We start from the raw sequence: 113183 nt of genomic DNA, 5'->3' as shown, positions 1-113183 counted from the left end.
TTGTTGTTTTACAAAGAACTGTCACCCAGCTTATATTTTATTAGATACAAATTACCTTTGATGTGGCGCATCATATATATATTTCCAAGAGAAGAATCAGTGACTTCTCTGTATTTAGTGGTTACTACTCACCTGGGTAGTCATATGTAGGAATCTCCTCTTTACACCGCTCATCACCCCTCACATATGTCTCTGTTACAGTGTCCATTTTAGGACATGATCAGATATCAAAATCAAACATCAGAATGATGTCAGTTTGAGGCTAAATACCCTGTCTGACAAGTGATTCTGACAAGTGATTCTGACACGTAATTCTGACAAGTGATTCTGTCAAATGATTTTGACAAGTGATTCTAACGAGTGATTCTGACGAGTGATTTTGACGAATGATTTTGACAAGTGACTCTGACAAGTGATTTTGACGAATGATTCTGACGAGTGACTCTGACGAGTGACTCTGATGAGTGATTCTGATGAGTGACTCTGACAAGTGACTCTGACAAGTGATTTTGACGAATGATTCTGACGAGTGACTCTGATGAGTGATTCTGATGAGTGACTCTGACAAGTGATTTTGACGAATGATTCTGACGAGTGACTCTGGCGAGTGATTCTGACGAGTGACTTTTACAACTGTAATAATAATAATAAAAAAAACAGTACCTGTTCGCTAATAGGACTTGAAACCAAAAGTCTGTGTTCCAAAGCCAGCACACTAACCAATAAGCTATTAACTTAGCTGTAAAAACCTATGAGTTCTATTTGGTTATATGATTTTCAGTGCAAACTTGTCTAAAACTCATTAGGACTTATGCACAGACTGCAAGCCAGCCACATTCAAATGATGTTTGATTCTGATGTGTGAGTCTGATGTGTGACTTTCTTCAAACATCAGAATCAGAATCATAATGACTTTTAGTCACCCTGAGTATTTTCATGGTTAATCTTATAAGACAAGAAAAGCTGGCAGCTACTATCACTTGACTTGATAGTGCAATGGTAAGGCATCAGCCTCTGAAACTACTTTGTCAGAGTTGAAATCCTGACAGGAATAAGATTTTTATTTTTTTTTTAATTATGCCTATTTAGCACACAAACTACAGGGGTGTTTTACTTTTAATATCTGACGTTTTGATTGTCATCCTGATGTGTTAAGAGTTTCGGCACGCTGTCTATTTGCATGGTAAATTAGATAGCAAAAGTAAATTGGGAGTTTGCAGCCAGTACTTGGGTGGATGGAAATAAAAATTTACAATAAAGACATTTTATCATTAGACCCCTTTAAGAAGTTATGCAAATATAAAGTCACTTGGAAATAGATATGTAGTAAATTCTTGCCTCCCAATTTAGTTTGGCTATGTAATTTACCATACAAATAGACAGCGTGTCCGAAACTCTTAACACGTCAGGATGACAATCAGAACGTCAGATATTAAAAGTAAAACACCCCTGTAGTTTGTGTGCTTAATAGGAATAATTAAAATAAAAAAAATCTTATGCCTGTCAGGATTTGATCTCTGACAAAGTAGTTTCAGAGACTGTTGCCTTACCATTGAACTATCCAGTCAAGTGATTGTAGCTGGCAGCTTTTCTTGTCTTATGAGATTAACCATGAAAATACTCAGGGTGACTAAAAGTCATTATGATTCTGATGTTTGAAGAAAGTCACACATCAGACTCACACATCAGAATCAAACATGATTTGAATTTGGCTTGCTTGCAGTCTGTGCATAAGTCCCAATGAGTTTTAGACAAGTTTGCACTGAAAATCATATAACCAAATAGAACTCATAGGTTTTTACAGCTAAGTTAATAGCTTAGTGGTTAGTGCGCTGGCTTTGGGACATAGACTTTTGTGTTCAAGTCCCATCAGCGAACAGGTACTTTTTTTTTTTTATATTATTATTATTATTATTACAGTTGTAAAAGTCACTCGTCAGAATCATTCGTCAAAATCACTTGTCAGAATCACTCCTCAGAATCAGTTGTCAGAATTACTCGTCAGAATCATTCGTCAGAATCACTCTTCAGAATCACTCTTCAGAATCATTCGTCAGAATCACTCTTCAGAATCACTCCTCAGAATCATTCGTCAGAATCACTCGTCAGAATCATTCATCAAAATCACTTGTCAGAATCACTCGTCAAAATCACTTGTCAAAATCACTCGTCAGAATCACTTGTCAGAGTCACTCGTCAGTGCTTGCATAGTGCACCACCTCTCACCATACAAGACCGCAATCTTACAGATCAGTCCAGCCTGCAAACCTTGCTCCAGTACATGCTGTGTGCATGTGTCTTGTCTGATTGCTTAGGGCGGTGGCCCAGTTACTTTCTGATTCTTATAGCTGCTGTGGGCGCACTCCTAAAGCGTACCCAGCCTATTGCTGTGAGTCACTGGATATTTAAACCCCCCCACCCAAAAGGAGGTGCCTGAGCAACACTAACAATCAGTGTGCTCCTTGCCTCTGAGTTGCCAGGTCCTGTTCTGCATCTTGTCTGATTCTGTTACCTGTATCTGTGACTGCTAGTCTGTTTCCGCCACCCTGGGGGCTGTATACCCAGGACTGTTACCTGTGACTTCTAGTTTGTTTCTGCCTTCCTGGGGGCTGAGTACCCAGGCTCGTTCCTGTATCTCGTTCCAGTGTCAGTTCTTGTCTGAACTGTCTCCTAACCTGTTACCTGTTTCTCTCTATGTCCGTACCTTTCCTTTTCCTGCAGTGTCTGAACCTGCACCTAACTCCAACTCGTTGTCTCTGTACTTCTGTTTGTGAGTTTAGAGTCCACTAGCTACTTCATTGTAAGTACCTTGTGTGTATCTGGTTCTGCTTGTCCCTTTTCCCTTCCTCCGTATCTACCTCCTGTGTTCTAAGCATCTTCCTGTATTTTCCAGTCTGTTCCATGTGAACAGAGCCCTGTCCTCTCTGCCTGCACCTTCTGCCCTGTTCTGCTCTACCTTGTCCACCACTCCGGCGGTGTCGCTCTGCTCTACCTTGTCCACCGCACCTGCGGTTTCGCTATGCTCAGTTTGCTCACCGCACCTGCGGTTTCTCTCTGCTCTGCCTTGTCCACCGCTCCGGCGGTTTCGCTCTGCTCTACCTTGTCCACCGCTCCAGCGGTTTCACTCTGCTCTACCTTGTCCACTGCACCTGCGGTTTTGCTCTGCTCTACTTTCTCACCGCACCAGCGGTTTCGCTCTGCTTTGCCTTGTCCACCGCTCCGGCGGTTTCGCTCTGCTCTGCCTTGTCCACCGCTCCGGCAGTTTCGCTTTACTCTGCTTCTCTACCGCATCTGCGGCTCTGTTCTTGTATCCCAATCTGTACTGGACCCTATCCAACCTACGCTCCAACCTGCTAGTGTCCACCTGTCTGCACACCAGCCGTGCCTGCCAGTACCTCCCTGCCTGCACTCCAGCCGTGCTTGCCAGTACCTCCCTGTCTGCATTCCAGCCGAGCTTGCCAGTACCCACCTGTCTGCATACCAGCCGTGCTTGCCAGTAACCACCGGTCTGCATACCAGCCATGCTTGCCAGTAATCACCTGTCTGCATACCAGCTGTGCTTGCCAGTACCCACCTGTCTGCATACCAGCCGTGCTTGCCAGTACCCACCTGTCTGCATACCAGCCGTGTTTGCCAATACCCACCTGTCTGTATGCCAGCCTAACCTGCCTGTACTGCATTCCCCGGTGTGGGTCAACAGCCATGTCCGGGGTCTGACCTGGAGTAGCACCTGGTCCCTCTGCTCGGTTCCTCCCTGGTGCACGGAGTCGACTGAGCCGCCGTGCGACCTTGGTCGGATCGGGTTGATACTTAGTTACGCCCCTCCAGGCACTCATGGTACCCATGGTACAGTGGGATCACTAATCACGCACACGCCAGTCAGTCCGGGTGTGTGCATAACAGTTTTCTCATGCCATGGTTCCCGTTGAGCCCTACGGCCCTTCGCTCTCAGAGACATTTGAATCCTTGTCTGGCGAATACGTGCACCAAGAAAAATTTTTTCCACAAGCTGAGGTCCAGGCGATTTACGCACCAGCCCAAATGGAGCTATCAACACTCGTTCCTGCGGATCTGCCACGGTACTATGGGGATCCAAAACGAAGCCGTGTGTTTGTGGAGCAATGCATGCTGCATTTCAAGTTCTATTCTCACTATTTTCCTACCGATCGGGTTAAAGTAGCATTTATGATGTCCTACCTAGCGGGTGATGCCTTGAAATAGATCGCCCCCCTATGGGAAGCATGGGATCCTATCATCTCTGACCTGCAGGCCTTCCTGGTGGCCTTTCTAATGGTCTTCGATGACCCTAATCCTGAAGCCTCTGCAAAAGCATCCCTTCCCAATATCCCGGAGCAGCCCCGATGAGTAATGTGTGTAGGTAGCCTACCAGTTCTCCAGTCCGAAGAGACAGCTGCCCACCCAGAATCCACACAGGATGACTATGCTCCACAGAATACTTCTCTTCCCAACCTCAAGAGGCAGTCCAGACGTGCAAGGCATAGAGGTAAACCATCACGCCAGGTTCTGTCCTCCCAAAGACCTCCTGTTCCCAAGCCCGTAGAGGCAGCTATCCGCACTGAATCCATGAAGGTTGACCATGTTCGTCAGGCTAAGCAGAGGCCGGAACTCAGTCACAAAATTGGATTGCGGTCCCTCTGCAGTTGTTTGGGACCCCCTGACGGTCTTTGTCCAGCGAAGGTTGGGGAATCCCAAGACATTAGGCCTGTAGGAGAAGCTGCCCTTGGCGTTAGTGTTTCCTCTCCAGAGATGACCATGACTGTCTCCATGGCAAGTGAAAGCCTCGGATTAACCGGAAGTTTCGGGCTTAAAGCCTTGAAGAGTCAGTGTTTGATTCCAGTCCGAAAACTCCAGAAGTCAGTTTGGGCATTGTCAGCGGAAGGACGAGCCCTACGCAGAAACAGTCAAAATATGTCTGTACAAATTAAGCTCCAGATTGGAGCATTACACATGAAGAAGTTCACATTCCAGGTGCTGACTGGTTTACTCACAGGTCGTCCAGAGCCAAGAGATCTAGTGCCCGCTCAGGTCTGGAGATCCTGCATGGTGTATCCTAGGGGACTGCTAAGGTACAAGGGGTGTCCAGTCCCCATATTTTCAGGACAGTCAGCAGTTTCTTCTTCTTCACCAGATCTGCTACCTTGTCCACCGCACCTGCGGTTTCGCTCTGCTCTGCCTTGTCCACCGCTCCGGCGGTTTCGCTTTACTCTGCTTGTCTACCGCATCTGCGGCTCTGTTCCTGTATCCCAGTCTGTACTGGACCCTATCCAGCCTGCGCTCCAACCTGCTAGTATCCACCTGTCTGCACGCCAGCCGAGCTTGCCAGTACCTCCCTGTCTGCACTCCAGCCGTGCTTGCCAGTACCTCCCTGTCTGCACTCCAGCCGTGCTTGCCAGTAACCACCTGTCTGCATACCAGCCATGCTTGCCAGTAACCACCTGTCTGCATACCAGCCGTGCTTGCCAGTACCCACCTGTCTGGATACCAGCCGTGCTTGCCAGTACCCACCTGTCTGCATACCAGCCGTGCTTGCCAGTACCCACCTGTCTGCATACCAGCCGTGCCTGCCAATACCCACCTATCTGCATGTCAGCCTAACCTGCCTGTTCCTGCATTCCCCAGTGTGGGTCAACAGCTGTGTCCGGGGTCTGACCTGGAGTAGCACCTGGTCCCTCTGCTCGGTTCCTCACTGGTGCACGGAGTCGACTGAGCCGCCGTGCGACCTTGGTCGGATCGGGTTGATACTTAGTTATGCCCCTCCAGGCACTCTTCGGTTCATGGTACAGTGGGATCACTAATCACGCACACGCCAGTCAGTCCGGGCGTGTGCATAACAGACTGAATTCATTTTTTACATACAGATAATTATAGGCCGTGTGTATTTAGTCCTGTCTATTACCTGGTGATGTGAGGGGCTGGGGAACCTCCATCATGACGTCCTTGTACAGATCTTTGTGTCTTTCTAAATACTCCCACTCCTCCATGGAGAAATAGACGGCGACATCCTGACACCTTATAGGAACCTGACACATACAATGATACCGTCACCCCCCCGATCCCTTCATAGCGTTACTGTATAATGTCCCAGCATTCCCAGCAGTGTCACCTCTCCAGTCAGCAGCTCAATCATCTTGTAGGCGAGTTCTAGGATCTTCTGGTCATTGATGTCCTCATGTATCAGAAGGTGAGGTGGAGGCCCCGTGATTGGGCTCAGGGGTCTTCCCCATCCCTCAGACACAGGGTCCTGACAGCGCTCACTAGAGGTCTTCTTCACTACTGTGTAATCCTGGTTATGGAGAGACACTTTATCTATCTAGTAGACAACTTCATCCAGCACCATGACAACCAGCACAGCAGAGTCCTGCAGCCACTGAGGCCCCTGATCATGTGACCCCTGACTCCTCCCCTCCTGTGACCTCATCACAGGTCCTGTGCGCACAGAGCAGCCATATATGTGGTGGCGGCTCTGCAGGTGGAGGTATGTGGAGATTCCCCATTACTGGGCATTAACCCCTTCAGCACGGAGACTCTTTTGGGGTCTCTGTGTGGTGTGAACAGTGAGGTAACAGCTGTGGACAGAATGCGGCTTAGCTGGTTCCCGTCCACATTAGATCCATTCAGACGACTGCAGGATGAAGGACAGAAGCCCAGAGAAGTCCTCACACAACGCCATTATTCCTCTCCTAGCTCCAGCACAGTAATGTAGATACTGGTGATTATCTCTCCATTACGAGTATCGGGGGAGTTCTAGACCGCGCCCCATATGTCTTGTGTCTGTTATACGGCCAATATACATTCGGGCATTGCCTGCCATACACTAGTGCTGTAGCCATGTTTTCTACTGGCATTACTGCGATTGTCCGGCCGCATCTTGTTATCGGTAGTGATGAGGGAACGTGCTCGGATAAGGGGTTAACAGAGCGCACTCGAGCATAACTGAGTATCATCGGAGTGCTCGTATATTGTGTTCGAGTCCCTGTGTCTGCATGATTTGCGGCTGTTAAACAGCTTCAACACGTGAGGATTCCCCAATAAACAGGGAATCCCTGCATGTGTTGAGGCTGTCTAACATCTGCAAATCATGCAGACACAGGGACTCGAACATGATATACGAGCACGCCAAAGATACTCAGTTATACTTGAGCGTGCTCGGTTAACCCCTTATCCAAAGATCATTAGCTGATCACTAGTTATTGGATAATTACTCAAAGTCAGTATAGTGCTATAATCAGACGTTCATGTATCTGCAACTATAATAACCTACATATGTGACACAGGAACTAGGGCAGTATAAAATATAACATTTATTGATAAAGACAATAAAATATATATATACTGTGGCAAGACGACTCGCTCAGCTCTCCAGGAGGCAGACTCGGGACACACGTTCTAAGGTTACCTTTCTGCTGGTTTATTGTCTGGCATAAACTCGTGCAGGGTTTCGCAGAAAAAATAAACAAGACCCCTCTGGGTTAAATGGAAAAACAAAACAAAGTATAGCTCCATCCATAGTTGAGCGGGTTCCGCCCGATCTCGGTAGCATAAACTGCATAGGTAACAAGCTCTGCAGCTTCCACAATACTGTCTGGAGACTTCCCTCTCCAGACCACACTTCACAGGGAAAAAAAACAGGACTGAGCTTTTACACATTGCTCAGCCACACCCTGAGGGGAGGTAGGGGGAATGGTGTCCCGCCCTCTTTGCCATTCCCATAAAACCGCACACCCTTTAACAGAGTAAATCTACCAGCATATAACATGCTGGCAGAAAAATAAAGTAGGTCTTAGTTCACACAGGAGAGCATCCTGAGTGACACATACCTCCCCTCACATATAAAACCAGTGACACTGTCACATATTCCCCCCCTCTGCCCAAAGCCGGGGGTTTGGGCACCTTCTGACACCAGGCAGGGAATCCTAGAGAGGGCATCTGCATTCCCATGTAACTTCCCGGGCCTATGCTCCACGTGAAAGTTAAACTCTTGAAGTCCTAGGAACCATCTAGTTACCCTGGCATTTTTACCCCTCTTCTTCCTCATCCATCTCAACGGGGCATGGTCTGATACTAATTTAAACTTCCGGCCTAGTAGGTAATATTTCAGTGTATCCACGGCCCATTTTATGGCTAAACACTCTTTCTCTACTATGGCGTAGTTCTTCTCGCAGGAGGACAGCTTTCGGCTTAGATAGAGAATGGGATGTTCTTCCCCATTTATCTCTTGGGAGAGTACAGCCCCTAGACCAACCTCTGAAGCGTCCCTCTGGACTACAAATTCTTTCTTGAAGACCAGGACCGGCTGCTTGCACAGTGTTAGCTTCAACTGTTGAAACGCGGTCTCCGTTTCTTCCGTCCATTTCACCATGATTGATTTGGTGCCTTTTAGAAGATTCGTTAGTGGCGCGGCAATCATAGCGAAATTCGGGATAAACCTCCGGTAGTATCCCACCATTCCCAGGAATGCTCTCACCTGCTTCTTCGAGAGTGGTTGCGGCCAGGTTTGAATTGCCTCCACTTTCTTGATTTGCGGCTTTATTTCGCCTCTCCCAACAACATAGCCCAGGTACTTGGCCTCCTCCTTTCCGATGGCACACTTTCTCGGATTTATGGTAAATCCTGCCTTCCTTAGCGCGTCCAGAACGGCCTGTAGTTTAGGTAGGTGACTAGCCCAGTCTGGGCTAAAGATCACAATGTCGTCGAGGTAGGCTGCGGCATACTTCTTATGTGGGGCTAGGATCCGATCCATAGCCCCCTGGAAAGTGGCTGGGGCCCCCTGTAGTCCGAATGGCATCTGCGTGTATTGAAAACACCCATCAGGTGTTGAGAAAGCCGTCTTCTCCTTAGCCATTTGGGACATGGGGATCTGCCAGTAGCCCTTCGTCAGGTCAAGAGTGGTGATGTACCTCGCCGGTCCAAGCCTCTCGATGAGTTTGTCGACACGGGGCATCGGGTACGCGTCACACTTGGATACCTCATTCAGTCGGCAGTAGTCATTACAAAACCTCCACTCTCCATTGGGTTTCGGCACGAGGACGATTGGGCTCAACCACCCACTCTTTGACTCCTCTATTACTCCGAGGTCTAACATCCTCTTCACCTCGGCCGAGATCACCTCCCGGCGTCCTTCTGGAATCCGATACGGCTTCAGATTCACTCGTACGTGCGGCTCTGTCAGCACATCATGCTCTACCACTTGAGTATGCCCCGGCAACTCTGAGAACAGCTCCCGATTCCGCTGTAGTAATTCTCGACACTGTTGCTTCTGGGCCGGTGATAGAGTCTCTGCAATAGTGACCTCCTCCACCTTGCCTTCTGGTGCGGCTCCCAGGCAAGGAGTTTCCACAGGTTCACGGTCCCGCCACGGCTTGAGCAAATTTACATGATATATTTGATGCGGCTTTCTTCGGCCAGGCTGGTGGACTTTATAATTAACCTCGCTGACTTTCTCCACCACCTCGTATGGACCTTGCCATTTGGCGAGGAACTTGCTCTCGACGGTAGGGATCAGCACCAAAACACGGTCCCCGGGCTGGAACTGTCTTAGTCTCGCCAACCGGTTATAGACCCTCGCCTGGGCTTCCTGCGCCTGGAGGAGATGTTCCTTCACGATGGGCATCACCTTTGACATTCTCCCCTGTAACTGGGCGACATGTTCGATGATACTCCGGTGTGGTGTGACTTCAGCCTCCCAAGTTTCCTTGGCGATGTGTAGGAGACCTCTTGGATGCCGCCCATATAGGAGCTCAAATGGAGAGAAGCCAGTGGAGGCTTGAGGAACTTCTCTGACCGAGAAAAGCAGAAATGGGAGCAGGTAGTCCCAGTCTCGCCCATCCATTTCAACAACCTTCTTGAGCATCGCCTTTAAGGTCTTGTTGAAGCGTTCTACTAGGCCAGCCATCTGTGGATGATAAACCGAGGTCCGAAGCTGAGTTATCTGAAGGACTCTGCAAAGCTCCTTCATCACCTTGCTCATGAAGGGGGTTCCTTGGTCTGTCAGAATCTCTTTTGGTAGACCTGTCCGAGCAAAAATATGGACCAGCTCTCGGGCTATACTTTTACTGGACATGTTCCTTAGGGGAACCGCTTCCGGATACCGAGTCGCATAGTCCATGACGACCAGGATATATTGGTGGCCCCGAGCTGATTTAACTAAGGGGCCCACGAGGTCCATGGCAATCCTCTCAAAGGGAACCTCTATCACAGGTAGTGGGACTAAGGGGCTACGGAAGTGGGAGGAGGGAGCGGTTATTTGGCAGGTGGGGCAGGACCTACAATAGTTTTGAACTTTTCGATAACACCCTGGCCAATAAAACCTTCTCAATATCCTCTCCTGAGTTTTCTCGACCCCTAGGTGTCCCCGCAGAACATGTGAATGGGCCATATGTAGCACCCGCCGTCTGTATGGCCCCGGCACTAACAGCTGTTCCACTATCTCACCGCCCCTCAGTTTGGCCACCCGATATAGCAACTCCCCCTGCACTGCAAAGTGGGGGAATCTGGTGTCGGCCCCCGGCTCTTGGGCAACCCCATTACATACAGTAACCTGGTAGGAACGCCCCTTTTAAGGTCAGGTCTCGAACTTGAGCAATCCAAAAGATCTCTCTGGACATATCTAACGCAGGGAGGTCGGCCTCCTCGGTCACCATCTCACCCTCATCACCGACAAGGACGCACAGTGGGAACTCCTCCATCTGAGACTTCGTCCGGGGTTCTTCTTCAAGGACCTGGCTTTTCCCCATGCTACTTAGTCCAGTTCCCTTCCCCCACAAGTCCCAGAATAAGGAAAAATCACGGCCCAATATGACGGGATGTATCAGGTCCTTTACTACCCCGACTTCATGGGACTGGGCACCACAGTCTGTCCCCACTGTTACTGTGGCCACGGGATAGTTTTTGGCGTCACCATGGATGCACCGAACGCCCAGGGTTTTGGAAGGGATCAACTGGTGGGGAAGGGATGCTCTGATCAAGGTCACCAGACTCCCGGAGTCCAACAGCCCAAGCACTTTTACTCCATTAATGGACACTGCACACGCCTGCGGCCCCTCACCGGGTCGACAGTCCACGCTACAGGCTGGATAGACATAATAGGAGACCCGCCTGCCTAGGCTGCAGTCCATGGGCTCAGGGGATATTTGACACCTGGCGGCTACATGTCCAGGGTTGTGACACCACCAGCAAACTATATCTTTACCAACTGTTCTAACGGCACCTTCAGTGGGAGTGGGACGCCCCCCCAGTGGTGGCTCTAGACTCCTTCCGTGGTGAACCCGCCCCCCTTTCGGTATCCCAGTAGGGAGAAGTGACTGCATCCGGTTTCCCAAGAGATCTCTCGACTACCTGGTACCTCACTACCAGGCTGATGAAGTCATCTGCGTTCTGGGGATCACCCTGGGCAACCCAGGTCTGTACTGGCTTGGGAAGGGAATGCATGAATCTGTCAATCACCACCCGCTCAACCATCTGGGCCGGAGTGGAGGACTCCGGTTGTAGCCACTTCTGAACCAGGTGCAGGAGGTCAAACATCTGCGAGCGAGGGGGTTTGTCGCTAGCATACGCCCAGTGATGAACTCGTTGGGCTCTCACCGCCATATTTACTCCCAGACGTGCTAAGATCTCTATCTTTAGTTTGGGATACTCCTTAGCATCTTGCAGCGCCAAGTCAAAATACACCTTCTGGGGTTCACCCGATAAATATGGCGCCAGAACCTCTGCCCACTGTGCTGGTGGAAGTCTCTCCCAATCAGCCACCCTCTCAAAAACAGTCAGAAATGCTTCTACATCATCCCCAGGGGTCATCTTCTGCATGGCCCGCCTTACCGCCTTCCTGACCTGAGAATCATCAGTCAGCCCTGGGGGTGGGGCGGCCGCCCTGCTCTGGATGGCGTCCGCCAAAAGCTGTATCTGCTGTTGCGCCTCCTGCTGGTGCTGCTGCTGCGACTTTTGCTGCAACTGGATTTGCTGAAGCAACAGTTTGGTCATCTCCTGGTGCTGCTGCTACATTCTCTGCTGGGCCTGTAGGTGTTGCTGCTGCATGCTCTGCTGGGCCTGGACCAGGTGCTTAACGAGCTCCTCCATGCTGCTGGACTTCTCTGGCTGGCAGCCTTCACCCAGGACATCCACCGGTCTTTGTGGCAGGTACACGTGTTCCTGGAATCCTGCACGCACTCTCACACCAACTGTGGCAAGACGACTTGCTCGGCTCTCCAGGAGGCAGACTCAGGACACACGTTCTAAGGTTACCTTTCTGCTGGTTTATTGTCTGGCATAAACTCGTGCAGGGTTTCGCAGAAAAAATAAACAAGACCCCTCTGGGTTAAACGGAAAAACAAAACAAAGTATAGCTCAGTCCATAGTTGAGCGGGTTCCGCCCGCTCTCGGTAGCATAAACTGCACAGGTAACAAGCTCTGCAGCTTCCACAATACTGTCTGGAGACTTAGCTCTCCAGACCACACTTCACAGGAAAAAAAAAACAGGACTGAGCTTTTACACATTGCTCAGCCACACCCTGAGGGGAGGTAGGGGGAATGGCGTCCCGTCCTCTTTGCCATTCCCATAAAACCGCACACCCTTTAACAGAGTAAATCTACCAGCATATAACATGCTGGCAGAAAAATAAAGTAGGTCTTAGTTCACACAGGAGAGCATCCTGAGTGACACATACCTCCCCTCACATATAAAACCAGTGACACTGTCACAATATATATATATTTATATTTATGTGTGTATGGGAAAAGTAACACAACAGAAAAGTCACAAAGGGGTAGTAGCTATTACATTATGTTCATACAGAAATCAATCAATCATAAACCAGAACAAGACATAAATGTGCAACAGGGTCCCTAAATAAATTACAGGCTAAAGTGCATAGTGCTGATTGTAAAGTCTAAAGAGACAAAAACATAGTTACACGGTAATTGAAAAGGTGATATAAAGCAAATATATGTATGGAGAAAGTAAGATAGCCAATACTGACCCAAGTGACCAGATCCAACGCGCGTTTCGCCAGAGGCTTTAACGATGATATGATGTCAGAGAATAGACAGGAGATATTTAACAAGAATTGGGCCAATCATGAATGTGCATAATAAATACCTGATGAGTCTCATGTGTTTGAGTATGGCGCCATGTTGAATAAGCCAAACGCCGCCTCCCCATGGTGAGCTGCGGCTCCAAAGAGCGCAGGGCATATGGAGAAGGCGGTGTCGGCGTGCGTGTCACCCTGGAACGCAGAAGCGGAAATGACGTGACGAGCCCAGGGGATGGGGATGACTCGGCACCCGGGCCTTAATGCATGGACTTGGGGGATGTCGCGGTAGTCGCTTCCCAGGCCTGTACCCTGGGGTCACTCTTCAAAAGGGGATAATGAAAGTTCGTGACACCACCTGTGGTTCCTGGTGAGGATCACCAGCGCTGCAGCAGTCCTCTGAGGCCGGTGTTAAGCAGCTTGGGTGGTATGGCTCCCCACAGGTGGAGCAGGGCCTCAGGGCAGCGTGGGTGCAGGGATGCAGGACAGAGGGGACCCAGCCGGGTCAGAGTAAGAACAGGGACACACACGATAGTCACTTCAGTACCTTTTACTGGTGTTAATTCAGGCACGTTCCGGAGCACTGTAGGGTGAGGGGTGCAAATCAGGACTCTCCCCAGTGAGCGGGTGTAGGGCCTCCTGTTTCTTGTCTTTGTTTAGTAAGTCTCTGACCTGCTTGGAGCTAGGCCTAACTTGGTTTCTGTCCTGCACTGGCTGATCTTGTGGTAGGGCCTTTGGTTGGAGATCATTCTCCCTGCTTGCGGGGCCTCCGTGACTCCTGGCTCTGGTATGTATCAGCTCTTGGGTGATCCTGGGACCTGAAGTCTCCCAGGGGTTCCAGTTGTCTTTACAGGGGATATAGGGCCCTGTAGACGCGGACCCGGTGTCCGGTAGATGCTTTTGGGGTGAGCTGGTACAGCTCCTCTGCCCCCTATGTTGCTCACTCCACTAGCCTTCGGCCTACTCAGGGCCCTCACTAGGCTACACACAGCAGCAGGCTAACTGCTTCTTCACCGCTCTTATGGCGTCGGCACACCTTAAGCTCACTATCCTGAGCTTACTGAGCTACACTCTAGACTCTTTCACTAGATGAACTCGACTCACTGAGTCTGACTAGGATCTGTACTTAGCTCTGTACTCTAGCAGACTGCCTGCCTAACTCCACCCTCCGTATATATATATAACCCTATCCGGGCTCCCTCTGGTGGTCTGATGTGGTAGGATGGAGGTGTGTTTATGCTCTGAGGGGCTCTTGTGGAGAAATCCGTCAATGCACCCCTCTGGGATCTGTGGCACCAATGCGTAGCAGGGAGCCACAGACGCATATAGCGTCATTAAAGTGGGCGGAGTTAATGTGCGCTCCACAGTTGGAACGCATATAGATAAAAGAAGAGAAAAGACAGTGTGGTGTGAGTGGGTGTAAGTGGAGGTGAAGAAAATGGTGAAAAATGAATGGCAAAGGAATAGATGAAAATGAAAAAAGGAATGTATAAACAGTAATACACCCCTAAAGTGATAATGTGCAATTTGTATATAGATGAGAAAATAGATCAATGGGCACAGTACATGTTCAGTCACTTGTGCAAAAAGTATACTTATATATCTGTAATAAATATAATGCCATAAAGTGATATGCAATATGATTAAGAAGAAAAAAATAAAAAAATATATAATAATATAAAAAATATAATAATAGAGAAGTCCACAATGACAATGTGCAAACAGTGCAAAAGTGCAGGTATAATACTACTTGATGTCACAAAGTGACAAGTGCTATGATAAAGAAAGCTAAAAATAAACGATAAAAATAAAAAATAAATAATAAAAAATACAAAAAAGAAAAACAATTAATTGAAAGAGTTGAATAGATAGTTTAAAATTGTTACCACAAAGTGACACGTGCTAAAAATGAAAAAAAAATGAAAGTGCACAGCTGTGTGTATTAATGACAATAAAAATTGCACATACCCCAAATTGGTAATGAAGAAATAATAAGAGAATGAAAAAAATTATGTATATAAAAATAAATATAAATATGAAAAGTTTATGTGTGAAATCATAGCACTTGTCACTTTGTGACATCAAGTAGTATTATACCTGCACTTTTGCACTGTTTGCACATTATTTTGCACATTGTCATTGTGGACTTCTCTATTATTATATTTTTTATATTATATATTTTATATTATATTTATTACAGATATATACAGTACAGACCAAAAGTTTGGACACACCTTCTTCTCATTTAAAGATTTTTCTGTATTTTCTTGACTATGAAAATTGTACATTCACACTGAAGGCATCAAAAATATGAATTACCACATGTGGAATTATATACTTAACAAAAAAGGGTGAAACAACTGAAAATATGTCATATTTTAGGTTCTTCAAAGTAGCCACCTTTTGCTTTGATGACTGCTTTGCACACTCTTGGCATTGTCTTGATGAGCTTCAAGAAGTAGTCACCGGAAATGGTTTTCACTTCACAGGTGTGCCCTGTCAGGTTTAATAAGTGGGATTTCTTGCCTTATAAATGGGGTTGGGAGCATCAGTTGTGTTGTGCAGAAGCCTGGTGGATACACAGCTGATAGTCCTACTGAATAGACTGTTAGAATTTGTATTATGGCAAGAAAAAAGCAGCTAAGTAAAGAAAAACGAGTGTCCATCATTACTTTAAGAAATGAAGGTCAATCAGTGCGAAAAATTGGGAAAACTTTGAAAGTGTCCCCAAGTGCAGTTGCAAAAACCATCAAGCGCTACAAAGAAACTGGCTCACATGAGGACCGCCCCAGGAAAGGAAGAGCAAGAGTCACCTCTGCTTCTGAGAATAAGTTTATCCAAGTCACCAGCCTCAGAAATCGCAGGTTAACAGCAGCTCAGATTAGAGACCAGGTCAATGCCACACAGAGTTCTAGCAGCAGACACATCTCTTCAACAACTGTTAAGAGGAGACTTTGTGCAGCTGGCCTTCATGGTAAAATAGCTGCTAGGAAACCACTGCTAAGGACAGGCAACAAGCAGACGAGACTTGTTTGGGCTAAAGAACACAAGGAATGGACATTAGACCAGTGGAAATCTGACCTTTGGTCTGATGAGTCCAAATTTGAGATCTTTGGTTCCAACCACCGTGTCTTTGTGCGACGCAGAAAAGGTGAACGGATGGACTCTACATGCCTGGTTCCCACCGTGAAGCATGGAGGAGGAGGTGTGATGGTGTGGGGGTGCTTTGCTGGTGACACTGTTGGGGATTTATTCAAAATTGAAGGCATACTGAACCAGCATGGCTACCACAGCATCTTGCAGCGCTTGCTATTCCATCCGATTTGCATTTAGTTGGACCCTCATTTATTTTTCAACAGGACAATGACCCCAAACACCCCTCCAGGCTGTGTAAGGGCTATTTGACCAAGAAGGAGAGTGATGGGGTGCTACGCCAGATGACCTGGCCTCCACAGTCACCAGACCTGAACCCAATCGAGATGGTTTGGGGTGAGCTGGACCACAGAGTGAAGGCAAAAGGGCCAACAAGTGCTACGTATGTCTGGGAACTCCTTCAAGATTGTTGGAAGACCATTTCAGGTGACTACCTCTTGAAGCTCATCAAGAGAATGCCAAGAGTGTGCAAAGCAGTCATCAAAGCAAAAGGTGGCTACTTTGAAGAACCTAGAATATAAGACATATTTTCAGTTGTTTCACACTTTTTTGTTAAGTATATAATTCCACATGTGTTAATTCATAGTTGTGATGCCTTCAGTGTGAATGTACAATTTTCATAGTCATGAAAATACAGAAAAATCTTTAAATGAGGTGTGTCCAAACGTTTGGTCTGTTCTGTATATACACAAAAGCACATATTATGACAGAATTAGTTGTCTATGTGCATGAAAAATAAAGTGCAATGTGAAATATAATAACTGTACACATATATATAGAATATGTACCTAAAGTTACACATGCAAACATATATTAAGTGTGTACCCATGAACAATTCTTATATGCATAAAAAAACAATAGAATAAGAGGGATACGTAGATTAATGTCTATACGGGTCCGCTTAAATGGTCTTAAATATCCAGGAAAATCACAAGACTGAAATATTATTATTTTATATAGCGCCATTGATTCCATGGTGCATGAGAAAGGGTTACACACGAAATACAGATATCACTTACAGTAAATGACCTAACAATGATAGACTGGTACAGAGGGAAGAGGACCCTGCCCTCGCGGGCTTACATTTATAGGATGGTGGGGAAGGAGACAGTAGGTTGGGGGGTTGCTGCAGCTCTGGTGGTGGTGAGGCGGCAGCGTGGTCATTGCAAGTTGTAAGCTTTCTTGAAGACATGGGTTTTCAGGTTCCGTCTGAAGTATCCGAATGTGGCAGATAATCGGACTTGTTGAGGCGCAGAATTCCAGAAGATGGGGGATATTCGGGAGAAGTCTTAGAGGCGATTGGGTGAGGAACGAATAAGTGTGGAGGAGAAAAGGAGATCTTGGGAAGACCGGAGATTACATGAGGGAATATATTGGGAGATTAGTTCAGAGATGAACAGAGGAGAAAGGTTATAGATGGCTTTGTAGGTCAGTGTTAGTAGATTGAACTGGATACGCTGGGCAATTGGGAGCCAGTGAAGGGATTTGCAAAGAGAGATGAACTATAAAGAATAGGTTTTGGCTTACAAATTTTATTGTAAAATACTGACCAAATACTGAACATGTGAATGTGGCCTTAATCTTTGTATAGGGATTTTCAGTAACAGCGCGGTCATCTGCGGAGGTTCCCCTATACCTATGATTAGGCTGTGCCACCGTAATTGTACACACGGTTACTTGGTGTAACGCTGGTGGATGTGGACCCACAGGGCCACGGGCCGAGCTTACCCTGGAGGGCATAACTAGGTGTCTACCAGGTCTTCACTAGAGCCTCTGGTGGAGGGGATAGGATGGGCTGCTGGTAGACATCGGGTACTACTGAATGGTAGTCCCCAGGACCGCAGCAGCTGGTGGAAGAGTCAGAGACACGAGTGCGAGGTATAACAGAAGCAACAAACTGGACACTAGCAGAGTGAACTGCCCAGGAACCAACATTCAGCAGAGAGCGGTGGGTGGAGTGGCCTAATATAGGACCTGCCGGCTAATATAGGACCTGCCGGCATGGTGGGTGAACAAATGTAATATTATTGTCACACCGCCAAATGGTAAAGATATGAGGGAAAAACCTCGTGCACACACGGCTCCACTCCGTACACCTCGTACACACGCGGCTCCGCTCCATACATACACGGCTCTGCTCCATACACCTCGTACACACGCGGCTCCGCTCCGTACACCTCATAGACGTGCGGCTCCGCTCCATACACCTCGTACACACGCGGCTCCCTTCCGTACACCTCGTACACAGACGTCTCCGCTCCGTACACCTCGTACACAGACATCTCTGCTCCGTACACCTCGTACATAGGCGGCTCCGCTCCATACGCCTCGTACATGTGCGGCTCTGCTCCGTACACCTCGTACACACACGGCTCCGCTCCAAACACACACGGCTCCGCTCCGTACACCTCGTACACACGCGGCTCCGCACACCTCGTACACACGAGGCTCCGCTCCGTACATCTCGTACACACGCGGCTCCGCTCCGTACACCTCATAGACACACGCGGTTCCGCTCCGTACACCTCGTACACACGCGGCTCTGCTCCGCACACCTCATACACGCGCGGCTCCACTCCGTATATCTCGTACACACGCTGCTCCGCCCTGTACACCTCGTACACACACGGCTCCGCTCCGTACACCTCGTACACACGCGGCTCTGCTCCGTACACCTCGTACACACGCGGCTCTGCTCCGTACACCTCGTACACGCGCGGCTCCGCTCCGTACACCTCGTACACGCGCGGCTCCGCTCCGTACACCTCGTACACGCGCGGCTCTGCTCCGTACACCTCGTACACACGCGGCTCTGCTCCGTACACCTCGTACACACGCGGCTCTGCTCTGTACACCTCGTACACACGCGGCTCTGCTCCGTACACCACCTACACACACGGCTCTGCTCCGTACACCTCGTACACACGCGGCTCCGCTCCGTACACGCGCGGCTCCACTCAGTACACCTCGTACACACGCGGCTCCGCTCCGTACACCTCGTACACATGCGGCTCCGCTCCGTACACCTCGTACACACGGCTCCGCTCCGTACACCTCGTACACATGCGGCTCCTCTCCGTACACCTCGTACACATGCGGCTCCGCTCCGTACACCTCGTACACGCGCGGCTCCGCTCCGTACACCTCGTACACATGCGGCTCCGCTCCGTACACCTCGCACACACGCGGCTCCGCTCCGTACACCTCGCACACACGCGGCTCTGCTCCGTACACCTCGCACACACGCGGCTCTGCTCCGTACACCTCGTACACACGCGGCTCTGCTCCGTACACCTCGTACACACGCGGCTCTGCTCCGTACACCTCGTACACACGCGGCTCTGCTCCGTACACCTCGTACACACGCGGCTCTGCTCCGTACACCTCGTACACACGCGGCTCTGCTCCGTACACCTCGTACACACGCGGCTCTGCTCCGTACACCTCGGACACACGCGGCTCCGCTCCGTACACACGCGACTCCGCTCAGTACACCTTGTACACACGCGGCTCCGCTCCGTACACCTCGTACACATGCGGCTCCGCTCCGTACAACTTGTACACACGACTCCGCTCCGTACACCTCGTACACATGCGGCTCTGCTCCGTAACCTCGTACACATGCGGCTCTGCTCCGTACACCTCGTACACGCGCGGCTCCGCTCCGTACACCTAGTACACGCGCGGCTCTGCTCCGTACACCTCGTACACATGCGGCTCCGCTCCGTACACCTCATACAGACGCGGCTCTGCTCCGTACACCTCGTACACGCGCGGCTCTGCTCTGTATACCTCGTACACGCGCGGCTCTGCTCCGTACACCTCGTACACACACGGCTCTGCTCTGTACACCTCGTACACACGCGGCTCTGCTCCGTACACCTCGCACACACGCGGCTCTGCTCCGTACACCTCGTACACACGCGGCTCTGCTCCGTACACCTCGTACACACGCGGCTCTGCTCCGTACACCTCGTACACACGCGGCTCTGCTCCGTACACCTCGTACACACGCGGCTCTGCTCCATACACCTCGTACACTCGCGGCTCTGCTCCGTACACCTCGTACACACGCGGCTCTGCTCCATACACCTCGTACACACGTGGCTCTGCTCCGTACACCTCGTACACACGCGGCTCTGCTCCGTACACCTCGGACACACGCGGCTCCGCTCCGTACACACGCGGCTCCGCTCAGTACACCTTGTACACACGCGGCTCCGCTCCGTACACCTCGTACACATGTGGCTCCGCTCCGTACACCTTGTACACACGACTCCGCTCCGTACACCTCGTACACATGCGGCTCTGCTCCGTCACCTCGTACACATGCGGCTCCGCTCCGTACACCTCGTACACACGACTCCGCTCCGTACACCTCGTACACATGCGGCTCTGCTCCGTCACCTCGTACACATGCGGCTCTGCTCCGTACACCTCGTACACGCGCGGCTCCGCTCCGTACACCTAGTACACGCGCGGCTCTGCTCCGTACACCTCGTACACATGCGGCTCCGCTCCGTACACCTCATACAGACGCGGCTCTGCTCCGTACACCTCGTACACGCGCGGCTCTGCTCTGTATACCTCGTACACGCGCGGCTCTGCTCCGTACACCTCGTACACACACGGCTCTGCTCTGTACACCTCGTACACACGCGGCTCTGCTCCGTACACCTCGCACACACGCGGCTCTGCTCCGTACACCTCGTACACACGCGGCTCTGCTCCGTACACCTCGTACACACGCGGCTCTGCTCCGTACACCTCGTACACACGCGGCTCTGCTCCGTACACCTCGTACACACGCGGCTCTGCTCCATACACCTCGTACACACGCGGCTCTGCTCCGTACACCTCGTACACACGCGGCTCTGCTCCGTACACCTCGTACACACGCGGCTCTGCTCCGTACACCTCGCACACACGCGGCTCTGCTCCGTACACCTCGTACACACGCGGCTCTGCTCCGTACACCTCGTACACACGCGGCTCTGCTCCGTACACCTCGTACACACGCGGCTCTGCTCCGTACACCTCGTACACACGCGGCTCTGCTCCGTACACCTCGTACACACGCGGCTCTGCTCCATACACCTCGTACACACGTGGCTCTGCTCCGTACACCTCGTACACACGCGGCTCTGCTCCGTACACCTCGGACACACGCGGCTCCGCTCCGTACACACGCGGCTCCGCTCAGTACACCTTGTACACACGCGGCTCCGCTCCGTACACCTCGTACACATGCGGCTCCGCTCCGTACACCTTGTACACACGACTCCGCTCCGTACACCTCGAACACATGCGGCTCTGCTCCGTCACCTCGTACACATGCGGCTCCGCTCCGTACACCTCGTACACACGCGGCTCCGCTCCGTACACTTAGTACACGCGCGGCTCTGCTCCGTACACCTCGTACACGCGCGGCTCTGCTCCGTACACCTCGTACACGCGCGGCTCTGCTCCGTATACCTCGTACACGCGCGGCTCTGCTCCGTACACCTCGTACACACACGGCTCTGCTCTGTACACCTCGTACACACGCGGCTCCGCTCTGTACACCTCGTACACACGCGGCTCCGCTCCGTACACCTCGTACACACGCGGCTCTGCTCCGTACACCTCGTACACACGCGGCTCTGCTCCGTACACCTCATACACATGCGGCTCCGCTCCGTACACCTCATACAGACGCGGCTCTGCTCCGTACACCTCGCACACACGCGGCTCTGCTCCGTACACCTCGTACACACGCGGCTCTGCTCCGTACACCTCGTACACACGCGGCTCTGCTCCGTACACCTCGTACACACGCGGCTCTACTCCGTACACCTCGTACACACGCGGCTCTGCTCCGTACACCACGTACACACACGGCTCTGCTCCGTACACCTCGTACACACGCGGCTCTGCTCCGTACACCACGTACACACATGGCTCTGCTCCGTACACCTCGTACACACGCGGCTCCGCTCCGTACACCTCGTACACATAGGCTCCGCTCCGTACACCTCATACAGACGCGGCTCCGCTCCGTACACCTCGCACACACGCGGCTCTGCTCCGTACACCTCGTACACACGCGGCTCTGCTCCGTACACCTCGTACACACGCGGCTCTGCTCCGTACACCTCGTACACACGCGGCTCTGCTCCGTACACCTCGTACACACGCGGCTCTGCTCCGTACACACGCGGCTCCGCTCAGTGCACCTTGTACACACGCGGCTCCACTCAGTACACCTCGTACACACGCGGCTCCACTCAGTACACCTCGTACACACGCGGCTCCGCTCCGTACACCTCGTACACATGCGGCTCCGCTCCGTACACCTCGTACACACGGCTCCGCTCCGTACACCTCGTACACATGCGGCTCTGCTCCGTACACCTCGTACACGCGCGGCTCCGCTCCGTACACCTAGTACATGCGCGGCTCTGCTCCGTACACCTCGTACACATGCGGCTCTGCTCCGTACACCTCGTACACACGCGGCTCTGCTCCGTACACCTCGTACACATGCGGCTCTGCTCCGTAAACCTCGTAAACACGCGGCTCCGCTCCGTACACACGCGGCTCCGCTCAGTACACCTCGTACACATGCGGCTCTGCTCCGTACACCTTGTACACACGCGGCTACACTCAGTACACCTCGTACACACGCGGCTCCGCTCCGTACACCTCGTACAGATGCGGCTCCGCTCCGTACACCTCGTACACACACGGCTCTGCTCCGTACACCTCGTACACACGCGGCTCTGCTCCGTACACCTCGTACACACGCGGCTCCGCTCCGTACACCTCGTACACACGCGGCTCCGCTCCGCACACCTCGTACACACGCGGCTCCGCTCAGCACACCTCGTACACACGCGGCTCCACTCAGTACACCTCGTACACACGCGGCTCCGCTCCGTACGCCTCATACACGCGCGGCTCCGCTCCGTATACTTCGTACACACACGGCTCTGCTCCGTACACCTCGTACACACGCGGCTGTGCTCCGTACACCTCGTACACACGCGTCTCCGCTCCGTACACACGCGGCTCCACTCAGTACACCTCGTACAAACGCGGCTCCGCTCCGTACACCTCATACACACGCGGCTCTGCTTCGTACACACGTGGCTCCGCTCCGTACACCTCGTACACGCGGCTCCGCTCCGTACACCTCGTACACGCGGCTCCGCTCCGTACACCTCGTACAAACAATGCTCCGCTCCGTACACCTCGTACACGCGGCTCCGCTCCGTACACCTCGTACAAACAATGCTCCGCTCCGTACACCTCGTACACACGCGGCTCTGCTCCGTACATCTCGTACACGCGGCTCTGCTCCGTACACCTCGTACATGCGCGGCTCCGCTCCGTACACCTCGTACACATGCGGCTCCGCTCTGTACACCTCATACACACGCGGCTCCGCTCCGTACACCTCGTACACACGCGGCTCTGCTCCGTACACCTCGTACACACGCGGCTCTGCTCCGTACACACGCGGCTCTGCTCCGTACACCTCGTACACACGCGGCTCTGCTCCGTACACACGCGGCTCCGCTCAGTACACCTTGTACACACGCGGCTCCACTCAGTACACCTCGTACACACGCGGCTCCGCTCCGTACACCTCGTACACACGCGGCTCCGCTCCGTACACCTCGTACACATGCGGCTCCGCTCCGTACACCTCGTACACACGGCTCCGCTCCGTACACCTCGTACACATGCGGCTCCGCTCCGTACACCTCGTACACGCGCGGCTCCGCTCAGTACACCTAGTACACGCGCGGCTCTGCTCCGTACACCTCGTACACACGCGGCTCTGCTCCGTACACCTCGTACACACGCGGCTCTGCTCCGTAAACCTCGTAAACACGCGGCTCCGCTCCGTACACACGCGGCTCCGCTCAGTACACCTCGTACACACGCGGCTCCGCTCCATACACCTCGTACAGATGCGGCTCCGCTCCGTACACTTAGTACACGCGCGGCTCTGCTCCGTACACCTCGTACACGCGCGGCTCTGCTCCGTACACCTCGTACACGCGCGGCTCTGCTCCGTATACCTCGTACACGCGCGGCTCTGCTCCGTACACCTCGTACACACACGGCTCTGCTCTGTACACCTCGTACACACGCGGCTCCGCTCTGTACACCTCGTACACACGCGGCTCCGCTCCGTACACCTCGTACACACGCGGCTCTGCTCCGTACACCTCGTACACACGCGGCTCCGCTCCGTACACCTCATACACATGCGGCTCCGCTCCGTACACCTCATACAGACGCGGCTCTGCTCCGTACACCTCGCACACACGCGGCTCTGCTCCGTACACCTCGTACACACGCGGCTCTGCTCCGCACACCTCGTACACACGCGGCTCTGCTCCGTACACCTCGTACACACGCGGCTCTACTCCGTACACCTCGTACACACGCGGCTCTGCTCCGTACACCACGTACACACACGGCTCTGCTCCGTACACCTCGTACACACGCGGCTCTGCTCCGTACACCACGTACACACATGGCTCTGCTCCGTACACCTCGTACACACGCGGCTCCGCTCCGTACACCTCGTACACATAGGCTCCGCTCCGTACACCTCATACAGACGCGGCTCCGCTCCGTACACCTCGCACACACGCGGCTCTGCTCCGTACACCTCGTACACACGCGGCTCTGCTCCGTACACCTCGTACACACGCGGCTCTGCTCCGTACACCTCGTACACACGCGGCTCTGCTCCGTACACACGCGGCTCCGCTCAGTGCACCTTGTACACACGCGGCTCCACTCAGTACACCTCGTACACACGCGGCTCCACTCAGTACACCTCGTACACACGCGGCTCCGCTCCGTACACCTCGTACACATGCGGCTCCGCTCCGTACACCTCGTACACACGGCTCCGCTCCGTACACCTCGTACACATGCGGCTCTGCTCCGTACACCTCGTACACGCGCGGCTCCGCTCCGTACACCTAGTACATGCGCGGCTCTGCTCCGTACACCTCGTACACATGCGGCTCTGCTCCGTACACCTCGTACACACGCGGCTCTGCTCCGTACACCTCGTACACATGCGGCTCTGCTCCGTAAACCTCGTAAACACGCGGCTCCGCTCCGTACACACGCGGCTCCGCTCAGTACACCTCGTACACATGCGGCTCTGCTCCGTACACCTTGTACACACGCGGCTACACTCAGTACACCTCGTACACACGCGGCTCCGCTCCGTACACCTCGTACAGATGCGGCTCCGCTCCGTATACCTCGTACACACACGGCTCTGCTCCGTACACCTCGTACACACGCGGCTCTGCTCCGTACACCTCGTACACACGCGGCTCCGCTCCGTACACCTCGTACACACGCGGCTCCGCTCCGTACACCTCGTACACACGCGGCTCCGCTCAGCACACCTCGTACACACGCGGCTCCACTCAGTACACCTCGTACACACGCGGCTCCGCTCCGTACGCCTCATACACGCGCGGCTCCGCTCCGTATACTTCGTACACACACGGCTCTGCTCCGTACACCTCGTACACACGCGGCTGTGCTCCGTACACCTCGTACACACGCGTCTCCGCTCCGTACACACGCGGCTCCACTCAGTACACCTCGTACAAACGCGGCTCCGCTCCGTACACCTCATACACACGCGGCTCTGCTTCGTACACACGTGGCTCCGCTCCGTACACCTCGTACACGCGGCTCCGCTCCGTACACCTCGTACACGCGGCTCCGCTCCGTACACCTCGTACAAACAATGCTCCGCTCCGTACACCTCGTACACGCGGCTCCGCTCCGTACACCTCGTACAAACAATGCTCCGCTCCGTACACCTCGTACACACGCGGCTCTGCTCCGTACATCTCGTACACGCGGCTCTGCTCCGTACACCTCGTACATGCGCGGCTCCGCTCCGTACACCTCGTACACATGCGGCTCCGCTCTGTACACCTCATACACACGCGGCTCCGCTCCGTACACCTCGTACACACGCGGCTCTGCTCCGTACACCTCGTACACACGCGGCTCTGCTCCGTACACACGCGGCTCTGCTCCGTACACCTCGTACACACGCGGCTCTGCTCCGTACACACGCGGCTCCGCTCAGTACACCTTGTACACACGCGGCTCCACTCAGTACACCTCGTACACACGCGGCTCCGCTCCGTACACCTCGTACACACGCGGCTCCGCTCCGTACACCTCGTACACATGCGGCTCCGCTCCGTACACCTCGTACACACGGCTCCGCTCCGTACACCTCGTACACATGCGGCTCCGCTCCGTACACCTCGTACACGCGCGGCTCCGCTCAGTACACCTAGTACACGCGCGGCTCTGCTCCGTACACCTCGTACACACGCGGCTCTGCTCCGTACACCTCGTACACACGCGGCTCTGCTCCGTAAACCTCGTAAACACGCGGCTCCGCTCCGTACACACGCGGCTCCGCTCAGTACACCTCGTACACACGCGGCTCCGCTCCGTACACCTCGTACAGATGCGGCTCCGCTCCGTACACCTCGTACACACGGCTCCGCTCCGTACGCCTCGTACACGCGCGGTTCCGCTCCGTACCCTCGTACACGCGCGGCTCCGCTCCGTACGCCTCATACACGCAGCTCCACTCAGTACACCTCGTACACACGCGGCTCCGCTCAGTACACCTCGTACACACGCGGCTCCACTCCGTACACACGCGGCTCCACTCAGTACACCTCGTACACGCGCGGCTCCGCTCCGTACGCCTCGTACACGCTCGGCTCCGCTCATTACACCTCGTACACGCGCGGCTCCGCTCCGTACACCTCGTACACGCGGCTCCGCTCCGTACAACTCGTACACACGTGGCTCCGCTCCGTACACCTCGTACACACGCGGCTCCGCTCCGTACACCTCGTACACGCGCGGCTCCGCTCCGTACACCTCGTACACGCGCGGCTCTGCTCCGTACACCTCGTACACACGCGGCTCTGCTCCGTACACCTCGTACACACGCGTCTCCGCTCCGTACACACGCGGCTCCGCTTAGTACACCTCGTACACACGCGGCTCCGCTCAGTACACCTCGTACACACGCGGCTCCGCTCAGTACACCTCGTACACACGCGGCTCCGCTCAGTACACCTCGTACACGCGACTCCGCTCCGTACACCTCGTACACACGCGGCTCCGCTCCGTACACCTCGTACAAACAAGGCTCCGCTCCGTACACCTCGTACACGCGGCTCCGATCCGTACACCTCGTACACACGCGGCTCCGCTCCGTACATCTCGTACACGCGGCTCCGCTCCGTACACCTCGTACACGCGCGGCTCCGCTCCGAACGCCTCGTACACGCGCGGCTCCGCTCCGAACGCCTCGTACACGTGCGGCTCCGCTCCGTACACCTCGTACACGCGCGGCTCCGCTCCGTACACCTCGTACACGCGCGGCTCCGCTCCGTACACCTCGTACACGCGCGGCTCCGCTCCGTACACCTCGTACACGCGCGGCTCCGCTCCGTACACCTCGTACACGCGCGGCTCCGCTCCGTACACCTCGTACACACGCGGCTCCGCTCCTTACACCTCGTACACACTCTTCTCCGCTCCGTACACCTCGCACACACGCGGCTCCGCTCCGTACACCTCGTACACACGCTGCTCCGCTCCGTACACCTCGTACACGCGCGGCTCCGCTCCGTACACCTCGTACACGCGCGGCTCTGCTCCGTACACCTCGTACACACGCGGCTCTGCTCCGTACACCTCGTACACACGCGTCTCCGCTCCGTACACACGCGGCTCCGCTTAGTACACCTCGTACACACGCGGCTCCGCTCAGTACACCTCGTACACACGCGGCTCCGCTCAGTACACCTCGTACACACGCGGCTCCGCTCCGTACACCTCGTACAAACAAGGCTCCGCTCCGTACACCTCGTACACGCGGCTCCGATCCGTACACCTCGTACACACGCGGCTCCGCTCCGTACATCTCGTACACGCGGCTCCGCTCCGTACACCTCGTACACGCGCGGCTCCGCTCCGAACGCCTCGTACACGCGCGGCTCCGCTCCGTACGCCTCGTACACGCTCGGCTCCGCTCATTACACCTCGTACACGCGCGGCTCCGCTCCGTACACCTCGTACACGCGGCTCCGCTCCGTACAACTCGTACACACGTGGCTCCGCTCCGTACACCTCGTACACACGCGGCTCCGCTCCGTACACCTCGTACACGCGCGGCTCCGCTCCGTACACCTCGTACATGCGCGGCTCTGCTCCGTACACCTCGTACACACGCGGCTCTGCTCCGTACACCTCGTACACACGCGTCTCCGCTCCGTACACACGCGGCTCCGCTTAGTACACCTCGTACACACGCGGCTCCGCTCAGTACACCTCGTACACACGCGGCTCCGCTCAGTACACCTCGTACACACGCGGCTCCGCTCAGTACACCTCGTACACGCGACTCCGCTCCGTACACCTCGTACACACGCGGCTCCGCTCCGTACACCTCGTACAAACAAGGCTCCGCTCCGTACACCTCGTACACGCGGCTCCGATCCGTACACCTCGTACACACGCGGCTCCGCTCCGTACATCTCGTACACGCGGCTCCGCTCCGTACACCTCGTACACGCGCGGCTCCGCTCCGAACGCCTCGTACACGCGCGGCTCCGCTCCGAACGCCTCGTAGACGTGCGGCTCCGCTCCGTACACCTAGTACACGCGCGGCTCTGCTCCGTACACCTCGTACACACGCGGCTCTGCTCCGTACACCTCGTACACACGCGGCTCTGCTCCGTAAACCTCGTAAACACGCGGCTCCGCTCCGTACACACGCGGCTCCGCTCAGTACACCTCGTACACACGCGGCTCCGCTCCGTACACCTCGTACAGATGCGGCTCCGCTCCGTACACTTAGTACACGCGCGGCTCTGCTCCGTACACCTCGTACACGCGCGGCTCTGCTCCGTACACCTCGTACACGCGCGGCTCTGCTCCGTATACCTCGTACACGCGCGGCTCTGCTCCGTACACCTCGTACACACACGGCTCTGCTCTGTACACCTCGTACACACGCGGCTCCGCTCTGTACACCTCGTACACACGCGGCTCCGCTCCGTACACCTCGTACACACGCGGCTCTGCTCCGTACACCTCGTACACACGCGGCTCCGCTCCGTACACCTCATACACATGCGGCTCCGCTCCGTACACCTCATACAGACGCGGCTCTGCTCCGTACACCTCGCACACACGCGGCTCTGCTCCGTACACCTCGTACACACGCGGCTCTGCTCCGTACACCTCGTACACACGCGGCTCTGCTCCGTACACCTCGTACACACGCGGCTCTACTCCGTACACCTCGTACACACGCGGCTCTGCTCCGTACACCACGTACACACACGGCTCTGCTCCGTACACCTCGTACACACGCGGCTCTGCTCCGTACACCACGTACACACATGGCTCTGCTCCGTACACCTCGTACACACGCGGCTCCGCTCCGTACACCTCGTACACATAGGCTCCGCTCCGTACACCTCATACAGACGCGGCTCCGCTCCGTACACCTCGCACACACGCGGCTCTGCTCCGTACACCTCGTACACACGCGGCTCTGCTCCGTACACCTCGTACACACGCGGCTCTGCTCCGTACACCTCGTACACACGCGGCTCTGCTCCGTACAAACGCGGCTCCGCTCAGTGCACCTTGTACACACGCGGCTCCACTCAGTACACCTCGTACACACGCGGCTCCACTCAGTACACCTCGTACACACGCGGCTCCGCTCCGTACACCTCGTACACATGCGGCTCCGCTCCGTACACCTCGTACACACGGCTCCGCTCCGTACACCTCGTACACATGCGGCTCTGCTCCGTACACCTCGTACACGCGCGGCTCCGCTCCGTACACCTAGTACATGCGCGGCTCTGCTCCGTACACCTCGTACACATGCGGCTCTGCTCCGTACACCTCGTACACACGCGGCTCTGCTCCGTACACCTCGTACACATGCGGCTCTGCTCCGTAAACCTCGTAAACACGCGGCTCCGCTCCGTACACACGCGGCTCCGCTCAGTACACCTCGTACACATGCGGCTCTGCTCCGTACACCTTGTACACACGCGGCTACACTCAGTACACCTCGTACACACGCGGCTCCGCTCCGTACACCTCGTACAGATGCGGCTCCGCTCCGTACACCTCGTACACACACGGCTCTGCTCCGTACACCTCGTACACACGCGGCTCTGCTCCGTACACCTCGTACACACGCGGCTCCGCTCCGTACACCTCGTACACACGCGGCTCCGCTCCGTACACCTCGTACACACGCGGCTCCGCTCAGCACACCTCGTACACACGCGGCTCCACTCAGTACACCTCGTACACACGCGGCTCCGCTCCGTACGCCTCATACACGCGCGGCTCCGCTCCGTATACTTCGTACACACACGGCTCTGCTCCGTACACCTCGTACACACGCGGCTGTGCTCCGTACACCTCGTACACACGCGTCTCCGCTCCGTACACACGCGGCTCCACTCAGTACACCTCGTACAAACGCGGCTCCGCTCCGTACACCTCATACACACGCGGCTCTGCTTCGTACACACGTGGCTCCGCTCCGTACACCTCGTACACGCGGCTCCGCTCCGTACACCTCGTACACGCGGCTCCGCTCCGTACACCTCGTACAAACAATGCTCCGCTCCGTAGACCTCGTACACGCGGCTCCGCTCCGTACACCTCGTACAAACAATGCTCCGCTCCGTACACCTCGTACACACGCGGCTCTGCTCCGTACATCTCGTACACGCGGCTCTGCTCCGTACACCTTGTACATGCGCGGCTCCGCTCCGTACACCTCGTACACATGCGGCTCCGCTCTGTACACCTCATACACACGCGGCTCCGCTCCGTACACCTCGTACACACGCGGCTCTGCTCCGTACACCTCGTACACACGCGGCTCTGCTCCGTACACACGCGGCTCTGCTCCGTACACCTCGTACACACGCGGCTCTGCTCCGTACACACGCGGCTCCGCTCAGTACACCTTGTACACACGCGGCTCCACTCAGTACACCTCGTACACACGCGGCTCCGCTCCGTACACCTCGTACACACGCGGCTCCGCTCCGTACACCTCGTACACATGCGGCTCCGCTCCGTACACCTCGTACACACGGCTCCGCTCCGTACACCTCGTACACATGCGGCTCCGCTCCGTACACCTCGTACACGCGCGGCTCCGCTCAGTACACCTAGTACACGCGCGGCTCTGCTCCGTACACCTCGTACACACGCGGCTCTGCTCCGTACACCTCGTACACACGCGGCTCTGCTCCGTAAACCTCGTAAACACGCGGCTCCGCTCCGTACACACGCGGCTCCGCTCAGTACACCTCGTACACACGCGGCTCCGCTCCGTACACCTCGTACAGATGCGGCTCCGCTCCGTACACCTCGTACACACGGCTCCGCTCCGTACGCCTCGTACACGCGCGGTTCCGCTCCGTACCCTCGTACACGCGCGGCTCCGCTCCGTACGCCTCATACACGCAGCTCCACTCAGTACACCTCGTACACACGCGGCTCCGCTCAGTACACCTCGTACACACGCGGCTCCACTCCGTACACACGCGGCTCCACTCAGTACACCTCGTACACGCGCGGCTCCGCTCCGTACGCCTCGTACACGCTCGGCTCCGCTCATTACACCTCGTACACGCGCGGCTCCGCTCCGTACACCTCGTACACGCGGCTCCGCTCCGTACAACTCGTACACACGTGGCTCCGCTCCGTACACCTCGTACACACGCGGCTCCGCTCCGTACACCTCGTACACGCGCGGCTCCGCTCCGTACACCTCGTACACGCGCGGCTCTGCTCCGTACACCTCGTACACACGCGGCTCTGCTCCGTACACCTCGTACACACGCGTCTCCGCTCCGTACACACGCGGCTCCGCTTAGTACACCTCGTACACACGCGGCTCCGCTCAGTACACCTCGTACACACGCGGCTCCGCTCAGTACACCTCGTACACACGCGGCTCCGCTCAGTACACCTCGTACACGCGACTCCGCTCCGTACACCTCGTACACACGCGGCTCCGCTCCGTACACCTCGTACAAACAAGGCTCCGCTCCGTACACCTCGTACACGCGGCTCCGATCCGTACACCTCGTACACACGCGGCTCCGCTCCGTACATCTCGTACACGCGGCTCCGCTCCGTACACCTCGTACACGCGCGGCTCCGCTCCGAACGCCTCGTACACGCGCGGCTCCGCTCCGAACGCCTCGTACACGTGCGGCTCCGCTCCGTACGCCTCGTACACGCGCGGCTCCGCTCCGTACACCTCGTACACGCGCGGCTCCGCTCCGTACACCTCGTACACGCGCGGCTCCGCTCCGTACACCTCGTACACGCGCGGCTCCGCTCCGTACACCTCGTACACGCGCGGCTCCGCTCCGTACACCTCGTACACACGCGGCTCCGCTCCTTACACCTCGTACACACTCTTCTCCGCTCCGTACACCTCGCACACACGCGGCTCCGCTCCGTACACCTCGTACACACGCTGCTCCGCTCCGTACACCTCGTACACACGCTGCTCCGCTCCGTACACCTCGTACACGCGCGGCTCCGCTCCGTACACCTCGTACACGCGCGGCTCTGCTCCGTACACCTCGTACACACGCGGCTCTGCTCCGTACACCTCGTACACACGCGTCTCCGCTCCGAAAACACGCGGCTCCGCTTAGTACACCTCGTACACACGCGGCTCCGCTCAGTACACCTCGTACACACGCGGCTCCGCTCAGTACACCTCGTACACACGCGGCTCCGCTCCGTACACCTCGTACACGCGCGGCTCCGCTCATTACACCTCGTACACGCGCGGCTCCGCTCCGTACACCTCGTACACGCTCGGCTCCGCTCATTACACCTCGTACACGCGCGGCTCCGCTCCGTACACCTCGTACACGCGGCTCCGCTCCGTACAACTCGTACACACGTGGCTCCGCTCCGTACACCTCGTACACGCGCGGCTCCGCTCCGTACACCTCGTACACGCGCGGCTCCGCTCCGTACACCTCGTACACGCGCGGCTCTGCTCCGTACACCTCGTACACACGCGGCTCTGCTCCGTACACCTCGTACACACGCGTCTCCGCTCCGTACACACGCGGCTCCGCTTAGTACACCTCGTACACACGCGGCTCCGCTCAGTACACCTCGTACACACGCGGCTCCGCTCAGTACACCTCGTACACACGCGGCTCCGCTCAGTACACCTCGTACACGCGACTCCGCTCCGTACACCTCGTACACACGCGGCTCCGCTCCGTACACCTCGTACAAACAAGGCTCCGCTCCGTACACCTCGTACACGCGGCTCCGATCCGTACACCTCGTACACACGCGGCTCCGCTCCGTACATCTCGTACACGCGGCTCCGCTCCGTACACCTCGTACACGCGCGGCTCCGCTCCGAACGCCTCGTACACGCGCGGCTCCGCTCCGAACGCCTCGTACACGTGCGGCTCCGCTCCGTACACCTCGTACACGCGCGGCTCCGCTCCGTACACCTCGTACACGCGCGGCTCCACTCCGTACACCTCGTACACGCGCGGCTCCGCTCCGTACACCTCGTACACGCGCGGCTCCGCTCCGTACACCTCGTACACGCGCGGCTCCGCTCCGTACACCTCGTACACAAGCGGCTCCGCTCCTTACACCTCGTACACACTCTTCTCCGCTCCGTACACCTCGCACACACGCGGCTCCGCTCCGTACACCTCGTACACACGCTGCTCCGCTCCGTACACCTCGCACACACGCGGCTCCGCTCCGTACACCTCGTACACGCGCGGCTCCGCTCAGTACACCTAGTACACGCGCGGCTCCGCTCCGTACACCTCGTACACACGCGGCTCTGCTCCGTACACCTCGTACACACGCGGCTCTGCTCCGTAAACCTCGTAAACACGCGGCTCCGCTCCGTACACACGCGGCTCCGCTCAGTACACCTCGTACACACGCGGCTCCGCTCCGTACACCTCGTACAGATGCGGCTCCGCTCCGCACACCTCGTACACACGGCTCCGCTCCGTACGCCTCGTACACATGCGGCTCCGCTCCGTACGCCTCGTACACGCGCGGTTCCGCTCCGTACCCTCGCACACGCGCGGCTCCGCTCCGTACGCCTCATACACGCGCGGCTCCGCTCCATATACCTCGTACATACACGGCTCTGCTCCGTACACCTCGTACACACGCGGCTCTGCTCCGTACACCTCGTACACACGCGGCTCCACTCAGTACACCTCGTACACACGCGGCTCCGCTCAGTACACCTCGTACACACGCGGCTCCACTCCGTACACACGCGGCTCCACTCAGTACACCTCGTACACGCGCGGCTCCGCTCCGTACGCCTCGTACACGCTCGGCTCCGCTCCGTACACCTCGTACACGCGCGGCTCCGCTCCGTACACCTCGTACACGCGGCTCCGCTCCGTACACCTCGTACACGCGCGGCTCCGCTCCGTACACCTCGTACACGCGCGGCTCCGCTCCGTACACCTCGTACACGCGCGGCTCCGCTCCGTACACCTCGTACAAACAAGGCTCCGCTCCGTACACCTCGTACACGCGGCTCCGATCCGTACACCTCGTACACACGCGGCTCCGCTCCGTACATCTCGTACACGCGGCTCCGCTCCGTACACCTCGTACACGCGCGGCTTCGCTCCGAACGCCTCGTACACGCGCGGCTCCGCTCCGAACGCCTCGTACACGTGCGGCTCCGCTCCGTACACCTCGTACACGCGCGGCTCCGCTCCGTACACCTCGTACACGCGCGGCTCCGCTCCGTACACCTCGTACACGCGCGGCTCCGCTCCGTACACCTCGTACACGCGCGGCTCTGCTCCGTACACCTCGTACACACGCGGCTCTGCTCCGTACACCTCGTACACACGCGTCTCCGCTCCGTACACACGCGGCTCCGCTTAGTACACCTCGTACACACGCGGCTCCGCTCAGTACACCTCGTACACACGCGGCTCCGCTCAGTATACCTCGTACACACGCGGCTCCGCTCAGTACACCTCGTACACGCGACTCCGCTCCGTACACCTCGTACACACGCGGCTCCGCTCCGTACACCTCGTACACGCGGCTCCGCTCCGTACACCTCGTACAAACAAGGCTCCGCTCCGTACACCTCGTACACGCGGCTCCGATCCGTACACCTCGAACACACGCGGCTCTGCTCCGTACATCTCGTACACGCGGCTCCGCTCCGTACACCTCGTACACGCGCGGCTCCGCTCTGTACACCTCGTACACGCGCGGCTCCGCTCCGAACGCCTCGTACACGCGCGGCTCCGCTCCGTACACCTCGTACACGCGCGGCTCCGCTCCGTACACCTCGTACACGCGCGGCTCCGCTCCGTATACCTCGTACACGCGCGGCTCCGCTCCGTACACCTCGTACACGCGCGGCTCCGCTCCGTACACCTCGTACACGCGCGGCTCCGCTCCGTACACATCGTACACACGCGGCTCCGCTCTGTACACCTCGTACACACTCTTCTCCGCTCCGTACACCTCGCACACGCGCGGCTCCGCTCCGTACACCTCGTACACGCGCGGCTCTGCTCCGTACACCTCGTACACACGCGGCTCTGCTCCGTACACCTCGTACACACGCGTCTCCGCTCCGTACACACGCGGCTCCGCTTAGTACACCTCGTACACACGCGGCTCCGCTCAGTACACCTCGTACACACGCGGCTCCGCTCAGTATACCTCGTACATACACGGCTCTGCTCCGTACACCTCGTACACACGCGGCTCTGCTCCGTACACCTCGTACACGCGCGGCTCCGCTCCGTACACCTCGTACAAACAAGGCTCCGCTCCGTACACCTCGTACACGCGGCTCCGATCCGTACACCTCGTACACACGCGGCTCCGCTCCGTACATCTCGTACACGCGGCTCCGCTCCGTACACCTCGTACACGCGCGGCTCCGCTCCGAACGCCTCGTACACGCGCGGCTCCGCTCCGAACGCCTCGTACACGTGCGGCTCCGCTCCGTACACCTCGTACACGCGCGGCTCCGCTCCGTACACCTCGTACACGCGCGGCTCCGCTCCGTACACCTCGTACACGCGCGGCTCCGCTCCGTACACCTCGTACACGCGCGGCTCCGCTCCGTACACCTCGTACACACGCGGCTCCGCTCCTTACACCTCGTACACACTCTTCTCCGCTCCGCACACCTCGCACACACGCGGCTCCGCTCCGTACACCTCGTACACACGCTGCTCCGCTCCGTACACCTCGCACACACGCGGCTCCGCTCCGTACACCTCGTACACGCGCGGCTCCGCTCAGTACACCTCGTACACGCGCGGCTCCGCTCAGTACACCTAGTACACGCGCGGCTCCGCTCCGTACACCTCGCACACACGCGGCTCTGCTCCGTACACCTCGTACACACGCGGCTCTGCTCCGTACACCTCGTACACACGCGGCTCTGCTCCGTACACCTCGTACACACGCGGCTCTGCTCCATACACCTCGTACACACGTGGCTCTGCTCCGTACACCTCGTACACACGCGGCTCTGCTCCGTACACCTCGGACACACGCGGCTCCGCTCCGTACACACGCGGCTCCGCTCAGTACACCTTGTAGACACGCGGCTCCGCTCCGTACACCTCGTACACATGCGGCTCCGCTCCGTACACCTTGTACACACGACTCCGCTCCGTACACCTCGTACACATGCGGCTCTGCTCCGTCACCTCGTACACATGCGGCTCCGCTCCGTACACCTCGTACACACGCGGCTCCGCTCCGTACACTTAGTACACGCGCGGCTCTGCTCCGTACACCTCGTACACGCGCGGCTCTGCTCCGTACACCTCGTACACGCGCGGCTCTGCTCCGTATACCTCGTACACGCGCGGCTCTGCTCCGTACACCTCGTACACACACGGCTCTGCTCTGTACACCTCGTACACACGCGGCTCCGCTCTGTACACCTCGTACACACGCGGCTCCGCTCCGTACACCTCGTACACACGCGGCTCCGCTCTGTACACCTCGTACACACGCGGCTCCGCTCCGTACACCTCGTACACACGCGGCTCTGCTCCGTACACCTCGTACACACGCGGCTCCGCTCCGTACACCTCATACACATGCGGCTCCGCTCCGTACACCTCATACAGACGCGGCTCTGCTCCGTACACCTCGCACACACGCGGCTCTGCTCCGTACACCTCGTACACACGCGGCTCTGCTCCGTACACCTCGTACAAACAAGGCTCCGCTCCGTACACCTCGTACACGCGGCTCCGATCCGTACACCTCGTACACACGCGGCTCCGCTCCGTACATCTCGTACACGCGGCTCCGCTCCGTACACCTCGTACACGCGCGGCTCCGCTCCGAACGCCTCGTACACGCGCGGCTCCGCTCCGAACGCCTCGTACACGTGCGGCTCCGCTCCGTACACCTCGTACACGCGCGGCTCCGCTCCGTACACCTCGTACACGCGCGGCTCCGCTCCGTACACCTCGTACACGCGCGGCTCCGCTCCGTACACCTCGTACACGCGCGGCTCCGCTCCGTACACCTCGTACACACGCGGCTCCGCTCCTTACACCTCGTACACACTCTTCTCCGCTCCGCACACCTCGCACACACGCGGCTCCGCTCCGTACACCTCGTACACACGCTGCTCCGCTCCGTACACCTCGCACACACGCGGCTCCGCTCCGTACACCTCGTACACGCGCGGCTCCGCTCAGTACACCTCGTACACGCGCGGCTCCGCTCAGTACACCTAGTACACGCGCGGCTCCGCTCCGTACACCTCGCACACACGCGGCTCTGCTCCGTACACCTCGTACACACGCGGCTCTGCTCCGTACACCTCGTACACACGCGGCTCTGCTCCGTACACCTCGTACACACGCGGCTCTGCTCCATACACCTCGTACACACGTGGCTCTGCTCCGTACACCTCGTACACACGCGGCTCTGCTCCGTACACCTCGGACACACGCGGCTCCGCTCCGTACACACGCGGCTCCGCTCAGTACACCTTGTACACACGCGGCTCCGCTCCGTACACCTCGTACACATGCGGCTCCGCTCCGTACACCTTGTACACACGACTCCGCTCCGTACACCTCGTACACATGCGGCTCTGCTCCGTCACCTCGTACACATGCGGCTCCGCTCCGTACACCTCGTACACACGCGGCTCCGCTCCGTACACTTAGTACACGCGCGGCTCTGCTCCGTACACCTCGTACACGCGCGGCTCTGCTCCGTACACCTCGTACACGCGCGGCTCTGCTCCGTATACCTCGTACACGCGCGGCTCTGCTCCGTACACCTCGTACACACACGGCTCTGCTCTGTACACCTCGTACACACGCGGCTCCGCTCTGTACACCTCGTACACACGCGGCTCCGCTCCGTACACCTCGTACACACGCGGCTCCGCTCTGTACACCTCGTACACACGCGGCTCCGCTCCGTACACCTCGTACACACGCGGCTCTGCTCCGTACACCTCGTACACACGCGGCTCCGCTCCGTACACCTCATACACATGCGGCTCCGCTCCGTACACCTCATACAGACGCGGCTCTGCTCCGTACACCTCGCACACACGCGGCTCTGCTCCGTACACCTCGTACACACGCGGCTCTGCTCCGTACACCTCGTACACACGCGGCTCTGCTCCGTACACCTCGTACACACGCGGCTCTACTCCGTACACCTCGTACACACGCGGCTCTGCTCCGTACACCACGTACACACACGGCTCTGCTCCGTACACCTCGTACACACGCGGCTCTGCTCCGTACACACATGGCTCTGCTCCGTACACCTCGTACACACGCGGCTCCGCTCCGTACACCTCGTACACATAGGCTCCGCTCCGTACACCTCATACAGACGCGGCTCCGCTCCGTACACCTCGAACACACGCGGCTCTGCTCCGTACACCTCGTACACACGCGGCTCTGCTCCATACACCTCGTACACACGCGGCTCTGCTCCGTACACCTCGTACACACGCGGCTCTGCTCCGTACACACGCGGCTCCGCTCAGTACACCTTGTACACACGCGGCTCCACTCAGTACACCTCGTACACACGCGGCTCCACTCAGTACACCTCGTACACACGCGGCTCCGCTCCGTACACCTCGTACAGATGCGGCTCCGCTCCGTACACCTCGTACACACGGCTCCGCTCCGTACACCTCGTACACATGCGGCTCTGCTCCGTACACCTCGTACACGCGCGGCTCCGCTCCGTACACCTAGTACATGCGCGGCTCTGCTCCGTACACCTCGTACACATGCGGCTCTGCTCCGTACACCTCGTACACACGCGGCTCTGCTCCGTACACCTCGTACACATGCGGCTCTGCTCCGTAAACCTCGTAAACACGCGGCTCCGCTCCGTACACACGCGGCTCCGCTCAGTACACCTCGTACACATGCGGCTCTGCTCCGTACACCTTGTACACACGCGGCTACACTCAGTACACCTCGTACACACGCGGCTCCGCTCCGTACGCCTCATACACGCGCGGCTCCGCTCCGTATACTTCGTACACACACGGCTCTGCTCCGTACACCTCGTACACACGCGGCTGTGCTCCGTACACCTCGTACACACGCGTCTCCGCTCCGTACACACGCGGCTCCACTCAGTACACCTCGTATAAACGCGGCTCCGCTCCGTACACCTCATACACACGCGGCTCTGCTTCGTACACACGTGGCTCCGCTCCGTACACCTCGTACACGCGGCTCCGCTCCGTACACCTCGTACACGCGGCTCCGCTCCGTACACCTCGTACAAACAATGCTCCGCTCCGTACACCTCGTACACGCGGCTCCGCTCCGTACACCTCGTACAAACAATGCTCCGCTCCGTACACCTCGTACACACGCGGCTCTGCTCCGTACATCTCGTACACGCGGCTCTGCTCCGTACACCTCGTACATGCGCGGCTCCGCTCCATACACCTTGTACACATGCGGCTCCGCTCTGTACACCTCATACACACGCGGCTCCGCTCCGTACACCTCGTACACACGCGGCTCTGCTCCGTACACCTCGTACACACGCGGCTCTGCTCCGTACACACGCGGCTCTGCTCCGTACACCTCGTACACACGCGGCTCTGCTCCGTACACACGCGGCTCCGCTCAGTACACCTTGTACACACGCGGCTCCACTCAGTACACCTCGTACACACGCGGCTCCGCTCCGTACACCTCGTACACACGCGGCTCCGCTCCGTACACCTCGTACACATGCGGCTCCGCTCCGTACACCTCGTACACACGGCTCCGCTCCGTACACCTCGTACACACGCGGCTCCGCTCCGTACACACGCGGCTCCGCTCAGTACACCTCGTACACACGCGGCTCCGCTCCGTACACCTCGTACAGATGCGGCTCCGCTCCGTACACCTCGTACACACGGCTCCGCTCCGTACGCCTCGTACACATGCGGCTCCGCTCCGTACGCCTCGTACACGCGCGGTTCCGCTCCGTACCCTCGTACACGCGCGGCTCCGCTCCGTACGCCTCATACACGCAGCTCCGCTCAGTACACCTCGTACACACGCGGCTCCGCTCAGTACACCTCGTACACACGCGGCTCCACTCCGTACACACGCGGCTCCACTCAGTACACCTCGTACACGCGCGGCTCCGCTCCGTACGCCTCGTACACGCTCGGCTCCGCTCATTACACCTCGTACACGCGCGGCTCCGCTCCGTACACCTCGTACACGCGGCTCCGCTCCGTACAACTCGTACACACGTGGCTCCGCTCCGTACACCTCGTACACACGCGGCTCCGCTCCGTACACCTCGTACACGCGCGGCTCCGCTCCGTACACCTCGTACACGCGCGGCCCTGCTCCGTACACCTCGTACACACGCGGCTCTGCTCCGTACACCTCGTACACACGCGTCTCCGCTCCGTACACACGCGGCTCCGCTTAGTACACCTCGTACACACGCGGCTCCGCTCAGTACACCTCGTACACACGCGGCTCCGCTCAGTACACCTCGTACACACGCGGCTCCGCTCAGTACACCTCGTACACGCGACTCCGCTCCGTACACCTCGTACACACGCGGCTCCGCTCCGTACACCTCGTACAAACAAGGCTCCGCTCCGTACACCTCGTACACGCGGCTCCGATCCGTACACCTCGTACACACGCGGCTCCGCTCCGTACATCTCGTACACGCGGCTCCGCTCCGTACACCTCGTACACGCGCGGCTCCGCTCCGAACGCCTCGTACACGTGCGGCTCCGCTCCGAACGCCTCGTACACGTGCGGCTCCGCTCCGTACACCTCGTACACGCGCGGCTCCGCTCCGTACACCTCGTACACGCGCGGCTCCGCTCCGTACACCTCGTACACACGCGGCTCCGCTCCTTACACCTCGTACACACTCTTCTCCGCTCCGTACACCTCGCACACACGCGGCTCCGCTCCGTACACCTCGTACACACGCTGCTCCGCTCCGTACACCTCGCACACACGCGGCTCCGCTCCGTACACCTCGTACACGCGCGGCTCCGCTCAGTACACCTCGTACACGCGCGGCTCCGCTCAGTACACCTAGTACACGCGCGGCTCCGCTCCGTACACCTCGTACACACGCGGCTCTGCTCCGTACACCTCGTACACACGCGGCTCTGCTCCGTAAACCTCGTAAACACGCGGCTCCGCTCCGTACACACGCGGCTCCGCTCAGTACACCTCGTACACACGCGGCTCCGCTCCGTACACCTCGTACAGATGCGGCTCCGCTCCGCACACCTCGTACACACGGCTCCGCTCCGTACGCCTCGTACACATGCGGCTCCGCTCCGTACGCCTCGTACACGCGCGGTTCCGCTCCGTACGCCTCGTACACGCGCGGTTCCGCTCCGTACCCTCGCACACGCGCGGCTCCGCTCCATATACCTCGTACATACACGGCTCTGCTCCGTACACCTCGTACACACGCGGCTCTGCTCCGTACACCTCGTACACACGCGGCTCCACTCAGTACACCTCGTACACACGCGGCTCCGCTCAGTACACCTCGTACACACGCGGCTCCACTCCGTACACACGCGGCTCCACTCAGTACACCTCGTACACGCGCGGCTCCGCTCCGTACGCCTCGTACACGCTCGGCTCCGCTCCGTACACCTCGTACACGCGCGGCTCCGCTCTGTACACCTCGTACACGCGGCTCCGCTCCGTACACCTCGTACACGCGCGGCTCCGCTCCGTACACCTCGTACACGCGCGGCTCCGCTCCGTACACCTCGTACACGCGCGGCTCCGCTCCGTACACCTCGTACAAACAAGGCTCCGCTCCGTACACCTCGTACACGCGGCTCCGATCCGTACACCTCGTACACACGCGGCTCCGCTCCGTACACCTCGTACACGCGCGGCTTCGCTCCGAACGCCTCGTACACGCGCGGCTCCGCTCCGAACGCCTCGTACACGCGCGGCTCCGCTCCGTACACCTCGTACACGCGCGGCTCCGCTCCGTACACCTCGTACACGCGCGGCTCCGCTCCGTACACCTCGTACACGCGCGGCTCCGCTCCGTACACACGCGGCTCCACTCAGTACACCTCGTATAAACGCGGCTCCGCTCCGTACACCTCATACACACGCGGCTCTGCTTCGTACACACGTGGCTCCGCTCCGTACACCTCGTACACGCGGCTCCGCTCCGTACACCTCGTACACGCGGCTCCGCTCCGTACACCTCGTACAAACAATGCTCCGCTCCGTACACCTCGTACACGCGGCTCCGCTCCGTACACCTCGTACAAACAATGCTCCGCTCCGTACACCTCGTACACACGCGGTTCTGCTCCGTACATCTCGTACACGCGGCTCTGCTCCGTACACCTCGTACATGCGCGGCTCCGCTCCGTACACCTCGTACACATGCGGCTCCGCTCTGTACACCTCATACACACGCGGCTCCGCTCCGTACACCTCGTACACACGCGGCTCTGCTCCGTACACCTCGTACACACGCGGCTCTGCTCCGTACACACGCGGCTCTGCTCCGTACACCTCGTACACACGCGGCTCCACTCAGTACACCTCGTACACACGCGGCTCCGCTCAGTACACCTCGTACACACGCGGCTCCACTCCGTACACACGCGGCTCCACTCAGTACACCTCGTACACGCGCGGCTCCGCTCCGTACGCCTCGTACACGCTCGGCTCCGCTCCGTACACCTCGTACACGCGCGGCTCCGCTCTGTACACCTCGTACACGCGGCTCCGCTCCGTACACCTCGTACACGCGCGGCTCCGCTCCGTACACCTCGTACACGCGCGGCTCCGCTCCGTACACCTCGTACACGCGCGGCTCCGCTCCGTACACCTCGTACAAACAAGGCTCCGCTCCGTACACCTCGTACACGCGGCTCCGATCCGTACACCTCGTACACACGCGGCTCCGCTCCGTACACCTCGTACACGCGCGGCTTCGCTCCGAACGCCTCGTACACGCGCGGCTCCGCTCCGAACGCCTCGTACACGCGCGGCTCCGCTCCGTACACCTCGTACACGCGCGGCTCCGCTCCGTACACCTCGTACACGCGCGGCTCCGCTCCGTACACCTCGTACACGCGCGGCTCCGCTCCGTACACACGCGGCTCCACTCAGTACACCTCGTATAAACGCGGCTCCGCTCCGTACACCTCATACACACGCGGCTCTGCTTCGTACACACGTGGCTCCGCTCCGTACACCTCGTACACGCGGCTCCGCTCCGTACACCTCGTACACGCGGCTCCGCTCCGTACACCTCGTACAAACAATGCTCCGCTCCGTACACCTCGTACACGCGGCTCCGCTCCGTACACCTCGTACAAACAATGCTCCGCTCCGTACACCTCGTACACACGCGGTTCTGCTCCGTACATCTCGTACACGCGGCTCTGCTCCGTACACCTCGTACATGCGCGGCTCCGCTCCGTACACCTCGTACACATGCGGCTCCGCTCTGTACACCTCATACACACGCGGCTCCGCTCCGTACACCTCGTACACACGCGGCTCTGCTCCGTACACCTCGTACACACGCGGCTCTGCTCCGTACACACGCGGCTCTGCTCCGTACACCTCGTACACACGCGGCTCCACTCAGTACACCTCGTACACACGCGGCTCCGCTCAGTACACCTCGTACACACGCGGCTCCACTCCGTACACACGCGGCTCCACTCAGTACACCTCGTACACGCGCGGCTCCGCTCCGTACGCCTCGTACACGCTCGGCTCCGCTCCGTACACCTCGTACACGCGCGGCTCCGCTCTGTACACCTCGTACACGCGGCTCCGCTCCGTACACCTCGTACACGCGCGGCTCCGCTCCGTACACCTCGTACACGCGCGGCTCCGCTCCGTACACCTCGTACACGCGCGGCTCCGCTCCGTACACCTCGTACAAACAAGGCTCCGCTCCGTACACCTCGTACACGCGGCTCCGATCCGTACACCTCGTACACACGCGGCTCCGCTCCGTACACCTCGTACACGCGCGGCTTCGCTCCGAACGCCTCGTACACGCGCGGCTCCGCTCCGAACGCCTCGTACACGCGCGGCTCCGCTCCGTACACCTCGTACACGCGCGGCTCCGCTCCGTACACCTCGTACACGCGCGGCTCCGCTCCGTACACCTCGTACACGCGCGGCTCCGCTCCGTACACACGCGGCTCCACTCAGTACACCTCGTATAAACGCGGCTCCGCTCCGTACACCTCATACACACGCGGCTCTGCTTCGTACACACGTGGCTCCGCTCCGTACACCTCGTACACGCGGCTCCGCTCCGTACACCTCGTACACGCGGCTCCGCTCCGTACACCTCGTACAAACAATGCTCCGCTCCGTACACCTCGTACACGCGGCTCCGCTCCGTACACCTCGTACAAACAATGCTCCGCTCCGTACACCTCGTACACACGCGGCTCTGCTCCGTACATCTCGTACACGCGGCTCTGCTCCGTACACCTCGTACATGCGCGGCTCCGCTCCGTACACCTCGTACACATGCGGCTCCGCTCTGTACACCTCATACACACGCGGCTCCGCTCCGTACACCTCGTACACACGCGGCTCTGCTCCGTACACCTCGTACACACGCGGCTCTGCTCCGTACACACGCGGCTCTGCTCCGTACACCTCGTACACACGCGGCTCTGCTCCGTACACACGCGGCTCCGCTCAGTACACCTTGTACACACGCGGCTCCACTCAGTACACCTCGTACACACGCGGCTCCGCTCCGTACACCTCGTACACACGCGGCTCCGCTCCGTACACCTCGTACACATGCGGCTCCGCTCCGTACACCTCGTACACACGGCTCCGCTCCGTACACCTCGTACACACGCGGCTCCGCTCCGTACACACGCGGCTCCGCTCAGTACACCTCGTACACACGCGGCTCCGCTCCGTACACCTCGTACAGATGCGGCTCCGCTCCGTACACCTCGTACACACGGCTCCGCTCCGTACGCCTCGTACACATGCGGCTCCGCTCCGTACGCCTCGTACACGCGCGGTTCCGCTCCGTACCCTCGTACACGCGCGGCTCCGCTCCGTACGCCTCATACACGCAGCTCCGCTCAGTACACCTCGTACACACGCGGCTCCGCTCAGTACACCTCGTACACACGCGGCTCCACTCCGTACACACGCGGCTCCACTCAGTACACCTCGTACACGCGCGGCTCCGCTCCGTACGCCTCGTACACGCTCGGCTCCGCTCATTACACCTCGTACACGCGCGGCTCCGCTCCGTACACCTCGTACACGCGGCTCCGCTCCGTACAACTCGTACACACGTGGCTCCGCTCCGTACACCTCGTACACACGCGGCTCCGCTCCGTACACCTCGTACACGCGCGGCTCCGCTCCGTACACCTCGTACACGCGCGGCTCTGCTCCGTACACCTCGTACACGCGCGGCTCTGCTCCGTACACCTCGTACACACGCGTCTCCGCTCCGTACACACGCGGCTCCGCTTAGTACACCTCGTACACACGCGGCTCCGCTCAGTACACCTCGTACACACACGGCTCTGCTCCGTACACCTCGTACACACACGGCTCCGCTCCGTACACCTCGCACACACGCGGCTCCGCTCCGTACACCTCGTACACACGCTGCTCCGCTCCGTACACCTCGCACACACGCGGCTCCGCTCCGTACACCTCGTACACGCGCGGCTCCGCTCAGTACACCTCGTACACGCGCGGCTCCGCTCAGTACACCTAGTACACGCGCGGCTCCGCTCCGTACACCTCGTACACACGCGGCTCTGCTCCGTACACCTCGTACACACGCGGCTCTGCTCCGTAAACCTCGTAAACACGCGGCTCCGCTCCGTACACACGCGGCTCCGCTCAGTACACCTCGTACACACGCGGCTCCGCTCCGTACACCTCGTACAGATGCGGCTCCGCTCCGCACACCTCGTACACACGGCTCCGCTCCGTACGCCTCGTACACATGCGGCTCCGCTCCGTACGCCTCGTACACGCGCGGTTCCGCTCCGTACGCCTCGTACACGCGCGGTTCCGCTCCGTACCCTCGCACACGCGCGGCTCCGCTCCATATACCTCGTACATACACGGCTCTGCTCCGTACACCTCGTACACACGCGGCTCTGCTCCGTACACCTCGTACACACGCGGCTCCACTCAGTACACCTCGTACACACGCGGCTCCGCTCAGTACACCTCGTACACACGCGGCTCCACTCCGTACACACGCGGCTCCACTCAGTACACCTCGTACACGCGCGGCTCCGCTCCGTACGCCTCGTACACGCTCGGCTCCGCTCCGTACACCTCGTACACGCGCGGCTCCGCTCTGTACACCTCGTACACGCGGCTCCGCTCCGTACACCTCGTACACGCGCGGCTCCGCTCCGTACACCTCGTACACGCGCGGCTCCGCTCCGTACACCTCGTACACGCGCGGCTCCGCTCCGTACACCTCGTACAAACAAGGCTCCGCTCCGTACACCTCGTACACGCGGCTCCGATCCGTACACCTCGTACACACGCGGCTCCGCTCCGTACACCTCGTACACGCGCGGCTTCGCTCCGAACGCCTCGTACACGCGCGGCTCCGCTCCGAACGCCTCGTACACGCGCGGCTCCGCTCCGTACACCTCGTACACGCGCGGCTCCGCTCCATACACCTCGTACACGCGCGGCTCCGCTCCGTACACCTCGTACACGCGCGGCTCCGCTCCGTACACACGCGGCTCCACTCAGTACACCTCGTATAAACGCGGCTCCGCTCCGTACACCTCATACACACGCGGCTCTGCTTCGTACACACGTGGCTCCGCTCCGTACACCTCGTACACGCGGCTCCGATCCGTACACCTCGTACACACGCGGCTCCGCTCCGTACATCTCGTACACGCGGCTCCGCTCCGTACACCTCGTACACGCGCGGCTCCGCTCCGAACGCCTCGTACACGCGCGGCTCCGCTCCGAACGCCTCGTACACGTGCGGCTCCGCTCCGTACACCTCGTACACGCGCGGCTCCGCTCCGTACACCTCGTACACGCGCGGCTCCGCTCCGTACACCTCGTACACGCGCGGCTCCGCTCCGTACACCTCGTACACGCGCGGCTCCGCTCCGTACACCTCGTACACGCGCGGCTCCGCTCCGTACACCTCGTACACACGCGGCTCCGCTCCTTACACCTCGTACACACTCTTCTCCGCTCCGTACACCTCGCACACACGCGGCTCCGCTCCGTACACCTCGTACACACGCTGCTCCGCTCCGTACACCTCGCACACACGCGGCTCCGCTCCGTACACCTCGTACACGCGCGGCTCCGCTCAGTACACCTCGTACACGCGCGGCTCCGCTCAGTACACCTAGTACACGCGCGGCTCCGCTCCGTACACCTCGTACACACGCGGCTCTGCTCCGTACACCTCGTACACACGCGGCTCTGCTCCGTAAACCTCGTAAACACGCGGCTCCGCTCCGTACACACGCGGCTCCGCTCAGTACACCTCGTACACACGCGGCTCCGCTCCGTACACCTCGTACAGATGCGGCTCCGCTCCGCACACCTCGTACACACGGCTCCGCTCCGTACGCCTCGTACACATGCGGCTCCGCTCCGTACGCCTCGTACACGCGCGGTTCCGCTCCGTACGCCTCGTACACGCGCGGTTCCGCTCCGTACCCTCGCACACGCGCGGATCCGCTCCATATACCTCGTACATACACGGCTCTGCTCCGTACACCTCGTACACACGCGGCTCTGCTCCGTACACCTCGTACACACGCGGCTCCACTCAGTACACCTCGTACACACGCGGCTCCGCTCAGTACACCTCGTACACACGCGGCTCCACTCCGTACACACGCGGCTCCACTCAGTACACCTCGTACACGCGCGGCTCCGCTCCGTACGCCTCGTACACGCTCGGCTCCGCTCCGTACACCTCGTACACACGCGGCTCCGCTCTGTACACCTCGTACACGCGGCTCCGCTCCGTACACCTCGTACACGCGCGGCTCCGCTCCGTACACCTCGTACACGCGCGGCTCCGCTCCGTACACCTCGTACACGCGCGGCTCCGCTCCGTACACCTCGTACAAACAAGGCTCCGCTCCGTACACCTCGTACACGCGGCTCCGATCCGTACACCTCGTACACACGCGGCTCCGATCCGTACACCTCGTACACGCGCGGCTTCGCTCCGAACGCCTCGTACACGCGCGGCTCCGCTCCGAACGCCTCGTACACGCGCGGCTCCGCTCCGTACACCTCGTACACGCGCGGCTCCGCTCCGTACACCTCGTACACGCGCGGCTCCGCTCCGTACACCTCGTACACGCGCGGCTCCGCTCCGTACACCTCGTACACACGCGGCTCCGCTCCTTACACCTCGTACACACTCTTCTCCGCTCCGTACACCTCGCACACACGCGGCTCCGCTCCGTACACACGCTGCTCCGCTCCGTACACCTCGCACACACGCGGCTCCGCTCCGTACACCTCGTACACGCGCGGCTCCGCTCAGTACACCTCGTACACGCGCGGCTCCGCTCAGTACACCTAGTACACGCGCGGCTCCGCTCCGTACACCTCGTACACACGCGGCTCTGCTCCGTACACCTCGTACACACGCGGCTCTGCTCCGTAAACCTCGTAAACACGCGGCTCCGCTCCGTACACACGCGGCTCCGCTCAGTACACCTCGTACACACGCGGCTCCGCTCCGTACACCTCGTACAGATGCGGCTCCGCTCCGCACACCTCGTACACACGGCTCCGCTCCGTACGCCTCGTACACATGCGGCTCCGCTCCGTACGCCTCGTACACGCGCGGTTCCGCTCCGTACCCTCGCACACGCGCGGCTCCGCTCCGTACGCCTCATACACGCGCGGCTCCGCTCCATATACCTCGTACATACACGGCTCTGCTCCGTACACCTCGTACACACGCGGCTCTGCTCCGTACACCTCGTACACACGCGGCTCCACTCAGTACACCTCGTACACACGCGGCTCCGCTCAGTACACCTCGTACACACGCGGCTCCACTCCGTACACACGCGGCTCCACTCAGTACACCTCGTACACGCGCGGCTCCGCTCCGTACGCCTCGTACACGCTCGGCTCCGCTCCGTACACCTCGTACACGCGCGGCTCCGCTCCGTACACCTCGTACACGCGGCTCCGCTCCGTACACCTCGTACACGCGCGGCTCCGCTCCGTACACCTCGTACACGCGCGGCTCCGCTCCGTACACCTCGTACACGCGCGGCTCCGCTCCGTACACCTCGTACACGCGCGGCTCCGCTCCGTACACCTCGTACACGCGCGGCTCTGCTCCGTACACCTCGTACACACGCGGCTCTGCTCCGTACACCTCGTACACACGCGTCTCCGCTCCGTACACACGCGGCTCCGCTTAGTACACCTCGTACACACGCGGCTCCGCTCAGTACACCTCGTACACACGCGGCTCCGCTCAGTATACCTCGTACACACGCGGCTCCGCTCAGTACACCTCGTACACGCGACTCCGCTCCGTACACCTCGTACACACGCGGCTCCGCTCCGTACACCTCGTACACGCGGCTCCGCTCCGTACACCTCGTACAAACAAGGCTCCGCTCCGTACACCTCGTACACGCGGCTCCGATCCGTACACCTCGAACACACGCGGCTCTGCTCCGTACATCTCGTACACGCGGCTCCGCTCCGTACACCTCGTACACGCGCGGCTCCGCTCTGTACACCTCGTACACGCGCGGCTCCGGTCCGAACGCCTCGTACACGCGCGGCTCCGCTCCGTACACCTCGTACACGCGCGGCTCCGCTCCGTACACCTCGTACACGCGCGGCTCCGCTCCGTACACCTCGTACACGCGCGGCTCCGCTCCGTACACCTCGTACACGCGCGGCTCCGCTCCGTACACCTCGTACACGCGCGGCTCCGCTCCGTACACATCGTACACACGCGGCTCCGCTCTGTACACCTCGTACACACTCTTCTCCGCTCCGTACACCTCGCACACGCGGCTCCGCTCCGTACACCTCGCACACACACGGCTCCGCTCCGTACACCTCGTACACACGCTGCTCCGCTCCGTACACCTCGCACACACGCGGCTCCGCTCCGTACACCTCGCACACGCGCGGCTCCGCTCCGTACACCTCGTACACGCGCGGCTCCGCTCCGCCCATATACCTCGTACATACACGGCTCTGCTCCGTAAACCTCGTAAACACGCGGCTCCGCTCCGTACACACGCGGCTCCGCTCCGTACACCTCGTACACACGCGGCTCCGCTCCGTACACCTCGTACAGATGCGGCTCCGCTCCGTACACCTCGTACACACGGCTCCGCTCCGTACGCCTCGTACACATGCGGCTCCGCTCCGTACGCCTCGTACACGCGCGGTTCCGCTCCGTACCCTCGCACACGCGCGGCTCCGCTCCGTACGCCTCATACACGCGCGGCTCCGCTCCGCTCCATATACCTCGTACATACACGGCTCTGCTCCGTACACCTCGTACACACGCGGCTCTGCTCCGTACACCTCGTACACACGCGGCTCCACTCAGTACACCTCGTACACACGCGGCTCCACTCAGTACACCTCGTACACACGCGGCTCCGCTCAGTACACCTCGTACACACGCGGCTCCACTCCGTACACACGCGGCTCCACTCAGTACACCTCGTACACGCGCAGCTCCGCTCCGTACGCCTCGTACACGCTCGGCTCCGCTCCGTACACCTCGTACACGCGCGGCTCCGCTCCGTACACCTCGTACACGCGCGGCTCCGCTCCGTACGCCTCGTACACGCTCGGCTCCGCTCCGTACACCTCGTACACGCGCGGCTCCGCTCCGTACACCTCGTACACGCGGCTCCTCTCCGTACACCTCGTACACGCGCGGCTCCGCTCCGTACACCTCGTACACGCGCGGCTCCGCTCCGTACACCTCGTACACGCGCGGCTCCTCTCCGTACACCTCGTACACGCGCGGCTCTGCTCCGTACACCTCGTACACACGCGGCTCTGCTCCGTACACCTCGTACACACGCGTCTCCGCTCCGTACACACGCGGCTCCGCTTAGTACACCTCGTACACACGCGGCTCCGCTCAGTACACCTCGTACACACGCGGCTCCGCTCAGTATACCTCGTACATACACGGCTCTGCTCCGTACACCTCGTACACACGCGGCTCTGCTCCGTACACCTCGTACACACGCGGCTCCACTCAGTACACCTCGTACACACGCGGCTCCGCTCAGTACACCTCGTACACACGCGGCTCCGCTCAGTACACCTCGTACACGCTCGGCTCCGCTCCGTACACCTCGTACACGCGCGGCTCCGCTCCGTACACCTCGTACACGCGCGGCTCCGCTCCGTACACCTCGTACACGCGGCTCCGCTCCGTACACCTCGTACACGCGCGGCTCCGCTCCGTACACCTCGTACACGCGCGGCTCCGCTCCGTACACCTCGTACACGCGCGGCTCCGCTCCGTACACCTCGTACAAACAAGGCTCCGCTCCGTACACCTCGTACACGCGGCTCCGATCCTTACACCTCGTACACACTCTTCTCCGCTCCGTACACCTCGCACACACGCGGCTCCGCTCCGTACACCTCGTACACACGCTGCTCCGCTCCGTACACCTCGCACACACGCGGCTCCGCTCCGTACACCTCATACACGCGCGGCTCCGCTCAGTACACCTCGTACATGCGCGGCTCCGCTCAGTACACCTAGTACACGCGCGGCTCCGCTCCGTACACCTCGTACACACGCGGCTCTGCTCCGTACACCTCGTACACACGCGGCTCTGCTCCGTAAACCTCGTAAACACGCGGCTCCGCTCCGTACACACGCGGCTCCGCTCAGTACACCTCGTACACACGCGGCTCCGCTCCGTACACCTCGTACAGATGCGGCTCCGCTCCGCACACCTCGTACACACGGCTCCGCTCCGTACGCCTCGTACACATGCGGCTCCGCTCCGTACGCCTCGTACACGCGCGGTTCCGCTCCGTACCCTCGCACACGCGCGGCTCCGCTCCGTACGCCTCATACACGCGCGGCTCCGCTCCATATACCTCGTACATACACGGCTCTGCTCCGTACACCTCGTACACACGCGGCTCTGCTCCGTACACCTCGTACACACGCGGCTCCACTCAGTACACCTCGTACACACGCGGCTCCGCTCAGTACACCTCGTACACACGCGGCTCCACTCCGTACACACGCGGCTCCACTCAGTACACCTCGTACACGCGCGGCTCCGCTCCGTACGCCTCGTACACGCTCGGCTCCGCTCCGTACACCTCGTACACGCGCGGCTCCGCTCCGTACACCTCGTACACGCGGCTCCGCTCCGTACACCTCGTACACGCGCGGCTCCGCTCCGTACACCTCGTACACACGCGGCTCCGCTCAGTACACCTCGTACACACGCGGCTCCGCTCAGTATACCTCGTACATACACGACTCTGCTCCGTACACCTCGTACACACGCGGCTCTGCTCCGTACACCTCGTACACACGCGGCTCCACTCAGTACACCTCGTACACACGCGGCTCCGCTCAGTACACCTCGTACACACGCGGCTCCGCTCAGTACACCTCGTACACACGCGGCTCCACTCCGTACACACGCGGCTCCACTCAGTACACCTCGTACACGCGCGGCTCCGCTCCGTACGCCTCGTACACGCTCGGCTCCGCTCCGTACACCTCGTACACGCGCGGCTCCGCTCCGTACACCTCGTACACGCGCGGCTCCGCTCCGTACACCTCGTACACGCGGCTCCGCTCCGTACACCTCGTACACGCGCGGCTCCGCTCCGTACACCTCGTACACGCGCGGCTCCGCTCCGTACACCTCGTACACGCGCGGCTCCGCTCCGTACACCTCGTACAAACAAGGCTCCGCTCCGTACACCTCGTACACGCGGCTCCGATCCGTACACCTCGTACACACGCGGCTCCGCTCCGTACATCTCGTACACGCGGCTCCGCTCCGTACACCTCGTACACGCGCGGCTCCGCTCCGAACGCCTCGTTCACGCGCGGCTCCGCTCCGAACGCCTCGTACACGTGCGGCTCCGCTCCGTACACCTCGTACACGCGCGGCTCCGCTCCGTACACCTCGTACACGCGCGGCTCCGCTCCGTACACCTCGTACACGCGTGGCTCCGCTCCGTACACCTCGTACACGCGCGGCTCCGCTCCGTACACCTCGTACACACGCGGCTCCGCTCCTTACACCTCGTACACACTCTTCTCCGCTCCGTACACCTCGCACACACGCGGCTCCGCTCCGTACACCTCGTACACACGCTGCTCCGCTCCGTACACCTCGCACACACGCGGCTCCGCTCCGTACACCTCATACACGCGCGGCTCCGCTCAGTACACCTCGTACACGCGCGGCTCCGCTCAGTACACCTAGTACACGCGCGGCTCCGCTCCGTACACCTCGTACACACGCGGCTCTGCTCCGTACACCTCGTACACACGCGGCTCTGCTCCGTAAACCTCGTAAACACGCGGCTCCGCTCCGTACACACGCGGCTCCGCTCAGTACACCTCGTACACACGCGGCTCCGCTCCGTACACCTCGTACAGATGCGGCTCCGCTCCGCACACCTCGTACACACGGCTCCGCTCCGTACGCCTCGTACACATGCGGCTCCGCTCCGTACGCCTCGTACACGCGCGGTTCCGCTCCGTACCCTCGCACACGCGCGGCTCCGCTCCGTACGCCTCATACACGCGCGGCTCCGCTCCATATACCTCGTACATACACGGCTCTGCTCCGTACACCTCGTACACACGCGGCTCTGCTCCGTACACCTCGTACACACGCGGCTCCACTCAGTACACCTCGTACACACGCGGCTCCGCTCAGTACACCTCGTACACACGCGGCTCCACTCCGTACACACGCGGCTCCACTCAGTACACCTCGTACACGCGCGGCTCCGCTCCGTACGCCTCGTACACGCTCGGCTCCGCTCCGTACACCTCGTACACGCGCGGCTCCGCTCCGTACACCTCGTACACGCGGCTCCGCTCCGTACACCTCGTACACGCGCGGCTCCGCTCCGTACACCTCGTACACGCGCGGCTCCGCTCCGTACACCTCGTACACGCGCGGCTCCGCTCCGTACACCTCGTACACGCGCGGCTCTGCTCCGTACACCTCGTACACACGCGGCTCTGCTCCGTACACCTCGTACACACGCGGCTCCGCTCCGTACACACGCGGCTCCGCTTAGTACACCTCGTACACACGCGGCTCCGCTCAGTACACCTCGTACACACGCGGCTCCGCTCAGTATACCTCGTACACACGCGGCTCCGCTCAGTACACCTCGTACACGCGACTCCGCTCCGTACACCTCGTACACACGCGGCTCCGCTCCGTACACCTCGTACACGCGGCTCCGCTCCGTACACCTCGTACAAACAAGGCTCCGCTCCGTACACCTCGTACACACGGCTCCGATCCGTACACCTCGAACACACGCGGCTCTGCTCCGTACACCTCGTACACGCGCGGCTCCGCTCTGTACACCTCGTACACGCGCGGCTCCGCTCCGAACGCCTCGTACACGCGCGGCTCCGCTCCGTACACCTCGTACACGCGCGGCTCCGCTCCGTATACCTCGTACACGCGCGGCTCCGCTCCGTACACCTCGTACACGCGCGGCTCCGCTCCGTACACCTCGTACACGCGCGGCTCCGCTCCGTACACCTCGTACACGCGCGGCTCCGCTCCGTACACCTCGTACACGCGCGGCTCCGCTCCGTACACATCGTACACACGCGGCTCCGCTCTGTACACCTCGTACACACTCTTCTCCGCTCCGTACACCTCGCACACGCGGCTCCGCCCCGTACACCTCGCACACACGCGGCTCCGCTCCGTACACCTCGTACACACGCTGCTCCGCTCCGTACACCTCGCACACACGCGGCTCCGCTCCGTACACCTCGCACACGCGCGGCTCCGCTCCGTACACCTCGTACACGCGCGGCTCCGCTCCGCACACCTCGTACACGCGCGGCTCCGCTCAGTACACCTAGTACACGCGCGGCTCTGCTCCGTACACCTCGTACACACGCGGCTCTGCTCCGTACACCTCGTACACACGCGGCTCTGCTCCGTAAACCTCGTAAACACGCGGCTCCGCTCCGTACACACGCGGCTCCGTACACCTCGTACACACGCGGCTCCGCTCCGTACACCTCGTACAGATGCGGCTCCGCTCCGTACACCTCGTACACACGGCTCCGCTCCGTACGCCTCGTACACATGCGGCTCCGCTCCGTACGCCTCGTACACGCGCGGTTCCGCTCCGTACCCTCGCACACGCGCGGCTCCGCTCCGTACGCCTCATACACGCGCGGCTCCGCTCCATATACCTCGTACATACACGGCTCTGCTCCGTACACCTCGTACACACGCGGCTCTGCTCCGTACACCTCGTACACACGCGGCTCCACTCAGTACACCTCGTACACACGCGGCTCCGCTCAGTACACCTCGTACACACGCGGCTCCGCTCAGTACACCTCGTACACACGCGGCTCCACTCCGTACACACGCGGCTCCACTCAGTACACCTCGTACACGCGCGGCTCCGCTCCGTACGCCTCGTACACGCTCGGCTCCGCTCCGTACACCTCGTACACGCGCGGCTCCGCTCCGTACACCTCGTACACGCGCGGCTCCGCTCCGTACGCCTCGTACACGCTCGGCTCCGCTCCGTACACCTCGTACACGCGCGGCTCCGCTCCGTACACCTCGTACACGCGGCTCCCCTCCGTACACCTCGTACACGCGCGGCTCCGCTCCGTACACCTCGTACACGCGCGGCTCCGCTCCGTACACCTCGTACACGCGCGGCTCCGCTCCGTACACCTCGTACACGCGCGGCTCCGCTCCGTACACCTCGTACACGCGCGGCTCTGCTCCGTACACCTCGTACACACGCGGCTCTGCTCCGTACACCTCGTACACACGCGTCTCCGCTCCGTACACACGCGGCTCCGCTTAGTACACCTCGTACACACGCGGCTCCGCTCAGTACACCTCGTACACACGCGGCTCCGCTCAGTATACCTCGTACACACGCGGCTCCGCTCAGTACACCTCGTACACGCGACTCCGCTCCGTACACCTCGTACACACGCGGCTCCGCTCCGTACACCTCGTACACGCGGCTCCGCTCCGTACACCTCGTACAAACAAGGCTCCGCTCCGTACACCTCGTACACGCGGCTCCGATCCGTACACCTCGAACACACGCGGCTCTGCTCCGTACATCTCGTACACGCGGCTCCGCTCCGTACACCTCGTACACGCGCGGCTCCGCTCCGTACACCTCGTACACGCGCGGCTCCGCTCCGTACACCTCGTACACGCGCGGCTCCGCTCCGTACACCTCGTACACGCGCGGCTCCGCTCCGTACACCTCGTACACGCGCGGCTCCGCTCCGTACACCTCGTACACGCGCGGCTCCGCTCCGTACACATCGTACACACGCGGCTCCGCTCTGTACACCTCGTACACACTCTTCTCCGCTCCGTACACCTCGCACACGCGGCTCCGCTCCGTACACCTCGCACACACGCGGCTCCGCTCCGTACACCTCGTACACACGCTGCTCCGCTCCGTACACCTCGTACACACGCTGCTCCGCTCCGTACACCTCGTACACACGCTGCTCCGCTCCGTACACCTCGTACACACGCTGCTCCGCTCCGTACACCTCGTACACACGCTGCTCCGCTCCGTACACCTCGTACACACGCTGCTCCGCTCCGTACACCTCGTACACACACGGCTCAGCTCCGTACACCTCGTACACACACGGCTCAGCTCCGTACACCTCGTACACACACGGCTCTGCTCCGTACACCTCGTACACACGCGGCTCCGCTCCGTACACCTCGTACACACACTGCTCTGCTCCGTACACCTCGTACACACACGGCTCTGCTACATCCACACTGTAAACCCCTCCTGACCCCACACATAAACTTCAGCTCATGCAGCACCATGACAACCAGCACAGCAGAGTCCTGCATCCACTGAGGCCCCTGATCATGTGACCCCTGACTCCTCCCCTCCTGTGACCTCATCACAGCTCCTGTGCGCACAGAGCAGCCATATATGTGGTGGCGGCTCTGCAGGTGGAGGTATGTGGAGACCCCATTACTGGGCGCAGGGGGCATTAACCCCTTCAGCACGGAGACTCTTTTGGGGTCTTGTGTTGCCCCTTTATAAGAATCAAGGTTTTTGTTCTGTTTCCTATAATAGATACATACGACCCAACTATGGAGACAGGAAGGGGGGAAACGTATTGTTCTCATAGTACAGGACCCCTTTACTGGCCCCACAGTGTAATGCCCCCATTATGCCCCTTATGCAGGATGTATGATGCCCCCACAGTGTAATGCCCCCATTATGCCCCTTATGTAGTATGTACGATGCCCCCACAGTGTAATGCCCCCATTATACCCCTTATGCAGGATGTATGATAACCCCACACAGTGTAATGCCCCCATTATGCCCCTTATGCAGTATGTAAGATGCCCCCACAGTGTAATGCCCCCATTATGCCCCTTATGCAGGATGTATGATGCCCCCACACAGTGTAATGCCCCCATTATGCCCCTTATGCGGTATGTAAGATGCCCCCACAGTGTAATGCCCCCATTATGCCCCTTATGCAGGATGTATGATGCCCCAGTGTAATGCCCCCATTATGCCCCTTATGCAGGATGTATGATGCCCCAGTGTAATGCCCCCATTATGCCCCTTATACAGGATGTATGATGCCCCACACAGTGTAATGCCCCCATTATGCCCCTTATGCAGGATGTATGATGCCCCCACACAGTGTAATGTCCCCATTATGCCCCTTATGCAGTATGTACGATGCCCCCCACAGTGTAATGCCCCCATTATGCCCCTTATGCAGTATGTATGATGCCCCCCACACAGTGTACTGCCCCCATTATGCCCCTTATGCAGGATGTATGATGCCCCCACACAGTGTAATGTTCCCCCATTATGCCCCTTATGTAGGATGTATGATGCCCCCACAGTGTAATGCCCCCATTATGCCCCTTATGGAGGATATATGATGCCCCCACACAGTGTAATGCCCCCATTATGCCCCTTATGCAGGATGTATGATGCCCCCACAGTGTAATGCCCCCATTATGCCCCTTATGCAGGATGTATGATGCCCCCACACAGTGTAATGCCCCCATTATGCTCCTTATGCAGGATGTATGATGCCCCAGTGTAATGCCCCCATTATGCCCCTTATACAGGATGTATGATGCCCCACACAGTGTAATGCCCCCATTATGCCCCTTATGCAGGATGTATGATGCCCCCACACAGTGTAATGTCCCCATTATGCCCCTTATGCAGTATGTACGATGCCCCCCACAGTGTAATGCCCCTTATGCAGTATGTATGATGCCCCCCACAGTGTAATGCCCCCATTTTGCCCCTTATGCAGTATGTATGATGCCCCCACACAGTGTAATGCCCCCATTATGCCCCTTATGCAGTATGTATGATGCCCCCCACACAGTGTACTGCCCCCATTATGCCCCTTATGCAGGATGTATGATGCCCCCACACAGTGTAATGTTCCCCCATTATGCCCCTTATGTAGGATGTATGATGCCCCCACAGTGTAATGCCCCCATTATGCCCCTTATGGAGGATGTATGATGCCCCCACACAGTGTAATGCCCCCATTATGCCCCTTATGCAGGATGTATGATGCCCCCACAGTGTAATGCCCCCATTATGCCCCTTATGCAGGATGTATGATGCCCCCACAGTGTAATGCCCCCATTATGCCCCTTATGCAGGATGTATGATGCCCCCACAGTGTAATGCTCCCATTATGCCCCTTATGCAGGATGTATGATGCCCCCACAGTGTAATGCCCCCATTATGCTCCTTATGCAGGATGTATGATGCCCCCACACAGTGTAATGTCCCCATTATCCCCCTTATGCAGGATGTATGATGCCCCTACACAGTGTAATGTTCCCATAGTATCGCCTGAGGTCCTGAAGTTGGAATAATCCCTCTAGAGTTGGTTTTCCCTTTGCCTGCTCCCCTACATGTAGACCCTCGAGCATGTATACATGCATGTAGGGGAGCAGGCCTTACTAGATATCGAGGCTTTGTACAGTAATATACCGCATGAGGATGGTATCAGAGGAGTAAGATATTTCCTGAAATCGAGATCAGTAGAGTGTAGCAGACATAATGACTTCATGGAGGATCTTCTAAAATTCACTCTTACTCATAACTTCTTTCTTTTTGACGGGAAGTACTTCCACCAGCTCAGGGGTACTGCGATGGGGAGCCTCTGTGCCCCCTCATATGCTAACTTATCCCTGGACTGGTGGGAGGAATCCACAATATTCAGGGATGGTCATAAGTGATGGCATCCATATATTGGGGTATGGTACAAATATATTGATGACATTTTTATCATCTGGTCGGGGACGAGTGAACAATCTTTTGAATTTGTCAGGGAACTCAACATCAATAGAGTGGGCCTGAGATTTACATCTAAATTTAATTATAATAATAATTTTTATAGCGCCAACATATTCCACAGCACTTTACAATTTTAGGGGGGACTTACACAGACAATACAGACTTTACAGAATAAGCATAACTCCGATATTAAAAGGAGTGAGGGCCCTGCTCACAAGCTTACAGTCTATAAGGAAATAGGGGAGACACAAAAGGTAAAATGTACATATATTGTATAATACAGCCTTAATATATTAAATAGGGTAAGTACATAACACTACATGAACTGATCACCAGCCAGTATGTGTACAGTACAGACAGAGGCTATGCAGTGCATGAATGGTATGAGCATGATTTTGAAGAAAATTTTAATATGGGCCAAAACTGGGACAGTTAGATAAGTATGTTGAGGTGATAGGCCAGTCTAAATAAATGGGTTTTTACGGCACGCTTAAATCTGTGGGTATTGGGAATTAATCAAATTGTCCTGGGTAGTGCATTCCAAAGAATTGGTGCAGCATGCGAGAAATCTTGGAGACGGGAGTGGGAGGTGCGGCTTACTGAGGATTTCAGCTTTAAGTCATTAGCAGAACGAAGGGCACTGGTAGGGTGGTAGACTGAGACGAGGGAGGAGATGTAGAGTGGTGCTGAATCGTGGATAGCTTTGTGGGTAAGAGCAATAAGTTTATATTGAACTCTGTATTGGATGAGCAATCAGTGCAATGACTGGCACAGGGAAGAGACATCGTTGTATCGGTAGGTGAGACCGATAAGTAAAGAGTTGCAATAGTCCAGACGAGAATGAGTAAGAGCTACAGTAAGAGTCAAAGGAAAGAAAATTTCTAATTCTAGAGATGTATTTGTGGTATAGAAGACACGAGCGAGCAAGTGATTTGTTGTGAGGAGTGAAGGAAAGATCTGAATCAAGTATGACCCCAAGACAGCGGGCATGTTGCTGGCCAGTAATGATGGAGCCACAAACAGAAATGGCAATATCGGGCACAGGTAGGTTAGTGGAGGGAGGAAATAAGAGGAGTCCAGTTTTTGACAGATTCAATTTTAGATAGAGGGAGGGCATAGTGTTAGAGACAGCGGAAAGACAATCACTGGTATTTTGTAATAATGCAGGAGTGATGTCCAGAGAAGAGGTGTCTAATTAGGTGTCATCAGCATAGAGATGGTACTGAAAACCGAATTTGCTGATTGTTTGTCCAATAGAAGCGGTGTATAAGTAGAAAAGAAGGGCGTCTAGGACTGATCCTTGAGGAACCCCGAGAATAAGGGGAAGGGGAGAAGAAGAGAAGCCAACAAAAGACACAGTGAAGGAGCAGTCAGAGAGGTAGATCGACAGTGTCGAATGCTGCAGAGAGATCCAGGAGAATCAGCAGGGAGTAGTGACCATTAGATTTTACTGTTAGTTGATCATTAGAAACTTTAGTGAGTGCAGTTTCAGTAGAATGTTAGTTATCTGAGAGATAGCGGATTAGACAGGAGTGGACCACTTGTTCGAGTAGTTTAGAGATAAAGGGAAGATTGGAAACAGGTCTGTAGTTAGCAGCACAGTTCTCGTCGAGGGATGTTTTTTTAAGTAATGGATGTATGCTGGCGTGTTTAAAAAAGGAGGGAAAAATAATAGATGAAAGGTAGAGGTTTAATATTTTAGTTAGGTGAGTAGTGACAGCTGGAGAAAGGGACTGAAGGAGATGTGAGGGAATAGGGTCACTGGTGCAGATGGTAGAGCGAGATGAAGAAAGGAGCCTTTTCACTTCTTCTTTCGTGACTGGTTTGAAGTCAGAAAATTAGCAAGATGCAGTGTGGGAGGGAGGAGTATGCATAACATTTGGGGATTGAGAGAAAATTTCCTATCGGATATGGTCAATTTTTTCTTTTAAATAATTGGCCTGATCGTCAGTGCTGAGGTTGATGTTTGAGGCCTGTGCTGTTTGATTAAGGAGAGAGTGAAAAGTGTCAAACAGGTGTTTAGGATTATTGGACCATGAGATGACGAGGTTGTTAAAGTAGGTTTGTTTGGAGAGGTGAAGGGCGGAGTTATAGGTTTTAAGCATAAATTTATAATGGAGGAAATCTTCGGCCAGATTAGATTTTGTCCACAGCCGTTCGGCACACCTGGAGCACCACTGGAGAAAGTGTATTTGCAGTGTGTTCCAGGGTTGTCGCCGTCTGTGCCGAGTTGTTCTCTGTGTAGGAGGTGCGGCTTCATCCAGGGCGCATTGCAATGTTTCGTTATAATGCTTCAGTGCAAAGTCAGGGCATGAGAGGAAGGAGATTGGGGCCAATGATGATTGCAACATTTTCATAAATTTCTGGGTGTTAATGGCATGTATATTTCTATAAGTGTGGAAAGTGGGGGTGTCTTGAGCAGGGTGACAGTTCTTGACAGAGAATGAAAGAAGGTTGTGATCAGAGAGTGGAAGAGGAGAGTTAGTAAAATCATGTATTGAACAGAGCCGGGCGAAGATCAGGTCAAAGAATATTTCCATCTTTATGTGTAGGAGAATTAGTAAGCTGTGAAAAATGGTCTTATCCATCAGCTTATCTTTTTCTCATTCAGAACTCTAAAATACCGGATCCTCTCAGTGAAGATCATCTATATAAGAAAATTTTCCTGATTTATCCAGGAAAATGATGGACAAGATGGCGGAGAGGATATTACACCTCGCCCTAGAGATCCTCTTCCGTCTTACTGGAGAGGTGAGAGATTCTGATGACGTCACATTACATCATTCTTATCTATGGGAATAACAGATGGACAGAACTGGAGAGGTGAGGACTCTGGAAATGTCTGGAGGGAGATTTATTAACGTGTCTCTCCATAACCAGGATTACACAGTAGTGAAGAAGACCTCTAGTGAGCGCTGTCAGGACCCTGTGTCTGAGGAATGGGGAATACCCCTGAGCCCAATCACAGGGCCTCCACCTCACCCTCTGATACATGAGGACATCAATGACCAGAAGATCCTAGAACTCACCTACAAGATGATTGAGCTGCTGACTGGAGAGGTGACACTGCTGGGAATGCTGGGATATTATACAGTAATGCTATGAAGGGATCTGGGGGATGACGGTATCATTGTATGTGTCAGGTTCCTATAAGATGTCAGGATGTCGCTGTCTATTTCTCCATGGAGGAGTGGGAGTATTTAGAAGGACACAAAGATCTGTACAAGGACGTCATGATGGAGGTTCCCCAGCCCTTCACATCACCAGGTAATAGACAGGACTAAATACACACGGCCTATAATTATCTGTATGTAAAAAATGTATTCAGTCCTTGTATGTGTTTCCTCCAGATCTATCCAGTAAGAGGACAACACCAGAGAGATGTCCCCATCCTCTTCTTCCACAGGACTGTAAACAAGAAGATACCAATGTTCTTCAGGTAGATGGAGAGAAGATGTCATGAGATTTCCCCTATGATGTGTAGACGGCTGTAAAGGTCCTGTCTTCAGTCTTGTTTTATCCCCCAGTATTATGTTTTAAATTTGTGTTATGAGAACGGTGGAGATAACAGGATTAGAGCTGATCATAGATGTGACTTCATCTGTCTTTGACTTTTATAATATTTGTTTCAGGGTGAAGATCTGACCCATATTAATACTACAGAGACATATGTGAGGGGTGATGAGCGGTGTAAAGAGGAGATTCCTACATATGACTACCCAGGTGAGTAGTAACCACTAAATGCAGAGAAGTCACAGATTCTTCTCAGTCACTGGCTGTGGCTGCTTTATCGGTGATGTAGTCCAGCCATATCACAATCGTGTGATCACCATTTTGCCTCTAGACCACAACATTCTCCTCCGTCCGAAAATATTCAGATTACTTTGTGTAATTGTGAAAGCCCTTTTCTGTAGCACTTACAACCTGGAGGATCCACCTACCCCCTGGGATTAGGAGACGCTGACCGTTACCTGCCCAGATCTGTAAACTACAAAGCCAAATGACAGCGTACGTAGAATGTGCTGACTAGTGAGAAAATCCCTTGAAGAAAAATATAATGATGGGCCTGTAAGAGAAAGTGGAGGGTAATGATGGTGTTGGCTTCCTAGATTCCTGATATCTTATTGGATGAATCTACCTTCTGTGCTGCTGAATGTTCTCATATGGTCCCTACAAGACCAGATCCAGTCTTTTTGGCCAAACTTCACTTTTATGATCGACAACATTAAATGTGCAGTGAGGCCAAGTGTGAATTTCTGTACAATAACAGCAGAGTTTCCCTTTATCCTGACTGTTCAATTTATTTTAAAACCAACTAACTTCAAACTGGATTGTGATAAACTATACAGAAAACATTACACCTGTGCCATGATATATCTCTAAGCTGTGCGTGGCTGATGGCTGTAATATACATTTATTCACGCCTGCAGGAGATGTGTTGGCTCCAGCCCTGGTTTCATAGATTCACTCCACATCATAAATAGTATTGAGCAAATTTGTTCGGCATTTCAAATTCAGGTTCGTGTTCGGGGTTCCGGCTTGTTCAAGCCAAATGGTCCACCATAAATGAGTGCAACTCCAGTTTAGTGTTGGATTTCTCCCTTCATACATACGTTGTTGTTGGGGATGTTACATGTTTTTATATTCTTTCTTTTTTTTACAAATTCCCTCTCTATGATAGTTTCATTGTGGTTGGATCAGCCGGCCTCACTTATGTGACTCTATAACTCCCTGGTAGTTTTTCAAAAAGATCTCCATTACCTCTTCCAAATGCCCGAGATCTACATTTAAGACACCTCAGCTCTGCAGTATTATAAAAAAGTTCACTTTAAATGTCTAATATTTCTTCTTGACACTCATCTGACAGAAAATATTGGTTCTTATGATAGTTTAGATTGCCAAGAGCCACCGAGCCCCATACTCCAATTACCCCAGAGAGGTTTCACCACTAGTTACTCATTTTTCTCTGATGAAGACTGTTCAGTTTGATCATTTCAGTCGATGTTTTATTGTCTATAGTCACAGTTTTTAACTTCTGTAATCCTCTGATTTAACCCCTTCCCGCAGTTTTATGTTTCTAATCAGGCCCCATTTTTCAAATCTGACGTGTGTCACTTTATGTGGTGATAACTTTGGAATTCTTCACAAAGGATAATAGGAAACAAATGGACCTTACAAATTATTTTCCAACTTCTTTTGAATCTGACAATCCCCTATATACGGTTGTAGACTACTGTCTGGGCACATGGCAGGTTAAGAAGGGAAGGAGCGCCATTTAGATATTAGGAATGCTCAAAAGATGGCTACCACGAACAGGCTTGTCACTATCTACCCTGTTTACAGATTTCACAAATTACTTTGATCATCACCCTTTAACCCCTCTACATGGATCTGAACCTACACAGAGACCCCTAGGCTTGGGCCACGGTGTTAACTGCTCTTCTTTGGAGTGAGAGGGAAAGAAGAATAGTCAGGTAGCCGGGTCAGAACCAGGAGGGCAGAGAAAATACAAAATCAGAAGACACGAGTAGTCAGTAAACGGGCCGAGGTCACAACAGGAAACAAATCCACAAGCCGGGAGCTGAGCACAGAGGACTGAACCAGAGGAGAACAAGGCTGTATCTGGCAGCTTCCAGCAATATGCTTCCACCTTTAGTAGGGTGCAGTGCTCTCCAAATGGCTGAAGCAGGGAGCAGATTATTCCAGCTGGACAGCACACACACCCATACTGCCAGACTGGATGGTACTACAGGTCCCAGGCACCCTAATCTTAGTGGCTGGACAGAGCCTGCGCCTTTTACTCCATATTTGGGAGCCAGAATGAACAAACAGTTGAACACCACGCTCCACTGCTTCATCCTATGAGGTTTTCTATTAGATGGTCATTGTCTTGGTGAATAAGTGAATTTTTTTATATAACTTGCCTTTTTTAATGGACCGTTTAAGTAGAAATGTTCAAAAATATAAAATTCAAGGATTCTTTATTAAAAAAATGATGATTGTTTTTATTCTTGGCAGATGACTGTACCAGGAGATCAGAGGGACAGCTGACATCTTCAATTTTCAAATCAGATAATTTTCAGATTCCACAGGATACAATTGAAATGAATGACATTACTCCAGATTTACCATCATCCCTTCACAGCAAAGATCTGTCATCTGATCCTTTGAAACAGGTCTCGTCTTCTGATTCATTACCGACTACTAAGGAAAATCAAAGTCACAAAATAAGCATTAAAAAACAAACTGCTCCTAATGCAAAGAAGCCATTTTCACATTCAGAATATGGATATAGTTTTCTTCTCAAAAAGTCTTTTTTTAAACATCAAAAAATTCACACAGCGAAGAATAGATTTTCTTGCTCCAAGTGTGGGAAATGTTTTAATCAGAAATCAAGTCTTGTTAGGCACCAGATAACTCACACAGGAGAGAAGCCATTTTCCTGTTCAGAATGTGGGAATTTTTTTACAGAGAAATCAAATCTTATCAAACATCAGAGAACTCACACAGGGGAGAAGCCTTTTCCATGTTCAGAATGTGGAAAATGTTTTAACCATAAATCTAGTTTTCTTAAACACCAGAGAGCCCACACAGAGGAGAAGCCTTTTACATGTTCTGATTGTGGGAAAAGTTTTGTACAGAAATCAAATCTTAATATACATCAGAGAACTCACACAGGGGAGAAGCCATTTTCATGTTCAGAATGTGGAAAATGTTTTTTAGAGAAATCAACTCTTATCAACCATCAGAGAACTCACACAGGAGAGAAGCCATTTTCATGTTCAGAATGTGGGAAATATTTTACAGAGAAATCTACTCTTATCAAACATGTGAGAACTCACACAGGGGAGAAGCCTTTTCCATGTTCAGAATGTGGGAAATGTTTTGTACAGAAATCATATCTTAATATACATCAGAGAACTCACACAGGGGAGAAGCCATTTTCATGTTCAGAATGTGGGAAATGTTTTGCAAAGAAATCAAATCTTTTCACACATCAGAGAACTCACACAGGGGAGAAGCCTTTTCCATGTTCAGAATGTGGAAAATGTTTTTCAGAGAAATCAACTCTTATCAACCATCAGAGAACTCACACAGGAGAGAAGCCATTTTCATGTTCAGAATGTGGGAAATATTTTACAGAGAAATCAACTCTTATCAGCCATCAGAGAACCCACACAGGGGCAAAGCCTTTTTCATGTTCAGATTGTGGGAAATGTTTTGGACAGAATTCACATCTTAATAAACATCAGAGAACTCACACAGGGAAGAAGCCTTTTTCATGTTCAAAATGTGGGAAATGTTTTAAACAGAAAGCGCATCTTGATAACCATCGGAGAACCCACACGGGAGAATGCCGCAACTACACCCAACTAGTCTCTGTACAGACAAGAAATGCCCTAGCTGTACAACTAAAAACGTCACCACAGACCTAACTCCCTAATAAGTCGTTGATGAGTTTCTCATACCTCCTGAGGAACCAGAGGGGACACTGCAACACACTGTCAACAAGGGGAAAGGAAAGTATGAAGTAAAATATGAAAACCCTGAATGAGAAACAAAAACACATTCATATAGGGCAAAGAAGGCAAGCTAAGGAGAACCAAAAATAAAAGGAACAAGTATAATCTCCCAGAAACCTAACATTGTTAGAATGAAAAGATACTGGGAGGGAAAGCAAACTGACCGGGAGGATAGTTTCACCTTTGTGGTGAAACTTATAAAATTCATCCTCACCAACTGTAAATGTAAAACCCGTTCATTTATAAAGACCATGGACAAGATAAAGATTCCCAACTCACATCAGGACCACAAGATCCCAGGTACTTTCAGCTGCATCACAATGAACTTAATTATATGTACCAATTGTCCAACTGGGGGTCTGTATGTAGGGAAGACAGGGCAAAAACTTAAAACAAGGATGAATTCTCATCGCCACACAAAATAACGAAAAAAAGAATAGATCTACTTGTGTCCACACATATTTACGGCCACAGCTGCTTATCCTTTTCCCATACTGATAGTTCTGCTTCACTTCACTTGTCTGATCTATTGCATTATTCCTGTGCCCTGTAGTGTATAAATATGTGACTATTCGGATTTTGTATTATACTATGTCTCATGAAGAGACCTGAGTAGTCTCGAAAGCTTACTGACTAATGGCTAACTGAAAAAATGGTATCAACCACTGAGGACTCTCAAATTTTAATATTTTTCTCCATACAGCAATTTTAAGATCTCTCCACAGGTGTTCAATGGGATTTAGATCAAGACTCATTGCTGGTTTGAACTCTCCAGCACTTTGTTTCCATCCATTTTCTGGGTGCTTCTTGAAGTATGTTTGGGCTCATTGTCATGCTGTAAGATCCATTACCTAGGACTAGTGTTGAGCGAGTATGTTCTGTTCCGAGTATGCTCGGGTGAGCTCCGAGTATTTACAGCTGCTCAGTGTTATGTTTGAATCGCTCCAGTGTCCATGATTTGCGACTGTTTGGCAGCTTTATTACATGTGAGGAATGTGTAAGAAATGGACATTCCTCACATGTAATAAAGCTGTCAAACAGTTGCAAATCATGCACATGGGAGTGATTCAGACATATCACTGAGCAGCTGTAAATACTCGGAGCTCGGCCCGAGCATACTCGGCGAAAGGGTTAATAGAACATGCTCGCTCAACACTACCTAGGACGCAAACCCAGCTTTCTGACACTAGGCACTATATTGTGACCCAAAATCCTTTGCTAATCTTCAGATTTCATGATGCCTTGCACACAGTCGGAGACAGCAAAGCAACCCCAAAACACCTTTGAACCTCCCCATATTTGACTGTATGGGTTGTAAATTTATTGATTATGCTGTACACCTTGGACAAAGGAACATGCCGATCTCTAAAGATGGACTTATAACCTTGAAATTGTTGATATTTTTCAACAATTTTGGTTCTCAAGTCCTCAGACAGTTCTCTTCTCCTTTTTCTGTTTTCTCCATGCTTAGTGTGCCACTCATATGCACACAATGCAAAGATTGAATCAACTTCTTCCTTTATCTGGTTTTAGTTGTGATTTTCATATTGCCCACACCTGTTACTTGCCAAAATTGCGTTTGAACAAGCTTCACATGCTTGAAACAAAGTTGTTTACCCACAATTTTGGCAAGGTGTCACCTATTTTGTCCTACCTATTTTGTGTGAAATTATGTTCAATTTGCCTTTTTTTCTCTGTTTTCTTGTGTTGTTCCAATACATACAAAGGAAATAAACGTGTATAACAAAAAGTGTAATTTCAATAATTTTCTGGGAGAATGACTTCATTTTCTGTAACAATTTCAAGGGAGCCAACACTTTTGACCATGACTTGTTTTTGTTGCCTTTTTAATTTGTTGCAGCATATCATCCTCTACGTGTTCAGCTATATTAGGAGGCTTGTAGCAAAGTCCAATTAGCAGCTTTGCATTATTGCCATTTCCATGTACATTTACCCATACTGATTTTACATCAGGGATGTAAAACTCAAAAAATGCAGAGGGCCAAAATGAAAAACTTTGACAAAGTCGTGGGCCAACCAGTGTACAGTATAATGGGCCCCACATAGTCCTCCATACAGAATAATGGGCCCCACATAGTCCTCCATACAGAATAATGGGCCCCACATAGTCCTCCATACAGAATAATGGGCCCCACATAGTCCTCCATACATAATAAACAAGAGGAAAAAACTTCAAGTCAGAGTCCCATATAATAGTGAAAAAATTACAAAATTGTATTAATTATAATTTATACAGGAAAAAAATATGAATCAGAGACAGTTAATAGTAAAACAATGGAGGAGCACTAATGAGGAGCATGAGACAAATTAACATGATTATTTTCTGATGTAAATACATAATTGGGCTGCCAAAAAAATAAGAATATATTGTTAAAATGCAGTGAAGCATTCCATAAAAGTGCAGGTGCTTATGAGGTAGGTCAGAAGTAGTTGCTATATAAGAAGGTTAGTCATACCGCTGTCTATATATAGGTACTAATCTAGATAGCTCATACCGGGGACAGCAGATCTTTATAAGTGACCTCTTAGGCTACAGGGTAAAAGTATATCCTAATACATATTAAAGCCTAGAAAATGCACCTAAGTAGGAAAAAAGATTAAAGAACGGCAGCAAAAAGAGTGTAGCATAAATCCTATAGAATACTTACAGCCACAGTGGATGTGAACACGCTCCTCAATGGCGCTCACCCTGATGCGCGTTTCAGCACGGCTGCCTTCGTCAGGGGGTGGCGTCAATGAAGGTGGGTAGGGTTTAGAAACCCTTGAGCCAATGGAAAAGGGGGGGTGTAGTCTCTCCACCAATGGGTGTAGGGAGGGCGTGGCATGACACATGGCAATCACCGCGGCATCCACGGCTACCGCATCATATGATCCATGATGCCGCAAGCACATGGGGAACCACGTGACCGCTCGTCATGGAGCAAATATTGATACGACCAGCGAGGACACCACAGAGAACAGTGAAGACATGCGTACCGCCCAGTCCACAGACATATATAGTCAAATACAACCAGAGAGAAAAAGAAACTAGCATAATGGGGTAAACTGTCAATAATAGCATAGCCCAAATGTATATATATATCTAAGGGGTATAGGCGATAGCCAATTATATATAAGTCAGAGAAGTTAATTGGACATGACGAAACAAATAAAGTATATCTTTAAGAAACGCATGAAGTATAACATGATTATATGAGATCATAGTATACTGTAAATGCATAATAAGATATAAGAAAATATCTCAAAATATCGATCTATAAATGCGAAAGATATCCAATAATAACTGTATGGACAAAAAATGCGCACACAGAAAAAAAGTTACAGATCTTGAGAGACAATACAGTGCCAGCAATTATGTCCATGTTATCCAATAGCAGAATGGAAGTCATGAACGTCATTGACATAGAAATGGAGAGATCATGTATACAAACATGCCAATCACCATGTAATGCCTTTATGAATATTTGGTAGAAAAAGACGACAAACTCTCATGGAGGAACACTAAAGAAATAGGAAAAAGTTAAAACAATGTGGATATACAGTACAGACCAAAAGTTTGGACACACCTCATTTAAAGATTTTTCTGTATTTTCATGACTATGAAAATTGTACATTCACACTGAAGGCATCAAAACTATGAATTAACACATGTGGAATTATATACTTAACAAAAAAGTGTGAAACAACTGAAAATATGTCTTATATTCTAGGTTCTTCAAAGTAGCCACCTTTTGCTTTGATGACTGCTTTGCACACTCTTGGCATTTTCTTGATGAGCTTCAAGAGGTAGTCACCGGAAATGGTTTTGACTTCACAGGTGTGCCCTGTCAGGTTTAATAAGTGGAATTTCTTGCCTTATAAATGGGGTTGGGACCATCAGTTGTGTTGTGCAGAAGTCTGGGGGATACACAGCTGATAGTCCTACTGAATAGACTGTTAGCTGCTTTTTTCCTGCCATAATACAAATTCTAAGTAAAGAAAAACGAGTGGTCATCATTACTTTAAGAAATGAAGGTCAGTCAGTGCGAAAAATTGGGAAAGCTTTGAAAGTGTCCCCAAGTGCAGTTGCAAAAACCATCAAGCGCTACAAAGAAACTGGCTCACATGAGGACCGCCCCAGAAAAGGAAGACCAAGAGTCACCTCTGCTTCTGTGGATAAGTTTATCCGAGTCACCAGCCTCAGAAATCACAGGTTAACAGCAGCTCAGATTAGAGACCCGAGTTGCCAGACAGAGTTCTAGCAGCAGACACATCTCTTCAACAACTGTTAAGAGGAGACATTGTGTAGCAGGCCTTCATGGTAAAATAGCTGCTAGGAAACCACTGCTAAGGACAGGCAACAAGCAGAAGAGACTTGCTTGGGCTAAAGAACACAAGGAATGGACATTAGACCAATGGAAATCTGTGCTTTGGTCTGATGAGTCCAAATTTGAGATCTTTGGTTCCAACCACCGTGTCTTTGTGCGACGCAGAAAAGGTGAACGGATGAACTCTACATGCCTGGTTCCCACCGTGAAGCATGGAGGAGGAGGTGTGATGGTGTGGGGGTGCTTTGCTGGGGACACTGTTGGGGATTTATTCAAAATTGAAGGCATACTGAACCAGCATGGCTACCACAGCATCTTGCAATGGCATGCTATTCCATCCGGTTTGCGTTTAGTTGGACCATCATTTATTTTTCAACAGGACAATGGCCCCAAACACACCTCCCGACTGTGTAAGGGCTATTTGACCAAGAAGGAGAGTGATGGGGTGCTACGCCAGATGACCTGGCCTCCACAGTCACCAGACCTGATCCCAATTGAGATGGTTTGGGGTGAGCTGGACCACAGAGTGAAGACAAAAGGGCCAACAAGTGCTAAGCATCTCTGGGAACTCCTTCAAGATTGTTGGAAGACCATTTCCAGTGACTACCTCTTGAAGCTCATCAAGAGAATGCCAAGAGTGTGCAAAGCAGTCATCAAAGCAAAAGGTGGCTACTTTGAAGAACCTAGAATATAAGACATATTTTCAGTTGTTTCACACTTTTTTGTTAAGTATATAATTCCACATGTGTTAATTCATAGTTTTGATGCCTTCAGTGTGAATGTACAATTTTCATAGTCATGAAAATACAGAAAAATCTTTAAATGAGAAGGTGTGTCCAAACTTTTGGTCTGTACTGTAGGTGATCAGAGAAATGGGGCATAACTAATATTTTCGTTCTAGCCCAATGGATGGAGTGTTTTTAAAGTCCAAATCCATCTGCTCTCTTTCTGGGCTAATAGTTGGCTCACTCTACCGTCCCTAATATTAGTGGTGATCATGTCAATACCCCGAACTTTAAGTTTAGATGCGTCACACTTATGGTGTATTCTAAAATGCTTGGGAATAGTTTTTAACGTAGAAATATCAGTTTCCTTTACCGCCGCTTCAATACCTAGGACGTGTTCACGTATTGTTGTCCTAAGTTGTCTAGTTGTGAACCTTACATAGATTTTAGGACACAGGCATATCGCGTAATAGTCCACCGCTTTAGAGGTACAAGTTATCGGTTTGGTGATGTAATAGGTCCTAGAGCCCTGGGAATCTGTGAAAGAGTTAGCATGTTCGACATTAGGACACGCCACACATCTACCACATGGTACACATACATTTACTGGAGGTGGTCTTTTCAAAAAATTAGGGGGAGTGGTAGGATAATAGTGGCTTCTCATAAGGTGATCACAGAGATTTTTTGCCTTTCTGAAGGTGATTTGTTGTCTCTCTGGTAGATATTTTGCCAATATAGGGTCAGCCATTAAGATGGGCCATGATTTGATAAGACAGTCACGTAATTCTGTCGCTTTAGCGTGGAATGTTGTAATGAACCGTAACTAGTGATGAGCGAGCATGCTCGCTACTGCTCGGTGCATGCCTGAGCATCTCACTGCTCTTGTGACACTTTCCAGGGTTGCTCGGCGGGAGCTCGGGTCCCCACCCTGCATGTGTGGCGCACTTTAGATCGCCAATCAACATGCAGGGATTTTCTGCCACACACTGTAATGCCGCAGCCATGTTGGTTGTTGCATTACAGTGATTGGCTGGCCGCACAGCGTCATCAGGTCTATATCAGACCTGGCACCGCCATGCTATGCAGGCAGGCAGGGTATATAGCAGACTGCAGTGCACATGGCAAAAGGATCCATTCCAGTTCTGTCTGCTGGTGCTTTTACAGATATTTGTAGAAATAGGCCCAGGTATCAGGGGCCAGGAATAATTTATTTTTTATCTTAATCCTGATTATTTGCTTAAAAAGCAATCCAGAGAACACTGTTTATCTGTGCCATTTGCTTGTTGGCACTGCAGAATACAGCCAGGTCCTTTCCATATTAAAGTGCTAAAAATTCAGCTATTTAAAACTGTGGTTTGTCCGTCACACGGATCACATATAATTACTGCCATTTCTGGCCTCCATTGAAATTTTGTTGCAGTGTGTCAGTGAACTTATTGACACGAGGTCGACGCTGTTAAAAATAGTTACCTACAGGCCAGCTATTTAAAACTGTGGTTTGTCCGTCACATGGATCACATATAAGTTTGCTCCAAATTCAGCCATTTGTAGTGAGCGGGGAAGATATTGTCCTCCATTTAAAATGGGCAAGGCACGTGACAAGGGATGGGGAACTGGACGTGATGATGCATGCCAAGGCCGTGGGCAAGCTGAAATTGTGCCACAACAAACACCCACATCTTCTCGCTCGACCTTCCTGTCCCAATTAATAGGGGACCGTAATACACCACTATTGAGCACTGAGCAGTGTGAAAAGGCTATTGGTTGGATAGCAGATAATGCTTCCGTCACTTAGCCACCACCACCACCCTGTCTTCCACATGGTCAAGTCTCAGTAGCTGTGAGTCTGGACCGCATATTCCTCACCCTGAACAACCTTCCTCCCCCCATGCCGAGTGCCCAGAGACAACTGATCCCACACTTGGACACGCTGAAGAGCTGTTCACTTTTCCATTTATAGATTCGTACGTCTTGCCTGGTCCACTTGAAGCGGGGCAAGAGGAGATCGCATGTAGCGGTGCCCAAATATTTGAGCACCCACGGTCATACGAAGGTGACGGTGGGAAAGTGTCACAAGAGGTGGACGATGATGAGGCACAATTGCCAGAAAGTCAGAAGGAAGACCGAGGTGCGGAAGTGGAAGACAAGGTGGTGAATGATATAGTAACTGACCTAACCTGGCAGGAGGACATGCAGAGCAAGGACAGCAGCACACAGGAGGAGGGAGGCAGAGCTCTCCAACAGGCAGGAAGAAGCAGTGTGGTGACAACAGACAGAAGCCGGGCAACCGTTCCCCGTAACACCAACACGACTGAAGTTGCCCGTACAACTGTTGTCTTCCCGAGTCTGGTTGTTTTTTAAATACTCTGCCGATAACCCCAAAAAGGCCATTTGCACCACCTGCCTGGTCAGCATCAGCAGGGTTAGCAAAACTACCAGCCTGACCACCACCAGCATGATCAGACACATGGCAGCAAAAGCACCCGACTTTGTGGACCGAATCCCAGGGTCCAGGAACAGTGTCTGCGGGTGACACCACTGCTTCTTCTGCTGTTGTGCGTGCAAGCCAATCCCCTGCCCATGGCGCATGCCATGAGAAGATGCCTCCTGCCCTGCACCTGTCGTTGCACACTCTCAAATAGCACCATCAGCAAGCATGTCCTTGTTCCAGCGCAGCGTTCAGTTGTCCATACCCCAGTCCTTGGAATGCAAGCGCAAATACGCAGCCGACGTCCCACAGGCCACACTACTAAATTCCCACATTTCACGACTGCTTGCGCCTTCGAAATGTTGCCATTTAGGCTCATGGAGACGGAAGCTTTCCGCAACCTGATTGCAGTGGCCGTCCCTCGGTACTCGGTCCCCAGCCGCCACTATTTTTCCCGGTCTGCCGTCCCCACATCACACAAGCACGTGTCCCACAACATTAGCAGTGCCCTCAACAATGCAGATACAGGGAAAGTCCACCTAACCATGGACACGTGGAATAGTGCTTGTGGGCAGGGACAGTAAATGTCGCTGACGGCACACCGGGTTAACATAGTGGAAGCCGGGACCCAGTTAGACCTTGGGAAGAAACAAATCCTCCTGACGCCAAGGATTGTGGGCCCTAGGGCAATCAGGGTTGCCTCCACAGTCTACAGCTCCTGCACCTCATCCTCCTCAGCCTCCTCCTACTCTTCAGTCTCCATCTCTGAAATGACCACATCAGTCACAAACTGGAAGCACTGCCTTGGCCAAGCGGCAACAGGCTGTGCTGAAGCTAATATGCTTAGGTGAAAAACCGCACAATGCTGAAGAGTTGTGGACAGCCCTGAAAGAGCAGGCAGATCTCTGGCTGACACCGCTGAACCTACAGCCAGGCATGGTCGTCTGTGACAATGGCCCGAACCTGGTGGCGGCTCTGAGGCGAGGCGAGCTCACACATGTACCATGCCTGGGTCATGTACTTAACCTCGTGTTTCAGCGGTTTCTCAAAAGCTACCCGGAGCTGCTGGATCTGCTTGTCAAAGTACGCCGCCTGTGTGCCCATTTTAGAAAGTCAGCTACAGGTTCCGCCGCCCTTGCCGTGCTTCAGCAGCGTTTGCAGCTTCCGGCTCACTGATTGGTGTGTGATGCCCCAACATGTTGGAACTCTACACTGCAGATCTTGGGAAGGATTTGTGAGGAGAAGAGGGCAGTTGTTGACTACCTGCATCAACAAGGCCGTCGGTATTCAGTTCAGACTCCACACATGAGACCTCAGGAGTGGACATGGATGTCAGACATCTGTACCATCCTCCAAACTTTGAGGACTCCACCAAGATGGTGAGCACAATGACACCATAATTAGCTTCACCATCCCGCTTCTCTGTCTTCTGAAATGCTCTCTGCTCACAATCAAAGAGGATGCATTGCAGGCGGAGCACGATAAGATGGAGCAAGGAACCATACAGGGTGATTACACACAGCCCAGCCTCATCTCGTCCCAACGTGGATTGGGTGACAATGAGGAAGAGGAAGAACGGGAGCTAGTTTCATGTGCTATAGACGGTACTACCTGTACAACTGTCATACCGTCTGTTCAGCATGGATGGCCTGAGGACAGGGAGGAGGAAGAGGAGAGCATGGTCAGTCGTCCTCTTGCTGAGGACATGGAAGTCTTGCCTGTTAGCAATCTGGCATGCATGGCTGAGTTTATGTTATGCTGCCTTTCCCGTGACCCTCGCGTTCTCAAAATTTTGGGTGACAGTCATTACTGGTTGGTGACACTTCTAGACCCACGCTACAAGGAGAACTTTATATCTCTTATTCCTGAGGCGGACAGGTCTACAAAAATGGGGCAGTACCAGAAGGCCCTTGTTGAGGAACTATTAAAAAAATTCCCATCTGAAAACACTGGCGGCAGAGGTCACTGTTCGTTGGACAACCAAGGAGTACAGTTGAGAGAGACACAACTCCAACAGAGGCAGGGGAACACTGTCAAAGTTCTGGGAGAGTTTTCTCAGCCCCTCCCATCGCACAGGCCCTGAGGCGCTGGTTACTCTCAGAAGGAGTGCAAAGTTTGGGAAGATGCTGAGGAAGTACCTTGCCGACTGTACCAACGTCCTCCGTGATTCCTCTGTGCCTTATAATTTTTGGGTATCCAAGCTGGATACGTGGAATGAACTGGCTCTCTATGCCTTGGAGGTCCTGGCCTGCCCTGCCGCTAGCATTTTATCAAAGCGGGTTTTTAGTGCCTGTGGTGGAATTATAACTGATAAGCGCATCCGCCTGTCAACTGAAAATGCTGACAGGCTGACTCTTATAAAAATGAACAAGGGCTGGATTGGGCCAGACTTCTCAACACCACTGAATGATAGCAGTGTAACATAAACTCAAATCCAGTGTCTTTTTTTGGGAGGTGTATTCCAATGCACCTTTTCACACCCACACATGGGTACACGCTTCCTGATTTTGGCTATTTGCTCTTGTCCTCCTCCTTCTCCTCATCCCCCACCACATATCACCAGGGTGACCATGGTCCGTGATGCAACACCCACCCAATTTTTTATAGGGTGTTTATGATGCCCGTAAAAAATTTTTTTATACTGTATGTTCATGTATACCCCCCAGGGGTAAAGGTTTGTCAGCCCATACACTCATACACTTAGTGCATGGGCATTACAAGTATTGAAGACCCGCTCCATTCTAATGGGGACATTTTTTTATGAGGCCCTCCTCCGCGTCTCTTCCAAGAGGCATTGGAGTGCCTCCCAATTTTTGGCAGCCCTTGCATTCACTGCATAGGCAAACACAATGGGAAACCCACTTCCTAATAATGGGAACATTGTTTTCAGTAGGCCCTCTGACCTCCGCGTCTCTTCCAAGGGGCATTGGAGTGCCTCCAAATTTTTGACAACTCTTGCATTCACTGCATAGGTAAACAGTATGGGAGACACACTTCCTAATAATGGGAACATTGTTTTCAGGAGGCCCTCCTCTATGTCGCTTCAAAGGGGTATTGGAGTGCGTCCAAATTTTCAAAGGGGTATTGGGGTGCGTCCAAATTTTGAGCAGCCCTGCCACTCACTGCATACGCAATAACAGTATAGGAGACCCACTCTTTAGTAATGGGAACAACAAAGCATACCCGGCTGATGGCTCTCTAAGAATAGTGAGGGCCGACTGCTGGCCCTTTAAGAATAGTAAAGGCCGCCTGATGGCCCTATAAAAATAGGCTTTGTGACTTTCAGAGCTCATCCTTCATAAATGAAACAGGATATGTCTGATCATGTCTCACACACCACATGGCCAGATAATGTTGTAAAATGTTAAAATGACATTTACTGGTGAATGCATATGTCAAGGTTGAAAGCAATACAAAAGTGCAAAAACGCATTAAAAACGCTACGTGTGAACATAGCCTATGGTGGCGGAGTATTTTTGTTTATGGTTATTTATTTTGCCTTATATACAAGTCATTACCCTGGAAAGGATGTTCCTTAACATATTTCCCAGGAAAATCCATTTTGGTTTAGTTTTTGTATGTTTTATTGTGAGTCCGTAAAAGTGGTGTAATACCTCTGACAACATTGTTGACAGCAGTGACCTGGGAGTCAGAAATGCTTCCGGGGGTCTTCCCCATGCTGTTCCCATGCCATTTGAGCACTGTTCCTATCGATTTGGGCAATTTTTAGGCCCTCTGCAGACCGCTGGGGGGAGCCGCCTAAAAAATGCTCAAGTTACCCATAGACTTACATTGGGCTCGTTGCTCGGGTCGAGCACCCGAGTATTCCAATGTGCTCGACCCGAGCAACGAGCACCCGAGAATTTTAATGCTCGCCCATCACTAATATTCATGTCTATTAATTTCCAAGAAATTTTAAAGGGAACCGGTCAGGATCTCCAATCTGTAACCACGTATTTATTGATCCCTTTATACCCTTCTTACAAGGCTTTTTGGAGCTTATTAATTGCTGCCTATGCATAAAATCAGTTTTATAACAGGGCTTGCAATTTGCTAAGTAGTGGGGGACTAGTTGTGGGGGTGTTGTTTTCTCAGACTAATTGTCCCACTAATCGCGTTATACCCCTGTGAGCATGAGTCACATTATTTACAAGAGCGTTGTTACCACTGGCTCTTTTGACATTGCGCAGTCAGCCAGGCGTATGCACCCCAACTTTATCAGGGCACTGTGTATTAACTGCAGGCAATGATGACAGGACACAGCCCGCCTTCACAGACGGTTCTCTGCAAATTCCGCAGCTGGCTGTGTCCTGCGTCCGTGCTGCATACCCAGCATGCTCAGTGTTCCAATGAAGCCAAGGTGCACACCTGGCTTACTGTGCATTATCAGAGATGCTGAAATTTACAAAGAGCTGTTAGTGGCACCGTTCTTGCAAATAATGTCACTTAAACCCACAGGGCATGATAACATGATTAGTGGGACTGTGGAACAATTAGTCTAAGGAAAACAACGCCCACCAGACCAGTCACCCATTAGTTATCATATTTTAAGTCCAGTTACAAAACTGATTTCTTGGGTATGCAGCAACAGATAAAATATATAAAGGTGTCATTGGATTTAGGTTTCAGTGACCTGCATGCCTATATATGTGGTTTTGGCCAGGTTCATATTATTAAACGATTCCCTTTAAAGAGGAACTAGTTACTTTACATTCAAGTGACTGAAGATATGAATAAAACATGGTTTCTTTTATTTCTCATCTCCATTGCAGAGATATTAACTTATAAACTTTATGCCAATTTGCCCTTCAACTAAGGGGGCGTTTACTTTTCCCCTGTATGACATTGTCCAATAATATGCAAGAGGTGTCATGCAGAGGATAAAGAGCACACCCCCAGAGAATATCAGAACTGGCTTTCTCTGTATCTGATATAATACACGTCTAACTAGTTAAAAAAAATCTCACTTCCAGCGATTACTATGCAGAGATGTGTGATTCCATATACTGCTCTGCATCCGTCCCAGGCTTTGGGGAATAACTTCCCGGTACCTGGGATAAATGCTGATCGCACACTACAGCTCTAGTCTCACAGCAGCAGGACAGGACTGAGATGAGAGCTGCAGTGTCCGATCAGCACGTGTCACATACAGCGCTCAGCGTTTACCCCAGGTCCCGGGACATTACTCCACACAGCCTGGGATAGATACAGAGCAGTACATGGAATCACACACCTCTGCTCTCCTCCCCTGCACAGTAATCACCGCTAGTGAGAGTTTTGTGACCTGGTTAAAGCTACGGTCTAGTGTTTTGGTTTTTTATTATTTCAGTGCTGGAATGGTGCAACTAAACGAAGTTCCTGGAGTAGTGCTTCAAACACGAGTCTTCTATTACACAGAAAAGGTCAGGTCTTACCTAATCTGGGGGTGTTTTCTTTTTCCCTCCATGTTGCCTCCAGTTTATGATTGGTCAGCATCATACAGGGGAAAAGGGTAACGCTTCCAGAGACAAATCTCTACTAAGTCCCCTTCATTGAAGGTCAAATTAACCTATAAAATGTAAGAAGTAACAAACCCCAAACTATCTGGTGTGCTTGAGCTTAGGCTTAGTGAGAGGACACTTTCTACAGTTTATGGTCCTGGCAGCTTTATGAAATATATATATATTTATTTTACATTATACATTTGACACTTTTTTATTGATATAATGACTGATGTTTCTATTGTGATGGAAATGTGATACTGTAAATGTTTTCTACAGTATTCTGTGTTTGTGCTGCACTATCGATATGAAAAGCTTGTGACAATTGGAAAGAGACTTGTTACATATTACAATTGGTCTGTTCAATACTATGGCTTAAACACTCTTTTAACTGTAGGTAAATTGTGTATTAATTGATGGTTTTTTTTTGGTTATAGTTTCACTCAGCAGCTATTTTTTTTCAGAAATAATCTGTTTCAGGTATATGATGACCCGTCACGTGACCCGTCGGGGGTCCACACAGTCTGAACTGCCCGGGGCCTGGCTATCCTTAACCCACCCCTGGATATATACATTTGAAACCAAAAGTTTACATACACTATATAAAAAGACACATCTGCATGTTTTACTCAATATCTGACATGAAATCAGAATAAACCTTTCCCGTTTTAGGTCAATTAGAATTAACATCATTTTTAATATTTGCCAAATGCCCAAATAATGAGAGAGAGAGAGAATGTTTTAAGGCATTTTTATTACTTACTGCAAAGTCAAAAGTTTATATACACTAAGATCCTTATGCCTTTAAACAATTCTGGACTGCCCATATGATGATGTCAAGCGTTTGGAAGCTTCTTTTTTTTTTTGGGCAACATCTGAGTTAATTAGAGACACACCTATTGATGTTTTTAAAAGCACACCTGAAACACACTGCTTCTTTGTGTAACATCATGGGAAAGTCTAAAGAAATCAGCCAAGATATCAGGAAGAGAATTGTGGACTTGCACAAGTCTGGCACATCCTTGGGTACAATTTCAAGATACCTGAAGGTGCCTCGTTCATCTGTACAAACAATTATACGCAAGTACAAAAAAGATGGGAATGTCCAGCCATTATACCGCTGAGGAAGAAGATGGGTTCTATGTCCCAGATATGAACATGCTTTTTTCCGATATTTGCATATCAACATAAGGACAAAAGCAAAAGACATTGTGAAAATGATGGCGGAATCTGTTAAGATTGTGTCAATATCCACAGTGAAATGAGTAGTGTATCAACATGGGCTGAAAGGCCACTCTGCCAGGAAGAAGTCATTACTCTAAAAGAAACATAAAAAAGCCAGATTAATGTTTGCAAATGCACACAGGAACATAGACCTTAATTTTTGGAGACATGTCCTGTTGTCTGCTGAAACTAAAATTTAACTTTTTGGGCATAATGACTATAGGTACGTTTGGAGGAGAAAGGGAGAAGCTTGTAAGCCTAAAACACCATCCTAACTGTGAAACACGGGGGTGGAAGCATCATGTTGTGGGGTTGTTTTGCTGCAGGAGGGACTGGTGTACTTCACAAAATAGATGGTCGTGAAGACCCGGGGTCTTCTGTGGGCGTAACTGTTATGATCTGCTACAGAGACTAAGGAAAGGTAGGAGATCTGTCCCTACAATAGAACTAAACTTGATCCCTACGATGTAACGGGGAACCTGATCCTGCGATCAGACCCGCTAAAGTCCTCGGCTAGTCTGAACGCAGACCTATAGATGTGGGGGAGGGATCCCTACAAGATCTAAGGACTGGGATTTAGTTGGACACCTCCTAGCAGAGATAGTAACAGTCAAAGACAAACACACAACAAAAAGCAAAGAGGTCATAAGACCTAGCAAAACTAACAGAGTACGGCAATAGAGCAACAAGCTAGCTCAACAGTAGTAAATACAAATGAAGTCCAGCAAAGCCAGGAGGGCGGAGCCTGATTAAATAGGTAAAATGGTCATGTGACCAGCAAACTAAAAAAAAACTAACAGGAGAGTTGTAACAGTACCCCCTCTTCTAAGAGGATCCTCCGGATCCCCTAGGCCCAGGCTTACCAGGAAACCTCCTGTGAAACGCTCGGACAACTCTGGGGGCAGAAACATCATCCGCCCTCACCCATGAGTTATCCTCAGGTCCGAAACCCTTCCAAGCGACGAGATACTGCAAACTCCCTCTATACCGTCTAGAATTTAGGATGCGGGAAATTTCATATTCCCCGTCCTCCACCACCGGAGGAACAGTGGCAGAGGCGTCACCATCCGACACATCAGCTTTTTTCAACAGAGAAACATGAAACACCGGATTAATCCTCCAGGACGTAGGAACCTCCAGCCTAACAACAGATTGGTTAACTATCTGAAGTACCTTAAAAGGCCCTACGAACTTGGGACCCAATTTTTTAGAAGGAATCCTCAATCGCAGATTCTTAGAGGACAACCAAACCATGTCACCAACAGCAAACAAAACCTCTTGCCGTTTCCTATCAAAGTACCTCTTAGATTTTTTGTTAGCCTCCTGAAGATAACCACGCACATCCGTCCAAACTCTCTCCAAATCACCTTAAAAACTCTCCTCCTCAGGCACAGCCGAAACCAGTTTGGAAAATGACCCAAAAGACGGATGTCTCCCAGAACAACAAAAAAAAGGCGAACACCCAGCAGAAGAGGATGTATGGTTGTTAAGAGCAAATTCAGCAAATGGCAGAAACTCAGACCACCCCTCTTGATTGTCTGCCACAAAACAACGCAAGAACTGCTCAACATCCTGGTTCTTCCTTTCTGTCTGGCCATTAGACTCAGGATGGTATCCAGATGAAAACGACAAATGAACTCCCAACCTGTCACAAAAGGCACGCCAAAAACGAGCCACGAACTGAGGTCCCCTATCAGAAACAATGTCAGTAGGAACACCATGTAGTCTGACAATCTCCTTGACAAAGGCCTTAGCGAGTGTCTTAGCGCAAGGCAGTTTGATGAAGGGAACCAAGTGACACATCTTGCTAAAACGGTCCACGACCACCCAGATGACCGTGAAACCTTCAGAGGGAGGAAGGTCAGTAATAAAGTCCATAGCCAGATGTGTCCAAGGTGCACTAGGAACCTCCAGAGGGCAAAGCAACCCCGCAGCAGGAGCATGTGAAGACTTGGATCTTGCACACACAGTACATTGGCGCACCCACTTAATGACTTCCTTCTGCCATCCAGGCCACCAAAAACTGCGACACACAAGTCTCTTGGTCTCAGAAATTCCTGGATGACCTGCCAACCGAGACTCATGACACTCAACAAACAAATCTCTCCTAAAAGTCTTAGGCACAAACAACCTCCCATGGGGAGTGTTAGATGGGGCATTCTCCTGTGCTTTAAGAATCTCATCCTCCAAAACGGAGTCCAAAGCAGCAATCACAACACCTTCTTGTAAAATGGTCTCCTCCTCCTCCTCAACACCGACCATGGGAGAAAAGCTGCGAGACAAAGCATCCGCTTTAACATTCTTGGTACCCGGGATGTAAGTAACAGAAAAATTAAACCGCGAGAAAAAAAGTGCCCACCTAGCCTGACGGGCATTCAAGCGCTTGGCAGCATCAAGATAGATCAGATTTTTATGATCAGTGAAAACCTGAACGGGAAATTCAGCACCTTCCAAGAGGTGGCGCCAGTGTTCAAATGCGAGTTTAATCGCCAGCAATTCCCGATTACCAATATCGTAATTAAGTTCAGTCTCGGAAAATTTTTTTGAAAAAAAAGGCACAGGGATGTACTCCATCCTTGTTTTCCTGAGACAACACCGCACCAACCCCCACCGAAGAAGCATCAAACTCAACCAAAAACGGCTTAGTCACATCAGGCTGCATAAGGATGGGAGCAGAGGTGAACCTCTCCTTTAAAAACACAAAAGCTTCAATGGCCTCAGAAGTCCACTGAACTGCATTAGCGCCTTTCCTGGTGAGATCGGTCAGCGGTTTGACAATAATAGAAAAATTTTTTATGAATTTTCTGTAATAATTGGCGAAACCCCAAAACCTCTGTATCGATTTCAAACCAATAGGCCTAGGCCATTCCTGCACAGCTTGAACTTTCACCGGGTCCATCTCAAAACCCTCACTGGAGACAATGTAGCCCAAAAAACTAATTCTCTGTACAGCGAACTCACATTTCTCCAGCTTAGTAAAAAGTGAATTGTCCATTAATAACTGTAATACCTCACGTACGCTCCGCCAATGAGACTCCAGATCCGGCGAATAAATCAAAATGTCATCCAAATACACAACCACATTTTTGCCGATTAAAGGTCTAAGGATATCATTAATAAGATTCTGAAAAAATGCTGGAGCATTGGTAAGACCAAAAGGCATAACCAAATTCTCAAAATGACCCACAGGAGTGTTAAAAGCAGTCTTCCATTCATCACCCTCCTTCATGCGCAACAAATTGTATGCCCCCCGGAGATCAATTTTAGAGAACCACTTGGCCCCCACTAACTGGTTAAATAAATCAGGAATCAATGGCAGTGGGTAAGGATTGCGTACAGTAATTTTATTAATCTCACGAAAGTCCAGACAAGGACGTAAACCGCCATCTTTTTTTTTTACAAAAAAAAAACCAACCGCCACAGGAGACTTGGAAGGCCTAATGTGACCGGCGGCCAAGCTTGTCTGTATGTATTCCTCCAAAGCCTTTCTCTCAGGAATAGTAAGATTAAATAAACGACTCTTAGGAAGAGTCGCTCCAGGGACAAATTCAATGGTACAATCATAGTCTCTATGGGGAGGCAAAACCTGCGACTCCTCCTCAGAAAAGACTCTCCAAAAATCCTGAATAGGTACAGGCAATTCCCCTCTATCCACAGCAGCAATGCGCCCGTTACAACACTTGTCATAACATTTATGGCTCCAGGACTTAATTTCATTGGTAGACCAATCCAGTACAGGATTGTGCAATTTCAACCAGGGTAACCCCAATATTACTGGAGAAGGCAAATTATCCAATACCACCAAATCCAAATTCTCTTGATGAATACCATTAATAGTGAGGGGAAATTCACAGACCTTGTGAGTAACACTCTTCAAGGGAGAGCCATCGACAGAAACCACAGCAATAGGGGATGACAAAGTTTTAGGTTCTAATTTAAGTTTTTCCAAGAATCCCCCATCAATCACATTCAGAGTAGATCCACAATCCACAAATACCCGAAATTCAATTAATTCATCCTGAGCAGCAGTAGTGGCAGATAGGAATACTCCCTTAGAATTTAAACAGGCAATACGGGCATGACTGACCATTTTTTTTTCTTTCTTCATACGAAGCACACAGCTTTTTGCGGGCCCCCAAAGAGAGAAGGTAATGACAAGCTTAGGAAACTAGCCGAGGGCAGTGAGGTCTGGGGCCAGGTGACCTGTTTGTCCTAATCTGGATTCTTTAAGACATCTCTGAGGGTTGAGCAATGGTCAATGGAGCTGATCTGTATTCCTCCAGCTGGGGCCGAAGTCCCCTAAGCTGACATGCTCACCGAATAGAGATAGAGACCCCCTTTTTATAGATCACAATTGTCCTTGCAGCCATCATTCACAAGTCAAAGGTCAGGGATGAAGGTGGAAAGAGCTCATGTTTGAGCATTTAATCAACTTGAATAGTTTGTCCTCTATTGCTCGGCAAATCAACAACTCCCTTTAGCTGGTATAATATGTAATCAGCATATTATCAAACAGTATTGCTCACCCTATCTTGCAAAATTTGCAGACAATAAGTTGTATATCATCTTAACTCAAGTGTCAACAATCGGGATTATTCAAACAATAGTCTGTGTTAACCAACCACAGAAGATTACAGGTTAAAAAGTCAGCATAAAAATAAAGGTATATTGCTCTTGCCATCAGAAAGTATGTCTGGCATAATTAAGACGAAAAGCTGTGTTGTCACAATGACATCATGAGAAAAAAAGATTATGTGGCAATACTGAAACAATATCTCAAGACATCAGCAAGGAAGTTAAAGTTTGGGCGGAGATGGGTCTTTCACATGGACAATGACCCGAAGCATACTGCCAAAATGGTAACAAAGTGGCTTATTGGTAACAAAGTCAATGTTTTGGAGCGGCCATCACAAAAGTCCTGATCTCAATCCTATTGAAAATTTATGGGCAAAGCTGAAAAGGCTGCGAGCAAAGGTGACCTATAAACCTGGATCAGCTACACCAGTTTTGTCTGGAGGAATGGGCCCAAATTCCAACCAACTATTGTGAGAAGCTTGTGGAAGGATATCCCAAACGTTTGACCCAAGTCATTCAGTTTAAGGGTAGTGGTACCAAATACTAATGAAATGTATGTAAACTTTTGACTTTGCAGTAAGTAATAAAAATTCCTTAAACATTCTCTCTCTCATTATTCTGGCATTTTGCAAACATTGAAAATTATTGTAATCCTAATTGACCTAAAACGGGAAAGGTTTATTCTGATTTAATTTCAGATAGTGAGAAAAACATACATATGAGTTTTTTTATATAGCGTATGTAAACTTCTGGTTTCAACTGTATATACAGTACAGACCAAAAGTTTGGACACACCTAATTTAAAGATTTTTCTGTATTTTCATGACTTTTAAAATTGTACATTCACACTGAAGGCATCAAAACTATGAATTAACACATGTGGAATTATATACTTAACAAAAAAGTGTGAAACAACTGAAAATATGTCTTATACTCTAGGTTCTTCAAAGTAGCCACCTTTTGCTTTGATGACTGCTTTGCACACACTTGGCATTCTCTTGATGAGCTTCAAGAGGTAGTCACCGGAAATGGTTTAAATGAGAAGGTGTGTCCAAACTTTTGGTCTGTACTGTATATGTTATATTAAATTAACTCACAGCTGACGTTTTCTTTCTGATTGGGTCATTCAGTTTTCCCGTCTTTTCCATTTGGTCCGGGCCGATATCACGACTTCTCTAGCAACGACTGCAGAGATTACAACAAAGAAACATTTGACTTCTCACACCATCAGCACCGTCCCCATCTATTCCCAACCTGCACAAACTCCTCATCCCGCTGTCACCCCAATCCTGAACCACTGCTGTGTCCCTAATCCTGATCCTCTTAGTGCCCACATAATAATGCCCACCAATGTGCCTTTTACAAAGTAAAACGCCTTCTTTGTGCCCTTAGATGGTAAAACTGTGCCCCCGAAAACAGTGGCCACATTTTTCCCATAGAAAATAATAATGCCTCCAGTGGGCACATTTGACAGTCACAATAGCCGGTGTGCCCCTATAACAATTATGCATCTTAAGTGCACACTTAAAATGTAATAATGTTCCAAGTCTCCCCATTATATTTCCCCTCTATACAGCATCATGGCCCCCACAGCTCCCACATACACAACATTTTGGGCCCACAGCTCCCTATACACAGTATGATGGGCCCCAGTAGTCCCTACACACTGTAAATGGCCCCCAGTAGTCCCCTACACTATATGATGATCCCCAATAGTCCCCCACACTGTATGATGGCCCCCAGTAGTTCCGCCACACTGTAAGTGGTCCCCAGTATTCCCTCCACACTGTATGGACGGCCCCCAGTTTCCCCCTACACTGTGTGGATGGTCCCAAGTAGTCCCCCTCACTGTATGGATAGCTCCCTGTAGATCATTAGTCCCCCTACACTATGGATGGCCCCCAGTCTTTCCACACACTGCATGGATGGCCCCCAGTAGTCCAGTAGCCCCTTACACTGTATGGCTGGAGCTCAGTCTTCCCCCCACAATGTATGATGGCTCCAGTAGTCACCTCACACTGTGTGGATGGCCCCTAGTAGTCCACCCTTGAGCTCTATTAAAATAAAAACAAACATCTTATATTCAACCATGGTTCCCAAAAGTCCGCCGGCAGACCGGACCAAGGCATGAGAGGACCAATAGGGTGATATCATCATGCTGGGGCATGTAGAATCCACTTTGTCTGTGTATCTCCCTACTTTTCTGTAGACCACAGGATTAATCGTTAAATAGACCTGCAGTCTACAGAATGTGAAGCGGAAGTGCAGAGAGATCATGTGTCCCTGCTCCACTGCAGTTTAACCAGATCGGCGCACTGCACACAGTGATAGTTTAGAGTAGCAGTTTCTCCGGGTGGGCTTGTCTGAGCATGGAACCAGCAGCGATGCACCCTCTCCCCCCCAGTAGCTTTTAAACTGCATTTGTTACAATTTTGTAGATATCCTAGAGATGAAAAAGTTCAAGGGCGATTCGAGAGGTTTTCCAACTCTAAATCTTATGTATAAAATTTGGTGGCCCTGCAAGAAATGGTTGAGAATGGATGTGTACTCGAAATATACTTCTATGTGGACCAACCCCTATTTGAAAGAATTACAAAAGGTCGGAGGGCTTTGGGACATGGAAAAGTAAGGGAATGAAATATCTACACCAATTATACGTGGAAGGGCACTTTTGCTCATCCGAATATTTAAAGCAAACTTTAAATTGGGATAACTCTGAATTTTTCAGATATTTACAATTGCGGCACGCTGTCAGAGCTCAGGAGTCTATCTCAGATTTGACCATTTCTCTTAATGGGATACTGGACTCAGTAATAAATGCAAAGAACATGAGAGATCTTATCTCTCTGATGTATAATTCTCTGCTATTAAAGATTGTGGGAGATCTTCTGGCTACAATTAAACCTAAATGGGAGAGGGATGTGAGATTAGTCACTCAGGAGGAGTGGGAGGAAAGCCTGGAGTCACCAGGAAAATTATCTATAAAGTGGACCCAAAGAAGATCTCAATTATTTCTTATACACAGAGCCTATAGAACTCCTAGAACACTAGAATGGGCATTAGGGCAGATGATCGGTGTCCATGGAGGTGAGGAAGGGGCAGATTTAGTCCATATGCTCTGATCCTGTATCATTAGCTGGGCTGTGGGGAGATGTTGGTAAACTGATCTCAGAGGTTTTTAATACTCCTATTCCTCTAGCTCCCAAGGTATGTGTGCTGGGTATGTGGCGGAGGTTAGGGATTCGCCTCCAATACAATTGCCAATAGCCAAGATTCTATATCATACGGGAAAGACTGTATGTAGGCATTGGTTGGCAAGCAAAGCTCCCTTAATAGAAGAAGTAGTGGGAGCTTTCAACAGTACTATTCTAATGGAAAAACGGGTCTATATAAAAATGGGCCACAGCTAAATTTGGGAAACAGTGGGGGAATTGGGTTAAATGCTCAAGTGTGGTGTTGGATGAGTTGGTCAGAGACATAATATTTGATATGCTAGTTCTATAATAGCAACATAATAGGATGGATAGAATGTTGTGCAATTCATGATACATTTAGTATTTCTACCTCAAGAAGGGACGATAGTCTTATGCAAAATCAGATGGGTAAGGGATGAAAATGGGGGGTTCTGGTGGGGAGGGTTGGGGGTGCTTTTTTAAATCCTGTAAATATGATGTTTTATTATATGTTATATTTTCTTTATCAAACAGTCTGTAAGATTTGTATAACACCTCCGATGCCGGCGCCATTCCAGCGGTGTCGGCACATGCGTTCCCGGGGCTCATGTGAGGTTGTTACGTCGTGTGAGCCCAGTAACTGCTGGAATCACTGTCTCCACCTTCAGAAAAATCGAACATCATGAGGAAATCTGAGAGCAGCTGCAGCCCTGGCTTCCTGTTGATGTTCAATATGTCCGAAGGTGGTGACTGTGAAGTCAGCATTGACTGGGTGCAGGGCTCATGTGATATAACAACCCCGGGAATGTGAGTCCCGGCACCGCTGGAACGGCGCTGGCATGGGAGCTGAGTATGAGTGTTTTTATTTTCTCTAGGCTAAACATGAGGAATGACACGGGTTGTCCTAGTAGTGAACAACCCCTTTAAGATTGTACAATTTTCAGTTAAAACATTTCCAACATTCTGGACGTGGAAAAGGCTTCTCCCCTGTGTGACTTCTCTAAAGTTTATTAAGAGTTTATTTTCAAGGAAAACATTTCCCACATTAAGAAAAAGGCTTCTACCCTGTGTGACTGCTCTGGTGACTAAGAAGAGATGATTTCTTCACAAAACATTTCCCACATTCTGAAAATGAAAAAGGCTTCACCCCTGTGTGAATTCTCTGATGTCTGATAAAACTAGTCATGTGTGTAAAACATTTTCCACATTCTGAGCATGAGAAAGGCTTCTCCCCTGTGTGCATAGGCGGATTATAATGAGGGCAATCCGGGCGACCGCCCGGGGCCCCGAGCCTGCAGGGGGCCCGCGGCTCCAGGCGGGGTGTCTAATGCCGGATTGCCCTCATTATATGTGCGGCCCGCCGCGGCACATACCGGTAGCAGTGGCGGGAGGGGGGGCCCCGGACCGCTCCCCCAGCAGCGGCCGCCGCTACTTCTTCATCGGCCGGGCCAGCACTGCAGCAGTTAACTTCCCTGTGCTGGCCCGGCCGCGTCACTGCTAGTAGATACGGCCCTGTGCGCGGCCGTGTCTCCTAGCTCTGACGTCACGCAGTGCGCGCCCGGCCTGCAGTGCTGCACCGGAGAAGAGAGAGAGCAGGCAGGAGGAATGGAGCCGGGGGATGGTGAGTGTGTGTGTGTGTGTGTGTGTGTGGGCAGACATGTGTGTGGGCAGATGTGTGTGTGGGCAGATGTGTGGGTGGGTGTTTGTGCGTGGGCAGGTGTGTGTGTGTGTGTGGGCAGATGTGTGTGGGCAGGTGTGTGTGTGTGTGTGTGTGGGCAGATGTGTGTGTGTGTGGGCAGATGTGTGTGTGTGTGGGCAGGTGTGTGTGTGGGCAGGTGTGTGTGTGTGGGCAGGTGTGTGTGTGTGGGCAGGTGTGTGTGTGTGTGGGCAGGTGTGTGTGTGTGGGCAGGTGTGTGTGTGTGTGGGCAGGTGTGTGTGTGGGCAGGTGTGTGTGGGCAGGTGTGTGTGTGTGTGTGGGCAGGTGTGTGTGTGTGTGGGCAGATGTGTGTGTGTGTGTGGGCAGATGTGTGTGTGTGTGTGTGTGGGCAGGTGTGTGTGTGTGTGTGTGGGCAGATGTGTGTGACTCGCCCCCTGGGCCATGGGGCATGCGGATCTGGGCGATAGGGGAGCGATGGGGGTAGTGGTGGCGGCCCGGTCCCGTGGCTCAGGGTGGTCAGACCAATGGTAGCCTGCTCCGTACTGATGATAAAGTCCGACTACGCCACCCGTGGATTGCGGCTATTAGGAACCGCCGCTGCAAGGCAGTCCGCTGGGGCTGATGATGTATGCAGCTGGGATGATGTGACTCCCCACGGGAAGAGTGCGGCCCCAGGGCAGTGTAGTGAATGGTGGGAGTGATGGTGGTGAGAGTCCCAGTACCGGTAGTGCTGGAGGAGCAAAAGAGCACACAGACAGCGTACTGCAGTCCAATGTCTTTTACTCACAGTTCAGGTACTCCAGGTCACTTCTGTACAGGTAGTGACCGCCCGAGCCATGCTGCGTCCACCAGGTGAGGGGCTCGGTCAACTCCCAGGCAGTTCAGAAGTATGGCTCAGGACCCCCTTTAATCCTTTCTCTGGCCTGCCTCACCAGTGATCCACTTTTGTCCAGCTGCCGCGGGCTTGTGGGGTTAAACGTGGGCCCCGTCCTCCGCTGTCCTATATGGTGCCTTCCTAGCAGGTTTGATGAGGTGTCGCACCAATAAATGATCACGACGACCGGTCTTTGGCTGAGGGTAGTTTCTCCTCCACTAACTTGGGATCCGGTACCCTTAATCTGCCTGACCCTTCACCCTGGATTCTCGTGGGTTCTTAGGGTCCCTTCCACCTTCTTGTTCCTGAGCCCTTCTGTTTCTCTGTCTCTTCTTCTCCTTTTCTGTTCCTTCCTGTTCCTTTCTCTTGGAGCTGGGATGAGCCACAATCTCAGCTCCCCTTCACCTCCTCCTCAGCCTCTCTCTAGGACCTTCTGGAGTAGAGCTCCTACAGAGCCTCTACTCCCTGTCTTCTCCTCTCTGGACAGAACCTAGATCTAAGATGGTGCCCACCTTTTATACCTCCCTCTGACCATGAGCCTAGGTGACCAGCAACCAATGAGCTCCCTCCTACGCTCAGGAACCAACCCCTATCTGCCCCTACAGCACTGGGTGTTCCACCCCCCTCCCCACTCCAGGCAGACACATAGTCGGTCGTGCCTGCACTTCTGTCTAGAGGGAGCACCGTTGAGCTGTCCCTCGGAAATGGGGTGTGTGTGCTGTATGCAGCTAACTGAGCCCTGGTCCATACTCCATCCTTACCTGGGAGTGGAATATCACACCTCTGGTCTGAGGTGCAATACCCCTGTAGCGGCCGAACCCTCGGGGCGCTACATGTGTGTGTGTGTGTGGGCAGATGTGTGTGTGTGTGTCTGTGTGGGCAGGTGTTTGTGTGTGTGGGCAGATGTGTGTGTGTGTGTGTGTGTGTGTGTGTGTGTGTGTGTGTGGGCAGGTTAGAAAGTCTTGCCCTGTTGAACACTACACCTGACTTGAGGCCACCACCTCTTGGTTGTCCAATGTTCTTGCTTCTCTAGGGCTCTTCTCAGATATTCATTATACCAGCTCCACAGAATACCAAAGCTAGGGTGGGTGACCGCGAGCCCTGGTGGTGGTCATAACTGCGGCCACCCAGGGGCAATACTGCATAACAACAATCCCCTGAGGTGGTGTAGGATGTAAGGACCTATTCACACTACATTCAGCGCTGCATTCAGGTCTTTACACAAGGCTTACAACTGAATCCCTGAAATTCAGGATTGTGCTGTCTGAAATGAGACATCTGAAAGCAGAGCAAATGGAGCCTAAAGATTCAGACTTTAGCCTCGGTTTGCCTTTGTTCAAATCAATGGCTATGTCAAGGCACATCTGAATGCCATTTTTCAGGGATTTAGATAGAAGCCTGGAAAGAGGAGATGAATGCATTGCAAAATTCAGTGTGAATAGGCCCTTATATCTGGAGTCTTGATATTGATGCCACAAGCATTTTACTTGTTTTTAACTTAAAAAAAAAATACACACACACAAATTATACACACACACACACACTATACATACACACACACAGATGTGTGTGTGGGCATGTGTGTGTGGGCAGGTGTGTGTGGGCATGTGTGTGTGGGCAGGTGTGTGTGTGTGTGCGCATGTGTGTGTGTGTGGGCAGGTGTGTGTGTGTGTGTGATGTCTGTCTGTTTGTGTGTGTGTGGGTGGGCAGATGTCATTGTGTGATGTCTGTTTGTATGTATTTTTGTGTTTCAAATGTGTTTATGCGTGTCTGTATATGTTTGTGTGTGTGCATGACTGCATGCGGCCTCCTGCTGAGTATAGTTGGTGCCGTGCGGCCTCCTGATGTCTCTGGGGGGGCGCCGTGCGGCCTCCCGCTGTGTATAGATGGCTACGTGCGCCCCCCGCTGTGTATAGATGGCTACGTGCGGCCCCCCACTGAGTATAGATGTCGCCGTGCGGCCCCCTGCTGTGTATAGATGGCTACGTGCGGTCTCCCGCTGAGTATAGATGGCGCTGTGCGGCCTCCTGCTGTCTCTGGGGGGAGCGCCGTGCGGCATCTATACTCAGCAGGAGGCCGCACGTAGCCATCTATACACGTATACTCAGCAGGAGGCCGCACGTAGCCATCTATACGGTGCCATCTATACACAGCGGGAGGCCGCACGGCGCCATCTATACACAGCGAGAGGCCGCATGGCGCTATCTATACACAGCGGGAGTCTCAGTGCTTTGCAAGAGCAGTCAATAAATTCTGCTTGACTAATTCTGAGCACCATAAAGTCTGGTTCGCTTCTAACCTGCTGTCTTCATTTTCAGCTTGCTGAATTCTAACTCCTTTACTGTCATTCGAGACGATGCCTTTGCTGGTCTCTTTCACCTTGAATACCTATAAGTGCTCCACTTAATGTCATATTTTTGATTCTGTTCTTCTTCATCTTTTGGCATGTGCAATTGTATGAGCAAGTATTCATATGAATTTATGACCTACTTAAACCTTCGAGGACCTTAAATTTTATTCAATCAAATTTTTTCCAGTTTAAAACTATGGGACATATATGTGCCTTGGTCCTCAAAGGGTTTTTTAAGGGGCTGCAAACATAAATACGAAAAAAATAATTCAATTAGTGCTTTTTGTGTTCATTTAATTTTTATTTGAAGTCCATTTTTTTTATATACCTTGAAATTAAGCCCTACCCAATGGAATGAAGCCCTACCTACATGACATCTGAGAGCTACATGGATCCCGCTTGTGAGGTGCCTGTCCGTCACTACTATTCAGTTTTAGGGTCCACTCACTAAGCCATATATTCTCTCATGCAAGAGAATAGGGCCAATTATGCTAATGACACTGGGCTTAAACTCTGTCAGAGCTTCAACTGAGTGTGATCCGATTCTCTCGCAGCACAGATATGGAGAAGATGGAGAACTTAATTTCTCCATCTTCTATATAGTCTCTGTGAGTGTTCATCGGACTGCACTTGGAAGACATCCGAGTGCAGTCCAATGTTTTACGTGCACCCATAGACTTGTATGGGTGCACATGGTCCGAATATCGAATGAGATTATTTTCTCATGCCAATAATCGCACTGTCCCATAGTATAACATAGGGACGAGTCCTATCCGATAAAACATAACATAGCATTCGGCCGTGTTATACGACAGTGTGAGCGAGCCCTTAGAGTCAAGGAATATTTACATGCAGATGATGATATTACTCTCCAAGTGTATATTTTTTTAGGCAAGTTCATAGTAAATGCTTTGCATTTTTGACATGTGATCAACTAAAGAACAAGAAAGATTTAGGACCTCCCCTATAGAGAAACGGAAAATAGTTTGGAGGACTTGCATGTCCTTTTTTATTTATTATGAGAAAATCATAAAAGATCCCGTTTTTTAACCATGCTGTGACTTTCTGCTGAGGGAGAGGGAGAGAGCTGCCCTATTCAGAGTCTGTAATAAGACCTACTGACAAAAGTGTTGAAGATACAGTCTAATGTGAATTAACAATGAAAAGAAGTTAATTTAACAAATGGCTTGTATTTTTTTTAATACAAACTTTTTTGTCTTTACAGCTCCTTTAAAGGGAATCTGTCATCAGGTTTTTGCCACCTAATCTGAGAGCAGCATAATGTAGGGTTAGAGGCACTGATTCCAGTAATGTGTCACTTACTGGGCTGCTTAGTGTTGTTTTGATAAAATCATTGATTTCTCAGAAGGTAATTATCACTAGATGACTAGTAAGTTCTGTAGGACCCCACCCCCATCACTGATCAGTAGATTTCTGTGTACACTGAGCATGGGCAGAAAGCTGCCAATCAGTGGTGTGGGTGGGGCTATACAGAGCGCAGCATTCAGAGAGCTGCTAGATCTGCAGAAGATAAAACGGTGATTTTCTCAAAATGACAACAAGCAGCTGAAAAAGTGACACATCGCTGGAATCAGGGTATCTGCCCCAATATTGTGCTGCTCTCAGATGAGGCAGCACAATTAATATTATGCCAAATTAATTTCCCGTAAACTATCACATGATCTATCACACGGAAGCGCCGTGACCTCAAGGACAAAATATACTTGTATATATGTTATGTTGTCATTTATACCCTGTATTTGTGTTTCCTGTTTAGTCCGGAGAACTAAATTTTACTAGGGGAGAATGTGTCACCCCAGGCCTGGATGCCACAAACAATAATCTGTGTCTGAGAGCAGGAGGGAGGTCCCCTGGTTAGGGACAATTAGCATACAGCACCTCCTGTCCCAGGCCAGCAGGGGGAGCTGGCTGCCCCTATAAAAGCTGGAACTGGGGGCAGGGTTAGAGAGAACTGGAAGACCTAGCTCAGGAGTGAGACTAGTCCCAGAGAAGGAGGGACAGTTCAGCTGTAGCTGAGGAGTCCATAAGGCAGAGGAGAAACTGCAAGCCAGGGACAGAGGCGACGAGAGCCGGTCCTGGAAGAGAACCAATCTACCGGACATTGGGGTCCGGGGCTGTCAGGGTTACAAGCCCAGCAGCAGAGAACCAACCTGCGAGGGATTTCAGGTCCCTTGGCCTAAGAAGCCTGGAGGCTCCGCCACACAGAGGGACCAGTACAGCGAGGAGCAAGCAACAGGTACCCAAGGCCCTAGTCGCATGCCATACAGGCGAGAAGTACACGGCCAGCTCAGGGACGTGGGCTATTACACCACGAAAAGGGGGATAGTCAGAAAGAGCATAGAGAGAACGGTAGGCCTACACACTCACCCTGACCAGTGGGGCTCGCCCGAATGCTCTCAGACACCCAGGCCCATTCCTAACCGGTACTGTTGGGTCATTAATAATATCTACAATAAAGACCCTGAACTGTTTGAAGCGGACTCTGAACTCTTACTATTGCAGCCTGCACTATCACCCCCAACATCCACCTACACTGCCCTGAGGCTACACTCTTCCCGTGGGGAGTTATCCTACACCTGTGCTGCACACCAACACCAGCCTCAGCAGTCTGCCTCGCAGCGGCGGTTATCCCTGACCGCAATCCACGGGTGGCGTAGTCGGACATTCAAAACACTGATAAATAGACTGCCACCATTTGGTCTGACCACCCTGAGCCACGGGATCGGGTTGCCACTACTACCCCCATCAGCACCGTACACTAGAAGGGCCGGTTCCGTGTACCCCACGGCCCAAGGGGGCGAGTCATGTGCATCAAATTATACATACACATATGGGGCAGTGGGGCTTCATACTATATACAGGTGCTTCTCACAAAATTAGAATATCATCAAAAGTTAGTTTATTTCAGTTCTTCAATGCAAAAAGTGAAACTCCTATATTATATAGAGTCATTACACACAGAGTGATCTATTATATAGAGTCATTACACAGAGGGATCTATTATATAGAGTCATTACACACAGATGGATCTATTATATAGAGTCATTACACACAGAGGGATCTATTATATAGTCATTACACACAGAGGGATCTATTATATAGAGTCATTACACACAGAGGAATCTATTATATAGAGTCATTACACACAGAGGGATCTATTATATAGAGTCAGTACACAGAGGGATCTATTATATAGAGTCATTACACACAGAGGGATCTATTATATATAGTCATTACACACAGAGTGATCTATTATATAGAGTCATTACACAGAGGGATCTATTATATAGAGTCATTACACATAGAGGGATCTATTATATACAGTCATTACACACAGAGGGATCTATTATATAGAGTCATTACACACAGATGGATCTATTATGTAGAGTCATTACACACAGAGGGATCTATTATATAGAGTCATTACACACAGAGGGATCTATTATATAGAGTCATTACACAGAGGGATCTATTATATAGAGTTATTACACACAGAAGGATCTATTATATAGAGTTATTACACACAGAGGGATCTATTATATAGAGTCATTACACAGAGGGATCTATTATATAGAGTCATTACACACAGAGGGATCTATTATATAGAGTCATTACACACAGAGGGATCTATTATATAGAGTCATTACACACAGAGGGATCTATTATATAGAGTCATTACACACAGAGGGATCTATTTTAAGTGTTTATTTCTGTTAATGTTGATGATTATGGCTTACAGCCAATGAAAACACAAACGTCATTATCTCAGTAAATTAGAATACTTCATAACAACAGCTTGAAAAATGTTTTTAAAATCCGAAAAGTTGGCCTACTGAAATGTATGTTTAGTAAATGCCCTCAATACTTGTTCGGGCTCCTTGTGCATCAATTACTGCATCAATGCGGCAATGTGGCATGGAGGGATCAGCCTGTGGCACTGCTGAGGTGTTATGGAAGCCCAGGTGGCTTTGATAGCAGCCTTCAGCTCGTCTGCATTGTTGGGTCTGGGGTCTCTCATCTTCCTCTTGACAATGCCCCATAGATTCTCTATAATAGATTCTCTATGGGGTAAAGGTCAGGCGAGTTTGCTGCCAATCAAGCACAGTGATACTGTTGTGTGTAAACCAGGTATTGGTACTTTTGGCAGTGTGGACAGGGGCCAAGTCCTGCTGGAGAATGACATTTCCATCTCCATAAAGCTTGTGGGCAGAGGGAAGCATGAAGTGCTGTAAAATGTCCTGGTAGACGGCTGCGCTGACTTTGGTCTTGATAAAACACAGTGGACCTCCACCAGCAGATGACATGGCCCCCCAAACCATCACTGATTGTGGAAACTTCACACTAGACCTCCAGCAGCTTGGATTGTGGCCTCTCCACTCTTCCTCCAGACTCTGGGACCTTGATTTCCAAATGAAATGTAAAATTTACTTTTCATCTGAACACAACACCTTGGACCACTGAGCATCAGTCCAGGTCTTTTTCTCTTTGGCCCAGGTAAGACGCTTCTGGCGTTGTCTATTGGTCATGAGGGGCTTGACACAAGCAATGCGACACTTGTAGCCCATGTCCTGGATACGTCTGTGTGTGGTGGCTCTTGAAGCAGTGACTCCAGCAGCAGTCCACTCCTTGTGAATCTCCCCCAAATTTTTGAATGGCCTTTTCTTAGCAATCCTTTCAAGGCTGCGGTTATCCCAGTTGCTTGTGCACCTTTTTCTACCACACTTTTTCCTTCCACGTCCATTAATATGCTCGGATACAGCACTCTGTCAACAGCTGCTTCTTTAGCAATGACGTTTTGTGGCTTACCCTCCTTGAGGAGTGTGTCAATGACTGCCTTCTGGACATCTGTCAAGTCAGCAGTCTTGCCCATGATTGTGGAGCCTACTGAAACTGACTAAGGGACCTTTTTAAATGCTTAGGAAGCCTTTGCAGGTGTTTCTTGTTAATTCTAATTTACTGAGATAATGACTTTTGTGTTTTCATTGGCTGTAAGCCATAATCATCAACATTAGCAGAAATAAACACTTAAAACAGATCACTCTGTTTGTAATGACTCTGTATAATATATGAGTTTCACTTTTTGGATTGAAGAACTGAAATAAATTCACTTTTTGATGATATTCTAATTTTCTGAGAAGCACCTGTATGTAGCAGTGCGGCAATTATACTATATACAGTCAGGAGTATAAGTACTTGATACACTGACAATTTCGAAAGTTTTTCCACCTACAAAGAATGAAGAGGTCTGTTTTGTTCTACTTAACTGCTGCAACTTGGACCTTTAACAGGATTTATATTTCACCTATGAGAAAGCATACTATGTGTATTTGGCAGATTAACTCAGGCATGTTTATGATAAACTGAATACCTGGATTGGAGTCCTATTTGTATACAGAATATTGACTTTTAATGCTGGCAGAGTAAGTCTTAGGCTATATTCACACTAGGTGTTTTTTTTTCTGCAGCAAAACATAATCTCTTGGCAGGAAAGAAGCAGCGTCAAAAACGCAGGTTTTGGTGTGTTTTTTGCTGTGGTTCTTGGTGCATTTTTGGTGCGTTTTTCAGGATCCCAAAGTTCAGCTTTGCTTCCACCATAGACACATGAAAACAGGTCACCATTGCAAGACATATGTTCATGAAAAAGTACACATTACAAATCTAACAGGGGGGTGAATTGGTCTGGAATGGTTTATCTAAGACCATGGCAGTGCATTGAATTTGTAGGACACTATTTACTTTCACATTATGGTTTGCCATTGAGTTGCTCAGGCATTGTTCATTTTCACACCTCCCTGGGCCACACGTGTTGTTCAATCTCACACCTAGCTCAACCAATGTTTACTTTGTAGGCATCACTAATTTAATTAAACTGTAATAATCCAAGCTGCTATCTCAGGTGACCAAGACAAGATGGTTTAAACTTGGGAAAATCACAAGAATAAATGTGTGTCACATACTTGCTTTTTTCACTAAAAAAGCAGCAAAATGTTCACACTAGGCTTTTTTTCAGCATTTTTTTCCACCACCCTTTTTTTTAAATGGGTGAAAAACGCTGAAACAAGTGACATACTCTATTGCAAAAAGCCATGGAAAGCACAAAATACTGAGGACAAATAAGCAAGCTGTGTGCATGAGATTTCGGAAATCTCATAGACTTTGTTGGTACTGTAAAAAGCGGCTGAAAATTTGCATAAAAAAGCCCACTAATAAAACGTCTAGTGTGAATATAGCCTTGTATAACAGTTCGCCAATGAGTTAGGATATATGACCACGATGCAGAAATGCTGCGGATTTTTCCTAAGCGTTTCTGTATCTCCCTGGGTTGTCAAGCGCTTTGCCAAGTGATTTTAGCATCACTTGGAAAAGTGCTTGACAACTTGGTCACACTATATAATTCCATGCAACCGGCATGGATTTATATAGTGTGACCAAGTTACAATGCTGCAAATGCAGCATCAATAATAAAAAAAAAGAATAATAATGGTGAAAAATAAAAAAAAAACATTATACTTATCTTCCGATGGTCCTCGATCTCCTTCTCCGATGCGTCCTGTGTCTTCGGCGGATCACGGTGCTGTAAAAGGACCTTCCATGACGTCATTTAGTCATGTGACAGGTCACGCGACCGCCGATGTCAGTGGTCGCGTGACCTGTCACATGACTAAATGGCGTCATGGAAGGTCCTTTTACCACCGCGAGCAGCCGAAGAGCCAGCAGCACCGCCGGGAGCAGACAGGGGCCATCAGAAGGTAAGTATATGTTTATTTTTTATTTTAATTCTATTTTAACTACAGGTACTATGGTACCCGGGTCTGGAGGAGAGTCTCTTCATCTCCAGACCCGGGTACCATCCACGCATTGAGTCGCATAATATCCACATGTGTATTTGTAGTCATGCGGATGTTATGCGTTCCAATGCAAGTCAATGGCGGCTAAATCGCAGCGACTCTGCAAAATTAAAGGACGAGCTGCGGATTTTTCCGCAATGATAATCCGCAGCGGAAATCTCCGCGGCATGTGCACAGCACATGCGGATTATCATTGGGGACCATTGCAGACCTATCACCAAGCGTTTTTTAAGTGTTTCCGCGGCGGAAGTTACGCTGCAGAAACGCCTAAAAAACGCATAGTGGGCACACAGCCTTAAAAGTTCTATGGTGAAGAAAAACACGTGAGATAATAAATGCGAAATATACAATATTTCCCATAATATGACTGAGGGTATCTTTAGGGTGTATTCACAGTTTTTTCTTCTGCAGCAAAAATGCTGTGTTTTACAGTACCATCTTAGTGAATGACATTTCTGAAATCTCATTCACATGCTGGTTTTTTTGCATTTTTTTTAAATCTGCAGCTTGTCAAGTCTTTCAGAGGTTTTGCAGCATTTTTCACCCATTCAAATGAATAGAAAAAAAAACACAAGTAAAAACACCTGAATTTTAAGCAGCGTTTTTCCTGCCACCTTTGATTTTTGGGGTAGAAAAAAATGCTGCCAAAATCCAACTTGTGAACATACCTTTATCCTGGTTGTGTTCTAATTGGATATAAAATAGAACGGTCATGATAACATGGGTATTTAATTGTATGGTGTTTTCACTTTATATAATACCAGGCCGCATTCTATTTGCGCAGAGCTGCTCCGTGAAGATTCTATCACAAGATTCCGTGATGACATCACAGGTGATGGTGACATCACTGCTCACAGGCGCTATATATACAATGCACATAAGCTCACCCGTGCCTTTCTTGGCTCTATAGTGACTGATAGCACTTGCAGTTTTTCACTATGGCTGGAATTGTTTTGGACATTCCTCAGGTAAAAGCACTATTGATGATCCTTATGATCAATCGTCCTAACAGTGTGCTTCTACCACCCGATGGCGTCCTCAGCTTCACTCACCGGCTGGTGATGGAGCTAGTAAAGGATTGCCTGACCAAACACCGACAACGTCGTCTAACGTCAGACTATCTGACGGATTTACTTCAGAACATCAGGACATTACTACACCAGGTAAGTGGCGGACACTCTGCACAGAACATCTCAATATTAATAGATAATAATGGAGGGATAGAAGCTTTTTCTTCTAATATATCGTATTTTGCAGACCATAAGACGCACCAAAAATTTTTGGGAGGTAAATAGGAAAAACATTTATTATAATACAATGGGGTTCTGTCTTATAGTCCTGTCTTATAGTCCGAATTTTCGGTTTCTTACTGAGGGGGGTGGTGGCAGTGGAGCGAGGTCACAGGAGGCAGAGTCGCTGCTGCAGGAAGTTGGCAGTAGGAGTGGGGCGCTGCTGCGGGCCCCAAGCTGGGAGGAGCGGGGTGTCCAGAAGGTGCAAGGCTGCGTGCCCTGGGCTTCAAGGAAATGTTAGCGGTAATTCAGGAGGGGAGGCCCTGCTCTGCTTATTGATTTCTCTGCAGTGGGCTTCAAGAAGTAGACTGCTGGAGATGGCCAATACGCAAATTGAGATCTCAGCTCGTCATTGAGCCGAGATCTAAATCTGCACATGCACTGCCTCCAGCGGCCATTTGCCTGAAGCCCACCGCCAGAAAATCAATGGGCAGAGCGGGGACTCCCCTCCTAAATCACCGCTAACATTTCCTTGAAGCCCAGGGCCCGCAGCCTCGCACCTCCTGGATACCCCGCTCCTCCCAGCTCGGGGCCCGCAGCAGCGCCCCACTTCTACTGCCGGCTTCCTACAGCAGTGACCCTACCTCCTGTGACCTCACTCCACCACAGCCACCCCCCTGGTAAGCTACATTCAGACAATTATTATTATTAATAATCTGTCTGATATGCTGGGGTGGAGAGTTCCAGAGTAGGGGGGATGCACGGGAGAAATCTTGTATGCGATTGTGGGAAGAGGAGATAAGAGGGGAGTAGAGAAGAAGATCTTGTGAGGATCGGAGGTTGCGTGCAGGTAAGTACCGGGAGACTAGGTCACAGATATATGGAGGAGACAGGTTGTGGGTGGCTTTGCATGCCAAGGTTAGGGTCTTGAACTGGAGTCTCTGGGTAATGTGGAGCCAGTGAAGGGATTGGCGGAGCTGGGGAAAAACCAGGGAATAGCGGGGGGACAGGTGGATTAGTCAGACAGCAGACTTTAGGATAGATTGGAGGGGTGAGAGAGTGTTAGAAGGGAGGTCAAACATTTTGGAAAAAAAGGCATCTTATAGTCCAAAAAATACGGTGAAACACAACGAGTCCCCAAATACAGTATGTAGTCATTGTATCTGCAGACAGAGAACCGATGTCACATACAATTTCCGCCTCCATTCTGACCGCTCTCATCTCAAAATTCTCCTTTCCATTTTTCCTTCTTTATAGGCTGAAGAAAGATCTCAGACTGAAGATTTGGCTGTCTTTAAAGAACTGGCCGAAAAAGTCCTGTCTATACTAGAACGCTCATTGGAACGCCCGGTAAGGATCAATATTAATAGACGTATCTTAATCCACCGTATCTGAGGAGACTTTCTGAGAAAAGGTCTGAAGATGGCGCGGGATTTGTATCGTTACAATTGGTGCATCTGTAAATGTTGGTTTAGTCCTTCATGATTTATGTATTTGGTGATTTCGTGAAATCTTCCACATATTAATTATATATATTATATCTATCAGGAAACAACAGGAGGCGACGCCAAATATGGGCAAAATGTGACCCCGAAAATCCCTGACCCTAATAGGAGTCAGCCGGAGCTGAACAGCGATCTGATTACAGGTGAGCGATCACCCGACCTTCTACAAGGAATGTCCAGATATTACAGAGGACGGAGGATAATGTTAGATTTACTCTCTACTCTGTGTAATGGGAACCTGGCAGCACATTGTTACATATAGAAGTAGTGGTGTGACGGTATAGGCCATTGTCCCCTAATAATAATTGTTTGTAGAAATCCAATGTGCCAGTCAGGAGAAATGTAAAGTAGACACCATATACAAATCAGAATGGAAGTGCGCTGGGGGCGTGAAAGAAGAAATCCAAGTGCAGTGACACGCCCCCAGTGCACTTCCAGGCTAATTTGCAAATCTCTCCTATGTTTCAGCTCTCTTACCATCACTCGTATGTGCAGCGTGGGTGGGGGCTTCCTCATTCATGTGATGGAGGGTCCATTCTGCAGTGCTATAGCAAGTAACATGAAATAAATTAAATTTAAATTGCATTACTGCTCTAGAAAATGGGAAAAAACTAAGATACTGAGCACATAATTTGGCCAATTCATGAATGCCCAGCAGCCAATGACAAGGTGATCTTTTTGTTGGAATCCTCTCCTAATGTGAATCCTCTCCTAGGCTGAAGCCTACATTTATATGGATAGGTAGGATCCTGCTGTAATTAAAACCACCCTGGGCTGATGGGTGGAGATAGGTTCCCAGCAAAAAAGGTCGCCTTGCCGTGACTGCTGGGCATGCACCGAGCAAAAGAAGGTCGCCTTGCCGTGGCTACTAGGCATGCACCCAGCAAAAGAAGGTCGCCTTGTCGTGACTGCTGGGCATGCACCCAGCAAAAGAAGGTCGCCTTGTCGTGACTGCTGGGCATGCACCCAGCAAAAGAAGGTCGTCTTGCCGTGGCTGCTTGCCATGCATGAATTGGCCAAATTATGCGCTAAGTATCTTCCTTTTATCATATTTTCTACAGCAGTAATGCAATTCAAATTTCATTTATTTCATGTTTACATGCTATTGCGTTACAGAGTGCAACTTTGTTAGTTATATATTTGGATGGCTACTCTTAGTATGCACCTGTTCACACCCATTTTCTTTTCGGAAGTGATGGTCAGTCTTTTGTTATTTATGAAGGGGTTCCTCCATCATTTACATTACATTTATCTATGGATTCCCCGTATATTCTCATATTTAGAATCCCCATATAACGAGTATTAATCCCATTTACAGACATCTTGTCATTTCTCCGTTATATTGCTATATTATCTATGTAGGAATAATATCCTCTAATACATTTCATTTCTTCATCATTATTTTAGAAACAACTGAGCTGTCGAATCCTAACAATGGAATTAGTGAGATCCCGGAGATCCAAGAATCCGTAAGTATCATAGAGGGGGATGCGTGTGTGTCATCAGATCATGGGGTGTGAATGACTCGTCCAGTATTATCCCCCATACAACCATGGGACGTCTCTATTCTAAGTGTAGATGACCCTATGGCGTTAATTACATTTGAATTACAGGGAATCTGTCACCAGGTTTATGCTATTTGGTCTGAGAGAAGCATGATGCAGGGACAGAGACCCTGATTCCATGTGTTGATTACTTTACTCGGTGGAGCAGTTGTGATAAAATCACTATTTTTTTCTGCTGCAGAGCTCTGAATGCTGAGTCTTGTATAACCCTGCCCACACCATTGATTGGCAGCTTTCTGTGTACACTGTGCATAGGCAGAAAGCTGCTAATCAGTAGTGGAGGCAGGGGTACAGAGCAATAGGACTACCTGGCTAGACAGATAGTCTTCTAGTGATAATCTACTGATTTTATTGAAACAGCCACACACAGCCTAGTAAGTAACACATCACTGGAATCAGGGTCTCTGCCCCTACATCATGGTGCTTTCAGAATACATAGCAAACACCTGGTGACAGATTACCTGTAAGTCCTCCTCTGTGTGATCTCCAACATTATCCAGAATGTTATAGTAATGTATGATGACCGTTGCAGGGCGGCTCCAGGATTTTGTGGGCCCTGGGCGAAAGAGTCTCAGTGGCCCCTTTAACACATACCACGATTCATGATGCACAGATACCGCAGATAATATATATATATATATATATATATATATATATATATATATATATAGTACAAGCCCGAAGATTTCACTTCTTACATTACATGAGCGATATCTATTGTAAATTCCACAATAACTCAGAAAGCGGCGAATCCTCACAGCTCACAGAGCAGACCGGACAGTAATGTCCTCCACACAGTATAATGGCACCACATAGTCCTCTATACCGTATTATGAGCTCCATATATTGCTCCATATAGAATAATGGACCCCATAAAATGCTCCACGCAGGCTGTGCCCCCATATAATGCCCCATGCAGGCAGTGACCCCCACATAATGCCCCATGCAGGCTTTGACCCCCCACATAATGCTCCATGCAGGCTGTGACCCCCACATAATGCCCCATGCAGGCTTTGACCCCCCACATAATGCCCCATGCAGGCTGTGCCCCCCCCCACATAATGCCCCATGCAGGATGTCCCCCTCCCACATAATGGCCCATGCAGGATGTCACCCCCCATATAATTCCCCATGCAGAATGTCCCTCCCACATAATGCCCCATGCAGGCTGTGCCCCCCACATAATGCCCCATGCAGGCTGTGCCCCCCCACATAATGGCCCATGCAGGATGTCACCCCCCATATAATTCCCCATGCAGGATGTCCCCTCCACATAATGCCCCATGCAGGATGTCCCACCCCACATAATGCCCCATGCAGGATGTCCCCCACACATAATGCCCCATGCAGGATATGCCCCCCACATAATGCCCCATGCAGGATGTCACCCCCCATATAATTCCCCATGCAGGATGTCCCCCCCACATAATGCTCCATGCAGGATGTCCCACCCCACATAATGGCCCATACAGGATGTCACCCCCTATATAATGCCCATGAAGAATATCACCCCCCCATATAATGCCCCATGCAGGATGTCCCCCCAACACATACTGCCCCATGTAGGATGTCACCTCTCACCCCATATATTGCCCCATGCAGGATGTCACCTCTCACCCCATATAATGCCCCATGCAGGATGTCACTTCTTCCCCCATATAATACCCCATGAAGGATGTCACTCCCCCCATATAATTCCCCATGCAGGATGTCACCCCCCATATAATGCCCCATGCAGAATGTCACCTCTCACCCCATATAAAGCCCTATGCTGGATGTCACTTCCCCCCCCATATAATGACCCATGCAGGTTGTCACTTCTCCCCCTCATATAATACCCCATGCAGGATGTCACCCCCCTATATAATGACCCATGCAGGATGTCCCCCCCATATAATGCCTCATGTAGGATGTCACCTCTCACCCCATATAATGCCCCATGCAGGATGTCACTCCCCCATATAATGCCCCATGCAGGATGTCACTTCTCCCCCCCCATATAATACCCCACGCAGGATGTCCCTACCTCCCCTCCATATAATGCCCCATGCAGGATGTCACTTCTCCCCCCATATAATGCCCCATACCGCCATACATAAAAAAAAAAAATCAAATGCTCACCTCACTGCTCACCAGCTGTGGAGAGGTAAGTATTGTGCCGGCCGTGGTCCTGGGCAAGCATTGGGGGGGGGGAGCAAGACCCACTGGCTGGCGCTGGCACCACTCTCCTCTGCTCACCGGTCCCATAGCGCGCCAGGGTGCCCGACAGCAAGTGGGCCCCTCGCCTACTCAGGGCCCCGGCACTTGCCTGGGTGTGCTGGGTGCTAGCGCCAGGTCTGCCCAGCGTCCGGTTTGTATCCTCCCAACATCATATCAGTGTAAATCATCTGGGACATAATATGGGGGGAGAAGTTTTTGCATCTGTAACTTTTTTCCTGCATCTTCAATAAATCAGTATTATTTCTTATTCTTTTATAGAGCGTGATGGATTCATTGGTTCCGGCGAGAAAGCCGCATATGAGCGACTATGAAACTTCCAAACTCATCAGCAGTGGAAATTTTGGGTGAGATTTCTGTTGCCATAATCCACATTTCTCAGGGTTCCCTATGACAATGCTTCTGCCCCTGCACTCTGCCATTCAGTGTTATCATAGGGAAATTATATGATCTGTAGCAAATCAAACTGTAAGGAAAGCGATTTAAATAATATAATTACATATAATATAATATATAATAATATAATATTATTACATAAGACCCTCATCTGTTCTTATGCTGCCTCCTCCACCTGAGCTTTTCTGCTCTCCACTCTGATCTTTGTTTTGATGGGGGGGGCTCCATTATGAAGCTGATCAGAGAAGTTGGCTACACATGGTCACATGAAGGGTGACACCATATTGACGTCAATGACATCTACACCCTCCACCATGACCATGTGGGCCCAATCACTGGCCTTAGCAGCAGAAGAGAGCCCTGGAGAACATTCATTTTGGACCAATTTTATTTGCACTAAATTATATTTGGTCAGTTATAGCGAATCTGCCCAAAGAGAATTTCGATAGATTCTCGTATCTATAATGTGACCTGGGTGATGGCTCCGGCAGAAGTGGCATTGTGGAGACCTCCCATAGGTGATCTATGTAGTGCTATTTTATGTATTTGTAGATGTGGATTTATAGTGGCGGCCAGAATTCTAGTATTAAACATATGCAAATTGTCTCTTCAGAGAGGAAGCAAACTAGAACTCCACCTATAGGAAGTAGCAATCCTAAAAGTCAATATCGACCCTTTAACAAGCCTTGTCGCATGACTTAGGATAATAGCCAAAACCAAAATCTCAATTTGCAGGAACTGTGTTCTGGGGTACTGCCCCTCTTCAGTGCAAAGTGTGAGATATGGTTTGACTGGGTGAGAGGTGTCTGACCGGTATCCAAGGGGTTGACGTTTCTCCTTGCGGACATGAGGAGACTTTTAAGCCGCAATGCTCCTCTGGGAAATAGGATTGCTACTTCCTATAGGTGGCACTAGGGTGCTAGTTCTCTTCCTCTCTGAAAAGAGACAATTTGCATATTTCCCAGAAGAGCATTGCAGCTTAAAAGTCTCCTCACCTTGACATGCTTAACATGGCTTTTTCCGCAAGGAGAAACGTTACCTCTTGGATCCCGGTCAGATGCCTCTCACCCAGCCAAACCATATCTCACACTTTGCACTGATGAGTGCTTGTACCCCAAAACATAGTGTCCGAAAATTGAGATTTTGGTTATGGCTATTATTCCATGTCATGTGATAAGGCTCGTTAAAGGGTTAATATTGACTTTTAGGATTACTACTTCCTATAGGTGGCACTAGAGTTCTAGTTCTCTTCCTCTCTGAAGAGACAATTTGCACATTTCCCAGAGGATCATTGAGGCTTAAAAGTCTCCTCACCTTGACAAGCTTAACATGTCACTCTCCGCAAGGAGAAATGTTACCCCTTGGATACCAGTATTAAACATATAATGATTTCTATAGATGGATTATTAATAAGGATTTATTATAACCGATGGATTCTCCTTCTCTCCAGGGCCGTCTACTTAGTGCATCATAAAGACTCACACCAGACCTTTGCTATGAAGAAAATGGCTAAGCGGAACCTAAATACTGCACAGAGATTGGAATGGGCCTTTCTGGAGAGGGACATCTTAACATTTGCTGATTGTCCCTTTGTGGTCTCCATGCTCTGCTCCTTTCCAACTAGATCTCACCTGTGTATGGTCATGGAGTATGTAGGAGGCAAGACACATCTATTGTATTATATTCAGCCCATGTCTGCTTTCATCTTATCACTGCTCATATCATTAGGACATTGTTGGTTACATCCCCACAGAGCATTTACTATAGGTTATCTATTACCAAGATGCTCGTAAATTCATTGATCTTGGTGCAGGGGCGCTATGGGGCTCATCAGTCGGAGGGGGTCTGTCGACGCTCGGCAGTGGGCAGCATCCCTCCACCTGTCATCACAATTTCAGCGTTATTTGCTTCTTCAAGGAGGTGGGGCTGGTGGGGGCAAAATACTGAGTAGGTGGCTAGTAGGGGCCAAAATACTGAAAGGGGGCCGTATAACTAGATATGGGGGGACTGTGAATGCTGAGTGGAGGTCATCATATTAAGTGGGGTGCTGTGGGGGTCCTCACTCTATATGGAGGCCCCCATTCTGTGTGGGGACATCATACTGAGTGGGGAGTTATGCGGACCATTATATCGTGTGAGGGACTGTGGGAACCATTATCCTGAGTGGGAGGGTTGCTGTGGGTGCCATCACACCGAGTAGGGGGTTGTGGCTGGCCTCCTTCTAAGTGGTGGCCTCCTTAGGAGGATTCACTGTGGGGATACCATACTCATTGAGTGTGGGTGTGGGCATTTTTGGGAGCATCATACTCTAAAATGGCCATAAAAGTTGTATTGCTGGTGAGAACACCAAGCTGCTTCAACAGGGATATAAATATATTTCTTTTTTATTTTTTAGGGTGGGGGGCAATTACAACTTTTGATATGGGGTCTTGTGATTTCTATGTGCGCCACTATCTATGTGATCTCCCCAGGATGTTTCCGCTCACTGCTCATTATACATCATGGTTATCTGTTCGTGGTATATCATGGTTATCTTCTGTATAAACCCCTCACCGGTCATATTTCCTTTCTTCTATAGGTGGAGACTGTGGGACCCTTCTAAGCACCAGGGGTCCTTTCTCTGTCCCCATGGCCCGCTTGTACTTTGCAGAGGCGGTACTTGCCGTGGAATACCTGCATAGTTACGGTGTGGTGCACAGAGACCTGAAGCCGGAAAAGTAAGTGCCCCCGTAGTATAATAAAGTGGGGAAAGTTGTCATTTATTATCATTCAGTCTGTGAGGCTAAAACCATCTTCTCTTTTGCAGCCTCCTGATTACATCTACTGGACATATTAAAGTTACCGATTTTGGGATTTCAAAACTTGGTCTAATGATACCGAAAACCAACACCTACAAGGAATTAGCAGTGGACATCTCCAGAGAGTTCCAGGACCGTGAGGTCAGCATCACCTACAAGAACTTAGCTTGTTATTTGCAAATCTCATCACACTATTGTCTCTTCTCTACGTTCTTCCTTTCTAGAGAACTTTTCCACTAATATTTTATCTTCTGCATTGTGTTTTAACGATGATATCTTGTCATAATAATTGTTTCATCGATTCTCATCTCTATGTTCTGTTGGTTTCCAGTTCTGTGGCACCCCATGTTACATAGCCCCAGAGATCATCCTGAAAGAAGGCTATGGAAGACCTGTTGACTGGTGGTCATTGGGGATCATCCTGTATAAATTCCTGCTGGGATGTGTACCATTTGATGCTGATTCCCTCTCTGAGCTTTATAAAAGGGTTGTCATTGGTGAGTAGAATAAACCGATCATTGCGTTGATTGGTTACATTTGTTTAGTTATTTCCTTTGCTTTATGTTACAGTCCAGTAAAGAGGTTTTATTTTCTGTAATTTTCTATGTAACAGGAGAACTAATTTGGAATTGTGATCGCGCTCCACCCCTGGATGCTCAGAATCTCATCACTGAGCTGCTCAGAAGAAATCCTGTGCGTAGACTTGGGACAGGTAACAGATATACTAGTATTAATATTCCCTTATTAGACCAAGGACATATCGCTCATGTCCATGAAGATCAGCATTTCTCTATCAGCTCATCTACTGTATTTCTAGTTCTCCACACTAAGACTTTCAGTTTATTTCCTTCATGTCGGCTCAGTTTTGTCATTAGTTCAGATTACGATAAACTGTTCAGATATGGAGCCATCCCTGACTATGTCCGCATCACTTTTGTTTTTCTTTTTCTAGGAGGAGCATTTGAGATCAAGGTTCATCCATTCCTGAGTGACTTGGACTTTGACAACATTCTGAGCCAGGAGCTGGAGTATGTTCCTCAGCTTGTTTCAGACGCAGACACCAGCTTATTTATCAGTAAGTAGAAGGAGACGTCATCTAGACTAAGCGACTGTTTGTCTCATCTTCCCTAATATGTGATCATCTGTTCCCATTAATATTAGCGATAAATAGTGACTGTGTTATACTGACAACCTCTAATAATACTTCATTACCTATTTCTTGTAGATCATTCTGATATAAACAAACATCTGGTCTCAAAGGATGAGGAAGGCACAAGTGAGAACAATGAGAGCCTTGACTTCCAAAATTTTACGTCATCTTCTGAAAAGCTTTGTAAAGTAAGTATGTGATTAATAAATCCAAAATATGTAAAAAAAAATTAAAAAAACTCTAAAAGCACATAAAAAAAATATTTTCTATCTTATTTTTATCCGTATTTAGCTCTGTATCATCGCTACCAGGATGGTGAACAATGAGGATTCCAATGCCCCTCCAGAGTATACACCAGAAAACAACACAAACATCTCAGAAATGTGAGTAGATTATAAAGGGTCATTACTTCATTACTGGGAGTTCCAGGCTGATCTATGTACACAACACCAAATATAGGACATAAATATCAGAATATCAAATGCAGCATTCACCGCTTCATGGTTAACGGTCATTGTACTTTTGGCTTCAGAAAATGCAGAAGATAACAGCCCATAATTGTGGCAGGTCATGCATTTTTAGCACTGCCTACTCTGTAGGAGAGCTGTAGTATTACTTGCCAGACATTCTTGGTAGTTGTGTTCTGATCCATGGAAG

General features: G+C 52.0%; 1 protein-coding gene across 2 annotated transcripts; it reads left to right on the top strand.

Moving 5' to 3' along the window:
• The first annotated feature begins 6448 nt into the window (after positions 1–6448).
• LOC141192418 (uncharacterized) lies at positions 6449–69733 on the top strand. 2 transcript variants are annotated; one of them, XM_073661933.1, is made up of 7 exons: positions 6449–6496; positions 63072–63211; positions 63341–63520; positions 63604–63727; positions 63811–63899; positions 64093–64183; positions 66479–69733. In XM_073661933.1, exons 2-7 carry the CDS (start codon positions 63143–63145, stop codon positions 67894–67896), a joined length of 1971 nt encoding a protein of 656 aa, XP_073518034.1. In that variant the 5' UTR covers positions 6449–6496; positions 63072–63142; the 3' UTR covers positions 67897–69733. The 2 variants fall into 2 exon arrangements, with proteins under 2 accessions (XP_073518034.1, XP_073518033.1); XM_073661932.1 differs by lacking the exon at positions 6449–6496 and adding an exon at positions 58061–58119.
• The last annotated feature ends 43450 nt before the right edge of the window (positions 69734–113183 follow it).

Source organism: Phyllobates terribilis, unplaced genomic scaffold (assembly GCF_046119375.1).
Source record: "Phyllobates terribilis strain yellow unplaced genomic scaffold, ASM4611937v1 Scaffold_61__1_contigs__length_8056638, whole genome shotgun sequence".
Taxonomy (NCBI): Eukaryota; Metazoa; Chordata; class Amphibia; order Anura; family Dendrobatidae; genus Phyllobates; species Phyllobates terribilis.
Note: the sequence above shows the minus strand (reverse complement) of the source record. Positions and strands in the feature narration are given on the sequence as shown.

Bases quoted from the DNA above. Each gene is read 5' to 3' on its own strand.
- LOC141192418 (XM_073661933.1), top strand. From the start codon at position 63,143: ATGATGGACAAGATGGCGGAGAGGATATTACACCTCGCCCTAGAGATC. The intron at 63,728-63,810 runs GTAATAGACAGG...TGTTTCCTCCAG, and splicing joins CCAGCCCTTCACATCACCAG to ATCTATCCAGTAAGAGGACA. The intron at 64,184-66,478 runs GTGAGTAGTAAC...TATTCTTGGCAG, and splicing joins TCCTACATATGACTACCCAG to ATGACTGTACCAGGAGATCA.